Below are 143,398 nucleotides of genomic sequence, written 5' to 3' on the forward strand. Positions count from 1 at the left end.
AATATTGTTGTTTAAGGTTATAGAAACTTTGACACAGGTTATTCTACCTGCCCTGTGATCAGTGCATTACTAGAGAGAGAGACTTTAGTTCTGTGTGTGTCAGGCCACAGCACAGTTTGCACTCGTTAAGGTTCATTACAGATAAAACCTGCTCACATGAATTAGTTGTCACAAACACAGAGTGTCTTTCATGCAAAGACCAAAGTCATCTTCAGGTATTTTAGTGTGAGGCATTATAAAATGATAACATGTTTCTAAACCAACAGACTTGAATTTATCCTTCAGCGTTGCGCACTGCAGTCTGATCAGCTCCATGTGGGGTGCACGTTCTTCAACTAAGTAAACTCAGTTAAACGACTTTTGATAAGAGTCTGGCAGTCCATTCTTCTACGTGTCCGCAATATCGTAATCTAATTCTGTTACTGACTTTTTATGCCCCATGAATCTGTGCCATCTCCATGCGCAATTCGAGGAAGCATTTTAGTGCTGCTCCATGGTTAAACCAGCGGACCTCTGTATGATCGGACAGCCTGTGCGTGATATCGTTTTTGGATAAGAATGAAATGTTCAGTTATAGTTATATTTTTACTGTCTGATGAAAGCCAGTGATAAAGGCGCAACAGCAGGCTACTGCATTTAGAAGTGATGTCGCACTGAAACTTTAAGGTGATCAACACGACAAGTCCACCTCTGGGTGACCTAAAAATGAACCATCTGTAATTAAAATCAGTTATTATTAATTTTAATTTACTGTTTTTACAATAACCAGAGGTAAAATAAGTCTATCATCAGGCTCAATGCCGGTGTCCGCAACCTACACTTAGTCTGGATGTGAGGACCGAGGGCTCCGTGTCTTGGCTGGATGGACTCTCAGTAGTGGGGATGGATGGAATGACAGTAGTAGGGCTGGTTGTAACAGTAGGCTTAGTTTTCTTTCTACTTTCTACTTTCAGTGTTTCTACCTCTCTTAATTTTCCCTCGTTTTGTCGCGTTTATTTTCTTTTTCCGTTTCAGTTAGGCTACTCTGGCACTCAGGTTGCTCACAATTTTTAAACACACACAACTTAGAGCAGTGAACAGGACCACAGCCAATCAGAGGCAAAGACCTGCCCGAGCTCTGTCTCTTATTGGTTTCTCACAATATGATCCTACCATGAGTGTGAGTTCGGTCACAGGAGACCACAGAGAGATGATGCGCTTTGCGAAAGAAATCTATATTTTCACCCAGGCAGCGTCAGGTGCACCAGTGCGACCTAGAAAAAATGTTAGTCGCATTCTTACAAATTTTGGTCGCACTCTGGTGCCCTGTCCATCCACTCTCATCTTAATCAGGACTTTTGTAAAGCGGAGGGGGGCTCATTGGTCAGTTTACCCTGCCACCACCTGTGATCATCTTCCTCTATGAAGAGGTCCAAAGTGTGCCATTCTTCAAGTTGATTAGTTTGATGATGTCACCTATTTGTTAAGATCCTTTTTGGTTTGCTGGAGTACAAAGGCAGGAGAAAGGAGGCAGCCAGTTGCCAGTGGGCCATTTGGCTGTGTTCAGGTGTCTTGACATCAAGTGACTGTCTGCATCTGACTACCCTTAATGTGTTGTTTCACATCCAATATTGATGTCTCAAAGCTCCTGCCCAACTTAATTAGCTTAAGTCTAAACACAATCCAGAGAACACACAACTGAAAAGCCCTTTACTACATGTATAGAAACATGAACTTTAGTTCTGTAAGCTACTATTGCCTAAAACCAATGCATTTGGAAATTATTGCACGCACACACTAAACTGAAAGACAGAGTGTGGAATTGCAAAATACTTGAGTCGTGAGCAACAACTACTGAAGCACTGCTGTTGAACACTAGTGGAAATAATACATGTAAAAGAGCAATAACTAGCTCCATCTAGCGACCAGCTGCTTTGCTAACTACATCCACATGCTAGCTCTAACGAACCTAGCCCCCGAGGCACATTACAGAAGCATAGACAACCACAGACTGTAAATATCCTTGTTTTCCTCCGAGTTAACAACGGAATGTCTCCACCATGTTAGCAGTTAGCTCCTCTTCGCTAGAATTAGCTGTCACCATTGTAACCACTTGCCTTCTTTCTTGCAACAAAAGTAAAACCGGTAATAAAGCGCTGGCTAGCACTAAGTTATTTAACTGAACATATTTGTCATTTGAAGAATCTCCCAAACTTAGAACTGTCAAGAGTAAAGTACTTAATGGTGGTATGCTGTGAAAGCGCTTTTAATGAACTAACCAATTACATTACAGGAGCAGCAACGGTCAAACCTGAACGCCACTAGCCTCGCTCAATGTAATTTTGTAGATTAAAATAAATGAATAAAAAAAGCATACTATTTTTTTAACAACTGTAAGCATTTTAATATCTATTCTATTATTCTATTTTTTTTTTAAAAGTAAAACGTAACTTGTTTAAAATGTACTGTGAAAGTTACTTTTTTTAAACAACACATATCTCGTGTGTCATGAAAAAAGGATGAGAGGATATTAATCTCAAAGTTTTTTAAATTAAAGGCAAATCTCTGTTTATCTTTTCAGATAAACATTTCATTTTCCACCCCATTGACAAAAACAAAATATACATAATGATGGATAAATAATCAAGGATTATATGTTCAAGTAATCAGCTGTTTTATGAAGGGAAATGTTTAAACTATTAAAGAAAATACTAAAAGGGTCTTTGTCTCAATCATAAACAGTGTAAAGAGTATTTTAGTATTTTTAGTTTTATTATTCTGAGGCTGCTTAGTCTCAAAGACAGCCTCAAAGGCTGATTTAGCTGCAACTAAACCTGAGATGAAAGATAATCCATTTATTGTTTTAAAATGAGCCTTTATGAGCTTAAATATTATATGTTTTAGTCTATGTTTGTTTACCTCTTAGCTACTGAAGCTTCTAGCTGAGTCTGTTTGGTATGAAGTATTTATTTTACACATCTGAGATGTGTTAAGGTGCAACAACTTATAACACCCAACTTCCTCATACGTCTGCTTCAAAATAAAAGCACATCACAGAGGTGGCAATAATGGACTTTTATTGTGAAAAATCTTTCCGGAACTAAATGTGTTTATCGCTCGGAGCTGCAGCGGCGATTGTAGTCGCGAACGCTGCAGTGAGAAAAAGCATCCTCAGCTACTTCTTTGCCCAAGAGTAAGAACCACAGCCAACTTATTTTAATCATCTTGAACTCAAGACAATGAGACATCAGTTTATAAACACCTTCAGCAGGTAGACCCGCTGTAGTGGAGGTGCTTATCCGTGCCGCACTAGCTGAAGTGGCACCGAGCCAAGAAAAGGGTCTCTCTCTCTGCCTCTTTCTCTCTCTCTCTGCCTCTCGTCGCTCCGGTGCCATGAGGGAAAATCATTCATAGCAGGCCTATTTTTTTTTTTTACTCAGCAACGGAGGTGATTTAAAATGTAGCGAATTACAATACTTAACAGAAAACCTACTTAAGTAAAAGTAAAAGTACAAATTTTAGTACAAGTACACCAAAAAACTACTCAATTACAGTAACGCGAGTAAATGTAATTCGTTACTTTACACCTCTGTTGAGACGTGCCTTTATTTTTCTAAACTTGCAGCAACACCCGGCTAATAAAAAGGCACTGGCACATTAGGCATGAGCTTTTATGAAGTGAATGAAGTTTCACTGTATCTTAACTATTAGTCCAAGAAACACCCCAATGCAAATCCTTATAGGCACCTGATACATCTCTTGTTAAATCTTAGATTTCTCAAAACATGTGCAAATATAATCACTTGCATTGTTATACCTAGAGGGAAAGTAAGAATCATACTTTTCTCTTCAAAGTTTAGAAAAAACCCCTCCTCATGAAACTTTCTGTGCAATTCCTCACAGACTCTGCATCTTTGCAGGAAGTCAAATCACAACAAACAACATTATATAGAAAATTTGATCGGTCAGTCAGGGAGAATAACAACGGGATACTTTTGGAACACTGGATTTCGATTTGAAACTAATTTGGCTTTTCAAATTGGATTGGCACTGGGCATAACATCCTGAGAGGGATGGCAGAGCTGTGCCTGTGGTATATGAAATGCACAACAGTACAGGATGCATGTCTTCCATCCTTTTACTTCTGGAGCAGAACAACAGGAGACATTTGCTTTACTGAAGATATGTTGCCAAAGTAAAAGCAGCAATATTTCCTCAATAATTAATGTGCCAACCATTTTCTTCTGGTCTTCTTTTAATGTGATCTACATTTGTCTCCATGGTGTCTGAAGATGTCTTGTATTGGAAGAAACCCAAAGAATTTCCTTTAAATTAATAAATAAGAAATTAGTATTTTTTCCCCAGTCATCCGACCAATCTAATAGTCACTGAATGTAGCAGCTGTTACGCATAAAAAGAAACAAAAGCCAATCATTTTATTTGAATTTATTTAATAACCTACACCCCCACCACCAAGGGCAATTGAATTTAAAAAAATAATAATTGTATAATCGTACAAAAATCATTCACTCAGCAAAATGAGACATAACAGAAAATATTGCAAACGGGATCATTCAAAGCTGTACCTAGTTTTCCAAGTGGACAGATGATTGAATATTTCATGGATTAACACTGAAATGGGGGGCTCTGTTAAAAAAAATGAAGAAAAAAACACATCTATGACATGTTTAACAAGTGACACATATTGCTTATTAGTAGCAACAAAAATATGCACCATGACTTTAAAGTATACTGTCAGTGGTAAACAAACAAACAACACCAGTATTTGCAGTGCATATGAAAATAAATAACACTGGATACAAGTACATGGTAAATATGTACACAGAATGTAAGGGGCTGAACAGTCGATGCATAGTAAAGCTCCTTAGTACCACCACAGTGCTCCTAACTTACAGTAATCAAGCTGCTGTCCCCTAAGACACAATGAAGAATTGCACCGAGCAGTGTCGTCGTAATGAAACTAATTATTGCACTGTGAAGCCCAAACAGGAACATCACGGGAGCTGTGAAGACGACATTAACAGCGGCTCTCAAAGAAGGTTATTTCTACTTAACATGCTTTGCAACGCGTGCGATGGATTCTGGTCATTTTAAAGTCTCAGAGCTCCTGTCGAGGATACGCTATAAACCATTTGTACATTGACATGAATGTGTTTTGACTATCGGTTGCATGCCTTTTTTTTGTTTTTGTTTTCTAATAGTCATACCTCCTGAGAAGCATCCAATCAGCAGCTTGGTTGTATAGTGGTGTAGTGTTTGAAAAGAAAGACCTGAAGAAACAGTAGAAGAAGAGATCTGTGCATTTCTAATACTTTCTGTTTGTTTGTGTACTCGCTTTTGGAGTCATACGAGTGCCATTACATACAACTTATCTGCTAAAGAATATACAAGTGTGAGTAAATATAGCAAACTAAAAGAAGTAATGATAAGCATTTCCATTCATTTTTCCTTTTGCCCATTTATTTCTGTATACATGTTTCCATGTCGATTTCTAAATGTGTATTTGTTTAATGTATAAACCTTTATTTTTATTGTTTACCTTTATTATTATTTATTTTAATGTGATTATCAAACCAGGTAGGAAGATCCAACCAAGGCCAGTGGATTCCCAGCTTTGCTGTTCAACAAATGGCTTTCCCAAACAGCATTTGGGAAAGCATGAGGAAAAATAAAGGGCTATAGGTTTAGAAAAATTAGAAAATCTAAATATGGGGGGGCACATAACATACAGAAAAAAATAAAAATGCCTATGAGTATTCTTTTACATTTTGCTATTTGTTTCTATTTTTTCATACAGTTTCCACACGTTTTAACCCTTCCAACTTCAAAATAATAGCTGTTATTCTCACAGATTTGTTGTTATTAATTGGACACTTCATAAAATCAGTGGTTACTACAAACAAATGCAGAGCATTTTCTTCTGGGAGTGATCCCAGCTGTAAAAGGAGAGCACAAAGACTACTACAAAAATGTAACATGGGGAACATTCCGATGAATATTATAGTGCCGGGGAGCTAAAACATCTTAAATCACTGCTGAGAAAGATGAAAGAGTGTATCTGTTTTTCTAATGCGCTGTGAAAATTCTCCCTGTGAAGTAGAAGGAAAACAGGGAACACATGATGAAGCCTGACGGTGAGGATGCGTCATTGTTGACCGGCAGAATAAATGGGTTGAGTGTGATTAGTATTGAAGGAGTACACCAAACAAGAAAAGCAGGAAAAAACATTCGTCCTTAATGTGGCTGTAGTGTGTGAATAGTGGGAGGCAGGCGAGGAGATGTGAGGGGGTAATGTGACAAAGAGGGTGAGATAATCGTCTTCAGATGGAATCACAATGAAATTGTGGAGATGGAGGCAGCTGTGAGCGCTGGAGCTGATGATGCAGAGGCAGGAAGTGCCGTGTGAGATCAATAAAGATTAGAAGGTGTTGCTGGAAGAGAGCTGAAGCCTGCTGTTGTTGTAGTGTGGAGGGGTTTTTTCCCCCTCTCTCTCTCTCTCTGTGGTTTATTTTGAGGTGCAAACTCAGGCGCAGATATCATCCTGCCTTGAGGAAATCTGGGGAACACGTCATTTCCTTTAATTGTCTCATACAATCATTCTGTTTTTAAAAACAATAACACAGGAGCGAGTCACATCTTAGTGAACAAATATCCAGTGATAAACAATGACTACACATGGAAAACAAAACATATTTAGAACTACTGCAGATCTACGATATGTGAAGTCGCATTCAGATGATACACATTGGCATCTACATCGCGCCAGAAGCTTTAAATAGATTTTTCCCCAAATTGGCTTTGTGCTTATTGTTTCAAGAGTTTCATGTGTACATACATTTCCCTTCTTAACATGATTATTGTGACAACAGCAGAGCCACACAGAGCAGCCTGAAAAATCAAAGAAATAACATGACAACTGATTAAGAATACACATTTCTAACGGGGGAAATGCAGTCTTACATCGGAGCATTAGAGAGCTCTATAAAAGTAGTCCACCCTATAAAGTATTACAGTGTCAATCACCACTTAATATGCGCTCAATCTCCTCTAGTCTCTTCAAGGCAGCTGCTCTTTTTTCCTCTATATCTTTAATCTCATTAGTTGACTTACCCTTAGTCCGCTTGTCGGGCTGGCTGCCCTCCAAAGACTCCGATTGGTCCACGCCCACACCTTCCAGGCTTTCTGCAGAGGATTTCCGTGCATTCTTCTCATCCCCAACCCCCTTTCCAACATCATCAGCACCCCGCCCTTCCTCCCCTCCCTTAACAACCCCCTCCTCTGCCTCTTCCTTAACACTCCTTTCCTTTTCCTCCTCGGCCAACACGGCAGCTCCCTCTGTTGCAGTAAGAGGATGCCCTGCCGCGCTCATGGCAGCCATTTTCCCTCGTACAATGCTCAAGTGACGGCGCACATACTCCTCGTTCGGTGCTAGGGCCAGAGTTTCCTGGAGACAGCGCTCCGCCCGTGGCAGGTCACGCTCCTCAAAGTAAACCACACACAGGTTGTGCTTTCCTTGCACATTTGTGGGGTCCATGCGTAAGATGCGCTCAAAGCACTCTTTGGCACCATGTGTGTCCTTTTTGTGGTTCATGAGGATGTCTCCCTTCAGGATCAGGCCCTTGATGTGCTCAGGGTGGTGGCGCAGCAGCTCGTCCAGAACGGGCAGCGCATCAATCTCCCGTTTGGACTGAGAGTAAAGCAGAGCCAAGTTAAATAGAGCACTGCGGAAGCCTGCCTGCAAACCGATGGCTTTACGCATCCAGCGCTCAGCTGCTGCGTTTTCATTGGCATCCATGGCCAACATGCCCAGGTTGAAGTAGCCGTTGGCATCTTGAGGCTCCTCTTCCACATAGAGTAGGAAACGACGGTTTGCCTCAGGCCAGAACTTTGGCTCACCTGCCACAGAAAACAGAGATGAAACTGTTAAAAACGTCAACTTTCATGAAGACCCTGAGTTGACCAACATTTCAGTAATCAAGTCTCCATATCGAACTACCTCAGAACACATTGAAAGAACAACAACAACAACGTAGCAGGATGTTATCTTAAAAAAAAAACAAGTATGAGAATGACCAGTGTTTACCTGGAGCCAAATAGGTCTTATCCTCTCAAAACAAACAGACTCAGTGATGAAAAGTGAGCAAAACACAGCACAGAGCTATTCAGTGTTAAAAATCAATGTTTCTCTTATGCTCTTTGGTGGGATTTTGTGGCTTTGAGGAGGACAACTATTAAATTTCACTAACTTGCTGAGTAAAATAAAAAAAAGAAAGTATTCTTCCGGAGATGTTGTAATGCCTAGCCTAGTGGCCTGTGCTTATAGAAGACATAGAAATGTGCATCTAACAGATTAATAAGCATGAAAGTTAAGTATGCTGATAAAAGGAGTTTAGTGTAGGGCTGAGCTTAAAAAAAAGACACATATGAAGATTTAACTACCAAATGTGCTTGGACAGAGAGTTCTGAGTCACCAACAGCCCAAAAACAAATTTGGCCACTGCAATTTTAAATTGATTTGTCAAGGTTAGATGCGATTGTGTCAATGGATGTACCCTTAACCTGCTTTTTGTTAGAACCTCTTTTGGTAATGCCCCCGAAAAATGTAAACCTCTTTTAAGCAGACCACCTCAGTAACTGCCAGAGGCGATAAGTGCAATCCAGAAAGTGAACACAGACAGTAGCCAAAGCAGGAATGTGAAGAACAAGCAGCACATATGAGAGCACAGTTAAAGTTGAAGTTAAATTCCTTGTGTGTGTAAGCATACCTGGCCAATAATATCTGATTTGGATTCTTCTGAAGAATTTAAAGTAAATAATAAGCAGCTTGGGCTATGTTCACACCTGTGTGCAACCCGACCCCCTGCAGCATTAAAACTAAAAAAACAAGTTAGATAAGGGTAAGTGGAAACCTCGCTCTTTAACATTATAAAAGTAGTAGTTTCTGTGAAGCCCTTTGGTCACTAGAGTCTGTGCTGCTGCAGCAGACAGTCAAACTGAACCTTTGTTGAACTTTGTCATTTCAGAGAGAGCTTAGTGTAAAATATGCATTGTACAAATAAAGAGCTTCAGGACAAATGTCATGTTTTAAAAAGGTAAACAAAACAAAATCACATGCTAATTGCCTGACTTTCTAAAAGTGTTCCAAGTCCATCATTTAAAAACATGCAATGCTGTGATTCATGTCCATACAATCTCATACAGAGAAGAACAACTTGATGGTGAAAGCTACAAACATGGAGCACGATGGGTAACAGTTGCTATCAATCATTTTAAGGGTAATTGTCATTTTATCAACAGTGGAACATTTCAACTGTATGAAACCTTTTGATTAATGCAGACGCCATGGCTTTACACCTGTGCTGACATCACATTAAAGGTTGACAGGTCAGAGTCACACTGAGGCAAGAGTGCTGGAAAACATGTGTTGACAAGAAACATTGCCACCGTGATGACGTGCCCCTTTGTTGACTTGGTGTGAACCATCTCACAGAACATTCAATGGATGTCTCATCTGAAATATACCTTCATATTGAAACGTAGGGTGATATATATATATATATTTCTTTCTTTGCATTAAGCTGCAGCAGGACAGTGCTGACAGTACAGGAACAGTGTGACTGTCTCATGCTGTCTCAAAAGCTCACATAAACCTCCAGTCAAACCTGCTGTAAATCTAACTGTTGCTTGTTTTTGTGACCAAGATGATGAAGTGTGACCTGACAGATTCTTGGCCATAAACTTCTTTGCTAGTGCACGTAGGGTTCATTGCAACATAAGGGCAGATCTTAAGAACCTGGTTACACCCTAAAGATAATATCAGTTTATTTACCTTGTTAGTGTGAGTTGGTGTGAAAGAAGGGTTTAGATAAATGTCAAGCAATGCTTTCCTACAGCAAGTGGCGCTTTTGATTCGAGCTGGAGACCGGATTACATTTTACTTCCTCCTGACAGACTTGGCAAGCCTCACTCACCAGACTCCTGCATGAGAAGAGCCGAGTTAAACAGTGCCAGCTTGTGGCGTGGGTTGAGCTCCAGGGCGTGGTTGAAGTTTTTCAGGGCCTCTGATGGGTCCTTCATCTCGATGTTGACGATGGCCAGGTTGTACCACAGGTCAGCGTTGGTGAGGTCCAGCTCCAAGGCTCGGAGGTAGGCGTCCCGGGCATCTGAGAGCTTGTTCATCTTCAGCAGCAACTCCCCTCTGAGTCAAAAAAAAAAAAAAAAAATCCAATACATTTACAAACTTAAAAATAGACCGTGTGACCTGACGAGGGACTGCAGATTTAAAGTAGCTCTAAGATAACTCTACAATGCATCAAATGGCAACATATACTGTATGTTTAATATTGTACATTGTCCCTTTACAAATTAAAATTAAATTACAATTAGTCTCCAGGAGTGAAAGGAATTTTGCATCAAAAAGTCTTTCAAATGTTCTATCTATAATTTTAGCGATTTTTTCTTTCTCTGGTAATCAAAGCCCACTTCCCGTAAATAACAAAGCCAGACCAGCAGAGTATTGGTCATACTTTGGTGAAATACCCAGTAGAGGAGTTGAAAGGGCAGACAAAAGATGGGATTGGGTAACAAGGAGTCAGTGTTCAGCATTAATTTTTGTCTGTATAGAGTATTATATCTTCGTTGAAGATCTTGCCGCTGTTCCTGGAAGAACAGGGAATCAAATCTAAGTAATAGTTTTCTTACTATGCATGTTTAATAAGAATTATTTTGCCATTTTGAACTTTATCCCTGTCAAAGTGAAATAATGTAATTCGTGGAAGTAAATAGATAAGGATGGAATTATATCAAGTCATTGTTTTGTTTGTTTCAGGTGGAGTTGAAGGTCAGTGCCAATTCCCGATCTTTAGAATATCACACAGACAGCATTAGAGGTGAGACAGAAAATAAACTGGTACACTTTTTTTTTTAAATAAATAAAAAACAGTTGTTGGATAGAACCTTTAAACCTGGTGTTGATCGAACCAAGTTATTCACCTGAAGTAACAATCATAAATGTCTTCTTTTTGGCGGCAGCTACATTGAATGTATGATTATGGACCCTCATTCTCTCACCCCACATCACTTCCTCGAATTTTGAAGAGCGTCACCTGCATGACATCAATTATTTACCAGTCACGTCGAACTGTGGTGGCTTCTCTTACACTTACTGATGTACCGCCAACACGACTGATCTCGCACCAAGTAGAGATTAGCATTCAATGTTTTGTTTCTCTTCAATAATAAAAGAATGCACGCCATGCAAACAATACATGTTGATGACTAAGAATATCATCTGACTGGCAGAAACTTGAAAAAGATCAATCTTGCCTGCTAATGTATGCTTGTTTGAAGTCTGGTCTCATGCTGATTGCTTGTCGATAGAGCTGGTCCGCCTCCTCCAGCCGAGATTCGTTGGCTCGTATCAGATTGGCGAGGTTTATGTAAACATTCAGATGGTTCGGCGCCACACGCGTCGCATACTTCTTACCAGGAATAACCTGTAGTGGTCAACAGAGAAGTCACTGTTCACAGTGCAGTGATGCCAGAGAGATCCGACATATTCGTATATAAATAAACATTAATATATAAATAAATAAATGGACTGACGGAGTGGATGGTGATAATCTAGGTTCATCACAGCTGTCTCTACTTTTAAAACTTAACATAAAACCTGTCTATTCTCCTGAGCGTAACACATAGTCTATTTGTGACCACGTGTGTAATTACCTGTATGTGCAGCTATGTTTAAAAAAAAAAAAAAAACATGCTTTCATGCTTTTTGTGTTTGATTGCTATGTGGAATGTCTTGATGTCCATTGGCTGTGAGCTTACGTTTAATGAAATGCGCTCCAAATTTTTTTTAATGCTATGCTAACTTTGAGAGCAGTTTACTAAGCTGCCTTTACTTTTTAAAAGGGCACTTGAAGTTCAAACAGGCACCAAAAGCCCACAGTTAGAGTCATCTATTGGTGACTAATTGAGGTAGAAATTAAAATAAGCCCACACACTTGCTTGAATGCCACAAAAAGTTTTTATTCAATCACAGCATTTCGTCCAGAAAGGTGATGATCGCCTGAAGAGGACCTTGGGTCGAAACGTTGCGATTGAATAAAAACTTCTTGAGGCATTTGAAAAAGTTAACCCTGAAGTTACCTTGATAGCCCTTCTCTCACTAACTGGAATGCACCCGATGACATGTTTTGACAATACAAATGAAAAAAACCCCCAGAGAAATCAATCACAATCACATGCCATTGAATAACAACAAGTCATGTTCCTGAGAAAAACCATAATCCAACGCAGTTGTTAAACCAGAAATTCCAAAAGCATTGTTGTTGCATTTCTTATCAGTGAACCAGACAGTTTTCTTTCAACAACAAATCAGTGATGATCAGATGTTTAATATGATTCCGATCAGATACACTTTTTGTCAGATTCAAGTGTCTCGTCGTGGCTCTTTGAACAAGGTTCCGGCTAATGGAAGATTGTGAATGTGGACTTGAGCTTGTATAGTGCTACTCAAAGCGCTTTTACACCGCTTTTACAGTTGATAGACGACCAACTTTAACAACTGAACCACAGCCTCCCTAAGAAGCTTCTCTCTATTCACCCATCCTCTCCCATAAGGAGCCGATATACACTATATTAGCTGAATTAAAAACCCTCCCCTATGTAGGCTTTACTTGCCCCCTGGCAGCATACGAGGGGGCTATTCTACACAGCAAGTTCAACATACCCAAATTATCTTTAGGATGTCTGGCTTCCCTAACCCTGACAAAAGAGATCATGCTAAGCGACCACAAGAAGCTAGTTCTTAACCTGATCTGTCAACTAAGAGTTTCTATGAGCCCCTTCACAGAATTGGGGCTATTCTAGCTTTGTATAACCTATCACGTTCAAGAAGATCATCATTTTCAAAAACTCAGAGCAAGTTATGAAATCAAAAAACTTTGGCTAAGTTAAACTCACTATCCAGACTAAAATCACCACAGCTGCATTGGACAAATGGAATAAGCAAAGCAGGCAGAAAAAACAAACTAACTGTGAATGGGCAAATTATCACCATCACAGTGCACAATTTGAAAATGTGATTTAGACATTGATCTGAATATAATAACACCCGTTTATTCCCTTTTTTTGTCATATCATACATGTCTGACAATTTAAGGCATAATATTTCATCGCCATGTATATGGGGTTGTACATAAAAATAAATATGAAAACATTATTAAAACCAGTAAGTACACTTAATTTAAATCTTATTGTAGATTTAAATAAAAGCTTCTGTACTGTGTTTTATCTCTGCAGTATGATGATAACTGTAAAGCTTTAATAATATAATTTACAATTATATATTTTAGAGGAAAGAACATCCAGGAAAAACTAAGTGTTTGCTGGTCAATCTCCTCCCCTCTCACGATCAGCTCTGAGATCAAGAGATCTGATTGGTTCAACACAAGTTACCATGGCGATCTACACCAGTAAGAAGGGAACCACCATCTTTGTACTGAAAACCCTGAGCTGAACTACCTTGATAACCGCAAATCCTGCTTCAAGGTTCACCCCCATAGACTTAGCCAAATTGGTTGTTATTATTAACTAGTCAGCAGAGCACGTAAGCCGATTACAGCATGAGCAAGCAGGGGAAGCAAGGGTATTCATCTATGAAGAGGATTCAAGAAGTGCAGCTAAGTTACATAGATGAAGAGTCCTCTTGTGGGAACCTTCCCTAGACTGTGTGTAACATGACCAGGTACCTGTGGCATGAGGGATTTGGCAACCAGGTAGGCCTCTTCCGCCTCTTTGGACTTGTTTAAATTCTTGTAGGTTCTTCCGACATTCATGTGAGCGCCGATGTCATCTGCAAAGATATTCATGAGCAATTAAGTCTAAATAAAGAGTATATAAAGAGACAATGTATATTTAGTTTCAATGAGCCTGAATGCATTCTGGGAACAAGTAAGAAGAGTGCATTGTTTAAAGGGTCAGTCTGGACAAGTAGAAGTGATGGTGTATATCAGTACAGCAGGATATCCTCAAAGGGTCACTTGTTTATACTGGTAATCTTAGGGAAACACTCTTGGGTGGTGAACCAGCAAATGTGTTGATTTCTCAGCTGAAGACAAACTTCCTGAAAAACAAGCTTTGAAGCAAAACAGAAAAAGCTGTGAGATGCTGGTCTTACTCTAACTGCACCTTTAATGTATGCGAAGCAATCTCTGTGTTTGTACTGCAGTTATGTGTATGCAGTCATGAGCTTTTGGTGTGGGATAACTGCTTATGAACGGAGTCAAGTTTCTGGAAGGTGAAATGAAAATCCAAAACAAATAAATGAACACAAAGGCTGCTGAACTTGTAATTCAATTAGATGTCCAGGGAACTGGTTTGTTAATTTTGGATGAGTTTGTGTTTCAATAGAAATACATGTTAGTTTATAAACAGTCGCCTCTTACATTTGATACTTTTCTGCTACTCTTTTTTTATACTGCAATGTTGGAGCAACATGGCACCGGAATATCCTTCAGGGGTGATACAGTTTCATTTGAGCTGTAAGTTTTGTTCTTTCTTGTTTCTTTTTCTAAATCAGTCTTATTTCATTTCTTATGTCACAGAGACGATAAGAGCATCCCTAGAGGCTGAGGTTTTCTTTCAAAATATCAAATTCTAAAAGTATGATGGCTGTTAACCTGCATTAAATACCCTTTTTTATTTTGGTTTTAAATGAAATCTAGAAGCTAAAAATACAATAGATGTGAAAAAACACCGGTGGACAGAGCTTCAGAGGGTGGTATGAGGAAAATGTCTCTGTGTTAAACCCTTAAGAGGTAATTTTGTCATATACAGTAAGTTTAATACTGACGTTTTATAAAAGTAACCAATAGGAATGCTCCCCTGTTGGTTTGTTTCATTTACTATTGCACCACTTTGTATTTAGAGAATTATTTTTAAACTAATAATGTGTTAATGGGGCGGCAGTAGCTCAGGCTGAGAGACTTGGTTTGGGAACCGGAGGGTTGCCGGTTAAAGTCCTATAGTGGACCAAGTCCGGAAATTGGTCTGGTAGCTGGAGAGGTGCCAGTTCCCTTCCTGAGCACTGCCGAGGTGCCCTTGAGAAAGATAGCGACCCCTACCAGCTCAGGAGCGCTCACTGTGGGCAGCACTCTCACTCTGACATCTCTCCATTACTGCATGTTCGTGCCTGTTTGTGCAGGTGTGTCTATTTCAGCCGATGTGTGTGTCTTAATGTAAAACTGAATTTCCCCTCATGGGATTAATATAGGAGATCTTCTTATTAACACGTTTTTTGATTGTTTAACAAATTCAATCTGTACATCTCTATGTGTATAAAATGTATTCTGTGACAGCACAACAATATGTCTTATCCTATACATATTTAAGTATTCTTTCTTTCTTTTTTTCATTTTACAAAATATTTAATTAAGAAGCAAAGACGTAAAATGTAAGCACCAGCAGATGTTTTAACATCATATGTGGGATTCAATAATCTCATTTGTCTCAAATATTATAATCACTCAAAAATACCTGATCCATGTGTCTTACCTGGCTGTACGCGGGTGGCCTGGAGAAAATACCGGAGTGCCCTTGCATAATTATTTTGGTTCTCTAAAGCGTGGCCAACATTGTTCCACAGCTTGGCGTTGTTCTTGTTGACCTGAAGTGACAGACATAAAGTGACAGACATATAAGGAACATGTAAGGGTAAGTCGTTTGGGTTTGGTTACACAGCAATCAATCATTATCGTTCTGAAAAAAGACGAGTCAACTGAAAGAACAAATCTTTTCACACCTTGTGATCATAGGCCAGATTTCAGTGTCTCACCTTGGAATAGAGCCTATATACACAGGAACTAATGCTACCTTAATGATCTTAACTGCTTACCTTCAGGGCTGAAGTGAAGAGGGTGTACTCTGACTCCCAATCCCAGTTCCTGTTGAATGTTTTCACCGTGTGTGTTGTTAAAAGCACCCCAATTATCAGCCAGGAAATCTTCTTCAGGTGTCTACCAAGAAAGAAATAAAAGGTAATACTATAAAATTCAAAGACTTCATATTGATGGATCGCTGCATTCTTCAAATCCAAAAATGTTACAACTGGAAACAAGTAAAAAACAGTGTTTCCTCTTTTTGGTGATGATGATGGCTTGTGATGTGTTTCCAAAATATCCAAGTAATTGATTAGTTTTGCTCAAGCACTCACCCTTTCTGTGAGACAATCTTGAACCCATGTGCAACAAGAACGCAGAAGCCCATACTGGGCACATAAAGGACCCGCTCCGCCACAACAAAACCCACGGGGAAGAAGAGGTTTGACGCAGGGATGAAAGGCAGGACAATCAAAGACAGGGCCTGAAGAGAGAAAGTCAAATCATGTCACGGCAACATTCAGAAAATGGGTTTTAAAATGTGTATTGAAAAAAAACCAAACAACAACATGCTGAATATGTGATTGTATATACAAACTAGATTTTTTTGGGGCCATTTGTTCCTTTATTGGATAGGACAGCTGAAGAGAGACAGGTAATGTTGGAGAGAGGAGAGAGAGGGGGATGACATGCAACAACAGACTGAGGTCGGATTTGAACCCACGGATGCTGGGGTGAGGTCTATGGTATCTGTACATGGGGTGAACTACATAACCACTAGGCTATCCGGAGCCCCGACATTTTTAGGGCATACAAAAGTAGTGGTAATGTTTTTTGTTTTTGTTTTTTCCATCAATAGCAGAAAGGATCAGATTTGTTTCTTCTCTAAAGGCCCTGACACACTATGGAGATCGTCAGCCCTCTGTGAGAGGAATCTTTCTGATTCGCTGTTCGGAGGTTTCATTTATCTCCAGCTCTCGACACAGGTTCAGGAAAGCCCCTTGAGCATGCCACCGTAGTCTCCATGCTTTCATCTATTAATGCGGTTTCTCCTTATTTGCCCCCTCTGCCTCTTCTTTCCTTTTTCCACTAAAAGACCAAGGGGTGACAACGCCAGGGCCATTTTCCACTTTTTATGAGACATCTGCTTGATGTGTCAGGGCCTTAATGTGAGGATATTCAGCCGTTGTCCGTCATATATGACAGAAGAAGACTTGTTTTCTCGTTTTAGACTGTTGTTTTGACCAAAGTAATATATATCAGTCATTTAGACTCATTTACATTTTTCTTTTGGCATTTCCTTAAAACATGTTTTAAATGAATGCTCATTAAAATGGCCCAGATCTAACCCCCCTCCCCCGCCCCAAGACTCTCATCCAGCCCAAAAATCACCAATCATGACAGTAATGTCTCTTAATCAAACTTCTGCATTTGACTGAGCTGTTATAAACCTTTTTTCTATTTCCCCTTTCATATGCAAACCTCTGATCGGCAGAGTTCTGCAAAGCTTGTCCTTAAAGAAAGTCTGGAAAACCCCTCCAGTGTAAACTTAGATGATTGGTATTTTTTTAAGGGGTTCGTATGTTGTTTATGATATATTTGTTGCAAATTTGGACGAAAACCAGTTCTTCTCACACGGTGAGAATTCTTATCATAGAAAGGGGTCAGATATTCACAGGTTTCGGCTATTCAAATGTGACTGTTTCCTTTGTCTACCATGGCGATGACTGGAAATCTGGACTGAAAAACAGGCACCAACAAGTTTGTAAATATTAGTCAGACGAAACAGGAAGAGGGCAGAACTGAGCACTGGCTGTGGGAAAATGAAATTTATCGTTTTGACCTTTCACTGACGTAAAAAAGAGTAACGTGTAATCAAAAGAATAATCACTTGATAAAACACTAGTGAAAATAATCAATCAATAGTTATAGTTCAACAGCCAGCGACCGACACGGGTAGAAAAAAGACTTTGGCCCCTATAGTAAAAAAACGGTTATTTAAAACAATGTCATGCGTCTCTTCCTACAGCAGCTGCCTTCAGAAGAAGCAGGTCAAGTAGGTTGATGTGGTATCATATTGTTATACAACATGTTGCAAAACACTCCCAGAAAACCAGAGTAAACATTGCAAAGGTCATTTATTTGTTTTTAGTGTTGATGTTTGGTGCCCTTTTCAAAACTGAAGCGTAGGGCAGGACTGTGAGGAAGTTTACTGACCCTAAAAGAGAGAAAGGGTTGCACAACAGATGTTTCTTTTTACCAGGATGAACAGTGTTTCCCCCTTCATTATCTGTGGATCTCTCTATATCTGTATCTATCTGTAGATCTTTATTTGATCTTTAATCCTAATTATTTATCGGTTCGTGAAAGTGATGAAGGACAAATACGAGAAACAACAGAAGATCAAACAGAAAAATAGGGAGAGCCTGAACATCGGCATACAGACACAGTAGTAACGTCGGACACTAGCAAAGGCTCATGTATAGGAGGGTTGGCTCCAATGTTTTGATCTGAGGCCCAAATTAGAAGGATTAAGTATCATTATCTGCAGTTACAGCAAAACAGTTTATGTGCCTTTTGATCTTGAGGAAGCAGTTAAGAAACTTGCTCTTGCCCAAATAAAATAAAGGAGGTCATTTTCTTCCCATTAAGCCACTTTCAAAAATCTGAGTGGTTTGAGTGCAGTCAAACACATGTAAGCTATGGAGGGAAGGGTCAGGGTGGCCTTTAATCTAAAAAATAACTAAAATTGAGTTTTTTTTTGTTTGTGAACACTTGATGGGATCACCAAGGAGGGATAAAAATGTGTAAGTAACTGTAGAAAGTGTTATAATGAGCTTTGGTTTATCCAAGTGTCTCGTAAAAAGTTTCACTTCTTGTAAGCAATGTGGTTCTTATTGTACTTTTACGAGTAATGCGCTGCAAATATGTCTTGGATTGTAATGGTGTTTTACCTTCCCATAAACCCATGGGGCAGCACTTGCCACTTCCCTTTAAGAACAAGATGAACTAAATCACTGCATACTAAATGTGGCAATCGGGAATCTGAACTTTGTTACCGGGCAAATATTAAATTCTAGTGTATTTTAATAACCTTACAACACTTTCTCTCACTGTTACAGCCGCAGCCCCTCCTGTTTGTGTGGCAATGTCTCTCTTTTGGGAGTGTCCTGTGAGTGTGCGTCGTTGTGTGTGTGGGTATGTGTGCGGTGCATTCCCCAGGTTGATTGCCAGAGTCCTCCAACCATGAGCAGTCGCCTCCTGGGAGGTCTGATTGGTGCGCACACTGATGTATCTGAGCGACCAATCAGAGGAGAGCATCACAGACATCATAGCCTTAAGAAGCCAGTTGGCGCAGCAGTCTAGAGCTGCTCAGGATCGAGACTGTTTTGTCTGTGCCCCTCACTTTGTTAATTTGTCTGATTTGTTATAAGAGTGCAGAGGCACTCTTAGAACATGATTTGACCCAAAACAACTGGTTTTATCCTGCTTCCCTTTTCTCCACACGAGCCGGGTCGTAACACTCACCATGATGACAGTCTTGGCAGAGCTATGTCTGTAGCGCAGGCTGTGGTAAGCTAGCAGGCCAATGAAGGCATAGAACATCAGGGTGGCCAGGTTACGAAGGTCCAGGAGCGACTCCACCAGAGGGATGGTGCCCATGGTCCAATCACAGCAGAGCTCAGAGGGATTGAGCAGCAGCCACGCGTTCACAGGAAGTAGGTAGTTGAAGGTCAGCTGTCTGGCAGGAGTGGGGCTAACTGCTGCTGGGTTATCAAATCTATAAGAGAGGACACAGAAAGTAAAAGGGTGAGAAGTTTTCACCTTTTGTAATCTGTCAATTTTTGAGTGGCATGAGACTAATGAGCAGGAGCAGTTAGATGCAGCAGTGTTTTGATGGAGATTTTTACAGGAACCCACGGACCAATTGCAACAATTGTAAATCGTCTCGTGATGCTAATCAGCCGATTAAATCTGTGGATGACTCATTTCAATTTTCAAACTTTTTTTCCTAACTCGAGTCACGCAGGTGGGACACAACAATCACAGACGGATCATTCTGAATAACGTGCTATAAATATAGAATTATGCTCAACAACATGATTTAATCTCATGTGGACAGAGTCTTTAATTCTTCCCACGGGGAGTGTGCCTCCTACAGGATGTCACGTGACATGTTATGTTCATTCTCTTTGAAAAAATTACTGTAAATTACAATGAATTTATAGTCTTGAGAAGTGCATTATTTTACCGTTTTCCCTGGGTGAAGTATTAAAAAGACAAACTATTGCAAAACATACAAAATACGCGATATGTGATAAAATCCAACAAGAACAGCAGCACATTGCTCTTCCATGATTAAGAAAATGTGTATTGTGGCACACGAAAGGACAATTGTGAAGAAGAAGTAGTTAATGCTGTATTCACTCATACAAAAACATCCTGACATTTTTTGGGGTCTGAGCTGCTGTGAACACAAACAGCATCTGTTCCGTCCAGCCTTTACATAAAGGCGCAAGTTTTGAGACTCAAGTTAAACTTAAGTAAAATACAAATCCAAACTTTGGAGCATCAAAAATACCTGATAAAAAGTAAGATTAAAGATGAAAAAAGTCATCAGATTGTGTCTAAAATGCAACACAGTATAGATAAGAAGATAACTTCCATGAAATTAGTTTGCAAAAAAATGACTCAATTTTTGGGTCATTTTATGCTCCATGTAGGAAATGCCATAGAACAAATTAGTTCACTCAGGGCTTAAAAAAAATAAAACCCAGTTTGTTGCAATTCCTTAATGATTGGATCCGGGTGGTCAAAGGTTTGAGCTGGAGAACAAGAGCCATTACACACTGTTCAATGAAAGGAATAGCCTGACTCAACACAAATGAACCCGGGGTAAGTGTGCACACCCCATGTACGGAGGCCATGGTCCTCCAGGCCAACGGACAGCCCGGGTTTGAATCCGACCTGTGGCTCCTTTCCTGCATGTCATTCCCCACTCTCTCTCTGATTTCTGACTCTATCGACTGTCCTGTCTCTCTAATAATAAAGCCAAAAAGAGAAAGAAATCTTTAAAAAAAAAAAAAAAAGAAGAAGAAGAAATTCACCCAGATTTCCTCTTGAACCTTGGTTGGAATAAGATTCTGGGTATTCACCTTAATAACCCATAAACATTAATTTTGCTTTATACCAACATATTTTGATCTCAAAAATAAAGTGCTGTAACTAACTTGTACCATAAAGTAATCATTTGTAGAAAATAATGTTAATTATTGGAATGAGGCTCAGATTCAAATGAACATGCCTCAGTGGTTTATGATCTTGATTTATCTTATCTTGCAGCAATAACACAAGGTTTGAAAAAGACACACCATTAACAATACATCAAATAGTAAAACAATTTTTATGTATCTACTGATGATAGTACCTTTATCTTTCTTCACAGTCTGACCTGAGGCATTCACACTCATCAATCTATAAAGAGATGTCAGAAAACATTGCTTTTTAAGTTTTTTTTTTTTTTTTAATTTTTATGAATTTGTTGATAACAGGATCTTCTTTCTTCTGTGGTAGCCCAAGTTTCATCTAATCATCTCTTTTATTAAGATGGATGAGGTATGGTGTGCTAACAGGACAACCACGTATCAAATCTATGGATCCGTGTTTCGCATGGGTTGAGCAGCAGTATTCGGAGGCTGTTTATAGAACATCTATAAAAACAGAACCTATATAAATTACACCTCCAGCACTGCAACTCAATCTCCGTCTGCCCAGAGCTAAATATAATAAATCAAGAGGGTATAAAAAGAGACAGCTTTGATATAACCTGTCTATTATATACGTATGGATGTTCCAGTTGTGAAGTGAATCAGATTGATGCTTGGTCCAACTTGTCTTTCTCTTTTTTTCTCTTTTTATCAGCCACAAGATACTCCCCTCACATTCGGTCGCCATGGTAACTACCAAACACACATAACAGCCCCACCTTTACATGAAGCTTTGGAAAATTAAGTCTTACTAAAACCGCCCCACAATGCACCCCGGCTCTCAGACTGTCCAATCGCAGAGCTATAGGCAGACAGCAAACTAGCAGCTTACAATAACCGTCCTGAAATTCATTTTCTATGTTGCAAAATAATATTATAATGTCCACGTAGTTGTGTTAGTATTGAACGCTTCATTATTGTTGTTGAATTCTATTTACGGACCGATTTTCACACTAGCTTGATGCAAGCTCATTGAACAGAGCTCGGACCGGAAGTATGTCACGTGCCCCGTATTTCAGTATGTTGCTATAGGTATAGTAGCGGTTGGTCGGGCTAGTATGCAGTATATTTTGAGCTTGTTGTTGGCAGTATGTAGAATGTGGTTTGGGACACAGCCATTGTCTCTTCAAAGCTTTTTGACAGGGCTTTCTTTGGGGACTGCGAGCTGAGCTGCCGCTAACTCCAGCTCACCGTGTGATAACTAAAGATGGAGATATTGGGTTTCTCCATTTTATCATCTAGTTACATTGTGTTGTGAAGATGTGAAAATGGACTGGATCAAAGATTGAGAGAATAGTAGGCTTTATATGGTTTTCTTTTTGACTGATATTCAGTACTTTTGGAAAATGTGTCAAACAAGTGTTTTACAACCACACAAAATTTAACTCACAAATTCTGAATTGGGCACAGCAATACATTTAAATATCTGATCCAGCTGAGGCTCCAACACTGAAAATAATTTATCTGTAGAAATAAAATAAAAAGCCTTGGGGCACAAGTGGGCTCGTGGTTAGTCAACACACCCTGTGTAAAAAAGGCTACAATCCTCAAAGCGGTCAGCTCGGATTCAAAACCAATCTGTGGCTCCTTTGCTGCATGTCATTCCCCACTCTCTTTTCTCCCTGAGTTCACACTCTATCCATTGTCCTGTCTCTGTAATAAAGGCATAAAAAGCCCTAAAGAGCCCTAAAATGTGTTAGTTTTTCCTACAGTCACAATTAACAGACAGGCTGCTTCCAGTAACGTCCTGCTCCACATCATTAACTGATGATCTCGTTCTTCTGTTTAAGGTAAGAACATCTTAAGTAATCATCTCTCTTTGAATCTTAACTCCTCTGGTGGAGCAGGTAGTCCAAACTTTTAGAGGATGGCTTCTTTGAAAACTAATCACTACTGGCATGTTGATCATCTTAAAATATCTCTATATTGTTATGGCTTGAAGACACAAATTCTCAGACAATCTGGAGATATCTTCAGGATTATGACGGGAGGACTAGCAGGGCTAATTGTCTGGAATTTTATCTTAACGATCAAATTCCTTTCGGTCAAGTCTGCGTGGAACCCTGTACCGCCAAAAGAGTCTATTCTCCACAAAAACTTAATCCAATTGAACAAAAACAAGTCATGGGCAGAGTATTGTCAATTGTTATTTAGTTGATCTGAATCTAAATCCAGATAAGGAAACCTATAGCAGCGGTAACTCCCTACAAGAAGATGTCTGTCTCCTAGTCTATTTCAGCTTTCAGACATTTTGCACACAAATTGAATTCAGACTGGTACATTGATTTTCTGCTCTGCTCTTTGCTTTGTTTTTTTAGTTAAGTTAGTAAAGATCAGCGTAATGTAGCACGTGGGCCATCTCTGCTCTGTTGAAGTCAAGACAAAAAAACCTTCACTTCAGAGGAGTAAGATTCCCAGAGCATTGTTTGAGTCAGAAATAGTTTTTATCAGTATTGAAAAAAACTATTCAAGGTTACATTTGTACCTACATCAAGAAAAAATGAAGATAAGAAAGTTCTCAAATAGACAACGCCATGAGTTAGTAGAGTTATAAACAAGACCGGAAATAACTCGTTACCGTCACACTGCGCGTTTATTGTACGCAGTGAGGCTCAGACATTCTTCCCAGGTCGCTGCAGATGTACTTTGTGAAAAGATAAACAAATAAATAACCTTAGAGTCCAAACTTGAAGTACAGCAGAGTGTAGTCCCTACCATGTTACACTTGACTGACCACAGTCTGAGGCGGTTATATCGATTTGTCAACCTGAAGTTACAACCAACATAAAGAAATTGTATTTAAAGAAAAAGTATCAGCGATTATGACACTGTGTACACGGATAAGTAATTAAGTGACTTTGTGTCGGCATCCGCAAACTGTTTGCATTTGAGGTTAGAAATTGCTTTGGAGCTATACTCAGCAAGAACAACAACACAAATGCATCTTAAATTGATTTGCACGCTGAACTCAATGCCCTACAACATGGATGTGGGCCTGTAGTCACATCAGTCAGCTGCAGGAAGTCAGATGCCATGGGAAGATTACCCTCTTTAATAAAATAAATACATTTTGTAAACTATTACATAAACTGAAATGAAAAAAAAAATCAGACCAGTATAATGTGTTTATATAATCCTTGAATCCATTTACATTTTAATCATGACTTTGACAAACTGCCCTTCTGGTCCCGTTGTGCAGATAAGATGCAGAAGCTGTAAAGAGAGACTTTTTAATAGACGATTTGACTCTGATGTGCCAACAAACTGAGGGGAATTCTCAGTCACACTGATTACTAAAACCAAAACCAAAGTACCATTCTAAAATCTTTATCAATAAAACTTTGATTTCTGGAATGGCTTAAAGCCTGCTTCAGTTCCATCTCTTTTCCTGTGTCTAGATTGATCCAGAGATAGGTTGAGATAGCATTTTCAACATGACCACCGCCACTGTTGCACTTCAAAACGCCTCTTCAGACACAGATAGGTGACGTCACGCTGTCCCACTCCATTCTGCCCTCTGTTTCCATCAACTCTCCCTGCTTCCATCCCCTATAGCTCTTTTGAGCTGTGGTCAATGTGAGACCATGTCCCTAAATAATCTCATGGACAGCTTAAGTCAAGCTGCAGCACGTCTTCTAGCAAACAATAAAAACAACTTTACACATCTTTCATATCAAACCCATTTTTTGCACCAAACTGCGGATACAAGAGATAATTAAAAATTCCAAACAGTACACATTCTGCCTACCTGGTGAAGACAGGAAGCTGGGACTGGATGACTTGGACCCTGATGATGACGAGCAGCAGGGTGCTGATGACAAGGACAATGAGCTTCAGGAGAGTTTGCAGGACAGCGTAAGGAAAGCCGTCTTTACCCTGCAGGACGTGCCGCAGTGTGTCCAACAGCAAGGGCAGGGTGAACTGAGAGAAGCAAAAGAAGGAGGGCAGAGAAGGAAGGGTTAAATTAGACATTTTGGGGTGTTAAGTGCTATATATGTTAGTTTTTTTTTCTTATATACTGGACAATATTTTTGATCCAGGTGTTAGCTGCTTGTTCACACTTTCTCTACATCTATGATGACGAATAGCGAGACATGCTTTGATGTCTAACAGGAAAAAGACGGCCATGGTTTCAGAGCCTTACCCCTTGTGCAACAAACACTTCATGGACACAGCAGATGCCGACGACAGTGATTCCCTGCTCCTTGCACAGAGTTGCTGCAGCCACTAAAACAACCGTCAGAGCAATAGGAGTCCAAACTGAAAAAAGAAGACAAATATGTCTGCATGAATAGCAGAATAACTAGTTGTTTTTTTTTTGTTGTTGTTTTTTTTGCATTTTATGCAACTGGGAAAAGTCTCTGTAGAAAGATTATTTTGACCCAAGATTTTACAGCAAACCCTTGCACAACGCTGCAGCCTTGGCAACATAGAAGACATAACTTAATACTTTGCAAGCCTCAGTTTTCAGATTACATGGTTAAATTGAATGTTCAGACAAAACACATAAACAAAACACATCTTCCATCGCTCTTGGAAGGCCATCAATAACCAAAAAGAAAAATATCACTCAAACTTTACTATCCTAATGAAAAAGGCATCATGGTGTGACTATAATGGGGATCAGACTTTGCCTGGCTTTATAAACAGCATGACTGTTGAAGATCACAGAGCATTATAGGGACATGAAAGTCAGATAATATATCTCCCTAGCACAAGATTGGCAAGCCATTCTGTCATACTGTTTCAGGAATGCCGGAGCTATTCTTTTTAAAATCATTATTTCCTATGTCTTAAGTGATATTAATTATCTGCTGGCCTCATTTTGATTATAAACTTTGAAGTATTTGACTTAGAGAGACATGCATGAATGAACCATCTAATTAGGAAAAGTAGAGTCAGTTGAGCCATCGGGGTCTTTTGAAGACTCACCCTCTGAATTGGATCACAGTTTAACAGGAACTGCCAGGTGTCTGAAGAAACACGTGTTAACAGACGCAGGTAATGCCAAAACATCAACCTGCACAAATAAGAACTACACCGAAGAATTTAGATTTTAGCATTCAAACTAGAGCATTGCTGATACTTAGCATGGCTATTATTTTTGGCCGACACGGTGTACATTGTCGCCAATAAGTAAATTATTTTGCTTATTGGCCAAGCATAACATCTTTTTCATTCCTATACTGTAATTTACATTACATAGATGCAAAAGACATTATGCCTGTTAGATAACTGAGTAACTGTAACATCATCACAAGATTGTCATTTTCATACCTAAATTTATAAGCTGCAGTAGATATACAACACAAGGGAAGAGAGACAGTCAACAAGAGAGGACACAGGACCAGAACCAAATGCACACCTGAGATGTCTGGGTTCAACACGGGCCAGCCCCTTTTACAAAGCCTCGTTTACACTGGAAAAATTTGGTATATGGCATTATGAGCATTTATAGAGCCCGACCGATTAATTGGCCAGCCGATAATATTGGCCGTTATTGGCATACCAAGTGACTATCCGTAGTGTTTAATTTCATCACAGATATGTGATAGTTGTCTTTCACCAACAGAGTCTGCTATAGTGATTACAACAGCAGTGACTTTCTAGTTGAACGACTATCCTGTTTTCATTTTTATCTCTCCCACATAAATAACTGAGTTTAAGGGATCATTACAATAAATATGTATATCTGTGTCTATATCTATCTATCTCTACAGATCAAAGATAAATCTAAGAAAGATATCGGCCGCTATATCAGTATCAGATTTTTTCTCTCCCTAATATTGATATCAGTATCGGCCCAGAAAATCCCCTATCGGTCGTGCACTATTATATACTGTTACTCTGGTGTGCCTGTTCAGCTCATTACACTGCCATATACTCTAGATAAGCAGCATGGTCTGTATGCAACTGTGCTGAGCTTTTTCCTAATTAGACGAGGCAGATCACGATGAGGCAGATAAATGTAGAAAAAGGAGATTTCCTGAAATCCATGCAACACAAAAGATATGCACAGAAAATAGGTGCACAGACTGGTAATCAGCATTGGGTTTTTGGTTTAATGTGAAAGCATACAGACTTCAGCAGCTAGCTACAGACTAATGCTAAACACATTTTTATTTGTAGACGATTGGGGGACCTATCACAGCAGTTGCATTCCTCCTCATCACAACATGATGTTACATTCCTGGTGAGCTGCACTTTAAGCGACAGCTGTGTTCAACACAAGTCCATAAATCATGCTTTGGCTGACAGGACTAGCCTATATACCTGATATATTGATATATAATATGAAGACCTCAAGATAAATGTTATTTAACTAAATAACAGTTCTCATTTTGTGTTGCAGCAAGTGGGAACAAACTTGTAGTGTTTTTTGTTTTTGTGAATCATCCCAGCAGGTTGATCCCTGACAGCTTGCCATGAACTTTGTGTTTGACCCCATCCCTTGTCACACCAGGGAATTTGGGTTTCGGCCTAAGCAATGATTTAATGGCTAAATGGCTTAACCTAGATGACGAGAGACAAGTGAGGCACATCATGAAACTTACCAATGGAGTGGTCTGCACCTGTTGATTTTGTGTAGGCCAGGAAAGCAGCCAGGAGGAAAATCGAAGAAAGAAGTTCCGCTCTGCCGACCACACCTGTTACCTGATGGATAAGAAAGCAGTCAGTTCCACAGCCCATCCGTACTTACTTCTGTTTATAATTTCTTCATTTTAACTCGCATTGAGGTGTGAAAATAAAGCTGTAAATTGATGAAAAATTAAGCTAAAAATGATGCTTGTTCACACTTAAAACATTTCTCTCAATATTAGACAACATTTTATGAAAGCAGTATTTTCTGCCTTGGACTCCTGCAGGTGTCAAAAGCCTCCCACCAGCACATAAACCTCCACCCGCACAGGTCAACAAAAACAGCAATACATTTTCAACCTGCAGGAAGTTTTTAGTGACATAGGAGCTGTAGCAGATCCTTCAACAGGATATTCCTAACTTCAAGTAAAAAAAAAAGAAAAAAAAGAAAAAAGGAGCAGAGTAACGATCTTCTCCACTCTTTGGGAACATTACACATGTCTACAATTGGCAGCAACCACAATACACATGCTTCAGCCCTTGAATCCAGCTGTGAAAACAGGTCTGTTCAGGTAAATCATCACAGCAAATGTTGCAAAGATATACATATTTGTACAGCAGTACTTCCTGACAGCAACGTCTGTCATTTGTGTAAATGATGAGTGCCCTCGTGTGGAAGAAATAACATTCTCACTTGAACCATGACCAAAGACCTGAAGATAAACCCTAAATCAACTCAGAAAAGTCCCAATCTACAAGGAAGAGTGCAAAAACAAATCTGGAGACTCTACTGTGTTGATAAGGACAAAGTAAGCATGACAACTTCAAAGAAATTGTTTTCTAACAGTTTAAGACACTGTTCTCTGGCTGAGTTATCAATTAGAAGAAAAGGAGTTGATTCACTGGACTCACATTTCACTGGCAACTAGTACGTATCATTGTCCTTTGAATAGTGCTGCCTTTAAATCTCTCAATAACTAACAACATTCACAAGATCAGGCAGACACATAGAGTCATAAGTTCACTTGATGAGGTGGAAAACCTCTGATTCAGGACCAACAAATTAACACAATCTGAAAACTTCAGTCTTTCTGTTACCATGCATCCAAACTACAAAACCCCCTACATATTGCAATAAGCAAGCGAGTCCCTTGTGACCATTTTTTGTTAAAAACGCTACAATTTTTTCAAAATTTGTGACATTAATGTAACCAATCGTATGACACTGGCCTGTGATAACATCTTATATAAATCGTGTGAATGAAAACTGAAAACACATCATGGCAGACTCACTAAATATTGTATCATTTACCTGGGAGTCAATTCAATATGGTGTCATGGTGGATTTTCAATTTTGTTATTTTAAATATTGTATTAATCCCTGAGGGGAAATTCTCTTATTTTTGAGACATGCTTCTCACACACATAGGCCCAAATCACAAACATGCACAAATATGACCTGTGGACATGCATTAGTGGAGAGAAGTCAGAGTGGGGCTGCTACACACTGCTACAAAAGGATAGCACCAGAGCTGTTGGGGGTTTGGTGCCTTGCTCAAGGGCACATTGGAGTACTCGGGAAGTGACCTGGCACCTCTCCAGCCACCAGACCAACTAGACCGTCAATGAACCGGCGACCCTCCGGTTCCCAACCCAAGTCCCAACAGACTGAACTACCTTCCGCCCCCTGTGATTCAAAAACTAGTTCTCATGCTTTCTTTGTTTAAACGACTTTCACTTATTCTACTGGTGATTGTTTTGTTTGTTATTCATGTATTGCTTTGTTTTATCACATAGAATTTGTACTTGTTTAATTTGCCTGCTTTGAGATTTCCTCAGTTTTCTCCACTTTAATGTAAAGCACATTGAGTTACTCCCATACAGATAAAGTTATTTAATTTGATTTGCTTAAAGGATGCTAAAAAAAAAACCCAGCACATACGCATGTGTTACATTCACTGTTAATTTGATTTCAGGGACTGCTTTTGATTCTGGTAAAGAGCTACTTTGTCTGATAGGAACAGAACTACTTTCTACTATATTTTGATGAAAGCTGCTGTGAGCCTCAGTCAATGATCTTGGTTGTTTCTCGGGGATGCTGTATTCAGTGCCTCTTGCATTTTGCATTTTGACCATGTCAGCGATGTACTTTTGTCATTTGTCTTTTTACTGTCTTGACCTGCTGTCCTTTTACTGTCTTGCCGCAAAACCAATCGCCCTTCAGGGACAAATAAAGTTGAAGTTGATACTATCACCTGTCACACTGGCCATAAGTTGATAAAGTGATTTGGTACATAACATTCAAACAGTCAGGGAGGGGTGCATTTACATATAATATAAGGTTAAAATCTGAAGTACAAGCAGTACATGGGCTAACAGACACATGTCATGAAGAAAAAAAACACAGAGTCAGTGTAGTGTCAAAGCAGAGGAATCCAATAAGCTGAGCTAATTTTTGTTGAATTACTCAGACTATGAACCCCATTTTCTTTATGCGTCTGTCTCTATGCAGCATTTTGTTGCAGCTTGTTAGTGAGTTACTCAGCCCCCACTCCCTCCCTCCCGTGCCCTTGTACAGCCCTGCTGACACTCGATAATTTGTATTTGAAAATACTTGAAGACATTAAAATTAAAGCCTCTATTCAAAGACAGACAACTTAAAAAAAAAAAAAACCGCAGGAACACACAAGGACTCTTTGTACGTACTTATCATGAAGGGACCTTCAGTGCTTGGAGCATGACTCAAAACAAATGATCCGTTCAGCGAGAGATTCCAGATGACGATAACATGAAGGGCATTCGCTGGACTAACTCTAAGGGCTCATTTGTGAGGCAAATTGTTTCCATTCAAGAAGTCTGAGAGACTCTGCATAGAAGAGAGGACACCACGAGGAAGACTGGCGCAGTGGGGCATGCTGTGTAACAGTAGCAGTCCACCCCAAGAAGCAGAATGTTTTCTTTGTTTTTCTACACTGGTCAGAGCCTGTCTGGTCATCAGTTCAGCTATTCCGAATAGGGTGAATTACATGTCCTAATTGGGGGTGTCTTTTCAGACAAGCCTTGCAGAAGAGAACCAGATCAAGTTCAAATGATAAGCTGAAGGTTTTGGGTTTCTGTTCAAGTTCAGTAAACATTGTGGTCCCGATAACTTTCATGATAAGTGGTTGTAGCAACATAATAAACATTTAATCAGACCCCAAAATACAAACGCTTAATTCTGATTAACTGATTACAACATTTTGCAGTCTTTTATTTATGCAATTAAGACAGCTGCTATTTATTACAGACCATTGCTACAGTCCCGTGGCATTTTCACACATGCACAAAACTCTGGGAAGTTTCTGAAAATTTTCAGGGTGAGGCCAAATGTTTCCTTGAATTTCCCACGGAATTTTTCCTGACAGCCCCCTAGTAAAAATGTCCACTTGAACTCGGGGGTGAGCCGAAGCAAGAAAGGAATGCAGCTCAGAGGGCAGGGGTGACGACACGTATTTCATGTGACCAGTGAGCATGTAGCAATGATATAAAGACTGTCATAGTATCAGGCTTTGACACGTCGCTCGCCATCTTCAATTTCTGCAATGTTTTATATTTTTTACATCATGTGTTGACTCTTGAGCCGACAGGGAAAACTTCCTGTTGTGAAGCTCATATGTGAATAAGCAACTCAAGAGGATTTCAGGGGCGGGCTGTCCTGAAATTTGCTAGAGATTTTTAGGAGTGCATGTGTGAAAACAGCCTCAGTTGTGATCACAGACACCGATTTTATCAATTTTATCATATCAATCCGCAGAGAGTAGCCTGACATATGATGCCGGCTATTTTACTTAGCCTAAAACAATTAAGGAAAATAAAAAAGGAAGAAGAAAACATCCCTGCACAACTGAGGAGTTAACTTATAGAAGGGGGCTGGATGACAGTGAACGGACTTAATTGAAGAAGAGACACAAGGAACACAGTATGGACTGATGCTGTGTTTAAAGACTCATAAATCAAGAAGAAAAAGTCTAAAGGATTTGACAGTTAGGAGGAAGTAAGGTCATCATGCTATCCTGTTGACTTACTTCACCATCAATGGAAATGTTTGTAACAGCTGAGTAGGCTAATATTATTACTATTAATACTCAACACTATTCTCATAGTGACAGTTTTTAAAGCATTAGAAGTTTTCTTAAAAGGACTATTTTAAATCAGTCCGATCATTTCCAAACTAATATTGTGCCCAAAATTATTGATTTCTTTAGTAAGTAGCAGTGAATTGTACAGAACCAGCATCAATCCTGTCGGGATTCATTTCTGCAAGCGTCCAACATTCAGAAAAAGAGGACTGTGATTCCTTCCTCACGAGGCGTATGAAAAGAAAATTTCCAGAAATTCCAACCTGACTTTACCCAGATTTTTTCCTGCTAGCCCCATAGTAAGATTTCTGCAAGAATTGGGGGTGAGCCGATGTGTGAACGCAGAAGGAACACAGGTGAGCAGGAGGGAGTGGTGACATTCAAAATATTTTTGAAGCCCAAACAAAAGGTCCAAATTCAGAAGAAGAGGACAGCCATTCCTTTGCTCATGAGGACTATAAACAGAAGGGGTTTAAGAGTATTAACAGTAGGGGTTTAAGTGATGGTGGCCTTAATCCCATCTAAGAGTCAAAAGAATGCAAGTAAACAAAGTCCACAATAAGAAGGAAATACCTCGCATTAGGTATAAGATCTGACAGTTTATCACTTCCAAATCACTTTAAAATTAAAAAGTTGAGCAATTGTGACTTGGCTTCTTTCCCAGACGATGGGTCGGAGAGCTTTTGTATTAACCCTGTGAGAAACCGTGCATGGAGACAGGTAAGAGCGTAAATACAGCCACCTGTTCAGCAAAACAAGACGCAATATCTGACCCCACCCTGCACACAGAGCTGGTGGGCATGTTGGAACAATACTGAGGCAGCGATGTTATTGCAGTATTGTAAACAGCAGATGAGTGATTTCCTAATCCCTCACTCACTGTTCAGTGAGGGCATGTACAGGACGTACATAAACACATACACTGGAGCATATTCTTCCAACTAGCTTTACATGAATGAACCATGGACCTAAAAAGTGTTTGCTTTTCCTTTCAATAGGAGCACCCTTTGGCTGAAGCCTGATTTATATTTCTGCATCTAATCTTCTCTGTAGCATACATCATTGGTTTACTTAGCCCTGTACCTAAAGAGAAGCCTACGTAGCCTGACGTGCAACTCCTCATAAGCGTTGAATCAACACAACCATATTTGTGATTGGACCGCTGGATAGCATTGTATTTCCTGCATTTAAAAGTTTTGCAAAAGGAAGATCACTACAAGCCAATATAATCAACTGCTGCTCAATATTTATCATTTCCAACTCCAATTTAAAATGCTCAGGTTTAGTTGCCATGGTTTCCTGTAATGTAGCAGAACTGAAAAATGCCAATATAACAAGCTCAGACAATGAACTGCGGACTAGCATTTGTAGGTGGAGTATTGCCGAGCTATGCAGACACTAACGCACACCTATTAGTGCTCACAACAGCGTAGCCCACTATGGTGTAGCCACTGCATATATTCCACACAGAAGTATAAACCAGGTTTTAGTTCTCACGCAATGTAAGGACTCTTCTATGTCGTGCTGTGTATTTGTGAATCGTTGACATTAATGACACAGTCAGTGTTCTTTGCTTGTACATTTCAAGATTGACGCCTGCGGTAGGTTGCCTGTTGTCTGTGGGACAATGCATTTTTTGTGGTTGATGAGGTAACTTCAGGGTGAACCCTGGGGTTTCAGTACTATGATGACAGTTCATGTCTGACCTGTGTAAATCACTATGGCAACTTAATTATGCTGCACGCCTGAACTGTATTGAAGCAAGTTGTGTTCAAGATAGGACTTCAGGGGTTATAAAAGTACAGCTCACAATCAATTCTCTTGATCCCCGAGCTCTGTGAATCAACGTACAGAAAGAGTTGAGGAGGGCGAGAGAGTGAAGAGAAAAGCAAAACACTTTTTCCTTCTCTAGATGATTTTTATATGACTGACATTCTTTGTGCATTTGACTGTTTTATCCTACAACAGAGACTGATTGAGCAAATATAATTATAGTACATGTAAGGTATGAAAATGAGCTTTAATAATACTTTGAACAATGTGTTTAAAGTCTGTTTTTTATTTGCATCTACAGTTAATAGACTAAATAAATGTAATCATAGTCATATCTGTTCATGCTCTAATGGTGAGGCAGTGATATAATAAGCATTTCCTAACACATTGAAACTGTCTTTTTTATTTAGCAGCTGTGTTTTTAGGCTGGATTAAGTGGCTAACTTACTTAATGTTACATTTGTCTCCTATTATAGTTTGATCTTTGTTCATTATCTTTGACTGCAGACTTGTCTATGTTTGTGATGGGTCATATCCTCACCACACCCCTTTTTATGTGATAACACTCATGCCTAGTTAGGGAAACCCTGGGATGACTTGCGGTGTTAATAATTGGTGCTGTGTGACTACTTGACCCATTTCCGTTTCTGAGAGTTTTAACAATCCAGATAAAGAAAGGATATTCTGTGTTATGAACTCTTCTCAAAAAGACATCTGATTTGAAGATTATAGTGCGGTGGAGCATCACCTGAGCAATTACCATCAAAGAGAAAGGGGCCTCTATTTTCCTTGAGACAAATTTGTGGGTATTCCGTTGAAATGAAGAACTCGTAAATATCCAATGAAACAGGCACTTCAACTTGATAAGCGTTGCTTCATAGAAAACATGCTGCATGAGTTGTTAAACCAAAAAGTACAGCGAGTAAGAGATAGTAAGATACTCCTTTATTCATCCCACAAATAAATATAACAAATTAATTTATGTCCTAGCCTCAAGCAAATCAGATTTTAGGGACAGTCCTCCTGAAATTTGCTGAAAATGTGCAGAATTTCATTTGTGAAAACGGCTCTAGAGGGCTCTGTGGAGTGTTGAGAAGCGAAATATTGTGAAACCTCACCACATGTGAATATCTTTCTCTGCCATTAGACACATTAGATGAACTTTGAACCAAGCAAATGTTCACTCACAGCTTCAGTGTGGATGGGATGGACCGCAAACAGCAACGCTGCCACCAAGCCAGAAGTCCTGTCCAGGAACAGTCGGCACACTCGCAGGAAAAGCACGCATACAACTGCATGTAAAACGACGTTGAGCAGATGGTAAGAAGCTGCATTCAGCTCACTGAAGAGGTAGTTCAGTCTGAAGGTGAGCACTGTCAAGGGTCGGTAAGATTTATGGCTCCGCTCCTGTAGTTGGACATACAGAATAAAAAGTATAGTGTTAGACAGCATGGTGTTACATTAGTTTTAGAGATGTGGGTTAGTTGAGTTATTGCCAGATGTTAATTGTGTGGGTGCTGTGGCTTTGCGGGAGGGATACGTGGGTGGATGGGTGTTTGAGAGCCTTTATGTGTGTATTTTGTGCTTGACTGTCTGTATCACACTGTAATGTTGTGTTTTTGTTTTTGTGTTGGACCCCCTCGAAAACGAGATGGTTCATCTCAAGGGGCAATCCATCAAATAAACAGAATTTCTCACATAGGAGAAAGTATATAAAAAAAAAAATAATAATAATAATTTAACAAAGTTAAGGTCTGAGAAATGATTAGCAAAGTTTAGGAGTGACCTGAAAAGTAACCTTAAAGTCAAAGGTAATTTTAGGGGTTCCAAATGAATTATTTAAGTGGCCACTACTAAACTATAACATGTTTTACTGACCTAAGTGAAGACAATATAAGATGGTACAAAAGATTTGAATATTTATGTTAATTTTCAGGAAAAGGGGATGTTTTTTAATGTACCTCAGCCATGGGTGTTCCCCAGAAATCATTGAGGAACAGATTGCGGAGAGGAGTTAAGGGCCGTAGATCCTTGTTGTCAAGAATAGCTGAGACATCATCAAACGCAAATCCGCACGACAGACTGTTCCAGTAACATCCCACCACCAGTCCAGTCAAAAGTAAAATCTCCTTCCATGACACGACAGCCATGGCTGACCAAAGCCGTCATTGATCACTGCACAGGAAAAAAGAGAAATAAACAGATGTTTGTCATATTAATCCATATCCTGATTTGAAATACACTTTTAATGCAACCATCCACTCATATTACAATGCATAGGATAGTACCACCTTTCCTTCATCTTATGTTTGACTGTGTGTGTTATTCCAGTGTTATTTCTCATTTCTGCACATTAATCAGCAGCTTCTTTTCATCTCTATATTGAGGGGCCTTCAAACAATACAAAAACACAGCAGCGCGTCTTTTACAACAAACAAATGTGCTCACATCACCCCAAGTTCAGCATCCCGGTCGAGTCGATTCTTATAATTACTTTTAAGGCAGAACAAACTCTTAACGCAGCATTTCTAACCGGCTACTGCAACATAACGTTAAGGCTAGCTCAGCAGCTAATGCTAACTAGGCTGATTCAAGTCTTTTAAACTATATAAGGTGTGCGCAAGTGTATTTTAACGCCTTCCTTGAATGTCTTACCTATCGTGTCTATGACAAGGGCGGACGGTGACAGCTGAGGTGATACAAAAAAAAATGAGTGTTTACAAACTAAACAGTGTTAGCTTCCATTCGTTTCAGGAGGCTAACATGAACGCGTCTTCACTATCACTTCCGGTGCAGAGGTCAGCGCGCAAGTTAAACTGAGATGATGTTTTTTGACAAAACTTACGTGTTCTCTGCCAATAACAAAGTCGTTTAACTGGTACAGTAGTGACAGCGTTTTATCCGTCAAGTGTCTTCCCGCCTGGTAAAGTTTCCTCTCCGGGTCCATTTGTCTCGTTTTACTCGTTTTATTTCTTGTCGGCTAGCTTTGTTAGCTAACTAGTTCGTTGTCAGTGGCAACCTAGCAGCCAAAGCATCATAACATGGCAAAATTAAGATGTGTATTTACTGTCATTTTGACTTGAAATCAGCCTTTATTCCGCATCTGTCATGTTATACTAATTTCAGTAAAGGGGAAGCATATATATTGGTTCAATTGTTTGACGTTTAAGCAAACAACAAGACACCTGGTGCGTTAAAAATATAAATATTGAACAGCACAGCACGCAGAAATCAGACAGCTGAGTATGTAGGAAATCTGAGGCTCTTTCTGCTCTCGGTTAAATCTCTGTTCAACATGCCAGCTGCTCTTGAGTGGTATAAAGTGATGGGACTCGACCCGGGGAATCTGGAGGACCTCAACGAAGAAGAGCAATCGGGCGAGATCTTCAACATGTTAATTTCGGTAAATGTCAACACCTCCATATACCTGTCATCACTTATTTACACCTAAAATGAATCTCAACCACTCACGCCTCCCTGGTTTAAGATGACTAGTTGATTGCATTGTTGCTGTGAGTTTAGCAAAGACTGCTCATCTTACAATCAATCAATCAATCAATCAAACTTTATTTATATAAAGCACCTTTCAGACAAATTAAATTGCAGTTCAAAGTGCTTTACAAGAGTGCAGAAAAGTTATTGACAAAAAGTAGTTTATAAAATCATTGAGAGACTAATGCACACCAATAAGAATTTAAAAAATATGTATAAAAATAAAATACGACACATAAAAGCAACAATATATTAAAATAAATACATAAGAGGAAAATATTTAAAATTGTCGTAGGATAAAAAAGACAATACAGTAATGTTATGATTTGAATTGATATGAAACACTATATAAAAGCCAGACTGAATAAATTAGTTTTAAGACTGCGTTTAAAAATCTCCATATTCTGGGCTCCTCTCAGACCCCCAGGAAGGTCTTACTGATGTTTTTTGATTGTATTGCTTTATTACTTCAACTGGATTTCAAGATCTCCCAGTTGTTTCTTTTAATTCAGTTTAATTGCATTTATTCTTTCTTGATCTTTTTGTTATTACATTTTGATCTTACCTTATTGTTGAAATTTAGTGGAGTCAATAGCACTTACACACCTGATTTAAAGGTGCTATATATTTGTTTGTTTCTTGCCATTATGCTGATCTGAGATGATTGTTCAGCGTATTAGTTGTTTAACTGTTTTGCGTTGACAGACCATCTTTTTTTGTCGCCAGTATTACATTATTTTACATAAGTGCTGTCTATTTACCGGAAACTTCAAGTTATTCAGACTCTTGCATTTCACCATTTTTCTAATGAAACTATGTTGTCCATGTAGGCTGAAGAATGGGAGGTGAAGGGCAAAGCTCCAGAGGACATCACTCAAGTCCTCAAAGTGTTTCAGGCCCTGTTGAAGGTGCACAATCTTCTTCTTGCTATTCAGTTCTCTCCAAAACACCCATGTTGTAATTTTTGACATGCTTGTCTTCTCTCTGTCTTCCTGTTAGAGGAAAGATCAGGAACTTTCTCGCACCCATGACTTCATTCATAACATGGGTTTAAAGCAAGTCAAAACAGGTTAGCACACATTTAAATCTTAGTAGTAAAATGTAACAAATATTTAAGTTTTGCTTACAAACAAAAATGTAATTTGAATTGTTGATTATGACTTCTGTAATGTAGAAAAGGAACTCATCGCCAAGGTGTCTAGGCTGGAACAAGAGTATAAGGTAATGCTTTTCGTCTTATCTGTCTTGCTTTTCTGCAAACTTACTTTAGTGTTATTAGTTGGATCATCTTTATCCCTGAGACTACAGTCAGTACCGTGTTAAATGAGGAAACAAAACAATGAATGTATAATCTGATTTGAAATCACTGCTCTGAGTCACTTCCGTAAACAAAAGCAACAACAACTTCCGTCCAAATCTTTAAGCCAATCATAGGGGGTAACCCCAGCTACACACGGATTGGTTGTATCGACCACTGGATGACAACACCTAAGAAGATTACAGTTAATACCTTGTATGCTCACTCAGCTATTACTTTTCTAACCTTCTTTATTACATCTCAATTTCAAAGAAAGTTGGCATGTTACCTGAAATGACACTATGATCGTTTGTTAAAGAAAGTCCTTTTTTAGTTACCTGTGTGACAGTGTGTGCATTAATAGTCTGTGAACAGATGGAGATGATGGAGGACTAAGAGGTTTCCTGGTGGGGGTTGTTTGGGTGTTTTTTTGTGTCTTGTTTCCGGTCTGAAGACTAAGCCAACCGGCTCAGGGCCAGACACCCGCTTTCTCAGGGATGAGATCCGTCAGCTCGAGAATCAGCTGGAGCAGAGGGAGAAGGAGTTGACCCAATGCAAGACAGAAATGGGCAAAGACAAGAAAACCAACATGGAGGTATGAGCATGTTACCTTGAATTCCCCTGCATACAGTAGCATAGGACCAAAGAATTAGGATTGAGACATATTTGAATCCTTGGGCTTCCAGTACACTAGAGCAAGTCTATTGCAAAATGCACATGTAACATTTGTTAAATTTAGACTTTGTTTCGTGCGTTTTGTACTCTCTCTTTCCTATAGTTGGTTGCACAAGCAGAGGCGGCGGAGGAGGAGGTCAAGAAGCTCAAAAGAGAGGTACGTGGCAGCTGGCACTACATCTTACAGATCATAAAAATCTTTTTTTATTCCTCACTTCATCTTTATTCATTACACCATCTATTCCAGGGGCGTGGCTCAGACTCAGACTATAGGAGTTTGAAAATCCTAACAGCTTTTGAAATTTGGTTGCTTCATGCACATAAGGATACATTTCCCAGAGGTTCTTCCCTCTAATCATAAACATGCACCCCCTACAAAATCTGAAAATAATGACACAGGGGTAGTTTAAAGATTATTGAGTTTGGCAAAGGGAGCAAAAAAGGGGGACTGATTTGGTGCTGTATTAATTCTTTGTGGCAAGAAATGAAAACAAATGAGTGTGGAAGGAAAAACATTCAGGTACAGCTGGTCAACAGGGCTTGTCCCTCCTGCAGTAAATACTGACCCGAGCATTTTAGCTTTCAGTTTCAACATCTATCAGATATAGTATTCTAGCATCTGGCATAAGTGCTAACAATCATTAGGGGCTGCGTCTCTCTCTGTCTCTCTCCCTCTCTCTCGCTCTCTCTCTCCACTCTCTCTCTCTCTCTTTCTCTCTCTCTCTCTCTCTCTCTCTCATTGACTACTGATCACTCAAAATTAAAATCCCAAATATCAAACATACTTGAATGTGTCATGAGAGAATTTGGACCAAAACTCCTGCAGTCTGGACCTGGCTTTACCTCCTCAGTAACTTTTGCCGCCTCTAGTTCTACTTCTAAAATGTCATCATCTCTTTTCATCTCTTTCTTTTCCATCGTCTAAGATAAAAAAGCTTAAGAAAAAGGTAAGCGTTAGAGGTAGTGATGTGAAATATGTTGTTGTAGTGTCTCTAGATTAGTGTACGCTCACGGGACAGTGTATCAAGTTCCCTCTGTGAGACTCATTATGTCCTTCCTGCACCGCGACAGAACGAGCAGCTCCAGCAGGATGTCGACTTCTATCGTGGAGAGCTGGAGCAGAAGGAGCCGGCTCCATCCAAAGACGAGAGCGCAGAGACCCAGAAGAAGCTCATTTTGGCTAACCGCCAGCTCTACCAGTACATGGAAGACATTCAGGTACTTATAAAGCTGTCAATCTGCTAAACTCTGTCCGAATGAGGTGACAGAACGTTATCTGGCACACGCGGTGATACTAGGGCTGAAGTCTTTAAGAAACGCCGTACCTCCAAGGCCTTTGGCGGAGGAAAAACCCTGTACCTGCCAAAAAGAAATGCCAGAGCCTGTTGATGTCAATTAGGACGTTTTATGGTGTTCATTTGCTTTTATTATTAACTGCTGTTTTCAATGCTTTTGTTTCTCACCAGCGCGCTGAGGATGAAAACACGCTCCTGAAAACACAGAACGAGCAGATGCAGAAGAGTTTGGAGGAGTCTGTGAAGGAAATGGAGAAGATGACGGACGAATACAACAAGATGAAGATTGTCATACAGCAGACGGACTCCATCATGGACCAGCTCAGGAAAGAGAGGGATCATGCAAAGCTACAAGTAATGACCCTCCTCAATGAAGTAGTGGTTGCACCTTGAGTCAGTGGTGGGGCTTGGAGCCAGTGCTCCCCATAAAATAAGTCACCCGACACTGTTTATCACTTAACAAAAAGGTTATCACCTACATCACCTACGGGTGTATCTTTAAAAAAAAAAAAAAAAAAAAAGAGCCTTTCAGCTGTCGTGTTTATGGTGTTTGTTTATTTACATTTTTGTTTGGTAGATATCCCTGAGTTACATGTCTGTGTGTGTGTGTTTAATTTGCAGGTGAGAGAGTTGACAGATAAGATTCACAGCATGGCTGAAGACGATGATCCAATTATGGCAGCGGTAAATTCCAAAGTGGAGGAGTGGAAGGTGGGTGTGAATCAAACAACTCAAACTGTAAAAAAAACCAAAAAAACTTTTTTGACTTTTCTTTCTTTAAGTACGATGTAGTTTAAAAAGATGTGAAATAAAGATAGAGAGGGGTAACCTATAGAGCAAATTCTAATACTTTATTAATCCTTTCTGACTGTAGGAATGTATACAGCCCCCAGGAACCTTTTTATGAACTCGTAAACGTTATGACTGCAGGAGCCTGAGTCCAAAGCCCTTTTTTATATACAGACAGAGTATAATTAATAATTAAAGTATAATATACTTGATTTTTGCCACATTTAAGTGTGAAAAATCACATATTCTTCCTTTAATACAACCCTGTCTACCTGCCGTCAAATTATTGGCAATTCTAATGAAATGAAGCACATTTCAAATCAATAAACCAAGCACCCATCACACACCACATAACAGTCCATCACCATATAGCACCAAGACAATCAAATGAAAACCACACATACAGACACACAGTAACTACTCGTACGCTGGGGAGAATAGAGCTTAGGCTTTGTTTTGAGTTAAGTTTGAAAAGTAGCGACAGTTGTAATGGACTTATAGGACAACAGGCAGTTTGTTCCAGAGAGAGGGAAGAACCACAGTAACGAAAGGCCCCCCCTCTCCAAACTTTGACTTAATTGCTGTTACAACTAAAAGACCTCCACCTGATGACCTGAGGAACCTGGCCCCTCGGGTCATGGCTTCGGGTTCTGTTAACAGGTTAAAAATCTACTGGGGAGCTGAACCATTGAGTGATAATAGGATTTTGAAAGCGATTCTGTACTGTACGGGGTGAGCCAATGAAGTGTTTTTAGGCCTGGAGTGACATCAGAACTGATTTTCTTTTTATTAAAGAAAGCTTCTGTTTTTCTATCTGTATTTTTTGACATGCCCAAATTTCTAAAGTTTTAAAGGTCACACAAATCCTCCTTTTTCAAAAACCTTGAATACCTCTCAGAGCTCCCAAAATGATGTCTGTGAAGTTTATAGACGGACAAGGGACACATATTAGTGTTAGAAAAACATGGTGAAGTGTATATTAAATCATATTTGACCTTTAAGAGATGAAAGGAGCGCCAAAATGGATGCTCAGAAGAGACTCTTTTTCAGTTCCTACTGCCTCATCATTGATTTTGGTGTGGTCATGTTAACCTTTTCTACAGGCGCATCAAAAGCCTTCTAATGCTCTGACCTGATCTTTTCCTCCTCACCCTCAGAGAGTGCTCTCTGGAAAGGACGACGAAATTTTGGTGTACCAGCAAATGATCCGTGATCTGAGGGAGAAGCTGCGTTCGGCGCAGCTGGACTTGGATAAAAGCAACATCCTTGCCTTGCAGCAGGTAGTGCCATGACATCATTCAGATGGATTTGTTGTTTCATGTGTAGAACAGAAAAAACTCAATGCACGACACATGAAAGCAGCATACACATCTTCTGTGGAGATGTGGTCATCTTCTTAGGAGATATGGTCATATTTAGAACATATATAGAACTCTGCCTCACAAAATTGGCTTTAAATGGAGAAAAAAACAGTTTTCCCTTGGAAACACTATAAACTCGGATCTCTTTAACATAGAAGAACAATTAAAATGATCCCATCCATATGTTGCTGTAAAAATATTTAGAAATGAAAGCAGTATTCCAGTAAGTGGTGTTATGTTAATATATCGCAGTTATAGCTGAAGGACATATGGATGCTTAGGGATTCAAATCGTTTATTGTAAAGCAGTATCATATGTGTTTTTTTGGCACTCATATCAAAGAGGACGTAAACATAACTGTGGGCTCACGATGTAATTCGTCTATACGCTACATACCTAAACGGGAGGGCGGACAATCCTAATTACAATATGGAAGGGGTTAGTTTCTGTTTATCATGTGCACTCAAGTGTATTTGTGTCCACCGGAGCAGGGAAGTCCTGACCTGGGCATGGATTGTCATTTCATCTTCTTTCATCTCTTCTGTCAGTTTTCCTACTTTCTGCTTTCTCTCTTTGCCTTTTTGTGTTTCATCAACCTGTCCTCCTTTTCACCTCGCTATCGCTGTCCTGGGCAAAGGTCATATATGAGCTCTGCACCGTAAGTTTCATCATGTGCCTCTTACCCCTATCCCCTCTAAGCTTTCATTTCATACATTTCCTCAATGATGGAAGTGTCGATGATTCAGTATGCCTTTTAAGTAGAAATTCTTTCTTCCTTTTTTTTTTGTTTTAATTTTTTTATTGCTGCTGTATGTTGAAGGCCGTCCAAGAGAGGGATAATCAAATCAAGATGCTGAGTGACCAGGTGGAGCAGTATACGGGGGAGATGGAGAAGCACACGCTGCTCATTGAGGAGCTAAAGACATCCACTAAGAAAGACAAAGGTGGGTTACGATTTCTGATTGAACACCTTCGTACCAAAGAAATCAAGGTCAATACATGTTTTGTCCAAAGTGATCTGAACACTTTCACTTTAAAGTCAACAAGTTAAAGCAGTTAAAAGTGACTTTACTGCGTGTCCATTTTAATTGCCCCTGGGGTCAAAGCTGTATGTTTAAGTTACCATGGCGATCTAGACAGGTTGAAGTAGAAAAATATGACCTTTAGTCCTTTAGCATGCCTCCCTTCCACATTCATCTTCATTTGTTATACATCTCCCAGCTCTTTGCTTCCTTCCCAATTTACCAATTGTATCTTTACCTCTGCTTTATGACACTGTCAGACTTCTGCTAAAAATAAAGTTCAACCCATAGTTAGTGAGTTATTATGGCTGTTTTCTAACGAATTCCCACAGCTATGTGACACAGACAAACCTGGGTTCAGAAGTTAAGTCTCTTTCAAAGGCCTGTTATGAGACGGCTACAGGGACGGTTTTCACCTTATAGGCGTTTTAGTGCGCACTTAAGAATATTACTAAGAAGAAGATGAATTACCTGATTTAAGCACCTTTAAAAAGAAATGTTCACAAAGTGTTTTGACAAGTGAAGAAGAAGAAAGACGTCTTAAAGGAGGAGAAAACAGATAGAAAATATGGAGACCAGAGAAGGTGTTTGTTATTCTAAGACATATAGTGGTTTTTAAAAGGCTACACAGGGTGAAACTCTATTAAATCACACTTCAGTTGAACACAATTACCATCTCTGCATAGCGTTAGTGAACTTCAAAGGAAAAAATGTGTGGCAGTTCCTTAAATCCAGATGTGCTTTGTTGGTACAGATGTATCTTAAAACATTACACGACTGTATGAGACAGGGGAACCGAAGGTTTAAAGGCTGATATTTTGTTTGTTTTGGTTCTGGCTTCAAATGAAAGGATTTATTTTAATTTAAGGTATTTAAGTAACAGAAAGGTAGCGCTTAAATAGCACAGGTTGAGTGTGCACCCATATATAGAGGCTACAGTCCTCGTCGCAGTGGGCGTGGGTTTGAATCCGACCTCGCCCCTTTGCTGCATGTCATCCCCCCTCTCTCCTCCCTGTCTCTCTTCGGCTGTCCTATCTAATAAAGGCAAACTGGCTGAAAACATTAATATCTTCAACAAGATTGGAATAAAGGGGTTATATGAATGGAAAATAAATAAACACATGTAACAGAGAAAAACTAAAAGGTAGAAACCCAGAAGGTTAATATGATACACATTCAAACTGTCTCCCATTCTTCAACCACCACTTCATAGGAAGGCAGCATCAACAAGGTATGAAAACAAAAGCAGAGGTTATTTGAAGGTCAAATTAAAGGAGTTCAGGCAGATCTGAAAAGATATTTAAGAAAATGTCATTAGAGCAACTGGGTTAAAGAAAGTTTTAAGTAGTGATGTAAAAGAAGTCGCTACTTCTGAACGCTTAATCTCGTCTTTCCAAAGTCAAAAGCCCCAACGGCGGAATCGCAGTCACCTTTAATTATTTGGAGCAAGACGCAGACAAGCTTTAAAAGTGATCAATACAATCTGAAAATCAATTCTAAGACGGATAAGGGAACAAGGGGAGGGGAGAAAGGATCGGGGTGATGTGATGTTGTCTGTTAAAAGCATAGCGTGCAAATATTAATGGACAAAGTGTGCGTGACTTCACACATCTGTTACGGCAGGGGGGCTCTGGAAATGCTGTCTCAGACTGAGGTTCAGTCAACCTAACGACAGGCTGAGAGCTGGAGCTGAGGTGTGATTTAAGCCTCCTGACGAAATGTTACATGGCGCCCACCTGTCAATCAGGTCAGCTACACGCCTAACTATGGATTACATGTATCGCTCTTCAAATAAAATCGAATGCGTTGTAAAAAATCCTCCCCCCGAACAGTGTGTGCCCATGAGGACAATGACTAATCAGACCTGTAAACAATTTCTGCTGTAAAGACTGACATTTTTGAATGTGGTGTATTTGTGACTTCCGGGGCTCCTGAAGCCAGCCTCAAGTGGACACTTGACGCACTGCAAGATTTCGCTCATTTTTCATCACCGGAAGTTTCCGTTAGCTTCAAAACCAGTAAGAAGGCTAGCTGCTGCATTATGGACCATTTGGAGGCGAGAGAGTGATGGAGATGTACTGGTCCAGTCAAGAATAGATCATGAATAACTTCTTGTGGCAGAAATTGTTTTAATTTTGGAGATGGATCTTAATTGAATGAAACAGGGCTGGACGTCCTTTCTGATGTTTTTTTCGAAGAGAGATGGGAAACCAAAAAATAATCCTAAATTTCGAGCATTGTGTGTGATATTGGAAGATAGTGGACTGAGGGAACCATCAACCTGATTGATATGTTGGCTGTAACTGTTGAGGAGTAGGATTTCTGATTTTGAGTCACTGAGCTGTAGAAAACGTTGGGCTGTCCAACATTTAATATCCTAAAAAAAAGCAGCTAGGCTATTTTTTTTGGTTTGGTTTTTCAAGAATTAAAGTTCTTATTTTGTTTTTCTTCACCCAGGCTTACCGTCAACCATACAACAGAGAAAGATGGAGGATCTGAAGTCCAAGCTGGAAACCGCAGAGGCCAGAGCGGTGGACGCACAACGTGCGACGAAGCTTGCAGAAGCTCATGCTGAAGAAAAAGACAAAGCGCTCATTGAGGCTTCAAATCGCTTGAGCCAATATGAGTCTGTAAGTCTTCAAATGCCCTCTTCTTCCTCCTAAGTGCTTATTTTGATTTTATCAACTTGTTCTTCGGTCCATATACAATTAAGTGAGACTTAAATTCCAAGAAGAAAGGCTTGTGCTTGTTTTCTCATCCATCGTCACCATTAAAGGAGACATTGAAAGGACAGTGTGACCAGTGTTATCAACTTTCTTTTCATTCGTCCACAGGCTCAGGGTTTGTCTTTAGCCGTGTCCAATCATGTCCTGGTTTTACCCACAAAGCTTAAGAGGTGAAACAAGAGGGGCCTGTTGATGAATATTTAATGTTTGCATTTTTTTGTGTATTACAGGGCACTTATGGCCTGGAAGCGGCCATTTTGGAGATCAAAGAGTGTAAAAATCTAACTAGGGTGAGAGATCGTGAGGCAGAGGCCATGACCAAAGAGATCAACCAGCTTGAAATGACAATCAATGACCTTATGGATGAAAATGAGGACTTCAGAGAAAAACTAGGTTGGATTAAACAAAATATACATCTTTGCTTATTCTGTATTTTAGTATATTTTGACAACTATGACTGACATAGTAGCTGAGTAATTGTTTTTTTTTCATTTACGTTCATCTCTGTCTCTTTCAATCTATCACAAGGTCTGGGACCAAAGCAAGAAGTGGATCTGACAGAGTTCAAGCGAGCCAAAGAACTCAGACAACGCCAGTACAAAGCAGAAAACCAGGTCCTGACCAAAGAGGTAAAGTGTGATTACAAAAAAGGTGAAAACAACTTCTTTTAAAACCACTGAGGTTTTTTAAGCACCTCTCATCTCACTGTTTGATTTCCTTCCAGATTGAAAGACTGGAAGAGGAGAGACTCGAGCTAAAGAAAGCGATCAGACGAATGGTGAAAGAAAGAGGTGAAGCAGATCTCACAGAATTACATAACACCACTGTTTTTAGATTGAACATTCTTCTGCTGTGTGTTTTTCAGCAGGGAGATTGGAAAAAAAACTAAAAAAACGTTGCTTTAGGGTTTTTTCCAAATTCTAACTTGAGTTTGTATCTTAGACTGAACTGTTTTCTGTTTGAAATTTCCATGGCAACAGTGCAATGGTGATGATCGATTTAAAACTTCCAACAGCAATGCAATTTCAAGGGAGCAGTGTTATTAAGCTGTTGACGGTCTTTGAGGTCAACCAGAGAAAGAAACATTGTTCTGTTATTGCCACTGGATTTGTGAAAAGGCGTAAAAGTTTTGATATCTCAAAACTAGAGCAACAAAAACCAAAACTATCTGCAAGACTGAGTCTCACTAAAGAACTGTGTTTCACCCTGACAGGCTTAGGTTTTGCAGGATATAGCAGTGTGTGTTATTCCACCCAGGAGGACGCTGTGCCACCTGCCAAACCAAAATATATCAAAGTTGTATTCTTTTTAAAAACATTTTTAGTCTAAACTATGATTGCATCAAGAATGTTTTGTTTCTCAAAAACGTAATGCATGATGTTGGGTCGTGTTTGATTTAATCTGTAGGAAATGCGGCTGAAATAATAATATTAGCGCTCACCACGTTGATGTTATGTTGGTTAATTTGACAAGTTATTAAAAATGAGGTAAAAGTCTGCAGGGTAATCTATATGCAATGACATCCATGCCCGCAAAAAGGTGCAAAACTGTAATGGCTTGATTTACTAAGATCCCAAGTAAGTACTAAATTGTATGTTTGGTCGTAGTGCGATTTACACCTTCTTTTATTGTGCCTATGTCTCCTCCTAACTACAATAACAGCAGCCTGTTGTGCGTAACACTGGGCTCCTGCTTTAGCACCTTCCTTTAAAAGGTGTTAAATACAGACACCGTCACAATCACAGCAATTTTTTCCAGGCTTGGTAAATCGCAATGCGTGTACTAACTTAACTTCTTTCCATTTTCTCCTCCCAGTATTTTGCACGCCAGGGCAGAAGCACCTCATATTGCATATTAATTCAGAAAAACTACTAAATGGACAATGAGAGTTGTTTTCTCATATGAAAGACGCAATACTCACTGCACATTTGTTTGCGGATGGTATCACATTTGCACACGTTTTAAGACACGCAAACCTTTAGTAAATCAGGCCCTGAGAGTATCTTCTGGTATAGATGATCACAAAGAAAATCAAAATCACCTTCTTTTTTGTTGTTGTAACAATCAAAAGTGAGAACGTTTTGCTCGATTAAAGAGAATTAAAGATAAAGTTAATCACTTTATCTTTAATTTATCTCTCACTCACTCAGTTTTCCTCTCATGCCAAATTAAAAGTTAAAAACTTATCCTTGGAAATGTTGTACAGACAGAGTAATGTTCCATATTTAAACTCTGCTTTGTCTTAAGCGGTAACAACAATCCTCTGTGTTTACAGGGATCCCACATTCAAGCCTGCAGCTGGAGGACGACGTCTGGTCCAGCAGAACTGAGCGGCTCTCATGCAAACAGAGCATCACTCGCTCGGATGAAGAAATCCGACTGAAAGTAAGCTCCTGAATAATCACGTGATTTATGGCATCTCAACTTTAATCAAGGACAAATGTTTGAAAGGCAGACCATTGACTGAAAAAGTAAAAACAAATGATTCATTGTCGCTATCATTGAGTACAACCAACAAAAAGGATTTGTTTGTGCTAGTCTTTCATATGATCTGGTTCTAATTGCTCTGGAGTATCCTGGTTTAGATCGAGGGGTCCCTCTTCTAGTCGGACTTTGTTGCATCATCAGGTGTTTTCAGACCAAACAGTTCTCTTAACAGGGTTCTAGGAACTAAAGTAGTTCATAGTCCCTGCGGTGCTCAGGTTGATATCTACAACACTTAGAAAAAAGAGGTAGTTAATATGTTTTTTGTTTGATAACGTTTTTAAGATGGTAAGTGAATTGTAGAATATGCACACCATGTAGGTGCAGGGCAGCGCAAATTCAGCTGGCAGAGTAAAAAGATGCACCCAGAGGTCTTCTTCAGGTGATAATTTATAAACAAAGAAGGGGGGGGACCCATATATATATATATATATATATATATATATAGATTTCAACACCAATAGTCTGAATGGCACTAGGATGGCAGGTGTGGTCAAATACTCAAAATGTCCGAAGGTGAAACACATCTTTAATGATCACCTTTCTTATGTAACACAAGGGAAACACACAAAGACAACATATATATTGTCATACTGTTAGGCTGGGGTGTATCACAAAACAGACTATGGATAATCTTATAATTATACGCCCAAGTTCAGACAACAGCAACAGAACACAAACGGCTGACAGAGTTTTTCATGTTAACAGTGTTGCTTATATTCTCGAAGCTACGACCTACAAATTCCTTTCTATTTGGATACACTTCCAAAAGGCTAGCAAGGTGACATTACCTTGACTTGTAAATGCCGGACATATACATATCAGTCTTGTTACCTTTTAAGCGCCAATCCAAATATAGATCTGCTGCTATGAGATGTCTCACACAAACTGTTACATCTACACAGACCTAAAAGAAGAATTACCCTTAGATGGTAGACAGATTTAAATGGTACATCCACAGAATTACCAAGATGAATTAATTCATGAAAATTCGTACACATACCCGGTGTCTACAACACTAACATGAAGCTGCTAAGGAAGCTATATCCTGTGTTGATTCAAGTGAAAAACACAGAAGTACTGGGGCACTGGTGGCGCAGTGGTTATTGCACGCTCCCCCAATGTATGGAAGCTGTGGTCTTCCAAGCGGCCCAGGTTCAAATCCGACCTGTGGCTCCTTTCCTGCATGTCATTCCCCACTGTCTATCTCCCTGATTTCCGACTCTATCCACTGTCTTATCTCTCAAATAAAGACACAAAAAGCCCAAAAATAAATCTAAAAGAAAAACAACAACATGCTTGTTTGAGATTAAGTTCCTGACATGAAGTGTCTCTCTCTCTCTCTCTCTCTCTCCAGAATGAGTACCTCGAAAAAGAACTAAGCAAAAAGGAGAGAGAGCTGGAACTGCACAAGACCCAGTTTCATGTCAAATGTAAGTACAGCCCTTCATTCCAACTTCACATGGACATTTTCACAATTGTGGTTTTGGTCTGTCTGTCTGTCAAGTATCACAAGATATACTGCAGGGTTCATAATTATAATGGTATATAGTTTATGACTAGCTTTACTGATTTTGTTCTTGTCTGTGCTTTAACTCACAGTGGATGAACTGTCAAAAGTTAAAAGAGACCTTGAGGCTGCACTCACAGATGTTCTTCAAGCACTGAGGTTAAACCAAGAGAACGTTCCATCTGGTGCTGGCCTCAATATCCCCAGTCTGGAAAGGCTGGCTAATGTAAGTGATACCAGTGCACCCAATGTGACGTTAAACACAAATGTTTGAGTTTCCGTTGTCATGACTACGAGCAGGTAGGTTTAGATCAGATAATGCTATAACTCTTTATGAAATGACACAAAAGTCAGTTTAACTTTATTTAAACATGAAAGGTGCCTGGCTGAGATTAAAGGGTAATTGTGGTTGGGGGGGGGGGGGGGTTAAACCTGGGCTCAATTTTGACATATATTGTAGTCTAAGGTTTCATTTCTGAAAAGTGGAGCTGGCAAAAGATGGAGTTAGGATGAACTTAACTCATAATTGGGGGGTTTGTATACAGACTAGGGACACATTTAAATATTAGAAAAACATGGTGAAGTATTTTGCATCAGTTTGTTCAGTTGTTTTTTTGTTTTTTGCAAGTTCTAATGTGTGTTATGTTTTGTGTCATCTGAGCTTTTATGAGAAACTTTGGATGTCTTTCATCATGAAACCATTCAATGGAAATTGTATAAAGTTCTCGAATTAGGCCATAGTATATACTATTGTTCTATGTTCTATGCCAAGTTATTCTACTTTATAAGTAGATTAAACTTTCAATGAGAACATATTTTCTTTTTCTTCAAAGCTGCTCTGTCTTTGGTGACTTTTTTTTCTCTCATATAGGCAGGACACAAGCATCCCCTTAAACTAGATTACTTTGAAAGCATGGAAATTTACAAAAAAGATTAAGGAAATTATGACCACTGAACACAGATTATGTATAATGCATGGCTGCTGTGGCTCATGGTCGTCTCCCAACCTGAAGGTCATGGCTTCAATCCCCAGCTCCTGCAGCCACATGTCTGATGTGTCCTTGGGCAAGACATTTAACCCCAAGTTGCTCCTGCTGCTTCGTCGGCGGTGTATGCATATGTATGGGATTAGTTACTTCTGATGGTCACTTTACATAACAGCCTCTGCCATCAGTGTGTGAATGTGTAGGTCTGACCTGTGGTGTAAAAGTGCTTGGAGTAGTCAGAAGACAGCTGTACAAGCTCAAGTCTATTTACCATTTTTTGATGTAAATATTGTTGTTGTAAGTCTGTTTTTCATTCAGTCATGTGAATCTTTTTGACTGTTAGCCAGGACTCTCCTATGAAAGAAATAGTGTATCTTAATAGGAATTCTCCTGAGGGAAGACACAATAATAATGATAATAATATATCCCCCCATCTAAGATGAAGAAAAATTTTCTTTGAAAGTTACCACATTTTTCCAATCCATCGTGTAGAGTTTTGCCGCCTGCTGTGCTGCAAACAATGGGCATACACACCTCATAGGTATTTTAATGGTTTTTGTACGTTGAGGGAAGGCTTGTCACATAGCAACCTAATTAATGACAAATGCAGCGAGTCAGAAAAGGTAGATCGTAACCAAACCCTTCGGTTGATCATGCTGTGCTGTCGTAACCATTGAATAAATCTACTTTATAGTCAAACTAGAGCCAGATGAGGTCAGTTTTTGTTTGACTTCCATGTCACACTGCAGGGCAAAGGAGGAAGTGACAGCGGGGAACAGGCGCAAGCTGCATTACATTTAATATTTACAGTAAGCAGTTTGATTTTGGAGAACAAATAACATTTGTAAGAATAAGAATACATCATTGGTATATCAAATACTCTTAATACAGGCAGGGACTCTCTTAGATGTTATTCATTAATCTAATTAATCTTTGGGGATATCTTTAATGGCACTTTAACTGAGCTTTTCCTCCCTGTTACAGGTTATAGATGTGAACAACATGAGTGGGCAGTCTGAGTCAGCTCTGCACCTGAAGTCCCAAATACATCAGCTGCTGGGGAGGAACGAAGAACTGAGGCAGGAACTCAAATCTGCCCGCGAGGAGGCCACCAGCAGCTTCAGTCAACTAGCCACAGCCAAAGAGAAGGTACATCCAGCTGTAAAGTCAAGGTTTAAAAGACAATGCTGATTAAAAAACAACAACAACATGAATGGTATTATCTTGATTAATTCACTTTCTATCACAACCTGTGATTGAGCTAATAGGGATGACACAACACCATATTTCTAAACTTTTATACCATACTAGTAAAAAATCAAACAATATTGATGTTGTGTTTGTATAAAACAACAATAGCAATACCTTTTTCAATACTACAGCAAAAAAAATATACCTCATAGGCCCACAATTATGGGATTTTTTTTATTAATTTAAAAAATTGCAAGGGATGGGGTGCTGGTGGCCTAGTGGTTAGTTTGCGCGCCCCATGTGAGAGGCTGTAGCCCTCAATACGGGCTTAATAAGATTACTTTCTAAATGTCTGAAAGTTCTTACAAGACATGTTTAGCAATTTACATCATGACAATTGATATAGACTGACATATTTTCAGTCTCTTCCAGTCATAAGAATAACATTTTTTAGTAAACATCAGGTTTCAATGAATGAAACAGCTGCATCTGTCAAAAATGTTTAATAGTATTCATTTAGTTTATAAAGCAAAAAGCCCTGTTTGTTTCAAAGCATTAAGACGCCTCATAACTCCTCATTAAGTCCTTCACTCTGTTCAAATAGATTATGTATCTTGTACTTTTTTTATTACCTTGTTTTGTTTCTCACAATAACTCTTTGTTGTCTTTTTGGCTCATGTTTTGTATTGATTTTATTGGAATGACCCTGCACAAGAAGGAAATGATCTGATATTAAAAAGATTAATTTTTTTCTTACGAAACAGATTTAACAAAGTGCTGTGACTGACAAAGCAAAATCATGATACACAGAAGGCAATTTATCAACAAATACCCCCAAAAATAAGGCAAATTATAAACACAAAACAAAATGATTTTTGTGATGAAATTGCCTGTACTATTAAAATAAAGTTAAAGCAAGAAGATAAAAGATGCCACAACAAAATCAGCGAAGTACAACTCGACTGATTTGGGGATTTTTAGGACAAAATTTACACTCTATACCTGTTAGTGTTGTCCTTGGGTGTGTACTGACGTCATTTTAACCAAGCGGCAACCTCCAGTGTTGAAAAATGAAGCAAATGCAGAAGTTCAAAAACCTGCAGTTCCCAGAGTGTCCACTTGAGGCTGGCTGCAGAAGCCCAGGAAGCCACACACACACTATTGAAAAAAGCCTTTTTTCTACAGCAGAAATGAACATCTTGACAGCCTGGTTCAAAAAACTTTATTGGGTCTGAATAGCTTATTTCCTGGCTGGCACACACTGTACGGGTTGTGAATTGTGTTACATCTCATCCGTTTTTAATTTGAGAAGGATAAGAGTTTTTCATAATTACTTGGCTGTCGTGACTGACTGACGGGCAGGCTGTTTGTCAAAAGGCTTAATATCTGCCTCAGCCAGCTCCAGCCTTATGCCTGCTGTAAGGTTGACCTAAAGTAAGGTTGTGACAGCATTTCAAATATGGCCACCCCCATCGACAGGCTTCAAAAGTCTCCTTCTGCAACCAGTGGCTGACGTCACTGAGACTTTGTCCGTATTTATATAGAGTGTATAATTTTTATGAACGCTTCTTGAGCCTCTCAATTTAAAAATCACACTTATCATTTTACTATTTCACGGTAAATATCCAGGGGCGCCAGTAAAGAACCTAGGATTATGATGCTCTTTCCTTTTTTTTATGGCTGTCAGGTGAGCCAACTGAAAGATGAATTGGAGCTGTTAAGGAGGTCAGGCAGCGGTGGAGTCGTCCTCAGACCTCTGACCCTCCCAGAGGATCTGGAGCCTAGCAGCACTGAGGTCATCAGCTCTCTGAATGAGTACTGTGTCCGACTTCTTCAGGTCAGTGTCTCTGCCTTCTTCAGACAGGGGGTGCAAAATCTTCAATTCAACATCATGTTATCAACCCTGTAATGCTGTTATTTATTAGGAGCTCAAGAACAAGGAGGAACAAAGCAAGAAGCTTGTAGTAACACTGGAGGAATACAAAGAGAAGTTTTCCGTCATTAGCCACCAACAAGGGCTCCTCTACAAGGACTATCTCAAGTTGGTTAACAAGAGAGTTTGTCCAAGGTTGTTATTGTTTTGTAGCCTCGCAAAAATTTGAAACTGTTTTGTTGGTGTTTTTTTTGTTCTCAGCGAAAAAGCAGAGTGGCAGAAAAAGAAAGAGACATTAGCAGAAAAGAACAACCAGCTTGAGGAACAAACGCAGGTGGATGCTGTTAAACTCCGAGAATTCAAAGTAAGCCAGACAAATAAATGTCTATAATGTTAATCGGACCTAAGCGCTGCAAGATTTACTACTTGAATGGTTTAATCTTTACCTGGAGGACTTGATCATGTGCCTCTCATTTAAACCGCGCACACACACACACACACACACACACAGATCAGTGCTTTTGGATGTTTAATGCTCACAATGTGGAACATGATCTGCCACACATGGATCTTACTAAAACTCCTTGTTGATTTTTGCCTGTCAAACATCATCCAAGTCATAAAATGTGAAACACACATAATGAGAACAGACCCCTCAGTCTGTGAAGCCGTTTAAAATACGAGCGAGACCCACGAGTGTATTAGACACAGATTGCCTCACAGCAAGAAGGACCTGGTGTTTAACCTTGGTGTCTGCACATGTTGGGAATAGGTCCAACATGTTGTAAATCCCATCTTAAGTGCTTTTTAAAAATGATTGAGGACAAAAGTGAAAATGGATGAGACATTTTAAAAGAAAACCAAAGAAACATTTGATGGATATTCCTCTGTGAATCACTGTCCTTATCCCACCTGCTGGTGAGTCCTTTCCTCAAAAAAGTTTCATTAAATACTAATCGTATGCATCTCCCTCACACAAGGAGCTGCTTGACACTCTCCAGAAGGACCCAGAGGAAATCAAAAGGCAGTTGAGCGAAGTGTTGCGCAACATGACGGTGCTGAAGGTCAACGAGAAGAAGCTGACGCGTCGCTACATCACCCTGCTGGAGCAAGAGCAGCACCTACGCAAAGAGAACGGCAAGCTGAGGGATGAGAGCAGCCAAATGCAGGCGTCTGTCACCCAGAGGATGGGCTACCTGCAGAGATTCAAGGTAGAGAGACGGGGAGTTAAGTTTCATATGAAAGAATCTTTTGAGTGTTTTAGAGTAAAAAAGCAAAGGCTTAATATGAGTGTGGCATATTTCTAGAATTAATTCAGTGTTAAAACAAGGCTTTTTATTTCAAGTTCGACTTGTTAACTATTGAAAAAAGCAAATTTTTCTAATGTAGACATGATTGTCAATAGTTAAATATGGGTCCATGGCCCCGACAAACTTAAACTTTTGTCTACCAGCAGATAATAGATAATTAATTACGTCATATCAACTTGAATTATTCCCTGATGTCCCTTCATTGTCTTTCCCAGTTCCTGATCTGCTGATTTTCATTATAAATCTGCAGACTTTAAAATAAGGAAATGATGCCCCCCCCCCCACACACACAGCAGTTAACAGGAAAGAATAAATAAATAATTATACCTCCCATTAAAAAAACAAGACCAGTAAAGAATTTAAATCATTAAAACAACTTCTGAGGAAAGTATTTTAGTCTCCCACCCTGAGTGGGATGTCAGAGATAAATGACTGCAATGTGAAAATGGTGAATTATTTCCTCTTAACGGGATTACGTTGTCCTTCATCCTAAGGAAATGGCTGCTTATAAGATAGCAGCACTGCAGAAGGCTCTGGATGATAGCGTGCCCTCATCAGACCTGGAGAAGGCCAACAAACAGTACACAGAGCTAACAGTCAGATACAGAGACATGCTGCAGAGGGACAGCCGCCTGATCCAGAGGACCACAAACCTCGAACGCCTGGAAGTATGAAAACACATCGACTGTCCAAACATTTTTCTTTAAACCTCCAATACCAACACCTTCTGTGATATGTGGCTATGTACCGTTACTGACTGTACCATATATGTCTCTCTTTCCCCCCCTCCCCGTGATCTTTCAGAACGAGAACGAGTCTCTTGAGGAGCAAATATCTTCCATGAATAAAGAACTGGAGATCACAAAGGAGAAACTGAATACTTTAGAACAAGCATGGGACAACATCAGTGCTAATGGTGAGAAAAGGCTGAAATTAGAAACAGCTGCTTCATTGCTCTCTTCAAAGCCATCACACTCACAGTAGAAGGGACTTCTTTCATCTTGCTGCCCAAGTCAGTAGTCTACTTTGCATTATTGTATGTTACACATACTATTGATTTGGATCCAAAGGTACCATTTAATATAGCCAAGGACACTCTGTAACAACAGCAGAAATGACTGAAGCAGGGACTTACAACGCCCATGCTCTGCAAGGTAAAGTCACTGTTTTTGTCTTGTAGCCTGGTTGCTAAGGAGAGAGCCATTTAACCACTCGTTATGGTTTGAAGATCTTTAACAAAAGAAGGTATAGCTCAGTAAGGATCTTTTTTTGTAATGTGTCCTACTTGATCAATGCACTGAAAAAAATCCCAAACCTTTTGTAACCAATCAAGCAGCAACCTCTGGTGTTAAAAAGGGAAGCCAATGTGGATGTGCAAAAAAAAAAAAACTACAGTTCCTCAGGTTGCCACTTGATGCTAGCTCCAAAAACCCCAAAATTCCCAATTAGGTTCCCATAAGAAAATACCAATTTCTACAGATGAAATAGTCATATTTATAGAGCCCGACCGATTAATCTGCCAGCCGATGATATCGGCTGATATTAGTATATCAAGTCACTAGATTTATTCACCGGTCAAATAGCAATTCTTTTGAGTTTCATTGTATTACACTAGCAGTTCTCTCTTTAACCAGCAGATGGCGCTGTATGGATTACAACAAGCATCATCACTCTCCAGAGTGCCAAGCATTGACACACGTACATGCGCAGTTGCCTTCCAGTTTGGCGACCATCGTGTACTTGTTATATATCTTTTCCACAAGTGTTTGATAACTGCATTTGAGGAATCAAGGCAATAAATGTGTTTATCTATATCTATCTATCTCTAGAGGTCAAAGATAGATATAAGAAAGATATTGGTTGATATATTGGTTTTGGATTATTTTGCTCCCTAATATCGATATCGGCCCCACAAATCTCATATCAGTCAGGCCCTTATATTGACTGTGGCAACCACCATCGTTCAGAGGGGTGACGGCTCTGAAACAACATTTATGTTTTATACCGTCTATGTAACCAATCAGTAATTTAAATCCTGAACTATATACAAATAGAGCCAATGTTTAAGAATGATGGAACTTCAATTTAAAGTGTTTCACAATCTGAATTTATGATGCAGAAAGACTAAGTCCAAACACCAGAAACAATATAATCGAGGGGTCTCTATAATATAGAACTAGTGATAGAGACAGATGGAAAGAATCAGAGAAATATCACAGCAATGTGCCACACAAGTCCAGAGATAAATTTAATGTAAATGGAAATATGCCGAAATACACTATAGAATCATCAACTGAAGGAAAGATGCCGACACCAGAAAATGACACGTATCTGAATGTTGGGCACTTTACACAACATGGAAAGGCAAAATACATTATCACATAATCAAAGATACCCGGAGTGATAGACTCATCATAGAAAAGGCCTCAAATCAAACTCTTTGTTTAACCCTTCATTTAAGGGGCGACTCTGGCTCATATGGTAGAGTCGTCGTCTCTCAACCGGAAGGTCAAGGGTACGATCCCCAGCTGAGCAACCTTGTGACCTTGGGCAAGGCACTTAACCCCACATTGCTCCCGCTGCTGAATGGATTAGTGTTGTACTTACTCTCTGATGTACGTCGCTTTGGATAAAAGCGTCTCCTAAGTGAATTGTGACCCTCTTGGAACAATCGGAACTCATGGACTCATCGTTCTTATCAACCTTGACTTTGGAGCAGTAGACAGAGGCCCAAAGCCCAGGACTTTCATGAACCAACAACTTTAAAATAGTGTTTATCTGATGTACTAAGGCTTTCTGTGTAATAGATTTACTGATGTGACCTGGTTACATGAAGTTTTCTTCTACACTTGTGTCTGGTGGTTATTACAGACAGTCCTTGCTACATTGGCCTTAACCTTCATTGACTAATTTGAGTTAAAAATATGCTCACTGACATATTTGCCAAATGTCATGTTCTTCCTTTAATTTGTATATTTTAATGTCTTAATCTTCCTTGATGTCATGTCTCTTTTAATTTATGTTTTTAAATCTGTAAAGCTTTTTAAATTGCTCTCTATCTATGAATGCTGTTTTATAAACAATATGCCTTTAGATAATAATATTGCCTTTAATTGCGGCTAGTTGGGAGAATTGGGATGATGAGTATACACCAAGAAGCATGTAGACTTTAAAGAAAGGTGATAATATTGCAAGAAGAATCGAAAGATAGCAAGAAGGATATGCATGGTGATAGCTTGTAAAAGGATTGCTGGCAAAAACTGCCTCATGTATGCAATAAGCCTTGATGTACTCAGGGTTTAATCCTCAGTTGTGAATATATCTCTTTACATAAATTCTCAGATTTTTAGCTATATTTTTCTTTTCGATTTTTTCCTGAACATCAGGAGGAGAAAACAGCATGGATAAGGCGGACAAGGCATTGGCTAACAACGAGATGGTATCAGCCGCCAGGCGGATCACAACTCTGGAGATGAAGGAACTGAATGAGAGGCAGAGAGCTGAGCACGCTCACAGAATGTATGAAAAAATGAAGAACTCCCTCAGGCAGGTGGAGGATCGAAACCTAGAGCTGGAGTCCAAGTTTGCAGAGGTATGAACAACCAAAGACAGGGGTTTTTACTTTGACGCAAATGAGACTTGTTTTTGCTCGAGGCACTGGCTGTTGTTGTTCTAATTAATGTGCCAGGTGTAAAAGGCTAACGGTTCACCTGACAGATGTCAAATCTTAACAATACATTTTAGTTGTATTTCTCAATGTAAACAGCAAACCCTAAAAAAACAGCTTGAGCCAGTTTTTGCTACGTTCTCACCATTTTTCCCAGGTGTCTTCTATGAAAGGAACATCTTGAAGCATTAGTACCTGTGTTTTTTCCCCAGTTGACCAAGATGAATGTGGAGGCTCAGAGGGTGGAGCGGGAGCTGAGGGACGAGCTAGCAAACAGCATCAGCAAAGCTGTGAGCGACGCTGACAGAGCCAGGATCGCAGAGCTGGACAAGGCTGAGGCTGAGCTCCGCATCGAGGTTTCTAAGTATGTGTGCCTCTAAATATAAGAACTCTGAAGTAAATGATACAAGCTAACTTTTGGGGGGTGATTTGATTTTAATTACATATGAAATATTTAATCAAACTCGTAATACTAATAATGAAATTGAGAATTTATTTCTGTAACAAAATTCTCCTTCATTCTTTTATATTTATCACAAACTCGACACTCCATCATGCCATGTTGTTTGTCTCATCTGTTAAGAAGTCATCATACTTTTGAAATTTTGGTGTAAATAACGGGAGATTTCCGTGTGTGTTCAGGCTTCAGGAGGTGTCTGATGTGGCAATGATGCAGGCCTCTGCTCTGCAGGCCAGACAGCAATCCAAAGAGAAGGAAGTTGAAGCTTTGAGGAGACAAATACTGGACGTCCAGGTAAAGAGTTGTTTAAAGGTTAATTAAACTTCATAAGAGGGCTGATTATTACCTTTCCTGTTCTCATCACTAGAAGACTTGGGTTTTCACACTTTAACATTCATACAAAACTAAATGCACATATGCAACACTTACCCTGCATATTTCTGTATATTTATTTTCATATAAATGTCTTTCTACATTTTTACTGCCTGTTTTATTGTTCTTTTCATTACTGCTGACTCTTTAACCATTTTTTATTTAATAGTGTTTTTTTTACGATGTCTCTCATATTTAATATTATTACTCCTACAAATCAAACCAATCTGTAAAAAAATGTCCACATGATTTTACCCACATTTGGAGTGACGATCATCACACATCATGATTCCTGACTCAAAAAGTCAAAAGTTTTGGAAGGATAAAAACTAGCCCTTAATCATGTCGTTAATCACCAACCTTTAATATTGTTTGAGTGGTAAAAGTATGAATCCAAACACAACCACTCCAGCAGTCAGTGAAGAACATGAGTCTGTTGAAATAGTAATGAGCTAATGTCTTGTCTTTCCTTCAGTCCCAGTCAGATGAGAAGGCCCTCATTGCCCGGCTCCATCAGCACATCGTGGCTCTGCAGCTCAGTGAGTCGGCGGCTTTGTCCAAACTTGAGGCTGCCAGCACTCGCATCCAACAGCTGGAGGTCTACAAGCTTCGTGCTGAACATCGGCTGGATGCCAGCGACTCCGCCCTGTTCCTCGCCCGTCAGGAAGGCAGGAATCGCTCCAAGCACCTACGGCAGACCGTCCAGTCACTTCGTCGGCAGTTCGCTGGAGCGATACCTCTCCCTCAGCAGGAAAAGTTCTCTTTGACCATGGTGAGCCTCCTGGAGGATAAAGCAAATGCCCAGGAGGAAAGGAAGAAGGCGGTAGAGGAGAGGAGGAGGGCCGAAGGAAAGGCGGAGGAATTGGAACTGAGACTTTGTGGCCTGGAGGAGCTTATATCAACACTGAAGGATGTGAAAGGGGCGCAGAAGGTTGTTCTTGTTGACTTAAAGTTACAAATCTTAAAATTCAAAGAAAAATACACAGTTTAATCTCATGTATTCGCCCGACCCTCGTCAAAATCTGCAACCACTAAAGAAAAAAACTCAATCTATGAACATCCAACAGGTTATCGAGTGGCACAAGAAGATGGAAGACGCGCGGCTGCAGGAGCTGAGAAAAGGCCGGGAGCTGGTGGTCCAGAAGGAAGAGATCAGGTACCTGAAGAACCTGGTGATGGAGCAGGAGAGAACCATCCGCTCGCTGGAAGAGGACACTGTGCAGCAAAACATGGTGAGAGAAACATTTTCATAATGCAGACACAAATTTGACAAAGCTGTGAGTGACGCTGACAGAGCCGAGATCTCAGAGCTGGAGAAGGCTGAGGCTGTGCTCCGTGTCAAGGTTTCTCAGTGTGTGTGCCTTAAATCCAAGAACTCAGACTTAAATGATATAAGCATACTTTTTTTACAAGGTCATTGGAGTGTAATTACAAATGAGAGATTCGATGAAACTTGTTATATTTACTTGATTATTACAAATTAATTAGACACAAATTTACAAAGCTATGCATAGGCTGGAGATAATTAAACGCAAACTTGGCAAAAGGATATAATTACAAAAATGATTATTTTGGCATGATTGTGTTACATCTATCAAAGAAAAGAGTAGCTTTGAAAAACTCACAGTTTTAAGTAAATCTCTTGATACAGTCTCATCAGAATCAGAAATACTTCATCTAAAATGTGGGTGTACAGTTGCTCTTATACATAATTTAAGCATTAAGAAATAAAGAAGTATGTCATAGAAATAGGACTACAGTAATAAAAATGAAGGTTGAAACAGCGTCTCTGTTGTATTGAGGCAATTGAGAAAAAAAAGTAATTCAGAAAACTCCTCTTTCTATGACAAGCTCCAAGATGAACGCCAGCTAGCGTGGGATCAGCGTGAGGTGGAGCTGGAGCGCCAAGTGGATCAGTACGAGAAGCACCAGAACGAGATGCTAAGCAGTGCTGAAAAGGCAAATTCTATTGATGATCAAATTCATGCTCAAACAATGTCAAGCTAATCATACTTCCAAAAAAAAAAAATGGAATATGTTTCTTTATTTTTTTATTGTTTGTGGTTTTCAGTTTGAGGGTGGGACAGGATCTCTACCAGACCCGAGTCTTCCTGTGGCTCATCAGTTAGAGTTTGCTTTGGGAAAAATCCGAGAGCACATCCGCACTATCATGGAGACACAGGCCACCTGTAAAAGTCTGGATGAGGTATACTTTTCAGTTCCTCTTCAAACATCCAATATCCTCGTAAATCAAATGCCAAGCATATTGTTCTCATTGTAATCCTTTTTTTTTTTTTTTTGATGCAGAAGTTGAAAGAGAAAGAAGCCGCGCTGTGGACAGCCGAGCAGAACATCGTGTCCCGAGATAAAGTGATCAATGAGCTGCGTCTTCGGCTCCCAGCAGCTGCCAACAGGGAACGACTACTGGCTGATGTTTCCAAACATTTAGAGGCCCAGTCGGATTATCAGCCCACCCTAACACTGGCTCACCAGACCATCAAAGACCTCCATGGTCGGCTTGACAAAAAAGAGGACGTTGTAAAGAAATACCAGAAGCAGTTAGCCCAGGCCAGACAGGTACAGTCATACAGGGAAAAAAACTCTCACTGAAAGAAGTAACAGGCCCTGAGTTTCAATGATAACACTTTTACAAGTTACTCTTTCTAATTCTAAGGTATTTTAATTCCCCTGTGCCTGTCACAGCCTTGGCCAGAGGTATAAAGTTGTCTGATTTTATGATAATCCGTCCCGTTTTCGTAAAAGGGATGTCTCACAAACAACTGGAGTTACTCAATCATGAACAGATTAGAATTGGGCTGTGAAAAGTCGATGACAACGTTGTCTTTTAGCAGTTGTTTTGGCCATAACTCAGGAATTCACTCACTGTTTGAAACAGAAAGAATGAAGTGATGAGAAGTTTTCGATCAAGGTCGTGGTCACACATCATTATGTCATGAGAAACATTTTTTAATGGATGTAAACTGCATTTTGACCAGTTGATGGAAACCTTGAGATGGTGACTTTTGTTCTTTGCTTCATTTAAATAAACCTTGTTGTCCTCCAGGATCAAGAGGAGATGATAAAGAGACACCAAGAGGAGCTGAGATCGCTGCATCAGAAGTTGGACTTCCACATGGACAGCTCCTTGGACACCTTTAAACAGACAGCAATGGTACGCATGTACATGTCTGATGATTTAATTTGTGTTTTGGCTTTTTGAGGCTATGGCTCGTAATGGAGGTTAAATTTTTGGCCATGACGGTAATTGTAGACATCGTATCAGTTATATCTATCAACATACTTTATGTTATTTTCACATTTATGCATTCACTCTGGCAGAAAAACATCAAATTTTCCAGATGTATAAGCGTGTCTTTAAGGGTTTTTTTTTGTTTGTTTTCAACAACAGAGTTTGATGAAGAAGCCCACTCTCAAGGTGCCGACCACCAAGCACCTGGAGCGCCTGGCAGAGCTGGAGCAGGCCGTGGCCGACCAGGACGTCTCGCTCTCCTCCATCACAGAGAAATTACATCGGACCACTGCGGACCGAGAACGACAAAGGGTCGCCATGGAAACGCAGGCTATGAAATACGCGGAGGAGATGTCAAAGTGATTACACCTTTATTAAACCTCATTTCTCGATTAACAGCTTTTCCTGTAATGTTCCTTTATTTTAGTTTTTAAAGTGAGTACTTTAACCTGGAACTGATGCAAATACTCTCAGCATCAAACATTTAAATTATACATCTGTGTAAACGACACAATAGGACTCGACACAATACGATACGACTCAACCCCTCACAATATGATAGGATATTATTCGATACAACACGGTATGATTCGATACAATGAGATATGATTAACTTTATTGTGCCCTTGTGTGCTGCACACATTGAGCTGCGACCTACAGTAAAATGCTGTATTATAGGCTTTTAAAGGGCTGTTGTACTTCAGTCCATTGACCCTAATGAAATCTCTTCTGGATTCATCCTGCATAAGTCAGACAGCTTGTTCATGAATATATACAGATGGATACTTTCAAAATGTACTTCACTCCTTCCTATAGGTTTATCCAAAGTTTCCTACCCCAGCCTTAATCCCAGATTACATGTGAATTGTAAATTACACAGAACTAAAGCAACTGTAGGCAATTGGTTAATGGAGATCACAGCGGGGATTACAACTGATGTGGGAAAAGCTCTATATAATGTACTGGTCAGCAGGTACAAGTCAGGGAATGCTTCAGATCCCTAAACAAACACTGAAAAAGTCCCATATTATTTCCTCTTATGTGGGCTAAGGAGGATCTGGTTTTATATTCGTGCATCAGTGTCGAGGAAAAACAAGCTGATACTGTCTGACAGTGTGGAGTTAGATGAGTTTAAGCATCCTTAAAGCCACTTAAGGGGGTAATTAAAGGAGACTGGATGTAATGGGGTTAGTAGTTTAATTTAAAAAAAGGAAGCCGTAGATTGTAAAAGGCTTTTAAGAGTTCAATAGTTCATTAGGACATCGGGCATTTCAGCCATATGGGAGTGAATCTATCCACCTGTGTGTGGTAAAAAACGGTAAGATCGAAAGCACAACACTTTTCTGGGATAAAGGACAGCCTCTCAAAGGAAACACTGAATCAACACATATCAATCCTCAACAAAAGCAAAAGAGGATGCAGGATGTATTGAACAGTAACAAATGCAAAACAGAAATGTAAAAATATTTCCCTACATGTGTCAAAGCAGACCAATAACTAGCCTCAAATGCCTTGTTTTATAGACTTTACCGTGTTTGTCCGAAAGACTTCCAAACCAGAGAAAAATACAACACATCTCCCGGCTTAGTCGAAAAATGTCTCCCATGTTGCTGAAATGACCCGAAAATCAGAAAAGTTTCCCACTCAGTCTTGGACAGTCTTTATATGTATTCCTTTCTAAATTGTTTATTTACACTGTTTAAGAAAATCAGGTTTCAAGCCAGGCTAACAGTCAGAGGGTATTTGTTGCAGGCTGGAGGAGCATCATGCTGCCCAGGTGAAAGCTCTGACAGGGGAACACGAGGATCTGCAGAGTCAGGTAGCCCAGATGGAGAAGGAGATGATCTCCCTCCAGACCGAGCTGGCGGCCCAGAAGGAGGCCAACGTGCGCTCCCCCAGCAACACCATGAAGAACCTGGTTGAACGACTGAAAGCACAGCTCGCCCAGAAAGAAAAACAGCTTAAGGTTGGTCTTTAATCAATTAAGTTGACTTTGGTCTGCTGGTTTTCCATCTGTGGCCGTTTGTTAACCGTAAGCACTTTTGTAACACCTTTGATTTTTGACAAATAGCCACCACCGATACAGAGATTATTCTTAGTTTGCAAAACTAAAGTGTAGTTCTATAAATCTTTTTTTTTTAAATCCAGTTTATACCAAGAGTGTGTGTGTGTGTGTGTGTGTGTGTGTGTGTGTCAGGGGAAGTAGCTCTTGCAGAAATAGATAAAGGTCCATTAACTGTAAAATGTTGTTTGGCCTCCATCTTCATTGCATTCATCATCAGCTGACATCTTTTTGTGTTCTCAGGCTCTCAGTAAGGCTCTGCTGGAGCTGCGGAAGGAGATGACGTCATCCGCTGAGCAGCAGGTCATCGCCAGCGCTGCACAAAGAGAGGAGAGTCTCAACGTTCAGATGTTGGTTGACAGACACACCAAAGACCTAAAGGTGAGATCCCTTTTTCGTAATAAGGTGCTCATTTTTATATGCATGTTTTATTTCATTTCCATCATTTATCAGTAGCATTTGAGCTGATTAACTGACATAGACGAAGACTATTTGTTGCCTTTAAGATGATTAGTAAAATATTTCACAAATAAAAGCAACAGGGGCCCCATATATGGAGGCTATAGTCCTCAGAGCGGGCGGCCCGGGTTCAAGTCTGACCTGTGGCCTGCATGTGATTCCCCACTGTGTCTCCCCGGTTTCCAACTCTATCCCCTACTCTGTCCAGATAAAGGCATATAATCCCCAAAATCAATCTTAAATAAAGAATAACAACAAATAAAAATTCAAGGCAGACACTAACATTAAAGGTTACTGAAATATGAGTACATAGTGAACTTGTATTAGACTATTCATATCCGCAGTGTATTACACATTTAGTGCAATTGTGGCAATTAATGACAACAGGAGGAGAATCCTAAGGAGTATCACTAGATGTAGCTTTTAATCTGGAAATCTGAATCTGTCCAAAGGTGAAGATGCAAGAACTTAATGAAGAACTGCAAGCTGCAAAGGAGTCGGTCAGAACAGCCAGAGGCCGAGAGAACACCCTGAAAGAAGAAGTGGACAGCCTGAACCACGACCTCCAGAGGACTCAGAAAACCCTGAAACGTGTGCAGGCCGAAAAAGAGGAGAACGAGCACGAAATCCAAGAGCTGAAGCAACAAATCAAGAGACTCAGCAACGCCCTACAGGTAAGATCCAATTAATCTCCCGCTTGATACTACACTCACAAAGGGTACTGAGTGTAAAGTTAATCAGATGAGTGGTTCACAAAATGTGCAAATGACTTTGGCTGCCTCCCTGTCTCTCATCTGCAACATGATGCCTCACGATGTTGTTGTCATGACCGTTGCGTTATTAGTGCCTTATATTTTGGGCGGCTGTGGCTCAGTTGGTAGAGTCGTCGCCTCTCAACCGTAAGGGCAGTATGTCCAATGTGTCCTTGGGCAAGACACTTAACCCCAAATTGCTCCCGCTTAAAACTTTTTAAAAAAAAGTAAGGTGCAATGATAGTCTTTTTTATCTGTGCTGATCAGAATCAACCAGAAGCCGACGGGAAGGGGCTGACCATCCAGAATCTGCAGAAGAAGATCCGGAGGCTGGAGTCTGACTTGGAGAAGAGAGCAGAGAAAAAAAATGTGAAGGATGATTATGGAAAGGTGTGAACATGACACATTTGTACGACAGATATTCTGCTATATTAGCATTATTGTTAGCAGCATTATTAAGGTTGACTTTTTTCCCTGACAGACCAAAGAGGAAATCGTGCGTTGGGAGGAGGGGAAGAAATGGCAAGTGAAGATGGAGAAGATGAAGAATTCAGTGAAGGAGAAGGAACGAGAGAGTGAAGCCCTGACGAAGCAGCTCAGCACTCTGAAAGACCTCTATGCCAGGTCAGACAGTACATTAGATACAGGTGTTCTCTGACGTTTTCAACCTGGTATTCATGATAGAATGCAATAAGCAATACATCTCATGTAAAGGGAAGATGATAGAACGAGTGGCGGAAGTTTGCAAAACATGCAGCTGATCCTGTAAAGCCTTGGTTTAGTTGTCAAGGAGGGAGGTTCAGATTCACTGAAAATGTCATCCAAGCAAAATTCATGAAAATAAACACCTTCAGTGAAAGGTGATGAAAGTGCCTGATAGCTCGCTTCATTACCAAAAAGTATCTATACTATACCACACTATGCTACTGTTGATAGTGCATTGTTATTAATGTGTTTAACATATGTGTACTTAACTGTTTTGTTACATCAGGAGTTTTTTTTTTCCAACTATACAAAGCTGCAGACAAATTACCTTATTATCATCTCTTCTATTTCTTCTGTGTGTGTGTGTGTGTGTGTGTGTGTGTGTGTGTGTGTGTGTGTGTGTGTGTGTGTGTGTGTGTGTGTGTGTGTGTGTGTGTGTGTGTGTGTGTGTGTGTGTGTGTGTGTGTGTGTGTGTGTGTGTGTGTGTGTGTGTGTGTGTGTGTGTGTGTGTGTGTGTGTGTGTGTGTGTGTGTGTGTGTGTGTGTGTGTGTGTGTGCAGACTGGAGCAAGAGAAGAGTGCGCTGCAGAAAAAGCTGAAGGCTCGAGGTGTGACTGTGGATCAGGTGGTGGGGGTGCGGTCTGCTGAAATGGAGAAGGAGGCGGAGGAGCTGAAGAAGAAGAATTCAGAGCTGGAGACAGAGATCTTCACCATCAAGTAACTAACCGTCTTTACAAACATTCGCTAGTTGTCCTCAGATTAGAGTCTTGTATAGGCTCATTGTAAAAAAAATGTAACAAGTACATGATGACTCAGTGTACTTGTGTATTTTCATCAATTTGGATAATAACAATACATTTTATTTAAAGGCGCCTTTCAAAACTCTCAAGGTCACCGTACAAAGCAGAGATAAAAACAACAAAGTAACAACACAACGATAAAATTAACATTAAAAACACAAAAAACACAAATGTACAGGATGTAAAGGATTTATGAGACCGGATGGAGAATGATCAGACTGAATATGCCAGTTTAAAAAGATGTGTTTTGAGATGAGATTTGAAAATGGAGAGAGAGTCGATATTACGGATTTGTGGTGGGAGGGAGTTCCAGAGGTGGGGGGCAGAGCGGCTGAAGGCCCTGGACCCCATGGTGGACAAGCGGGCGGGTGGTGCAGTGAGTTGAATGGAAGAAGAAGACCTGAGAGTGCGGGTAGGTGTGTTGATGTGCAGGAGTTCAGAGAGGTAAAGCGGAGCGAGGTTGTGGATGGCCTGGTTAAAAAAAAAAAAACGAGAAGCATAACAATCTTTAACGAAATACTTTAAACCAAAAAACCCTCTGATACACACTGAACACCAACGCCTTCAGGAATACACCCTGCTTCCACAGAAGGAGTAACACTTCTGCAGAGTAGCACATAGAGGCATGGTCCACTGAATGTGCCTGCTGCCTCCTGCTCTTTATACTCTGTCACTGATTGTACAATGGGCATAGGTGTGCTCGATCAGTGGCCGAGGAGCAAGTGAGGCAAGGAGCAGAACCTGGAACGAGCACAGGAGAGAGAGAGGGAGGAAACAAAAAGAACACACACACACACAACACTATGGCACGTAACCTACTAATTGAGCTAATCAGTGCAGGGTGAAGGGATACAGGGTGGGCTGAGTTTTGTTTTTTGTTTGTTTTTTTGTTATTTTGCTAAATATAACCCTGTGGTTAAACAGAACGCCCGACAGAAATATCTCGGGAACTGGAATCACGTTGATTCTAATCTAAATCAGTATAAAAAAATAACGACCATACCATTTGTATCTCCACTATCTTCAGTTTCATGGAATTCTCTTTTATTATCTTTCATATGATACACATTATTGATTTTGGCCCTAGTGTCTAGCCTGGTGTTAACATTTATCTGATGGTGGGAACGAAGTATGGTTAATGTTTAAGGAGGACAGTGATGATATCGGTGAGGGAAGTAAAAAAAAAAGTCAATAACAATGTCATGGCTAGTATTTATTTATTACAAGAACATATCTTAACTGTCTTGATGGAAAAAAATACTTGAAATGATAACATAATATCATAAATAATGATCTCAGTGCTAGAAAGATAAAGAAAAGTTTGAAGAGAATTCATCAAACATACAGTACATACTCATAGGAGACCCACACACACACAGACACAAACACACACATTCAAGCAAACATTTAAGATTCAAGATTCAAAAAACTTTGTCTCTCACATAGTGATAGAAAATTACTTTTGGTCGAGGCACAGCAACATAAAAACATTCACACATATAAGACACATTAAAGTCATAAAATCACAAAAACACATAATGCACAGTGTTAGAGCCATTTGTGTGTTCAGTATGTATGTGTGCTCTGTGGTAGTTCCTTGTGGTCACAGTAGGGGGCACATTCACTTTGGTGTTGGGAAGGTTACAAGTAGAAGAAGAGTTAATCACGGACAGGTGAGCAGCCCACCGTGAGAGGCACACAGTTTTTGAGCGCTGTTAAAATGTATCGTGAATGGAACATTTATCCTGGCTTTGTTGTACATTCAAGTTATAATGGAATAAGTGTATGTAAACGACCAGAACATGTATTGTAAATGAACGATTCAGATAAACCCGTTTGAGTGTGACAGCACGGAGTTAATTGAATTATTGCCACGAAACACGGAAACAACGCGTCAATTAAGTACGGTAGGCTATCAGCCCCTCAGTGGCTCAAACCTTTGAAAAGCAAGATCAAGCCACTACACACAGCATGTTAAAAATAATTGTTTATCTGGCCTTGTTTCTGTAAGTCATCCTATAAAAACACAATATTTAAAATATTTATTTTTTGGCTTTTTGTGCCTTCATTTGAGAGATAGTACAGTGGATAGAGTCAGAAATCAGGGAGAGAGAGAGAGTGGGGAATGACATGTGGGAAAGGAGCCACAGGTTGGATTTGAACCATGGGCCGACAGCTTGGAGACTACAGCCTCCATACATGGGGCGCACTGCGCCACCAGTGCCCATGCTTTCAAACCATTTTGATGCAGTCAGATGAAGCTAAGGCTAACTATAAACTTCCCCTCTGCTTTATTAGTGCCAATTTAGTGAAGGAAAAGCACATTTGGGGGATTTATTTTGTATTCAGGAGGGAAATGTTGCAAAAGCAGGTACTGTATAAAACATGAAGGACAGCAGATTGACACAGAAACTTATCAGTTATAGCTGATATATGCACTCTAGTTTTTCTGAATTTATAACTATTCATATCGTTAAGTAAAAACTGCATGATAATTCTGCATATTTTTCTCTCAGACTGACAAAAGTATAAACCTCCTACTACTTAGTTTTTACAGTCCGTTATTTTGACTCTGAATCTTTTTATAAAATCGAAAAGAGAAATCTATCAGATATGAGGTTAAGTAATGTGAAACTCTGAACTTACAGACAGCAACAAGCTTTACCTCGAGATGACGCCATGGAGAGCCTCACCCTGAGGAACCGCTACCTGGAGGAGAGACTGCACTCCTTAGAGAGCCAGATATCCAAAGAGCCTCCATCAAGACCCTCTGTAAGTTGTTATCAGCATGCACAACACCATCATTGTAACCATTTTGCCTGAATGATCCAGATACTGTTAAGTGGGAGCATAAAAATGGAATTGACAAAAAGGGCTTTTTTTTAATGGCTTCGTGAAAGTGACATCTCCCTACAGAAGCGTCATGTTTTAAGGTTGTCCATCTGCAGAGCAGACTGTACATTTCTTCCGTTTGAATGAGATTTTCCAGGAAAAGCCTGGAGGGACTTTCTTCAAATTTGGCACAAATGTCATCTGGGAGATTTGGGGAGCTCAAATTACTTTTTTATGTCTCAAGGAGTGTTTTGTGGCATAAATCATGAAATCATGGGATCAGATCATAGGACACAGCTCTGAAAAAAACACTTTTATGGCAATTCTTTGGTAATCAATCTCCCTCACACTAACTTAAAAACATAAGCTCATTTACTGGCAGTGTTTTGTTGGAACGAGGCGTTCATCAGGCAATCAGTTTGTTACGCTGTTGTAACTACATGTTACGTGATATTTAAACGTCATCACCCCCGTCTGCTCCCCCATGGTGAATTTTGAAGAATATTTCCTCCTGCGTCCCCACATCAACACACCCCGACTTCACATGGAAATGTTACAGGAAAAAGTAGTCTGTTTGCATGCACACTTGCAGCTCACCAGGGGTTTTGTGCATGTGTGCAAGCATGTGACGACTCAACATCATCATATCAAATCTTATTAAATGAACTAATAAATAACCGTGTAATAGTTGCAAACAGCCCTCCTTTTTTTAATGCCTGTCCCTCTAACATCCTGTTTGCCTGATGTGTCCTAGCACCCAAACGCTGCCAGCCATAAATGTATTTTTTGGCAGGTCAGACTGCTTCGGTTTCAGACTGCTACTTTTCTGGATTTGTTCCTCTCCTACACATCATACTGGTGAAATGGATGTGCGATGTATTGAATAAATGATCTGTTATTCAATAATGAAAACAGTAGACATTTCATTGCAAATATTAAAAGACCTATCATTTATTGCACATTGTACACTTGGCAGAGTGTTCATCGCTCTTTTTGTTGTACGTGTACTAAATGTACAAAACATCCTCACCTTTCAGTATGATCCAGATGTTTCCCTTTCCCTCTCTTCATTCATCATTCTTCTCTCTCTCTCTTCTGCGGGTCTCATCCTTCCCTGGCACTGGATTTTATTTGATTAATTACCTGTTAAGGGGGAAAGTTCTTCCCCCCATGCTTTGAGAGAGATTTCTTCTCCTACTTTTGATGTTGTGCATGGGTCATGTGAAGGGAATGCAGCACAAAGCCCTGTTGAATCCTGCCATCTCTGTGAAGCTGCTGAATGCCCTGCTGACCAACAGGGTGAGCCAGAGCAAGGCCAGACTGCTGGAGGAACTCAATCCAGCATTGATGGTGCAGAGGATGCTCTCCCTGAGCGATTAAGTCCAGGTCTGGAAGAAAATGACGAAACAGACGTGAACAAAGAAGACGTTGACACAGATCATGTGCAAGACAATGAGGCAGAAACAGATGTTATGGAAAGTACACCAGATATGCCAGGTGATTCTGAAGTTTATATGGCTGAAGGAAAGGAAGAACCACAGGACGAAGAAGGAAATGACCCAGACCCTGGTGATCCATCAGAAAGACAAGGATCTGTTGTGTCCTCCTTTGAGCCTGCTGCCGCTTCTGCAGCAAGAGGTGATAATATGAGTGATGCAGTGATTAAAGAGGGTGCTGGTGAACAAGGCGATGGCGGTGATGACGTGGGAATCGGGGAGGAAAAGCCAGATGATACTCAGCAGCACGATGAGACTTTAAGGGACGCACCAGATGAAGATAATCCACAAAAGTCTTGCTCAGCAGAACCAGAAGCAGATTCTAGCTCCATACCAAGCAAAGAGCCGGACTTGTCCAAAGAAAGGGATCATGGTGTACGAAGATATGAAAGCAGATCTTACAGATATCTGAAGGTACTGCAGGCCTCTGTAGTCACCTTGCTGAAGTGGTAGTGCTGTGATTGCTTTCCAGTAGATGTGGCAATGAGCAAAACTCCAGGCATGAAACATGTAGGCTTGTCATAGTCTCAGATTTTAAACTTTGATACGAGTCGAATAAAATTCAAACAATTTCGATACCTGGGTCGATGCCAAATAAAAATCGAAATCACAGGTACCTATGATTGGGTAATTTCTTGTTTTTTAAAGTCCAAAAATCTTCTGCAAACTCTCTGAATTGTACAAATATGTTGGCCATGTTGCCCTCTTACTCTTTCTTTTGCACCTAAAAATATGATTAAAGATCTGAAGCTTCTGCACTTATTGTTATTAATATATTATTGTATTACTGTATGGATTTTGCATTTATTAGGACAATACAATATTAGCACACAGCCCACTGAGTTTAATCAGTTTCCCCACTTGGGTACTTTTCAATCGTTAAACTAACCAAGATTTTAGTGTTTTAAAGCATGTCGTTTAGGGGCACCGGTAGCGTAGTGGTTGGTGCGCGCTGCCATGTACGGAGGCTATAGTCCTCCAACAGACGGCCCGGCTTCCAATTGGATGTGGCTCATTTCCCGCAAGTCATTCCCTGTTCTCTCTCTCTCCCTGATTTCTGACCCTATACACTTTCTTATCTCTACAATTAAGGCACAAAAAGCCCAAAAATACATCTTTAAGGAAAGACCATAGTGTTCTGTTAGCCTGTTGGTCGCTGTTTCCCTCATAGGCAGAGTCTGTTATGGTCCCCAGCTGTGAGCTTTGGTTTCTAGAAGTAAGTAATAGGGTTAGTAATAACTCCCTTCATGGCTGTGTTTTTCTACTTTCCCGTGGCTCATTTTGTGCCTCTCGTTTCCGACAGACTTCAGGACGAGGCACAGGCACGCCATCACAGAGAGATCAAGACCTTCAAAAAGAAAACCTCAAGCTGGCCTCCGAGAACCTGGAGCTACGTTTCCATATGGAGCAAACCAACAAGGACTTGCCAAGACTCAAAGTAGGCCTAAAGTCAATTAAAAAGTCGTTTTCTTGTAAAGTAATACCTAGGTAAAGAGTATTTTTATTGGCCCTCTTGCCAAGTGAGAGGAGAAGATATTCATAATTCTCATATTAAATATGAAGCTGCAGCCAATAGATAATGCAGAATGAATTAATGTTTTTAGCCAACCCTGAGTGACTCCATGACTTGTTTTGATGCTTCAGCTTGGTGCACACTGTGTGTTTATAAGTGAAGATTTAAACAGGTTGTTAGTCAGATTTTATTACTTTAGACCGAGCCAGGCTCTCTTTTATTTTTAAACTTAGCTAATCTGCTGCTGCCTGGAGCTTCATATTTAGACAAGAGGCTAGTCATAAACCCTTCATTAAAGTGTTGGCAAAAAAACAGCTGCAGAACGAGCATGTTTTTCAGAGCTGTATTTTCTATGTTTGACATTTTTATCTTAATTAAATTATGTTTATTCTCATGCTATAAGAAGCAAAGTAGTTACGACACCAGCCACATAAAAAAATGATTGTATTCAGCTTTAATGAAAAGTGACTTCACTTTGTGTGTCATGAAGTCTTCTTTGTCTGTTTTTGTATCTTGATCATAACTTAACAATCTTCACAGTTATGGACCAGATGTTTTTGGTTCATGTTTTTTTAATATAATTTATTTTCTCGTTGTCCTTGTCACAGAATCAAGTGTCGGATCTTAAGGAGATGTGCAGTGCGCTGAAGAAGGAAAAAGCAGATGTTGAGAAAAAGCTGGCACACATACGCGGAGTAGGTTAACCCAAAGTCACCTCTCTCTCTCTTTCTCTATCTCTAATAGTATTGTGGTTTTTTGATTGTGGTTAAATGTGCCCTCGTGGCTTTTTATTATTAGTGCTGAATACTTAGTGTGACCGGTTTCTATATTCTTTTTCCTGCAATTGAAGCTGCTTAGAGGTTCGTTCAAGGATCATGGCTGCCTCTTACCTTCTTCCTTTTTACCTCATTAGCTTTCTACATGTACTTTGTCTCTTGCCTTTCTCTGTCCTTTTAACCAACCAATCAAACAATCTTTATTTGTATGAAGCCAATTCACGACAAGTGTTAACTCAAGACAATTTACAAAAAGCAGGTAAAAGACCTTACTTATTGCTTTGTTACAAAGACCCGGCTTAATCCGTCATGAGCACTTTAGAAAAAGGAACAGTGGCAAGAAAAAACTGTCCCCGAGGTTAGTAGTAGTTTAATTCACCACTCTTCTCTTCTCACTTCCCATAGTAAAAAGTGCTTTTTAACTTGTTTCTCATCAGGCTGGTCACAGTGGTAAAACAGTCCCTGAACTTGAGAAGACCATCGGGCTGATGAAGAAGGTGGTGGAGAGGGTGCAGAGGGAGAACGAGACGCTGAAGAAATCCAGCACCCCTGCAAATCAAGAAAAGATCGCTGCTTTGGAGCAAGAAAACCGAAGACTAAAGGTCGGTGATTGTGTTGTACGTGTCTTATGCATTCTGTTTGATGTGTTCTGCTGAAGCTGACATCCAAATGCTTTGTGTTTCTAGACTGACTTTGAAAAACTGAAGAGTCAAAGTGAGGCCGAGCTGAATTCAAAACTGGAATCTAAAACCAAAGGACTGGAGAGAATAGTCATGGAAAATGAACGTCTGCGCAAGGAGATCAAAAGGGTAACTGCACATCCTAATACAAATATGTTTAGGTAGCTAGTTCCACACAGAAATAAAACATTTAAAGCACGTTCAAGTTCCCCAGCCGTGATGTGCATGTTTCATTCTGTAACAGGAAATGGAAGCTGCAGAGAGGCTGAGAGTGACAAAGACAAGTGTGGAAGTGACCAATGAGAAGCTGGAGTCAGAGCTGGAGGAAACCAAGCAGAGACTGCGTGCAGCTTTATCCAGACCCATCTTAGAGGGAGCTGACAGTAAGACCTGGAAGGCTTCTGTGGTAACAAGGTCAGAGTCCATGAGAGTCTTTTTTTTTTAGTGCGTGTACAAACATTTTAATAGCTTTAATGAACTGGATGTGGAATCAGTTAAATCACCAACAAACTAGACAGACACACTATTTAGACACACAGTCTCCTCAACATTTTTTCCTCCCAGGCTTCAGATTTCAAGCCTTCAGATTTCAAGCCTTGACCTCACATTCACAGAGCATGAGCTGACGTGTGTCTCTTGTATCTGCAGAATGTTTGAGAACAAGATGAAGGAGCTGGAGAAGGAGCTCTCCCAGAAGACCTCCAGTCTGACTGAACTCAAAAATCAGCTGAAGGACGTGACAGAGCGGGAAGACAGAGCTCAGATAAACATCCGGCAACTTGAAGATCAGGTACTGGCTGAATGAATACTTTACGTAAATACAGTCAGGTACACATGACGTAATTAAATTTGGACTGACTGTGCGAGTTTAGCTCCTAAAAGAATTAATCCGTTGAATCCCATTCAACCGAAGGCGCTATGTGGATTACAACAAGCATTATCACTCTCCAGAGTGCCAAGCGGTTATTCGGTACATGCTCAACTACTTTCCAGCTGAGTGGCCATCTTGTCTTAATTTTTCTGTATATCTTTTCCACAAGTGTTTGATCCACATTTGAGCGATCAACGCAATACATGTGAATATCTATCTCTGTCTCTACAGATTGAAAATAGATCTAGGAAAGATGTCGGCCGATATGTTGGATTTTTTTTTTTTTTTAAACTTTATTAATCCCTGAGCAGAAATTTGGGTTTACACTCTGTTATTTTTGAGACATGCTTCTCACACACATAGGCCCGAATCACACACACACAACCTTGGGTTCCCAACCCAAGTCCCTATAGACTGAGCTACTACCGCCCTGCCACTAGATATCGGCCCCAAAAATCTCAAAGCGGTCGGGCGCTACTTTAGAGCAATAGTTATCTAAGGTCTTATGTGAGCCAGCAAAAAGGTGCAGCATTTGCAACATGCCGCCTCATAAAGAAGGGGACCTAATCTTTCTGTAGACACGAGTTATACAACAATATCTTTTAGATGATTATATTTTTAACCCAAGGTGATTCAGGGACTGATGAAAACAGTAGCTCCCCATCCCCCAGGGGATTCTTTCCGATAAGATAACCGTGATGATTGGTTACTTGTCAGGCAAAAGAAAGCTCCTCTGACAGAAGTTTTCCCACACACTGAGCCGTCAGAGTCTGTCTCTTATAACTTCATTGTCTTGTTAAATCAGTGGAGAAACAGAGCAGCCCCCTAACTGTGCAGAATGATTATACGGCAATGTAATCAAAGTATCATGTTTTGTTTCTTGTTTTATTTAGGTCGACATGCTAAAGAGGTTTCCCACTGCTGCAAAGTCAGAGGGAGGACTCTTTAAGGAGTTTAAGGCAATGAGGTCTGTTGAATATTATAATAAACTCATAATAACAAGTAGTAATATGAGGGCTTTATCCATACATTATTACTTAAAAAGATATGGCAAAAAACAATAGAGTACAATATTAATGATGTTGTTAGTTTAGAGGAGAGGTGAAACGTCTTCAAGATCTTCAAACTAAGTCTTGTTGCCTTTTGATCAAGCTTTGAACTCACCATGACCTCCATGACTGAGAACCTACACGAGACAGTTTTTGTATCACTTTAATCAGTTCAGTTGTTACACAAGTGTTTTTTTACAAGTGTAGATGTTCATTTTTGTCTTCACAATTCAGTTCTTCTGACTGACAGTGATATTTATTCACCACCAAGCTAGAATAAATATAAATGTACCTTCAAGTTTAACTTCTGAACCTGCTGCAATAATTAACTTTTTTAACTTTTTTTAACCGCTCATTAAGCAAACACTTTGATTCATAGGGGCGGCTGTGGCTCAGTTGGTAGAGTCTGTCATCTCTCAACTGGAAGGTCGGGGGTTCGATCCCCAGCTCCTGCAGCCACATGTCCGATGTGTCCTTGCCCCCACACTTATCCCCAAATTACTCCTGCTGCTTCGTCGGCAGCGTATGAATATGTATGGATGGGATTAGTTACTTCTGATGGTGACTCTACATAGCAGCCTCTGCCATCAGTGTGTGAATGTGTATATGTGACATGCAGTGTTGAAAGAGCTTTGAGTAGTCAGAAGTCCAAGTCCGTTTACCATTTATACAGTATCAATACACGTGTCTGAACTTTAAAAGTTGAGCAGTTCTCCAGTGGTTGAAAGCAATCATTTCAAATTGTGATCGTGTTCTCTTTGCCTGTATAAAGTGGATACTCGTTTAACTGACATGTTGTTGACGTTTTCTTCAGACTGGTTACTGCCGAGCTGCAGGACGAGAACACAGAGCTGAAACAAAGGCTGGAAGAGTACAGCGAGCGATACGGCGACACGACGTCCAAACTAGGTACGATTTTTTTTGAAACACACTATGGTGTCTTGAAAATGAAGCTGCGTGAGAGTTATACTTTCTTTTGTAATGCTACAGAATGTGCACCTTGTTTAGTAAGCATGTGTGACTCATTATCATCATTTGATATTGGCGTCTGAACATCTTAATGCATGTGATAAAATGTGTGATATCGGTTCTCTGTCTTGTTTTCCCTCAGACCCCGGGAAGCTCAAAAACCTCCTGCAAGCCGCCGAGAAGGAGAAAACAGCTCTTCAAAGCGAGGTGACGAAGCTGAAGAGAGAGCTGCAGAGCTTTGACCCGACATTCTTTGAAGAGATTGAGGACTTGAAGTATAACTACAATTTAGAGGTGAAGAAGAACATTCTGCTGGAGGAGGAGCTGAAGAAGGTGTGTGAGCAGTTTGGTGTGAAGGCGGACCTTCCCAGTGTCTCCATCAGTTAAATCAGGGTCGCTGCTACTGTGCCTTTAAATCAATCAGGACTGAAGAAACACTCACTTAGATGTTATTGAATTAAAGGGCTGATAGTCAAATACTTTGTTGAGGCTCATGCTGATGAGAAGACAATTATTTATCTTAGAAATGTAAAGAAAGCACAAAGACGCATATTTATTTTTAGATTGACATGTTTATTTTTATAACGTGAGCTTCCACGGCTCCAGAATGAAGACAAACTGAACTGTAAACTGATAACCGTAGTTTTTCATCGTAGTACATATAGATTCATGTATAACAGAACTTAATTTTTGGACTGGTGCATCAACCGGTCTTCATCTTTGGACAGCTCCTGATGTAAAGCTAAATTGTTAGAATTTCTGTTTTAAGGCTGCTTGCATTAGGTCGGTATGTAGGAGTTCAGTTATTTAATTTGCTGCATTAATTCATACTTCAGTATAACAGGAAAATGTAACTGAAGTACTACCTTTGTAGTAAGTATTCACATAGCAGCACTGTATAGTCAATCAACTTGTGAGTAACTACAGTTTTATTTTATTTCTTGGTCCAAAACTGAAAGGAAATGTCTGATAAATAATTTGAAAGTACGTCATATTTTCAAACTAAAGTTTACATTTAAACAAAGAGGTGATGTCTCTCCTATCAGGCAGCTCTTCTTTTGTTCACCTGTGATGTCATCACATGTAATGTAGCTTATGTCTCTATATGTGTACAGTTGTAACATAGTGCTTGTGTATTTGTCAATAAAGCTGTTTCCATATTTAATGGAAAATCTTTTAGATATAAATATTTACAGACTCGCTGTTTATTCTTCACTTGGCAATAAAGAGCTCTTTTCAGTATTTACAGTAAATTAATGGAACATGTAGCGTAAAGGACCTGACACACCAAGCAGATGGCAAAGAACTACACGTCTTGGCCAAAAAGTTGCACTTGAACACACCGCATAGACTTCAGACGACGGCACAACCACAACGCATGTTCTGCGCATGTGTGAGAGGAAATAACTCTCCATGCCAGCAGGCGGCGGTAGCTCGTTATGATACGAGAAGATCATTTTCACACTGCTGTCACTCACCTCTCGTATTACAGGTAGCCTACTCATCCAGAATAATGTCTGATTAAAAAGTTGAAAATGGCGCAGGCGTTGTCAGCCCTTGGTCTTTTAGTGGAAAAGAAGAGGTGGAGGTGACAAATAAGGAGAAACTGCACTAATGGGTGAAAGCATGGAGACTACAGCAGCATGCTCAAGGGGCTTTCCTGACCCTGAGAGCTGGAGATAAATGAAACCTCTGAACAGCCAATCAGAAAGATTCCTCTCACCGACCGCCGATCATGTCGGATCAGCCAAAAAAAGGTTGACGGGTAGCAACGGAGACGGACACACCGCACAAACTAGGGCGACGGCCGCTCACTGACAGCCGATGATCTCCTTGGTGTGTCAGGGCCTTAACTTCAGTCATTTTCAAACTGACGCTGTACACATTCCTCTTTAAGTAAACATTAAACTGTCACCATGCAGTCGTACACGCCCTTCATGAAGTACTGGTGAACAGATCTGCCAGCTGTCAACAGGCTTACAAACCTTTACAGAGTCGCAGCAACAGACGTTTGATCCTCACTGACTGTTTACAAGTCTAACTGTACGTCCTGCAGTCGGCTGAAACATTGTCCATTTAATGCAGCGAAGGATGAAAACAAGTCCCTGCTGCTGTTGTTGTATTCATCAACCGTCCCGTCGACATGAACGAGCACCGACTTTTCAACGAGGCAGGACTCCCCGTCAGGCCACCTCAGTCCCAGGTGATGACGATGAACCTGCAGAGACAACAAACACTCACAGTATTACATCACTTAAAAACAGCATATGTAAGTGTTTGACTTCTAAAAAAAAGACTTTTACAAAAGATCAAAAAATACTCACTTAGAGTCTACAGCTTTATTTGTCCATGTCTGTCATTTCATGGCTACACAGCGATAATTTGAATTTAATGCTCATCAACAGCACAAGCTCTGCATATCGAGCCTTATCACCTTAACGAGCGTGCCGTCGTTGCAGTGCCAGACGATGCCCTCGACTCGGCCCTCTGGACTCTCCTGGAACCAGGAGCGGAGCTGCTGATAGTCGACCGGTGGAGGGTTTCCGATTCGAACACTCCCGTGAGACACCAGGAAGTGAATCGGCTGCTTCTTACTCCCCAGTCCTGTGGAGACCATAAAAGTTTTTAAAACTTTTGTTGCATACAATACAAGTGTGCCACAGTGATCATCACTCACCTTTGACAAATATACAACATGATACATTAACATCTGCACTCTGTATCAGAAAAATGAAACCCTGACAGCACAGATGCTCATTTGTAACATTCTGCTTTTTCAACTTTGACAAGCCAAATCTTTAACCAGCACGTTGCTATAAAAAGATGATCCTCCATGAACACAAGCTTGCAAAAACGTTCAAAGTTAATCCTCAGCAACACATTACCGTAAGGGTTTGCGTTGACGTTGGTCCCGATGAGCTCCAGTGTTTGTTCCAGGAGGTCAGCCAGCGGCACTGCAGCGATTTCTAGCACGTCATCATCATCAGCGCTGGGCCTGAGAACAATAGCCGCCCCGACTTCATAATCCACCACAGAGGAGTGCCAGCAGTACTGTTTGTTGTCCCTCTCCACGGGAACCCAGCCTGAACATTCACACAGGAACAAATCACATCAGGCAGCACCAATCTTCAGTGACAGAAACATTTAATCTATACGTGTCAGAAAGGTCAGTGTCTCATTCAAATCCAGGAAACTGAACCTCTTTCATTCGTGTCTTTGCACACTAAATTTCAGATGTCTTTCAATGTAAATTAAAAAATCTGATGCCAAAGTCAATATACGCCAATTAGCTGCTTTGAATTTGGTGATATTCTAATGTAGGTCCTTACTTTTAAACTCCTCTATACTCTGTATTTGCAGGAGTAACACAGTTAAGCAGGAATTATCCTTTAAGAGGAACTTGGTGCGCTCCCAATGCAGCGAACAAAATATCTATGAAAGAGCAGGGATTTTATTTAACCCTCCAAACGGTCCCAGCTGAGTGGTGGAGTACTTTCTCATGTTTCAGATGTTGCAGGGGTGGCTTGTGGTGCTGAACATTTAATTCAGTTGATTCTACAGCATCAGAAGACCAGCAGAGCAGCTAATAGTTTACATAGGCTATCTGCATATGTCGCCGTACAATGCTTGAATATTTCATGTGACAATTTTATTTAGTTAGAAGAAAACGTTTTCAGTGTATCCTCTGAACTTGGGAGAATCAGGTGTGATTTTAAACACAACACAGAAAATGTAGACCAATCTTCAAGGGTCTTTAGACCTCGGTGGAAACGCAGACAAGAGGCTTAGAAACTCCATTTGGGAAAATACTCTGATACTCTGCCCTATTTTACAGTAAATGCAGGACATTTCAAATCCTATTAAACCTATCACTTGTTGATAATTCTTGTTTTATTCTATGTCTCTGGTTGCACTGCTCTCGGCTGCAGGATGAGGAGAGTGTAACGTCTTCATATTAAACACAGCTGTAGCTTCTCTCGACTGATGTTTCTGTTTGAGTCATAATAAAAGGGCACACAGTAAAGCTTGTGAGGTTCCACTACCTAATGTGTCTAATCAAAATGACCCTTAGATCCATTTGAGCACAGGTGAGACTCACAGACCTGGAATGTGTCCGTGCTCATCAGGCACTGGTTGGTCATTGTGGTGTTTGACTCTGTGGGCGGGGATCCACGCCTCTGGCACCGTCTTAAAATCTTCCTCTACGCTCCATGTGAATCCTGACAAAGAAAAGAAAGATTATTACAAGTAGTCCAGCCTTCCTTTAAAAATACAGCAACTGTTCAACATGTCATTCATTTACTTGGTCGTCATCCCAATCTTCTATCCCATCTGGCCAACTCAACAGTTCTTTCCTGACTCTGTCCTAAGAACATCCACATATATTCATGTGGGGCGCCCTTGTGTACATAAGTTAAGATACCTTTACAGCTCCTGTGGGCATGCTGATACTTTTTGAACCTCTTCTCTGCCTGCTTGTTTGGTTTCCTGTCGAGTCGAGCCCAGAGGTAAGGTTGCCCTACAAAAAACAGACAAAGTACCGACATCATCAACATTCATTTAGAAGCAGAAGCAAATACGACAGATGCCTGCCCCCCCCCCCACCTAAAGCCAGGCTTAAAGCAGTTTGTTTTTGTACTTTAAGACTTCTAATCGCTTGCTTCAGAGGGATCAAATGGTCGTTTTCTTTCTGAGAGGTACCCACCTTTATATAATGTAACGTAACAGCAGGTGCCGTCTAGTTTTTCTGTGGCCAGCGCACAATCAATGTTGGCCTCCAGGGCAACAGGGTTCACACTTTCACTGGCCACAACCTGAAATTGCTGAAGAGACACAGATGTTTGAAATTGAGTGTCAAGAGAAACACTACATAGTAACTTAATCCTGTACACCATGATGTTTTTTTTGGGTCTCTTCTTTATTGTTTCAGCATGTCATCTTAACTTGTTGCATCTTTTATCTGCTTGTGCTTCTCTCTGAAGTCAGTACGATTCAATCTGGTGCTGTGTTCACTTTGTGGTTGTTTGTTCCTTCTGTCTGCTCCATTTTTTTATGGTTGTCTGGTTAACTTCAAAATCAGTCAATTTCAGCCGTTTTACCAAGATCCAGAGAGATTGATTGGAAAACCAGCGTCAAGATCTCAGGGAAAAAAAAACAATATCACTAAACAATGGGGTAAAACAGAATGTATGGAAATACATCTACTCAGGGCTTCATGGGTTTGTCTGCAGGTCAGAACAGGACCTTTCATTTCTAATACATTTTGCTACAACAGTTTTCCATGTTGGAATTCTCCATCTATTTTGTCTTTTGTTCATATTTGAGATGCATTGTTATTACTTTAAGTGTAATATTCCGCTAACAGATCCATGAATATGAGGACTGAGGTAAAGAAGTGTAGCTGTGACTCTCTTGTTTGAGTCTGTAAATGATCAATGCTTCTTTAGGATTCAGGATTATTCAACACATCTATTTGTCTTTATATCTACCTTTAAATAAAGGTAGATATAAAGCTGATGCACAATGATGAATCTCTAAAATGTTACATCTATGTTTGTATTTCTACCTTTGGCCATGGGAGTGTTTTGTTTACACCTGACACTGCAGGAGGATTCACCTGTATAACTGACGAGGAGACAAACTGCGTCACAGCTAAAAAAAACATTAACACGTCCTAATAAGCATGACGCCAAAAAAGATGTGTTGTTTCCAGGGCAACAAACTCTACGTCAGTGCATTCTGTTAGCTCCACGCTAGCATCAGCACTCACCTGACAGTCCCGTTTTCTGGACGGTTCTTCCTTCACCTCGGTCAGAAAAACACACGGTATCTTCTGCTGAACGGAGCCCAGACGACGCATCCTTTATAATTCAACCTCCACCTGAGGCTCTCAGTTTACCCGGTACGTGTGTCGCTGTGTACAGCAATGATTTTAAAACATTTTTTCCAGCATGCGCATGGATGTGGGTAAGACTCGCGGTCACGTGACGAGCTTACTCTTCTTCTTCTTCTTCATGTTTTTGTCAAACTTTGAAGTTGCTCATTAGCGCCACTAAGCGGTGAATATAGAGTACCATCTCGTTTTCTCACTGACAGTAATGTGACAGAACATAAGAGGCCCAAATTAAATGAGAAAGCTGGACAAAAAGTCGGATTTTCAACTAATGTTACATTTCCTTCACATATTTATTTTTATTTTGAAAAATATCTGACTGAAAGCTAAGCTTTATTTGTACAGCAAATATTATTTATATCCTCTGATTGGTTAAGTTGTATTTTATAAAGCAATGAATTACAGTTTTTTATATATTTGCTTATCTTAATGTATCCCATGTGTCTTTTATCAAGAGCGTATCGGTTGTATGATTAAATTGTTAATAAATTGAATTGCTTAAAAACTTTTACATTTTAAAGTGTAACTGTATTACCCTTCACCTCTAAGTGGGAAAGCAATCGTGAGGTTTGATCTCTGCTTACAAATCAGGAGAAAACCTATTACTAAAATTGTTATTTAAATGTCAAGCTTCATAACCTTTTCTTAACTTACTTCATTCATTACACTTTAAAATAGACTTCAACAACCTTTCAAATAGGACACAAACCTGCCGACCAACTTCAGTGTCCAAATAAAAAACGACGGTTTACTTCTAAATTATCCAAAACCTTTCAAGAGTCGACTCATTTATTCTCACACACAAACACAGGGAGGATCGCCGTTTTCAACATCAATCAACAAAGACAACATTTATAGAAAAACATAAAATGCACAAGTATATTTACAATCCTTTTGGAAAGCACAGTAAAACAAAGTTAACCATCCTATAGTTTGTAAATGACTTGTATTAACAAACTAAATACTGGGATCAGGCTGAAATGACTCAATCCACATCACAAATAAAAAATAAAAAAAACTCCAAAAGAGTTAACATGAAGCTACTCTGAAGAGTTTGTTTTGGTGTCAGGATTCACACAGAGCGTGATGTCACTGGAGTACTTCCTGTCTGATTCTTCGTCTTCTTCTTCTTCTCCGTCCTGTAAACTGTGCAGGTCCATCTCACTGCTGGTGTGCTTCCACATCTCTGTCTCTATGTCGTCCTTCTGCTGCGTCTGAGACCAAAAGGTGAAAATATTCCTTTTTCCCCAAAAAAGAGAGAAAAATATTACATTATAAAATATCAAAAAGCAAACTTAAATCAATAAAAACATTGATCTGTGACATTAAAGACAATACATCAATATACTTACGAGACATACATGATTTTCTATCAGTCAGACTGGATGAGTTATAATGTTTTTCTTTCTTTTATTTATCTGTATTCGATCTAAGCTCTTTTTGTTTTAAAAAAAATCACGTTTTCTAAAAAAAAAAATCAGTTTCAGAATTTTTATAGTAACACAAGAAAACACAACTCACAGTTTGTAGTACCACACCACGCCTGCTGCTGTGAGGAGCAGACCAATGACACAGAGGATGATGAGTGCTGTTGGTACGTCTGTAAAACAACCACAAATAAAGATTTAAAACTGACTGCAATGAACTCTATATGGATTATATTACATGGTCTCATGCATAAAGCCAAGCTCAAGCTAAAATCTGTAATCAATAATGTAGTTTGATGTGCTTTAAATCACTGTTAAATCACACGTTCTTCACCCCCTAGTGGCCAAAATGTGAATAATGCAGATTCAAGTTTTTAAGTTTGAAAGCTGCATATTTGCCGAACATATTCTTGGCTAAATAGTATATGGATAAATAAATAAATACCAAATTCAGTCAGAGAATTCAACATTTTTTCACGAGTGATAAATGAACGCAGGCTGCTGAGTGTTGAATACCTATAAGGCCTTATAATTAATCATGATTTTGAGATGCGTTAAAGCATCCTCATGTGTTTTTTTATTTATTAATTATGTACTTTATTTTCTAATTGCTTCATTGCACCATATCTTTTTGTAAATCTTTGTAAAGCTGTCAAATAAAGATGATTAGAACAAGAGTTTTCTATATGTTACACAGGTTAACGTTACATTTACTGGTAACAAGAAGTGCAATGAAAACAATGTATATGTCTGGATTTATACCCTTTAAATCAAAAATAGCACCTAAAGTCAGATTTTCATCAAAGAAAGGACTAGTAAGTTAATTAAAGTAGAGGAAGGAGACACTATAAGACCAAAAACATGTCAATCTAAAAATAAAGAAGACAAGAACGCACCTCCTAGAGAAGGTTTTTCAGAGTCTATCGTTGGTGTTGTCACCAACTCTGACGTGAAGGAGATACCTGAGGCATGATCAGAGGTAGAAAAGGCGTAACTGAAGACTGTAGGTTTTGAGGTGTTGACGAGGCGAGATGGAGACGTAGGAACATGAGTGGAGAAAGGTTTATGAGAGGTGGGGACGGAGGTGATCCTGTCTGAAGGTGTTGTGTTGACGTGTACAGCTGAAGTGAATGATGCCGGCCCAGAGGCTTTTATTGTTTTCAGCTCTCTTGAAGGCGGAGGCGTGGTTGTTAGAGTGAGCCCAGGTGAAGCCGGTGTGGAGGTCGGGGTCACTGCTGTCTGTGTGGTGGAGGACGTGAAGCTTTGTGGGCTGGATGCTGACATGTCATCTGCAATGTGATGACAAGAGAAGCCTTTCATCTTCTTCTCAGGAAGCTTTAGAGCTCCACTAACGCATGCACACAATGGTTATAACAAAAATAACTAATTGGGAGTGCTCATTCAGCTTCAATAATTATAAGTTAACATGAAACATACTTAATAAAATAAACCGTACCTGTTGCATTGAAGCAAAAGACACCAAACTTTGTATCTGTGCTTGCAGCCCACGGCACCACTCCAGTTTTGCCCATTCCACATTTTTCCTCAGCAGTAAGTCGTGGGACCACAGCCACCTTTTCAGCGATCCAGCCAAATCTGTTAACACAGGGAATCAAGTACAGATAAAGGAATCAATGGACAGGTAAAAAAAAAGTGTTCATAACTGTATAAACAAAAACAAGAAGAGTTAGAAAGATGTGAGAATTGCAGACCTCTGCAGTCTAGAAGCCTGAAGCTAAGTTTTTTGCTTCAAGCACAACACCAGGATACCAAACCCTAAAGATTGCAATTTTTTCAGCCCCACAAGGATAACTCACAATTATAACCTTTGACAGAAATGTTTTATAACAGTGATGTATGGGGAAATACTCTCAAAGCCAATAGGGATTATTTGTGAGGCTGCAGTACCACAAGTGACCACTGTGAAAAAACTGTAGAGAAGGCCAACAAGCCCAGTGATCAGGTAGTACATCTCAACATAACACACCCCTACGTTAAACTGCACGGCAACACAAAAGCTCTTATTTTGTGACATCGATCTCAATCTGTACGTCTTTGAAATCATCCAATGAAAGTATAATGACTCAGGCGTACAATGCTTATAAGTAATAGGCCTTTGTCTGCTGTCCTCCTGATCAGCTGTGTTTATTAGCAGGAGAGAACAAAATGTTCACACTGGAAAGATAAACGAGATATTAACTATGTACCATATGAAGAAACAGCATTCATAGTTATGGCTTCAATTGCTGTTTCAAATGACTAAATTAGCAATAAAGTGATTTGTGTATTACGTTAATTTAACCACAAAAGCTGTTTTTAAAGCTTTGCAAAATAATTCACCCAACAAATGCCTTAAGTTGTAAATTAGTTACTGGCCCTTTAAGTATCAAATCACTGCTCATGCACATATGTCGTCCTCAAACACACTCAAATAGACAGATAGTTTTTTTTTTTTTTTAATCAGAAATCAGTGTTGGTTAGACTGTATTGTATGTGGCACTTGATACTAAAGTGTTTATTTAACCATTAAGAAGCTGTTCATAAAATTCTTTGACACTTCAAAATTGGTCAGCATGCATCAACAGGGTTTTACAGCCTACTTGCACGTCTCCAGTCCATGCTGCACTGCTCGCTCCACCTGGGCTCTCGTCGCCATGGTGACGTTCAGAAATAGGCAGGCATCTCTAGCAGCAGTGAAGTTGAAGGTGTACACTCCTCCTCCTTCAATGAGCAGGAAGACTCCAGCTGCTATTTGATCTTGATTTAGCAGCAAGTATGTTGTTAGAGACAAACGATTTGAAAGCAAAAGTCAGACTCTTAAGTTGACTTTTTTTAGACAATGATTTTAACTCTCTTCTAAGTATGAGGGGTATTGATATATCTGTGCAAAACATTTTTTTAACTTAGGTGAAAAAAGCCTCAGACTAACCCCCTAGCACATGGGTACAAAAACATGTAAACAAAATAAAACATGTTCACATTTAGCTAGTAAAAATATCTGATGATTTTGATGTATTTTCATGTTTTTTATACTTTCTTCTTTGACCGTGGAATCCGTTTTTTGTCACATGAAAAAAAATACAAAGCAGGGCGCACAAGTTAGATCCTAAAATCCTGCAAATATTACTTTTAACATGATAGATTATGGGTGAAAGTAGTGTTGTACTATCATGCTTTCGTACCAGAAAAAGAAAATATCAGAATACAACACATAACTGATTCAGTTCAGGGACTAAAGTGACGCTCCATCGACATCTGAAACATGTGACTTACCTTTATTCAGACTGGAGCCAGAGGCAAGCGAAAATGCTGCAAAAAACCAAAACAAGGACAGAGTGAACACAAAAAGTCTTGCCATGTTTTCTATAAAAATCTGAATACGTGAAGTGTTTGAAAGTGAAGAAGCAAATACAGCGAACACACAGAGGGAGCAGCCGTCAGGACAAAATGTGGTGTGGACGAGGAAACAGGAAGACGAGGTCAAACCTGCCCGATGGCCCTGAATGAGATAAAACACACACATCCACATTATTTTAAAGACCTTCACGAGAACTCTCTTTCATCAAAACCTTGTTGTTTTGCTTCCAGAAATGCAGATATATGACAAAAAAAACAACCCTAAAGTACTTTAGAATGAAAACAAATTGAGGATTTCCTGGAAATAATAAAGCAGTAAAACAGGACACATTAGCTTTAAGTGGCCTTGTGAGAGATATCAATAAAAGAAGAGGATCCTTGTGGGGTTGTTAAAGAGGTAATTAATCATGTTTTAAAAAAAAAAAAACAGATGAAGTCAATCGCTTTAAACCTGTTTTCCCTGGGTTAGAGGTTTTCTGCTTAGCCAGCATCTATCTTCCAGAGGTATGTTTGCCCTGACAGGCCTGTCGGAAAGGGAACTTCCTCCACATTGTCCCTTGTGTCTTCTTGTGCCTGTTTTCTGTTTTATATTCACTTTAACCCTTCTTCCCTGTCACTATATCGAGCTCTTCTGTTTTCTGTCAAACTGTTGTATGTTGCTGCTGCACTGCATTGCTCTCGGGGCTAAAGTAACGGTTGTTCAACCCTCTTACTTTTGCTTAAAACCCACACAGAAACAACAGCATGCCCCATAGCGTGCATCAAAGAAGAAGCCAGAAACTACAGGCAGTTGAATGCACAGTGTCTTAAATGTTCAGAGTAGGAGTCAGATTGGGTGGAATCAAACCTCTAACTGTGACATTACCAGGTTAAGTTCACTTAAAACGCATTACCAGTCATTTGAACCTTTTAGTTTTATTTATATTGCCTTTAATTATGTTTCTCATGCTCCTACATGTGTGAGCTGTATGTAACATATTATTGATTAGAACTGTTGAACAGTTAATATCTAAATGACTTGAAATCAGAAGGTAATACGCATCTTTAAAGCTCCTGTGATGACCTTGTAGTTTGTGTTGGTTTTTGGCGCCCTCCTGTGGACAAAGTGGTACCTCGTAACCATTTTGTCCCATACATTTGTAAGTCATGATTTTGCTTTAGTTTTATCACAAAATGTATAACTTATCAAGAATCTTTGCTGTGGAAAATGTTAAAAAAAAATTAAAGTTAATGCAGCGTGTTGTGTATCACTGAGTAATAAAATAATCTTGTTGTGCTTCAAACACATCACTCACTGTCAATACTTGCAGTAGAAAAATGTCTGCAAAGTCTGTTCCTGCAGCATGCTGTTTGTAGCTTTGTCTTACACATACCTGAAAGAAGCAGTTTCAGGCATTAAATCATAAGTATAGAGAAGTAGTCAGTCTTGATGCATATGGTCTTGTTTGCTTTTGTGACTCATAAAGAGGTATTGACGTTAAATTCATCCTGTTCCATGACTAGCTAAAAAAAAACTCACAGTAGCTTTAAATCTCTTTAGGTCTTATGAATGAGGTGTGGAAAAAATACACAGCCTTAAAAAGCAATAGTTTGACATTTTGCAATATACTGTATGCACTTACTTTTGTTGCCTAAAGTAAGAGGAGAACATCAATAATACTGTAATATCTGTCGGTTAAGTATGAAGCTACAGACAGCAATCAGCCTAATTTAGAATACAGTCTGGAAACAGGAGGCCGCTCAATTTATTGTCACCTCTGAACCTCTGAACACTTAGCTCTTAATTCTTACTTTTTTAATCACCACTTTAAATAAAGTATCAGATGGACTAATAAGAGGTGTCTATACAACCTTTGCTGATGATAATCATGGTTTTAGTTTGTCTTTAGTCAGAGTAAAGAAGCACTGTTTGCTGCATGTTTGTCTTTACTTTGATTCATCATGCAGAACTCCATTCCTCTAGATCCAACCCTCATCATATCTGCTCAAGTAAATCTTAATATTTCACATTGGAAACCAGGCGATGCAGAAATGTTAGGATCAAAAGCCTGCCTGCTTCTTTAATTGAGCATGAAAGCTCAATGTGTTAGTAATTCATGCCTGTTAGCATGAGGTGTCACCTCCTGTGTTGGTCCTCTCTATTTACAGTCACTTGCTGACAGCTGTGATGTTTTAATGTATGGTGGTACAGAGGGAGAAAGTTCAACATGTCCTCCCGTCATGACTGAGTAAATAACATGTAATTAATGGCGCTTCCTCCATGTTTCAGGCTGCAGGGTGTAGGCTGAGCTGTAAGGGATACAGAGCTGCAGAGGAAGCTAATTTGTCAAACTTCACGGGTCAGGACCAAGCAGCAATTTCTGGTGTTGAAAAATTAGTGCAAAATCCTGCAGTTCATTGAAGGTCCGCTTGAGTCTGTCTCCAAGAGATCCAGAAGTCACATACACATCACATTTAAAAAAAACAAAGTTTTTACAGCAGAAATTCACATGTTTTCAGCCTGGTATAAAAATGAAATAGGTCTGATTAGTTATTGTCTTCACAAGCACACACTGTACAGGAAGGGAATTTTTTTTTACAACGCATATGTTTTGATTTTATAAGTGATAGTTTTTATCCATAGTAAGGCTGTAGATGGCCTGATTGACAGGTGGGCGTGATGTAACTGTTTGTCAGGAGGCTTAAAACCCGCCTCAGCTCGAGCTCTCAGCCTGTCGTTAGGTTAACTAAAAGTTAGGCTGAGACAGGATTTCCAGTATGGCGGCTGCCGCCAATGAGCCTGTGGAGCGCCCTGCAGGAACAGATGGTGATGTCACTCAGGCTTCGTCCATTCAAATGTACAGTCTATGGTCAAGACCAGTGGAACTCTTCCATCGAGAAGAAAAAGCATAACTCATGTAGCATCACTGCAGAAAGTCTACCTCATGGACATGAGATTATAACTGAGACCTGAACAATATACTGTACCTTCATGTCTGTTTTTTACTGTTTCTCTTTGATCTAACTAAGTTTTAACAAACTCATTAACTCTTTAACAAATCATTTCATGAATGTATTTTTATGGCTGACAACACACATGTATAATTAACTGTTATGGATCCTGGTTGGTATGTGAGTGCATTCTGTTTGTGGGTCTTGCTCACTGGCACCTACACAGTAACATGAGGGATGGGCAACCCTCCCTGCCAGTCTGGGAAGGCAGGAGATCAGAGGCTTTAGTCATAAAGCTTCTTGGACAAACATTAACACCCTTGGCTTTTCTTACTTTCTGATTGCAAACGTAAAATAGCAAAAGAAAAGCCCCTCATATATTTCCTGTGTCTATAATTCAAATTTAAGAAGAAATGTCTTTGCCTTGACTTGCTATGAAATGCTGTATTATCAAAGACCTAAGTAGCCATTAGCCCTACCAAGGAGCTTTGTTTCTCGCTGCTCTATCACCATGAAAAGGCCAGAAGATAGCCAAATTTCATTTCCAAATCTGACCTACATTTCTCACTTTAAAAGATGAAAGTTTCCTTCATACCAAAACACACAGACTGTATGTTATCCCGTGCAGGTTTGTCCTATCATGTTGCCTCATGAATTCTTAATGATCCTCGCTTGGTGATCGTATCCACCCAGTGAACTCTGCGTGAAACTGAGAACGTCATTCACTTCCCACCTCTACATTATGAACACAAACTAGTGCTCCTGGTTACTCAAACAGCATCCTGACAAATACAGTGAGGCGTCCCTCTGAAGTCAACTGCACCAATCTGGCTTTGAAATGTCACTCAGAGCCAAATCCCACTCAGATCTGCAGACGGTGGGGAAGTCCTCGATGGACGACAGCCTGTACACGTCCTTCTCCATGAGCAGCAGTAACATAAACAGAGGCAGCCGCTTCGCTAATGGGACGGTAGAAGAAGTCAAAGGTCTCTGCAGACCGTCCAGGAGGCCTGTACGGCTGGTCCGGCCTGTCAGCGCTGTCAGCTCCAATGGATCCTTTCTCCAGATCAACCACCTGCAGGGAGAGCTGGTCAGAAAGAGGAAGGTGAGAGGTAGAAGAAGACACTCTGTATTGTACTTTTTTATTTTCTTCTTTATAGCTGAGTTGCAGGTGTGTGTGTGTGTGTGTGTAGTAATTGAGGTTGAAACAAGGACTGTTTCTAATGCGGGTATTAGTCCGTAAAACAGCTAACAGTTTTCGAGAGGCTATGACATCGGTTTTAGTGTTTCTTTCATTGTTTACAAAAGATTGGATGGTCAAGTGTAATTTCCATTCAAAATGCTTTGTTGTGTTTTACCAGCACGGGGTAAGATTAATGGTTTGCTTTCCAAATCAGGGTAAATCCTGTCAGTCAGTTGGTGCTCAGCTCATAGTCCGAGTGACAACAGAGTTCACCTTTTTGTGGTCACATGTTTTTAAGCACAACAATATTTAGCTATAACCATTTTGTGCCTTTGTGTTGAAGCTTTGCAAACTAATTCCTCTTAGCAGTGTGAGAAGCTTTACTTTTTAATTGTATTGTAAGATATCTGTATATAGATTTACAGAATGAAAATAAACCTGAAATAGCTGCTTAAAAAAGATTCTCCTTGACTGCTAATCTCTTCTGTGGCCTGCGTGAGCGAATTCATTTTTGAGTGAGTTGAAAGGAAGAGATATAAGAAAATAATCTCATAACAAAGTCCACTTGGTAGATGTTGTTTTGAGCTTTTTCAACAAAAAGAGTTTGTCTGATTCCCATTTAACAGAGAAACAAAAAACAATCCATGAAAAACAGTACAGAATTCATTTGCATCACTGAAAACTTGAGCAGCTGCTAAATGGACCCTGTGTGATTTTGTTGATGTTGTAGCTTAACCTAAATCATTTAAAGGCAGGGTTGGTAATTTTAGAAAACTAGCATGATTTTGAAAGTAGCATTCCCTCAGTGCTGTGTCTGCACCCGCCCCCTCCCCTCTGTGCTCCCTCAAAAGCCACGTCCCTCCCTTACATGCACAAGCGCCATTGGTCCAGAAGTGGACCTCAGCTCATGCTTTGAGAGAACGAGCAGGGAGACAGGGAGGCGTGATTGGTTCATAAAAATGGCACCTCATGCAGACATTGGTTGAAGTATTAGATAGATAGATAGATAGATAGATAGATAGCAAAACTGCTATTTTCAAGGTCAAGAAGGAGCTTTGTTGATGTATGAACTGAGAAATATCTTACCGGCCCCAGTCCAAACCTTTGAAACCTCAAAAATACAACATTCTGTTTCAAAGCATGTTTACTAAAGGTGATTCTTGAATTCTTTGTTTTATTTAATAAATTTATGAGTTTAAGGACCTTTGAATTAATTTCTAAAGTTGTTGTTCCAAATGATATATCATAACTAATGTAAGCATTCCTCAGGAATGTGAGGATCTGAAGAAAGAAAACAAGTACCTGTCAAACGAGATCCATATGGAGCGGATCATGATGCGCACAGAGAATGAGCTGACCATGAGGAACCTGAGGAACCTGAACCAGGAGCTCCAGGCTCAAGTCAAAGAGGTAAGAGGACTCAGATAGTGGAGACGGCTCACGAACATTTCACCAGACAAGAGATATGACTCTTAAAAATGATTAAAAGGGAGGCAAAGGTTGTTGTTTTTTTCCAGTTCCCACCTAAGTGTGATATTGATTGTATACAACTGTTATACAAACTGCAAATAAAAGTAAAAAAGAATAGAAATAATGAAAACTAAATAGATATTTTTTGTCCACCAACTCAACTAGTTCCACATCTTAACTGAAACGGAACTGGAAATGGTTTGTTTCCATGGTTACGACAGACTGGCTACTTTTTTTTATGTACATTTATTTGGATGTTTAAATTAGCATGCAAACAGTGTTATGTGATTCTGATGTATCAATTACATTATTCAAGGCAAACACCGTCTCCTCTTATGATAAGTAACTGTATTACATGACTGTACAACTGACTCTGTGAAATACATAGTTTGTGAGCTTGTTTGTTAGATTTGCATGTTAACCTATATCCACACACTGCAGCTCAGTGCTGACCCTCATTCTGTCTCGGAGTGCTAGGAGTTATATTACATCTAGAAACAAAGGCAGGCCTCTACTGTTTCCTGTCTGAGTCACTAAAGCATACACACCCACCTCTCTGTCTGTTTTTGACCCCCATCAGCTGAACCAAAAGCTGTATCAGAGCCAGCAGAGGGCGACGCTGTGCTCCCGGGCTGCAGGTGAGGCAGAGGAGTCCAGAGGGGAGGCGGAGAAGAACAGGGCCCATGCTGAGGCTCGGGCCCTCGGGTGTCTACGGGACAAGGAGACAGCAGAGGCAGACAGGTGCCGCCTGAGTGAGGAACTACAGCAGCTCAAGAAAGAGGTACACACAAACACACTGAGTCTGAAGATCACCTCAAAACTACTGGTTAGTGACACCTCAGTGATAGTTTGGGGAAGCAATTAGTGACCACAGTAACATGTAATAAATATGTTCCATGTTTTTTCCGTGCGCTACAACGATTAAATCATGACCTGTGATAAAAATAAAGCATAATTTTCTTCTTTTAGCACACTGATATGCAGCTCATTCTGGCACAGACAGAGAAGAGTTACTTTGAAACCAAGCTGAAGCTGGACCGAGTGTCCGGGGAGAAACAGGCTCTGCTGCAGGAGAACAGGAGCCTGGAGGGGGACAGAGACGACCTCCGAAACAAGCTGAGACGGATCACAGAAGAAAATGTACAACTTAAAGGGAGGTGGGTATAATTCAAGGTCACATGCGTTTGTACCAAGAGTACTTTTTTTGGACTGTAAAGTTGCACATCACAAAAAATGTACGTAAAAATATACGTTAACATTTAAACAGGCCTCTAAATAGACATTTTCCCATACCAACAAACCAAGGTGTAACAGATGCACCCAATTATTAAACATACACGTTACATAGTGTTGCAAGCATAAAATTGAATTAACAACATGTGGGAGAATAAGTGTGCACTTTTTGTGGAAAACTAAATAGGACTAAGGATAGAGCCATGAGGAACACCAAACTTAAGCTCAATGTGAGCTACTATAGCAATGTTTCTAAAGGAATAAGTATTTTTTTCACAGCACTACTCAGTGTTCAAATCTACAATTTACAATCTACAATTTGGAAAGATTGAAACAAGTCTTTTTTCATAATAAAATGACTTTTTGGAAAGATTGAAATTAGTATTTTTTCCCCACAAAAAAATAACTTAAACTAAACTTATTTTGCATCTTATTTCTCAAAGTGTTTTACAGAATTGCTAAACATTTGTATTTATCATTATCCTTTGTATGGAATCCTACTCTTATGTCTGCATAAATACGGTGTATATGTACTCTCCAAAAGAAAGTGTTTGGTCATGGTTTATATGTTGAAAGTGAAACAAAGCAGGCGAGAAATCAGAACACAGTGACTTGTTCACAATAGCTAGTGAACCATGAGGCCAATAGTGCTGAATACTTCTTTTATAGGGGAAGTTGAAATGGGGTCAAGGCCACCAGAGGGAGGATGTTTTAGGTTCACAGTGTCACTTCTTGCATTGAAGATAGGAAGAGCACAAGAGCAAGGGTAACTGTAAAACCTGTTTTTAGCCCCTTATCAACAGAGAGAACAGTGGAGGGGTAGTCCGCCTTTAGGAAGCGATAAATCATCATGACACAGCAAACTATATGTAACTGTTAGAAAGGTCAGAGGGGGGGTTATTTTCATGTTATTATAAATTACATCTTATGTTTTAAAGTCCCTCAGACAGTTGGGTTGAACCACATTAGATGCTACCATTTTTATTGCATTTTCTTTACAAAACACATAGGCTCGAATTAAGCTACAAATTGTGAATAACCAGCTGTTTTGTTTCCATTAGAAAAAAACACCAGACCACTTGAACTGCTTCACAATTACATCTCAGGGACAAGTAAAAAATGTGCATCAAAGGAAATGGTAATGGACAAAAAGGAGAAAGAAAAAAAGAAGCTGAGTTCTTCCTCATTAAGGTTTTTTTCCTGAGTTTTTGCTGATAATCCTGGTAAAAAAATCAAAAAAAATCGCAATTCTGTGGCAAAGACAAGGCATTTAGTATGAATCTTATTTAGTAGGACTCAAGATGTGAATATAATATGCATTTGAATGATTGAGTCCTTGAGGTCAGTCATAGTGAACGTACCATATTGAAAGCAGCCATTTGAGAGTTTGTCTGCTGAGAAATCAGGTCAGGGCTGACTAAATGTTTCACTATTACAATCGCTACACTTTTTAAAGTAGAAGCCAGAAGACTAACAATAACAAGAGCTTCACTGGAGATGAGCTGACAAGGAAGAAGAAGATATAAGGGAGGCAGAAAGTGACATCAAAGCCTTAAAGGAGAAGAAAACCGATAACACTTCATTGCCTTAATTTGAACATATTGACCATCTCTGTGTAGCATTAATGAACTTCAAAGGAAAAATGTCTGGAATTTCCTTAAATCCAGATGTGCTCTTGTTGGTACAGATGTATGTAAATGTACTTCATGGCTGTATGTGACAGGGAAACCAAAGATTTACAGGCTCGTATTTTGTTTGTTTTGGTACCTGCTTCAAAGTTAAATGGTTTACTCCCATTTAAAGCTTTCAAGCAACAGATATGAAGCGATTAAATAACATCAGTTGAGTTTTTTCCACAACAGAATTAATTAGATTGTCAGATTACTTGACAGTGGAATCTAAAATGAGTTATTTCGGGATGTAATTTCAGCCTTGTGTTTTCAGTGAGGTGAATTCAAGGCGCAGGGCGATGGCCTCAGAGGAGGAGAGCAAAAAGGCCAACCAGGCTCAGCGGGAGGCCGAGGCAGAGAGACGGCTGGCCGAGAAGGAGAGGCAGGAGAGGGCGGCCGAGTGTCTAAGCTGGAGGGAGAAACATCAAGAGTTAGCCGACAAGTTCAGAGTTCAGGAGAACCTGAAGGCTCTGAGGCAGAACAAAGCAGTGAGAAATCAAATATGACACGCATTCTTGTTCTTTAACACCTTTCCTAACAGCATGTAGGTTGTGAAAACACAACTCATAAAAACCCTTAAAACGTTGAGAAGCACATTAATGTAATGTAAATCATGTTTTGGTTTTCAACAGTGTCAAGCCAACATCAAGAGTTATTTCCTCTGCATGACGGAGAGCGATCAGAGGGTGAAAATTCTCAAAAATCAAGATGGCAACCCAAGAAATTTTACGGTGAGTTGACACAGCTAATGTTAAGTTATAGGATAACCTTTTACTGCAGTCTCAAGTGATATTGAGAGACCATTGAGTGATGACCCTTATCTAAAATGGACTGAATTAGAAAATCGAATAATACAAGAATTTCTGCACATGGGTTGGGATTTGACAGATAAATTAGGAAAATTAACAGGATTAAAGATTAGTAAAAAAAACAACTATAAACCTGCCAATTAAGGTAAATGACTAAGAAAATCCAACTTAAGAAAAAATATTTATCTTTATTATTAGGAAAATGTATAACATTCAATCATATGGTTTCAGGAAGGTGACCCTGTGTACATCTCCACACCTGAGTCCAGTCCAGAGGAGACTGAAAGGAGTTCATCCAGGTAACATTGCAGCCACCAGGGGGCAGTATAAACACCACCACTTACATTTACTGAACAATCCAACCTGTTCCTTTTTTTTGCACAGGTTGAAGCCATTCTTTAAAATGTACAGTATTGACGTCCAGCCCTTTAAACATCTAATCAGTAGGGCTGTGTAGTGAAGAGAAATCAGTTGAGACAAGCGGACATGACACTTAACAATATGCAACCAAATGTCATTTGACCTGTTAAAAAAGAAAGCTATCCTTTCTAAGCCATTTAAACTTGTAACAAATGTATCTTCAAATAGTGAAAATAACTTGAACTGATATATTTCATTTATATAAATTCCATCCTAGGTTATAGGGCCAATTTCCCCTTAAAATTGATTAAGTGCATATTAACTGTAGGATAATTTAATGACTGTTCTCTCAGGACCATGTTGAGGGTCTCTGCCCCCCACATGGGGAGGGATCTGGGTCCGAGTCACTTCGATGAGCTGCCCGCTTTCGGAGGAGAGCGACCTGACTCTGCTCCTCAGCGCAGGAGCAGGAAGGTGGTGGATTACTTCTGGATCCCTACAGACCAAGAATAGTCGACGGTGGACTTTTTGCATTCGCCCAGAAACGGCAATACGGTCATCCTCTTGATCGTCAGCAGAGATGTGTTCCAGGATTTGTATGAGAATTACAATAGTGAGAAAATAAAGACACGATACCTGAATGTTTAAGCCTTGGCGAGGAGTCAGACAGTGGTTATCGTAGATGAGAGTGTTTGTAACAGCGTGCAGTGAGGAGTTGGAACATGTGAATAAAAGTGAGAACTAGCTGTGGTGCTCATGTACTGGTCTTTATTGACAGTAAAGCAATAGAGGTGCACAGTAATTTTGAACACGGCCTGTGAGCACAATTCTTCGGTAAAAGTTGATCATTACTTAGCAGTTAGATGAGTTTTTTTTTTTTTTTTTAGCAGGAAAGGGTCATTTACAGCCTATCTGGATGGTTTGCTTTATCTACCAAGAAAATCATTAAAAGCAACTTGTTTCATTTACCTTTTTGAGTATTTCTAAATAAACAGGCCACTCTGAATCCCAGATTTTTAAGTTACACTTTCCAAAGAGGACCTTCTCTTTAAAAAAAACAACAACTTTTCCTAGTTCTTCAACATTAATACTTGTAAACCATGTTAAGCTTCACATCAACAAATCTGCTTCAATTATTTTATTGTGCAATTATAGGCCAGGACTAACTCAAAATACTTGCGTGTGCATGGGCTCTCGCTTTTTTTTTTTTTTCCTCTTTAGTAGATTTATTATCCCAGCACAAAAAAAAAAAAAAAGCCCATCTAACTAAGAGGTAGAAACACAGGCAACTTTGAAACTTTACGGCGGCACACCAATGATTACAACTTTTGTAAATCTTGTTACATTTGGAGGATCATGAGTATTGCAACCACTCAAGTAATAAAAGACGACAAGGAGGGACAGGTAAAAGAGAAACAGTCAAATCAAATAGGATTCGTTTATAAGCCAACTACACATGCATCTTAAATACTTCTGGAAATATCCCGCCAGCTTCTGCTTTGCTCTCACTCCAGCGGGTCACCTCTACCGCCCATCACTTGTTCTGATTTAAAAGCAGAGTGCTGCTGTGTTTACATCCTCTCTGCTGTTGATTAAAGAAGACACCCGAGTGTGATTGAAGACAAATCCAGGCTGGGCCCTTACAGAAGATCACAAAGCAGGTCACTGATGCGACCTTTTGTTAATGGTCTTAAGCTAGCATTAGCAAAGAGGGCTAATAGTTTCAGGGGGACTCTTTGTTTCCTAACGATTGGGAGCGTCAAATCAGTAAAAATTGAGTGGAAATGAAAAACATGCAAAACTGAAAAAAGTTACAAACTCAACACATTAAGAGCAAAAACAATAAAAGAAAGTAAAACACATGGATGAGCCACTTCAGAATTCATAGCTGATCAGGACACGGATCCAGAATCAAACATCCATCAGGCAACAGATCAAAAGATGCTTCTCAGCCTATCGTCATGGTAACACATGAGGCCCTCTACAGGTACAAGCTTTTTTCTTTTTTTTTTTTTAGATTTGCAAGCCAGAAGCAGCCGAGTGCCACGTGGTAGTGGTTAACTTAAGCATGGAGTTTAATAAAGGAAAGGCGACTGTAATAATAAAGATGAGGTCGATCTTCTACAACATGATGCTTCTGTTAGGTGTCTCAATCGGCGTCGTCCTCAGACTCCTCCTCCTCCGCCGTCTCCAGCCAGGTGAGCCACTGGTTGACCTAAGTGGGGGGGGGGGGAGAGAACAGTCAGAACAGACTTCCCATCTTGTGAGAGAACAACATCATTCAAAGGTGGGCTTTAACTGCATCATTCTAAACATCCTGTACCTGGAATAAAGCTTTTCCTTTTCCAGGGAATTCTTGAGTAATGTCTTCTTTCCATGCGAGGAAGGCTTCTTCTTCAATGATCTCCATGTCGTAGAAGTTGACAAAGTAGCGCAGCAGCATGCCTTAGTGGAAACAAAAATAAATATACATGAATATTTCCAGAATAAGCAGTTCTGTTTAGCTAGGAATGTAAGATAAGATGCTTAAAAAAGATGATTTGTTGCATTAATAACTTGTATTAAAGAGGACATATTGTACCCCTTTTCAAACAGTTCCCTGTGGTCTAAATGAAACATCTGTGCTGTGGTCAAAATATAACATGAATCAAGCACCAGAGGAGATTTGTGACCCTGTATAAACCAGCTCTTTCAGAACGCTCCGTTTTGGTGTGCGTGTCTCTTTAAATGCAATGAGTTTTCCCAGTAGACATCAATCCTTTGCTAGCAAGAATAAAAATGGTGGACCTGCACAAAAGTTTTGCTCTAGGCTGGGGTTGGAGTCCATGGGTGGAGATACAGGGGAGAGGAGGGTATTTTTTTTTTACCAGAATCCCACTGTGACATCAGAAGGAGATCACTTGGGATTGAAATGTCCAGCACATGCTAGAATTGTAGCAAACCTATACCAATTCTAAAACTATGACTTGGAATATATCCAATGTGATTTTAAGATAAAAGCAGCTCTGTTGGTCTAGCTCTAGTTATTGTCCCTGACTTGGGGTGTCGCTGTACCTTTAGGGAAGGTGCTGGTGTTGCAGTGCACCTGCAGGGCGTACAGGGCGCTGACCTGCAGCTGGGTATGGTCGTGCAGGAACTTCTGCATGACGGGCTTGAAGGCCAGCAGCAGCTGTTTCTCCTGCTCCAGCTGCTCTTTGGAGGGGGCCGCCAGCTGCTCGTCGCCCTCCGCCACACACAGCTCCTGTGAGATGTATTGGAGGAAACTGGGAGAGACCAGAGGACCAGTCATTTAAAGTGGAGGCCCTCACAGTCAACGCAAGATCAAGATTTATGTACAGACTTTCTTTGGTCAAAACTTTTCAAAATACTATATGCATGGGAAGCTAAACTTGCTATTTTTAAACTGGGAATATAAAACTTTATAAAAAAAGATTTAGAAAATAATGTGCAAATGAGACAATAAATGATCCATGGGCGCCTCAGTTTTCATCACAAGAAGCCAAAAAGACCTTCTGCATGTTTACCTGGTCATGAGGATGTTGACAAAGCCTTTGTCAGTGTGAAGCTTGGGCGAAATGTTGTCTTTAATCCACTTGTAGATGGACTGTGGAGAGGGGTCTGCCGTAATCTGCTTCAGCAGCTCCTTCTCCAGCTTCAGCAGCGGGAAAAGGAAGCTCAGGCCCTTCCCCTCCAGGATCTCCAGCATGCGGTCCTTGTTCTGATCGATTTCTGCAGAGAAAATCTTGTTGGTTACTCAGAGGGGACTCAGATATAAAAACTGCTGCCTGTGTTGTTGTATATGCCTGTGCTGTTGAGGGTTCACTGAGAGGATGCATGTAGTACCTGGGAGCATCTTCTGCATGTTGACCTTGCTCTGCTGGAAAAGGTCGGTCAGCCACTCCCGGTCCTTCAGCTTGGCCGTCTGTTGCAGGCAGAGCAGGAAGAGGGGGAAGTGGGTGCCGTTCTCCAGGGGGTGAGCCAGCTCTGCCACGCTCACCAGCTCTGCGATGATGGCCCGAGCTGCAAACTGGGCCAGGTAGGACTTCACCAGGGGCACGTCCAGCTCGATCTTAGGGCACTGGTCCAGGACGGTGAGGAAGGCCTGCAGAAGCAGCAAATAATGAGACACAGGGCAAGGATTTGTCTTCTACCCTTGCAGGTGATCCTGTGCAGGATTTAACAGATTCATTTCTGGTGTGTGTACCTGCATGAAGTTCTCTCCGGTGATGAGGCCTTCAGTACGCAGTGTGTGGATCAGAGTACTGGCGTGCTCTTTGTCCTCATCAGGGCGGTCCAGGGAACAGACGACGATCTTACTCAGCATCTCAGGCAGGAAGTGCTTGGGAGCCTTCATCTCTCGTACAGCGCTCACAGCCTCAGTCAGGTTCTTACTGTTTAAGTACTCAGTCATGATCGCCTCCTGATGTCAGAATTCAAGCACAAAGAAATGAGCTGTGGCCAGTTTGGTCATTTTATGTATTTGTGACTATGATAAACTACATTCTCCAAATCAAACTGCAACATCTAACTACTGTACAAGTCAGTAATCCAAGGCATATAAGCACTTACAACCTCCACTGAACTGACCTGACCTCAGTCACATTGTCTTTCTTTTAACTGGAAATGTTGCATGTTGGCTGGTTAGCCCGAAGCCTTTAGAACAATGTTAGCCTAGCTTACTTGTCCCTTGTCTAATGCTGAATCCATTTCATTCTGCTATCATGCTTAAACAGTTTTCTTTTTGCTTGTTTTCTTTTCGTCTGTGACATTACAGAGAAAGTCTACCAGTGCTTAGAGTAGAAAATGAAAGTTTTGGCTGTTCGGTTGTTTCAAATTTGATTTTGCACATTAAGGCTTGCAAATAATAAATGTCTCCAGTATTCACATATAGCAGTAGTAATACACAGAAAGCAGACCAGGATGTGTAATTTTCTGTTTTGCCTACCGTCATTTTCAGCAGCTCCTCCCGGGCAGGAGGAGGCTTCTTGTTTATCTTCTGAGGTTTCTCTTGGATGGGCGGAGGGTTGGTCTTCAGGCCAAGCTGTGGAGGCTGAGGCAAAAAGTCATGATTATATCAGAGACATGAAGGAGTTCTACTAAGAAACAACGGCATGATAGGATGTTAGGGATTGGTAAGGCTTTAGTTCAAGTTTTTGTCCTTAAACCTTTCTCTCTAAAATTCTTCAACACATTATTTTACTCTTTCTGTGTTGTAGTGTTTGTCAAACTCACTGAGTTAGATGAAGTGAGGGTGTTCCTTACCTGTCCCAGAGGGGGGGTTTGAGTGCGTGGGGGCTGGGCGCTGGGGGGCATCATGTTGGGGATCTGGGGCTGGAGCTTGGGAACCTGGTTCTTGTTGAGGAGGAATGACTGAGCAGGTCTGAGGCTGATCTGCAGCATCAGGAAGCGTCATGAACACAGAACATACACTATGATTGGTCACGTGCTTGGAAAAATAAAACTGTGCACTTTATCTGAATCCATGCCCTCATATCTCATAATCGCAGTCAGCGGACCAGCTACCAGTTTTGAAGAAGAGAGGAGGAGGAGGAATGAGAGAAAAGAGTGAGATCAAAGACAGAGTCAGAGGAATAAGAACGACTGGCAGCTGGTTGTGTTCCTCAGAATAACGCGTCTTTTTATAATCACTGGGCATGACGTTGATAGATGTTTACACATCCACGCAGCTCTATGACAACAAGGTGCAGCTACCTCGTCTGCGTTGAGCTGTCCTTTCTTGCTGAATCGTGGAGGCAGGTCCTTGGACTGGACCTGCTGCTGGGCTGTATGGTTCTGGTTCTGGTTGATGAAATGCTGGTTCTGAACCTGTCGAAAGTCGCATCGGAGGGATCGAGGATTACTTTTCTGAACTCTTGAACTCAGGAGCTGTGCACATCAATCAGTGTTAGCATAATTCCCACATCTTGTTGTGGCCCTGCAAGGATTACCTGGTTGGACTTAACAAAAGACTTTGGCCCCATTTCGAACTGTGACTGCGGCTGAGGGGCGATGTGGGCGCTGTGGCCGTTGAAGAGCGGGTTGGTGCGATGGCGTCCCATAGTGGGCGAGTACCTGTCTTGAATAACCCCCGGGCCAGTTCCAATCCCACTGCCTGAAAAAAAAAAAAACAGTTTCAAGAATATGTTGAAGCAAATTTTACCAAAAGAAGAGGCTCCGACCATGAGGATTCAGGCATGTTACTGGACAAAAAGGCCAGAAATGATGCAGAAAAACAAGCCTACTGACACATAGTCCAACATTTCTGAATGATGTCTGAGAAACAGTGCAAGGCAGCACATCCATTGTAACTGAAAAACAGCCTTTGTTTGGATAATAATCTTAGTTTATGTCAACTAGAAAAGTCTCAAGAATGAAACAGCATAGAAAAAATAAAGAATTTGATGAAAGTTTGAAAAGATTAAGCAGTTATCGCATGATGAGATAATGCTCCACAGGCCTCGACACTAACGAAGCACATACCTGGCATCTGTCCAAACATATCGGCCAAACCCCCGAGAGTCTCCCTGTCCAGTTTCACTCTGTTGGGCATGAAGGGGCTTTCCAGGAAGAAGTCCATCCTCATTCCCTGAGACATGGGTGCTGGGATGAAAACCCCCAAATCCTACAGGGACACACACACACAACAGAGCTGGTTACAATTATTCATAAAGATGATTAAACGTGAAGAACATTGAAATTATGATGTTTACTGTAATGCAGCTTGTGCAACTATTTAACCATAATAGTAAAAGCAACAAAAACATTTTTGTTGGTGCACTGGTCTTGGTCAAATCAAGGCAGAGGCAAAGAAACCAGAGAGGACGTTGATGGAGAAGAGTACTGATGGCCTCATCACTGGAGAGAACTTTATTAGTAATATTTGTGATCATAAGCTGCCTCGAGCAAAAGAGAGGGAGCACTGTCTCATTTGCTTAAATGTTGCATGTAGTTTGTTTGGAGGTTTTGGTGAATTACTCAGCATCGGGTGCTCAGGACTTCTATTTATGTTGCCGTGGTATTGGAAAAGGCAGAGAATTATTTTGTTAATATCGTTTGTTTTGTTACTAGTATCATATCCAAGTTTAGAAATCTGATATTGGGACAACCCTGCTCCTCACAATAGGGTACTTGCTGATGTGCAAACACTGTAGTTTCCAAAGTAGAGAGTACTATTTATGCAGCCCTTTAACACAAGCACTCCTCAAACTCGGCTTCAGAAAGTTGGACAGTAAGCACCGTTGTCACTGGACTCACTTTAACTGCCTCCTGACGGATCTGGTTAATCGTCTTTGGTCCGTTGTCGATGAAAGCCTTGCGGGGGACCCAGTTGTTTTCTCGCAGTTCCACTGTGTCTTGCAGCAGGAAGCGGATCCTAGCAGGCAACTCCTTGTTGTTCATTAAGGAGCGCATACGGCCAAAGTACTGATCCATTAAAGACTGGAGAAAGTGGGGAGAGAGCAGACAGGCGGGGGGTTGAGTGAGGACAGACAGCCTGGACCTACAGTATAGCAGAAGGGTTTGTGTTAACACTGGCTCTGAGCCAAATGGGGCTTTAGGTGAGTCTGAGAGCAACAAGTTCAAGAGCTTAGCCAGGACCTGAAATGACTGCAAAAGACCGGCATGAAAAATGTCTGGTTTGTTTTTACCTCTGTGTTCATTTTCTCTGCAAAAGCTTTAAGGGATTTACATTTGCATGAAACAGCAGAAGTGATTTGCTGACCTATAAAAAGGTTATACTGGTGGCGCAGTGGTTAGTACGCATGCCCAGGCAGCCCAGGTTCGAATCCCACCTGTGGCTCCTTTCCCACTTGTCATACCATACTCTCTCTCTCTCCCCGACTTCCAACTCTATCCACTGTCCTATCTCTCCATTAAAGGCAAAAAAAGCCCAAAAATAAATCTTTCAAAAAAAAAAAAAATAACGTTATACTGAAGTTTTTGACAGAATAATCCACCTTTGACAAAGTAAACACACAAGAAAAGTAAATATTCAGCCTCTTCTGGAGATCCATGAGCCATGAAAGGCTGGAGCAGTTACCTTTGCTTTCTCATGGTCGAGTCTCGGCCCCACTGTTCTCATTATCTGACAGAGGCACTCCAGATCCTCTCCCATATCCTTGAGCTGGACTCTCTTCTTCTTTTCCAGGAGCTTCAGTGAAGTTTGTGGAGAGGAGGAAAGCAGGAGGTCAGACACGGTCCTCATTGAAGTATGCAACATTTCCTTTAAGTTACACCGTGCTTTCAAACATTGGAAGAACCTGCATTTCAAACACTAATAATTATAGTGCACATACTGTTTTGATGCACTTATGAAGGATAGATTCGTGGATGAGGTCGAGTTTGCCAAGTTCCCCGATGAATTTAATGTTGCCAAGCATCTTGATCTTGGCAATGTTACGCTGCTCCTCCTCTTCAGAAGTAAGAGGGTTGTCATGTTTGTCATAGACTGAAGGGAGAGGATAGAAACAGAAGTTAGCAGCGGACTGGCTCAGGTGAAATGCACAAAGAGAAAATAAGGCTACACCTAACAGCAACACAGACATACACTTTATCAGTCAAAAAGAAGTCTGTGTAGTTATTTCACTTTAAGCAAATGTTCTGTTTTACATTTAGTACTTTGCCTCTAGCTTTGTTGTGTGTTTGTTATGTTATGGCCGCAAGAGAAATTCACCACTACCTTAAAACAGAGTAACAGTAGTTTATTTTCAATGAATTTATTATAATCAAAGGATTATTTTTTAATAAATTGTCATATATTTTCACTTAATGTAAAATCTGGTCTATAGGACAACCTTTTTTAACCAATTTTTTCATCAAAAAGTTGGCTGCGTCTTATACAACCAGTATGACCAATATACCAGTATAAAATGCAGACATGGGTGCCATCATTACTGAGAGTGCAGCTGCCACCATCACACACTGCACGTGACCTGACGAGATTGACAAGTCATTTGTTGTGTATTGTAAGTTGTGCTGGGAAACATAGTGACACAGATCAGGCTGACAGCCCTACTTTCTGATAATCGAGCATCGCTAACTCGCTATGAGGAAAAGATTCAAGAAACAAACAGAAATCAGACTTCACAGGAAACACAAAGACATGGACTCACTTTCAACATTTCTGGTGCGGTTTTCAAATTCATCTTGAAGTTTGGAAATCAGCAGTCTTCGGAAGGTCTACGAAAGCAAAATAAACCATTATTTTACTAATTAGCCGCTTAAGAAAAATGACAACAAGTGATGTCAAAAAGATTATGTAAGAAAATCTTGAAGAAGTTGCTGAGAGGTGTTAATAACGACAACAACAGAGCGGTGCTGATGACTTAATTATGGCCTGCTCAGCGAGAGGTCATGGCAGCGTTGTCATTAAAAGGAGGGGGGGTGATACTTTTTAAAACTGTACAGCAGAATGAAAACAACCACACTTACTGTGCTCTGCTTTTGGGATGTTTGGATCTCAGATGAAGGGCCATCAAAGTTTGGTGCGTCCTCTGCCAAGCGCAGACATAGCTGAGCATAGAGCGAGCTATACTTCGGCTCTTCTAGGGCTTTGTCTACAATCTAAACCACAGTGCGGGAGGGAGCAGAGGAGGGAGGAAACAAAGAGAGGGACCACTCAGGTCATTAGAACGTGGAGTGTATGAGTGTGACTCACTCAGAGAAGCCGGCCAAGAATGCATGAATACATTTTCCATTTAGCGAGAGTACAAGAGAAGGAGAGAGAGAAATGTACACTTACCAGCAAGATGATTCCTTTAAGGACGAGTTTTGAATCTACGCCCACGTTCAGGAGCTCAAGGCATAGCTTGTCAAACTTTTCAGGCGTGAGTTTGTTGAGTATGCTGAAAAAAACAAGAGGGGGAAGGGAGAGGCAGCAAGAGGAGGAAGTCAGCATGAGTATGCAGGATCGAGATGCTGCGATGAGATATGTTATCAAGAAGGCTTTCCCAGCCATTACGTGCAGGAGAGGCAGTATGCTAAAGTCTGTCAGGACAACCCCATCAAAAAAACAAAACAAGAATTATAATAAAGTTAAAAAGAAAGTACAACCTGACGAGAGAGGGCATTCAGTTTTTGCAGTGCAGTCCTATGAAATGTTTAGTTGCCTTGTGAAAACTAAAAACTATTAGAGCTCCTATTAGCCACAACATTTTCTCTCTCACATCTCTCCTTCCTCAGCCAATGTGCTGGCTAATCAACAGTATGCAGGTACTTCTTAATAAAGTACATTTAGTTGACCTCTAGCTGGTCGGCCTGCACTGTCAATGGATGCCCACCATGTTCACATTAAATATTGTTTCTTGTTCATATTGCACATATTCATGAGTACGATGAGTACAGTTTATATTCACTAAAGTATTTAGACTGTAAAGCTGTATTACTATTGTCTACTAGTATTACTAATTCACTGAAAACAAAAATGCAGGAGGAAGAGGTGTTTAACCCTTTGAGTTGAATTAGACAGCAGCAGCCTGAAGCACAGCTGCTGAGAAGCAAGGTAACATTAAAGATCCATTTAAATGACTATAAAATAAAAAATCTGATCAGTCCTCTTCATCAGCCTGCTTTAACAAATAATCTATTATTAAGACATTTGAACTGACATAAGAGCCAGGTCTGTCGCTCCCATAAAACTGATCTCAAAACAATGATATCTGCTAAGCAGACATGTTGATGAGCAGCATTCTTACGAATCTTCTTGACATTCACTCGAGTATCTATTTTGGAGATTCTACATAAAGCTTGAGATAAAAATTGGGCAGCTAAACTAATTTGAGCTGCCCCATTTTGAACCACCTCCTCTCTATTTAAAGACTTATTTTGGGGCTTTTGCCCTTAATGAGAAAGGACAGTGGATAGAGTAGGAAATTGGGAGAGAGTGGGGAATGAGCAGGAAAGAAGTTGCAGGTCGGACTTGAACCTGGAAGGCCCGCTTTGAGAAGTATAACCTCTGTACATGGGGCCTGACCTCACCACTAGGCCGTCAGCGCCACAAGGTTAACGTAATCCATTATTACTGTTCATATAAAGTTGTTTTTCAAAGAAACCAACAAGAGGCAGACTATAAACAAAGGTTTACTGACTGGAGTCTTTCAGACATCGAGTAGCTTTTATAAACAGCATAACAAACAGCCAACCACTTTATTATTATTTGCTAGCTAAAACACCGCTTCATAAACAACTGCAGCATCACTTGTTTCATGACTGAGTGCAACAGAGAGAGCATTAATGATTTTTAAATCCACAGCCTGTGTTAAACATTTTCACTGAGAGCACAGGATTCTGTAATTTCTGATTAATTTAAGAAGAAGCATCAACAACATGAGTAATCATGCCCAGCATAGTGACAAGGATCCCAAAGTTGCTGCTGAACACATTTCATAATGTTTTACTTCTTTTTCAGGAGGATTTCACATATTGTGTGCAAAACATGAACAGGTTCACGTAAACAAAAAATACCAGAAACTCCAGCTTGATTATTGTTTTCATGGCCAGCTAGCCAACATTCCTGAGGGAAACCATCACGTCTTCATCTTTTGTACTTGTAAACATCACCTGACTAAGAGGGGAACAGGGCTCAAGTGTCTTTAGCAAAGCACATGTCATCTTAATGACATCAAAACAAGGCAGGATTTAACGCTTCCTACACTCTCTACAACGCTCACTCTCCAGTAAAACAACAGGGTCAACTATTCATAAACACACACAAAAACATGGTGCTGATTATCTTGCTAAACAATTGGTTACCTTAGTAACCTCCAATTAAGAGAAAGCTGAACTGTGTTTTTTACATGAGTAGTATCATGCTTCTTGATTTCAAACTGACCTCAAGTCTACGGCGCTTCTATAAACTTCAAGACTATTGTTCAAACTCTTTAAGAGAAATCTTCTGGCAACCCCGAGAGAACAGTTATAGGCTGAACAACCTTAAATGTTGATCTTGATGGACTTTGTACAATTTGGACAATGCCAACAACTGAGAATATTTCTAAACTATTCCTGAGCCGCTAAAGATCAAAATGTGTGTGCTAATTTTGGGTAAGAGTGAATGAAAAGCAAGTCAAGGATGTGGTAGCTGATTGGGTGCTTTTCATCTCCATGGATGGATAATTAACTTTGAAATCTGGACTCTTACCCCCTCACTTTCCTGAAGATTGCATCGTGTCGCTCTTTTTCGTTGCTGGAGTTGACATCTCGTCTAGTGCTTCGTGAAGGAACCCATCTCTGAACGCTTTGCCCTGGGGTTTTCCCCAGGAACTCGCTGTACAAGTAAAGAAAGAGAGACTGAGCCCCACAGAATCTCATGACATAAAAAAAAGAAAAACATGAATGCATGTGCAATCCAGTTTTTATCCTATACTACTAATTCTGTAGGTGTATTTTTTTTAGTAGTAAGTTTCAGTGCTTTGTAAGAACACCCTGTCCTTTTTTAAAGGTTTATTTTTGGGCTTTTATGTATTGATTTTTTTAGAAAAATGACAGTGGATAGAGTCAGAAACCTAGGAGAGAGAGAGACTGGGGAACGACATGTGGGAAAGGGGCCACAGGTCAGAATCAAATCCGGGCCGGATAACTGGAGGACCACAACCTCTGCACAGGGGCTGTGCGCACCAACCACTAGGCAACTGGCACCCCCATTTACCCTGTCTTTAAAGCGATTGAACCATTATTACTCCAGAAATGGTCTGCCTCTATTGACATTTTAGCTTATTGTGATATCATTTATTGAAGAGTTTTTAAGGTTTTAACTCCAGAACTACAGGACTAAGTATGTCAAACTTTACTTATCGATCAAAGTATTTATATTTTAGCAAATACTATGTTTCATAATTTACATGTTTTGTTATATTTGTTTGATAAAAACAAAGCATATCTAAAGAATTACTCTAAATCAAAACCCTTAACCAAATATTTCTAAATAGTCTTTTTCTATAAAGTATTATCAAAGTTATCTGGTCCACTTTTTCTGCAGTGGGATTCAACTGACATAAGTCAACCGTGCAGCAGCTCCATTCATCACATCACTAAACATTCATCCTGTTGTAGAGTAATTATGACAAATGACAAACCTGTTGCCGACAGTCTTGGGATAGTGCTGAGGTGCACCCCTACCACCTCCTCCCCCCGAAGAAGCACTGAAACAAGCAGACACAGAGAGAGAGAGAAACTCATAAGTGCATGAAGCACTCCACAACTCATAGGCACGAGACAAACAGCACTGCTTATTTATTAATTCAACCTTAATGAACGCTGAGAACACTGAGAAGTAAGAGCCCTCGCTTACAATTGAGATGAATTTACAGCTCGGGGGGGGGGGGGGGGGGAAAGCATGATTGGTAAACGTATCTTAAAGAATACAATCCAATCAGCCACCTAAATAAAAAAGGCTTTATTTAAGGTGCTATAAATTGAACTGGTGACTAGGTTCCTCCCTGTACTTGATCACTGTGTAGGGCCATTACAGAGATTTTGTAGGGATAGAAAAGGTTAAAACTGTCGGTTAAACTAATACAAATCTAGACATTAAAAAGAATAGATTGAAAGTAGAAACTTGGAATAAAGTCCTGGCCAGTAACTTCATGAATAAACATCACAAGATGTGTTCTTAAGTGTCACAATCTGTTGCTAGAGAGCCACAAATGCAGCTTCAAGAAAGACAATGCACATATTTGTAAAGAGTAACGCAGAATGTGGCACTTTTAAGAAGACGGCGTGTCCATTTATTCAGTGCATTAAAGTTAAGGAGACTTTCATTTGGCTAACTTACAACAAAGGCCACACTTGTCCAGTTGCACTGTTTCGTATTTCACACTGATTTATTGTTCTGGAGTTACATGTGTAATGTTTCAACACGTAACGTTCTATTATACATTTTATGTATATTCTACTTTAAAAGGTTTGTTTTCTTTTTGACAGATTTGTAGTTTTGAAAATGGGATTTTTTTTTTGCATCACCTCTGCATTCATTTCTAACTTTGAAACTTGCCTCTGATCCGTTGTTGTAATACCTATTTTATTGATGAACAGCAGACTGTTTGCTACTGATTCACTGCTGCAAAATTTCATCAGCGATCTGTGGCTTAAGTTCTCCCTAAATGTGCCTTGCTGTGATGCTAAATATTCAAGAGGGTAATTGTACAGAATACTAATTGGAAGTGTTGAACATTAAATCAGAAGCAAAGCAGACACCATGACCTGCTAATGATCAAATTTCCAGTACATCCTGTTCGAATCATGGCAGCATTTTGGCATGCGCTGAGACTGATTACTTGTATTTTCAGAGCATCTGCAAGCCTTGTGAGGTCGCAGTCAAAGCATCTATGAAACATTTTGATGACCAATACAACCAATTAGCCAGCTGTCAAATGACATGTGAAAACAGACATTTTTTGAAACAGTCTATGGAGATCGCACCCTAAATGCTGCATCCTAAAAACTCCCAAAGAGACTTTTGACCATTTTTGAAGCCTTAAATAACACATGTTAAATTTAAATTCCAGGTTGTGTGACATCTTGTTTTCACTGACTCTGTATACACTGTGAGTGAACTGGGTGTGTGCTGCTGCCCCCAATATTCACGCAACAAAACCAAAATCCTCTTAGGTCTCATTATGTCAACCGACTGCTAAAGGTTTCACAGAGAAAAATGTCTGACTGCCATTTTGAGCTTTCCCACATCCTGCTTTGTTCTTAGGGCCGGAAGTCCCTGCCCAGACCACTAGCAGAGGGGTGAACATGGAAAAATAACTACAGGCACAAGTTCATGTATTACCTGAAACGAGAAGCACCCCCTTCTGCAATCACACTCTCCACTTTGGCGGCTTGACAATGAAGAATACTCAAAAGAATAAGAATAATAGGAAGGGATGGGGAAAACAGTGCTGAGGAGGAGAAAAAAAGGAGGGGCAATTAATAACTGCATGGGGGTTGGGGGGGGAAACAACACATACTCAGGCTACATAATTAGCTACATAGCTGAAAACAGGGTCACCATGTTGTTTGTTATTCAATGTTTTCCAATGACAACGTCAGTTCGCCAACTTAGCTTGATAAACATGATAAACACTACAGTAGCCAGGTCTTTGTTACAGGCCTGGCTACATACAGGGGGGGAAAACAACAACCAAGGCAACCTTACACTAAGATTTATAACATATACGAGGGGTTATATCCCAAAAAAATGTATTTTTACGTTGTTTTCTTTGCACAATAACACTATTTTCCAAGCTGCAGAAATCCGTACTCCTTGTTGCTAGGCTACAACAAGGCAAATATGCGTTAGCTGAAATGCTAATGCTTACAACTTGTACAGTACTGCACAGCTTGGATGCTGAACAGTGAAGTTTGCATCCATATAAACAATTAACATACGGGTCAATTTGGCTGTATGGCAAAAAAAAAATAATGTCCCTGTCCCAGAATCATTTTTTGTCGCTTTGCAGTTTTATGGAGAGAGAAACGGAGTAAGGTGAGGGTGTAAAAGCTTCATCTGTGGTGCAGTAAAATGGGGCAGGGCGTCGTGGTGAGCCGCTAATGTTTCCAGACGGCTGAGCTTTTGTAGCGCCATCCCATCATGACAGACCTGACAGGATGGTTACAGCCCAGTCATGGTAACCCCAATCCCGTGTATCGTAACGTAACGCTTGTTGCATTTATATCCACCCTTACACCACAAATCACTGCCTTGTTTGTTTGTTTTCGGTAAATACTAGTTACAGTAGCAAAGCGAAGACGCCATTTTCTACTTGAATGTAAATCAGCTGAGCTTATCTGCCAGTGTTACGAGGAGAAGAGAAGAAGTGCATGCACCTCGCAGGACCATGCAAAAAATGTTTGCAGACTAAATTTCTTACATTGCATCTCTTACATTTTCCTCTACAGACACGTCAAAGTCAAAACACTGTTTGCAGGTCATATTTACGCACACTAATGAAAATGCGTCTACTTTCTTAGGTATAAACTTCTCACACTTTGCCGTCACTGATCTGACAACTTTGTCAACACTTCCGCCGAGGTGCATGCAACTCTTGGCAGGGACGCATTTCTCAACGTAACACCAGCGTATGTGCTGCCATTAGCTCAGGGGTAGACTGCTGGTAGACATTGGTGTTTAGCTCGCTGGCTAACAGGAGCCATTTTGGATGAGCCGGTGCAGTTCTGTAGGGAAGGAAGGGAAATCTGTCTTACCTTCACAAAAGCAACTTCAGTTTTATGTTGTTTTTCGACTACAACAGAAGAAGTAAGACGTTTGTAAAGAATTGCTGGTTTTGCTACGGATATTAAGAGAGCTAAAAGCAGAAAGATGACCGCACATACACACATCAAGCCCCTACTTGTCTCTTGGCTTGTTTGCGTTAGCTAGCTAGTGGAGCTCAGGAGCTTGACGGGGACAGAGAGAAGTCACCAATTTGCATTGGATGCGTAATTTGTTGCCATGTCAAGACCGACCAATCACAGTGAAGACACAGTTTTAAGGCGTTACCGGTTACATGTGTTATCCAATGAGAGGCATTTCAAAGCAAGAAGGACCGCCTCCTTTGGATGATTGACACACAATTTAACATCTGCAGTGCAGGAAAATAAATCGGTTCTTATAGGCTAATAATAATATTTTTTTTGTAAAACGCTTTTCAAAACACAATACAAATCACTTTACACACAATTAAGAAACATTTCATAAAATGTTACAGAAATAGCACATAGTAAAATAGAAATTAAAACCATAAAATAAAAAAAAACAAGTCTAAAATAGTGATTTAAAATAAAAAAAAGTGATTAAAAGAAGTCAGTGTGTTGTCTTTCCTGATCTCCTCTGACAGGTCATTCCTTAGGGGCCCGGACAGAAATGGCTTGGTAACCTTTAAAATCAGGTAAAGGCATTATGATTACTTTAGAGCACAGTGTCACTAAAATAGTCTTGAACAAATACAAGAGAGAAATATTTGAGGAAAATTTAACTTAGAAATTACAGGATAGATTAAAGTAGCATACAATTAATAAGAATGTACAAATGTAGGACACAGGATAAATCTGTAGGCAATCTTTATCTTTATCTGAACAATATTAATATCTTTTAAATGAAAACATGTTATCAATGCACATGACTAAATTTCCCTTATTTCTAAGTCCTGATTTCCCTTGTTTCAGGAAGACTCTGGAAGCGGTTGTCTGCAGGAGGACAAAATGCATCAGTGCAATTGTATCCCAAAAAAAATCACAGAAAATATGTAGGCCTAATATGACATGGTGCGTAACTAGTTTTAAGTAGTTTAAAGTGGAATAAACTAGTTATCCGTTTCCCATTTTAAAGAGAATGTGTTTTCCAAACAATAAAAAACCATATATGTAACATTTCACATGTTTTAGAAGTAATTCATAGAAAAATGTTGCACAATATAAACCCAACTAAAAACTCCATAAACTTTGCTCATTTTTATTCTAAAAAATCAAGACTTGGCATCAATTTTTGAAAGAAAAAAAAGGAATTAAATAGATTACATGTCAGATGCTTGAGGCTGCAAATGACCCATGAGATATATGTATCTATTATTATGTTGTTTTTCTCAAAATCCAATTCACCAACTCAAGCTGCAGGATCTTCTGTGCAGGAGCTCATTCACCCGGCTCCCTCTGTGCCAATCAAAATCTACCGTCAACTATCAATAAAAGTCCTGTCTTCAACTGTTATAACTTCATTTTTGACTCCATCCACAACTGCCAGAGTTTGTCAGTCCCAGCCAAGGGCAAACTGCAGCACATCACTCAATCTGCTGAGAAGGCCATGGGGTCACAACCTCCTCGTCTCCACTCAATAACTGGGGACCTCCATCACCTTAGATGCCCCAAAACTCTGCCTGGCTCCTCCAACTAATCGATCCTCCACCTCTTCACCTTTTCCTGCTGCAATGTTGCACAGAAAACATCTGCTCCCCATACCACTGTTGAATAGTGTAAACTATGTTATTAATTGGTAAAAAATTGTCAGCGATGGTGGAAAACATGAACCTTAATGATAAATGGACTTGAGCTTATGTAGCGCTTTTCTAGTCTTCTGACTACTCAAAGTGTTTTTATAGCGCATGTCACACCTACACATTCAAACACATTCACACACTGATGGCAGAGGCTGCTTTGTAAAGTGACCATCAGAAATAACTAATCCCATTCATATGCATCCATACGCTGCCGACAAAGCAGCGGGAGCAATTCTTGCCCAAGGACACATCGGACATGTTCCTGCAGGAGCTGGGGATCGAGAGACGACGACTGTACCACTGAGCCACAGCCGCCCACTAATGAAGATTATTCAAAATGCTTCTCTGGGATCATCTGGACATTATATTCAATATTAAATCCTTCAAAGTGTAATTAGATGTCATCTGGTGTAGATCTATGAAGTTAGAATATATCGGAAACTGTCTACTCTCAAAGGCTGAAATGAGTCTTAAAACATTAGGTAATACATTCAAACAAGGAAGAACAAAAACACATTGCTTTTCAGCAGTCTGGCACATGTCTCTAAAAGGTAATTTGGGGTCTTTTAAATTCTTTGATTTAAATGCAAATTAAGAAAAATATAATTGCTTGGTTTCATAGAAATCAAAAGCAACATCAGCTGGATTGATTGCTAATGAGTGTAATCAGCAAGTGGCTGCTGAAATGTAAATATGTCATTAAAGCTCTTTCAGGACTTTTCAACTGGTAGTAAAACAGATTGAAATCAACACTGATGCCTTTCCATGATGAAGCAAACTAGACCATTAAGAATTTTTCTATACAGAAATTTTATATGCCTATCACCCCTTCCGCAGGGTTAAGTGTTGGATGAGGAAATTAACTGCAGAAACAACCCTTTTGATCCCCCCCCCCCCACACACACACACACCGTGAGTTGCATGTAAATCTTTCTAAGATAAAGTAGGATGAGATTGTTTTTTGTCAGAAGCACATGCTTGCACAGGCCCTGGTTCAGCTCAGTTGGAAGAGCAGGCGCCATGTCCCGATCCTGGTGCTGTTTGAATCTGTATGAATGGGATTAGTAAATACGGATGGTCGCACAGAGCAGCCTCTGTTTGTAAATGGGTAGGTGTGACAAGTTTCTTTTCCACACGCACACTTTTGTACTATTTATTTGATTGATGCAATCACAATAAATAAAAGAATAGTGAAACTATTCAGATAAAAAAGCTGCCAATGTGAGAAAACTCTGTCAACTGAAGTCTGTGAGCTTGTTCTTATAGTCATAATTTATTCTTCCCCAATAGGGAGGAGAAGTAAACCTCTCTCCAAACAGGAGTCATTTTTTCCACCCACCAGGTATAACGGTGGTCTGTTAAAAGAACAGGGTGTATGTAACATCAAGAAAATACATATAGGTTAAGGGGACCAAAAGTTTATGGAGCTCAAGGTCTGTTTCGTTCGTTACTGTTATGCAATTAAGGCTGTATTTTGATATTCAGAATATCACACATCTGCATCTTATATTACTTGCATCCTTAATAAAACGCTCAGAAAGTTTACAGATTGTTTTGCAAGGATTTCTTGTCACTTTTTTGTTGAGCCTCTTTATATAAAGCAGCTAAAGAAGAGCAAATTAAGAGATTTTAATTACACCGTGATTTCACACTTATATCTTCTGGTGTTGAAGGACGCATTAGGACAAATGTGCTCCTGTATTAAGAACAAAACTACACCAGATGGTAACAATAATATTGAGCTTGTGCAAATGGTTATTATGAGCATAAAATATGTAGAAATTAAGATAAATTAAACATTAAATAAAACCCTAATGTGCTGAGAAATTTCCTAAACATCAGGCAGGGGTGCAAGTTCATTCAAGTCTCCACCAGAGGGCAGACTGAGCCTTTAGTTGAGAATAGAACTCAAAGGTGTTTAGGAAAAGCTCCTCTACCACGCCGTCCTCCTCAGTACTCATTATTACCGTACAGTATCCTAACACAACCACTGACTCTAAACCCCTCAAACAATATAAAACCTGTGTGCCGGCCCCTTCAAGATTATAATCTTGTTGTTCTCTCCAGCCTCCTTGTGTCTCTCTCTTCATTGTTGTCCTCCCATCCTTCAGGAAACCCTTCAGGTCTGCAGTGACCCATCTTATTGCTTCATGAGGATAAAGATCTCCGACCCAATTAGCTGTCTTTATTAAATATCAGTCCACTGGCCCTCATTGAAACCACCAGCCAACGCCTTTGTGTTTTTTTTTTACAAGTACAAAGTGATTACAGACTTAATTAGCTTGTTGTGTCATGATATCCACCAGGGGAAATGAAACATAAGTTAACTGCGGCTAAGTCCACACCTTTAGGTCATTAAAGAACTTGAATCACCAGCCTAACAGAAACACCCCTCAGTCGGAGTCGGCCTATTTGATTGTTTTACTCTTGTTTGAATTGGCATGAATTTGTTTAAATAAATTGGTGTAATGTATGCTTTCTGTAGGCGTGAAAACTGTAGAGGAAAATCACAAGAATCCACTGAGATGACACACAAAAAGAAACGCTATAAATACATTGAAACAGAACTACTCAGGCACTGAACTATATGTCTGAGTTCGAACATGTTCGAACACAAGTCTGGCTTCATCTTTGTACAAGTGGAGGAGGTTGAGGTGTGTTGTCCATCTTTCTATACAGTCGATACTTGAAATAGGTTGACTGTATAAGAAATATACATAAGCAGCATGTATGCACTTGGTTCAGTCTCGACCATATTGGATTTCTGCATGCATGTGTGTGTCCTTCAACATGCACAGGGTTCATAACTTTTGAATTACATGCAAGCCCTTCTGATTCATCAAGGACATGAAAAGTATGATTTGAGCGTTGGCATGGAGCTCCATAGTGAGGAAGGAAAAGTTGTCAAGCTGGAGGTGGCAGAGATGTTCTGTATGTTTCCTCTGGTAGCGGTAGTGAATCCTTTTACTGCACCCTGGTGAAGAAAGTCAGTCATTGTAAAAAAGGTTTCTGCCGCCATAAATAAACAGCCTCTGACTGAGCTTATGATTTACTTAAAAACCTTGACCGTGCATGTACAGTAAAAGTGTATAATTGGGGTTATCTCCTCAATCGAGAATGAAGCCTTTCATATAGAGTAAAGCCATGAGATGTCACTTTTATTTGTGTTTCTCTAAACAGGATTTCAAAGGAGTCTTTGAGAGGTACTGTCAAAACCCTGCCGAAGCTTCAAAAACAACAACCAGTGTGACCTTTTCCAGAGATGCATTTATCGCTCAGTGACAGCCACACAGGGCTATTTTCTCATTTGTTCTTGCAGCTTCTTTTGGTTAAAGGTCTGTCTGTGCTGCGAAGGTGAATGATGCACAAGGGAGATCTGACAGTTTAAAAAGAGAGAAGAGTGAAAAATACAAATAATGAACTTTGTCTTCCTTCTTGTAGCAGCACGGAGAACTGTCTTCTTAAATTGAACTTAGTCCGCTGAAATCCATTAAAGACTTGCAGTAACTTTTATCACAACAGTTTTATCATATTGAGTTTAGAAGCGTAAACATCTTGGGGGTGACAAGGTAATACGCTGCACACTTTTCCACACTGGCTATTTATGCTGAGCTCACCTTTAACCTGCCCTCTCTGTGGATTCAGCCTTGACCTTCAGAGAACACAGAAAATATGAATGAAACACTCCTTTGCTCCCCCCTGAGATGAGTGTGACCTTTCTCACACATTTCAGAGCCTCTATTTATCCAGGGAAGGCTTCTCTCAGCATGCTGCATGCTGTTTTTTTTCCTGTTTCGAGCTCCACAAGCGCTGCGTTTCTACAAAATTCACTTCTGAGAAAATGCCCGATACCCACTGCATCCCACACTCCTGGTGCCCACAGCATCCACACAGGCGAGAAAAAGATCTGCACAAATCATTTTAACACGCCAGAAGAAAATGGTAATTTACATCTCATTTTGTATTGCAGCGCAGTGCTCTAATCCCTAACCAATTTCAACACAAACAATATTTCAAGGCCCCTAAATGAAGGGTGATAGTAGAAAATTGTTAGGTAACATCAAGTTTCAAGATTCCACTTTTCCACAATGACATTCAATCATCATTCAAGGAGAAGCCAATCATGGTGAAGGAAGAAGCAGCAACATCGTTCACAAACAGCAGTCTCCAGAGACCTTGCTGAGATACAATCATATAACATGTATTTTAAGTCAAGGGTAAGACACGCTTCTGTTGCTTACTAGGGGGAAAAAAATCCCTAGCTCTGCTGTCACCCTCCGCCTACAACTTCACACCACATATCTGTGTGGATTGTTGAAGGGTATTCTGGGAATTGTGGAAAGAGCGAACAGAAGTTTGGTGCACTATTCCAGAAAATTTGGCATCCAAAGTTTATTAAAAAAAACCCTCCTGTTTAAAATCAAGGATCACAGATTGATGAGGACTTACACTTTAAGATCTTTGTAGCTGTGCTTACTAGTATGAGCGCTGAGTTTTATTGTAATTTTTTCCAGGCTGAATGCATCTAAACTTTGTAATGACATTTGTTCTCCATAATGAAGCCTTATGGTTTTATTGAGCCCCTGAATAAGGTTGACATTTTGGTTCTTGGTGGTATGTTTCAGCAACTATTGGAAATACTGCTGAAAATAAATGTGCAGACATTCATGCACTCCTCAGACAAAAATACAATGACTTTGGTGATCCTCTTACCTATCCTATCCTATACATAACTTTGATGTGATTTTACACACTTATGCGATACTTCCTACAGCTGCACACAACAGAGAAGTTATCAGTCTCAGTTGCCACCTATCTGTTCCATCCAGTTTTATTCGTAATTTCTGAAATGAAAGACAGTTGTTATCCAATTGGATGCACTAACCTACGAGGAGACAAGCCCGGGTCATACTTCTGCAGAATTGAATCTAAGTAAAATAACCCAGAGAGGAGGAGATTGTGGATTAATGCTCTGAGACGCTCCGCTGTCTCCTAATCCTGACTTAAAACATTGTGTTAACTTGATCAAAACACTCCTGCCTAGTTGAACCAACATTACTGCCCCAGAACACTGACTGAACGGGACAGCTGACAGTGATCCTGATACTGTAGTTAGGTAACCTTTAATAGCTAGTCTTAGCTAATTAGCACTCCCCGATGCTTGGATGATGAAGCATTTCTTGTATTTCACTTCCCATATGGGCATTTTTGACCCAGCCACATCAAAAACACACAAAACAATCCGTACTTTTGTAGACTTTACCCTGCTGCAACTTTCATCCTGCTGCAGCATTAGGATAGGATAGGGTGCGATAGGATTGGATAGGATATGATACATATGGCCCACAATCCAGTAACATTATGATGTATTGATTCTGCGATAATTGACAGATTGCAAACCTCATCGCGCTTCATTTCAAAACTTCTTTTCACCGCAGTCCGATATGATCCTGCTCTCTTCTTCTTCCTCTTTGGCCATTAACTTCCCTTTAAGTTACCCTCATTAATGCCATCAGCAACAATGAGAGGAGTAAAAAAGAAAAGGAGACATGGTGGGTTTAAAATTGGCAGGGAAATCTGTTCAGAGCTCCCAATTTTTTTGTTTTTTGAAATATCTTATTTGTCACCACCAATACCATAATTGTATCGCATGAGTCAGGATGAAGATATATTACCGTATTGATATTTTGTCCCCCGCCTCCCCCCTATTCATAATACAGTTTATGATTCGAGCAAGCAACCTTCTGATCATAAACACTCATATGTTATCCTGAGCCAATCATTCGTCTCACCTCCTCCTCTTCACTGTGATTTATATTGAGACGTTTCTGCCGGGATTGTTCTGAAGTTGCAAACATGAAAACAATAGACTGCGTAACCCTTTATTCCTTCCCCTTTGTCCCCTGAGGGTTTTAAAAAAAATGTCTCCCATTCCCAGGCTGTCTGTCGAGCTGCTGATAAACTGCCGTACATGTGACCCTCTTCACATGCGAATCAATAATGCACTGTGATGTCTTCTTTTTAATCTCCCCAGTCAATTACATTGTACCTGACAGGCTAATCTAAAAGAAGGCATTACTGTTTGAGCGGCCTGTGGCAAAGGGTATTGCTGACCGTATAACAAAAAGGAGCTTTCTGGCTGTATGAATTAGAGTGCAGAAAGTCAAACGACTTCATATGACATTTCAGACACCACCAGAGACGGCCGAGAAATAATTCACTCCTCACCGGGAAATCGATACGAGACCATGTTTGCAAAACTTTCGGTCAATTTCTGCTTCAGCACAAGCTGGTGATTTGTTCGGCAGACTTTTCCATAAACTTCTCTAAGTGGAACAATTGATCATTTGTCAGCTCCGTATCTGAGTCAAGAAAGCCCTATTAGGACTTGGACCAAATAAAGTTCAAGACAATTACTCCTCTAAAAACTCCAAAAAGAGCAGATTCACAAGCACGGATACGTTTTCTCAGAGGTAATACACATACCATCTGTTAGTTGTTTTTTTTTATGCAAAACTTCTCTGCAACTTTTTTTTTCTTCTTCTCATGGAAGGAACTAAATCTTGTTTGTTTGTGTTTTCCTCTTCGCTGAGTTTGCCTTGCCGTCTTGGGAATGCAGGATTAAAATATTAGCACTTCCTATTCAAACTCTTCCCTCTAGTTCAAAACAAAAATCAATACACGCTCCATTATGTAAAAAAATGTTCAAAGAAACCCGCTCCCAAGGGTGGGGTCGTTCTTTGTGAGTATCTTGACTCGAGGATATACACATACCCCTCTGACAGAACCAAAGGCTGCCTTTGGATTGCAATCTTAAAAGGAGTTCACTTGAAGCTAAAGCCTTTTTTGTTGCTGTTTTTTTTGCATGAAAAACGAAGCGGGAGAAATTCCATTTGTATAGGTTAATGTTAAGTATTCATGATGCATGTGTTAGTGTGTGAATTCTAAAGACCAGCTCCTGGGTGTTATCCGGTTTGTATTTTGTTTTTGCACGTAGGAGAATGTCACTTTCCATACAGTATTTGCTGAGGGGCTGCAATGGTCCGGTCCCTTGATGCTGGCGGTGGAACATATGGAAAAGTCTATTATTAACAGCCCACAGAGGGACTTATCTCCAAAAACAAAGAGTGCAAACAGTAAATCAGAAGGAGCCGACCGGGTAAGGCTGTGAGATTGATTGCCTCACACCAATATATTCATTGAAAGCTTTTTCTGTAAGTGGACAAAATGAAGATTTGTGGTCCTTTCTTTTGCTGTGGCTTTAAAACAGCTCCTCCCTGCTGACATTAAAGAAAAAGAGCCTAACTATGGACACAATAACCACACAATAAATCTTCTTTTATCCTTCAGCTTGTGTTAAAAAAATAAGAGCAATAGCAGCACAAAATGGCCCTCAAACACACCATTACTCCGGACCTCTGCGGTGATTTTGCACCATGCCAATTACCACGCCCCGTCATTTGTGCCATCCACACAGTAATGGGCAGCCCAACACAAGAGAGAGCTAAAAAAGAAAAGAAAAACATCAGTATGATTTCTTGCTGTAAAAAAAAAAGGAATGGACCAGTGAGCGGGAAAGTGCCCTTGGTGCTAATTAAAACAGCTGGCTGCTACGGGCCGATCCCCTCCCTCATTAAAGCCTGCGGTCCACAAAGAAAGACACCGAAGCAGCAGTCAGAGGTTGGATCTAAGAAAATAAAAAAAACCAAGGCGGCTTTGTGGGGGATGACAGCCAAACTCGAATGAAGTTAATTTGAGGTTCTGCTGCAGGCCTGTCAAGTCCTCACAGAGTCAGGACTCCAGCAGACAAACGGCTAATAGGCAGGATGGCTCTGTGGAAGAAACACTGTGAGCTCGCAGAGTGAGTGTCACACTCTTTGTGTGTCTCTGCTCGCTCGTCCCCTCGCTGACACTAACCCTGCATGACATTTTTCTGGAAGGAAATTATAGTTAATTTGTTTGATGTACATCTTGTTTTGTGGTTTTTTCAAGGGCTTCTGTAAACGCTTTGATGGACAAATTGTGACATTTGTGGGTCCTTATGCGTGTCACCGTATATTCTCATTAGGAGAAAGATTTGATTTGTTGAATTTCTTTTACACAATTTGGCAGCACAATGGATGGGACGTAAATCAACTCGCCCTCTTTGGATTTATATTCAAATGAGCCATATACAGGAAAATAGATTCCTTGTTATCGCCCAAAGGATTTTTTTTTTCAGATTTACATCCAACACATATATTAGAGGTGATTCCTCATTTCTTTAGACTTCTGTCTAAAGAAGAGACACCAACAATGAAGCACATACAGAAATAAAAAAAAATACTTATCAGCTCACATGAAAAGAGACCTTTCCTATTTGTTTGAGCTGTTATTAACCAACACGTTATGACCTTGCTACTTTAATATTTACACTGGAAAGATGTGATTTTTTTCTTCTTTTTTTTAATTGAAGGGTGTGACGAAAGAGGATGAATCTTTTATTTAGTGCTTTGAAAATTCTCTTTAAGGGTGCATTCACACCAGAGCTGTTGGGTCTGTTTGAAACGAACTCTGGTGGGCGCATCCCATGTACAGAGACTGTAATCCTCCAAGCGGGCTATCCAGGTTCAAATCTGACCTGTGGCTACCTTCCCGCATGTCATTCCTCCCCTCGCTCTCCTCCCTACATCTGACTCTATCCACTGTCCTCTCTCTAAAATAAAGACATAAAAAGCCCAACAATAAACCTTAAAAAAATGAATGAATGCTCAATGCACTCCGGTATGGACCAAGGAACTGTACCAGTACCACTTGAAAACAGGTTCTTTGTTCGCCGTAAGTGAGAACGCGATCGGAACCAAACAAGGGAATCGAATCAAAGAGCAGTGCAATGTGGGTTGACTTTGGCCGGATATTTTAGAATGAACATTAATATATATTGTACACTATTTTTTTGTGTGTTTTTATTTTCATCTAGTTGACCATTATCTAGAAATATATATGACATATTTTTTCTAAGGCTGAGTTTTCCACTTTTAATAAATGTCAGTGATATTTTGATTGTATTTTTTGAGCCTCTGAAACAGGACCAGTAATTTCCTGTATTTATTACAACTCTCCTCGGGGGGTGTTGTTCAAAGTCATTATGAGAAATGTAACAAACTCTCTGAGTCGCAGTCGAGTAAGTCAAGAAAAAGGTAAGTATACAGCACATTCTCACCTGATACGTCCGTGAATGCAAAAGTATGATTTATAACAGTGAAGGACAGTTCAAGGATGGGTGTTGATTTTCTTTTCTCTCCACATCAGCAATAAATAAATCTTGCTGCCTGGCGATTGTATTCTGTTCAGCTGCATGCTGTTTCCACTTCCAGTGCAAACAGACGCTTGATTTGAGTAATGCAAATCAAGTGTCTGCAAACGTTTCTGTGACTTGTTCTTCCATCGTCTCTGTGTTCTGTCCTCCTGGAGAGAAGCCGTACCCGAGTGGCTTGTACATGGCTGTAATTAAGATGTGGAGCTACGATAGGAAATCTCTCAGAAAGTTTACAAACTGAGGCAACACGAAACACTGATGTTTGATTTATGTCTTTGCCTTTCAACATTTAATGATGTCCTCAGATGTTCTTTAGGGGGGAAAACACACATATTTCCATGCAAATGAGAACACAAACACAAACAAGTGTGCTAGTCTCGTGGATCAGCGCATATCACACAGAACCAGGCGCCCAGATTATCCAACGTCTGAACAAATATGCCCTTCTCTTCTTTGTTGATCACTTTTTCTGTTTAGTTTGTTGCCTTGTTTGTTTATGCAGAGGGTATCATTTGGTTCCGGCTGTTACCCCGTCCATATTGTCAGGCCGCAGCCAGTTTACCCCTCAAACAAAAACCTGTCTGCTGTGGAGACTTAGAAAAATGTGCTGTAATTCAAATAAAATTAGACTAATGTGCAATTAATCTCCAACAACAACCAGAGGATATTAAACGTCTCTATTCAGCATGAAAAGGTGCGATGGGAGATTAGCTTTAAGTGGTACAATGACACACGGATTACCGCAGGGGGAGTCAGTGCCGTTAATTCTTGTTGACGATTTGGCGGGCTTATCCGATGTCTGATAAGCGAGTGTTGATTTGGTTTTGCAATTGTTGATTGGAACATTTCAGGACTTTGCAAGATCAGAGACATGACATATGTAACCTGGAAAATGTGCAGAAGTGTGCACTGTGTCTAGTTATTTCTGGTTTAAATTTTGGTTGACATTGGTAAACATCCCCTAAATGAATCCTCCCTGTCAACAACTTTCTGCAAAACAGCTGTCAAGATGTTTCACCTGCAGACAGAGCAACACATGAGCAACTTTTTCTGTCTTTTCAGTCGTTGGCTAGGACAAGAAGCCTTTCAATCCTGCACCCACAAACCTGACACAACAACGGGAGCCAGCGTAATGGATTCCAGAGGGATTTCGAGGAACGAAGTGTTGAATTCTGTAGATCATTACCGCCGAGGCCACCGTGTGCTCGTTATGTTTGCGCCGCACAAATTCAGTTTGTTTTTGAGTGACAGAAAATAATGAGAGAACTACAACAACTCAAATAGGAGTGCCTGACTGCAGTCTGCAGCACAAAAATGTGCAAAGTTTTGACTGCTCTCCTACAATCAAGCAATCATTTCACAAGTCAATATAAAGTACAATATGAATTTTCTGTTGAGGGGAAATCTCACTGCATGTCAGAGGGCTTTGGAAGTTTAATTTGGCTGTAAATGAGTGTGGCAAGTTTCAAAGCTGCAGCTTAATTATAAGCATCATGGTTCCAACAATCATCTGGCCTTGCTTTCTACAAAGTCCAGTGCCAAAGGAGTCAGATTTTTTTCTTCTCAGAAGCTGGTGGAGACCAAAGCAGAGTTAAAAGGAGAGTAAATTAACATACAACTGTATGCCATGGCTCCTTTCTGTAACCATCTCTTAAATACATGAAGTCTAAGATTTATTATAAATGAACTTAACGCTTAGGATATATTTTTAGCAAAATAAAATACTCATTTTTTTCTCCATGAATCTGATACCATATGTACCATATTCTTCTAAGTGTTTATACCCCAGCTATGTCGCATATAAACATACTGACCGTGTACTCTGATACATTAATAAATAAACTTAAAAAAAAGGAGGAAAAAGCTGTTTTCACACTTCTGCAAATTTATAGATTATTTCAGGACAGGCGGCTCCTAGAATCTGCCTGACTTGCCTGTTCACACTTCTTACTGACAGCGGGAGGCTGTCTCTGTCTGACGAGGAAGGGGGGGGAGTTGGAAGCAGGAAATGATGAATAAAAAGGATGACGTATATGGCGGAGGGAGCAAAAAGAGAACAACGTCATGTTAACAGTTTGTACCCTTTTTAATCAATGCTATGAGTGTATGTTGTAACATTATCAACAAGAGAGTGAAGAAACTACTTAGCTTACTATAGCATCAGTTAAATGGCGCCAGTATAGCCTAGTGGTTATGTTGCACGGCGGTGTGTAGAGGCAGTGGTTCTCATCACAGCGGCCGTGGGTTCAGGTCCCTTTGCTGCATGTCGTCCCCCACTCTCTCCTCCATAGATTATTTCCTGTCTCTCTTCAGCGGTCCTCTCCGATAAAGGGAATAATGACCGAAAAAATATCTTTAAAAAAAGAAAATAAAAAAACAATAGCATCAGTTAGTCTTTCGCCTCATATATTCTACTGTGTGCATTTTAATGAATACAATTCTGGAAATGGATGCAGCGGATTAATGGTAGATTTTTATTCCTCTGTGCCTGATGATATATGAATCTGACCATGAGTAAAACAGTAATTATAGCGTTGTCAAAATTCATGCACAGGTACACAAATGAATGTTTTGGTTTCTTTGTATCAGAACCCCAAGGAGAAGCTTTAGCTCTTAATTCAACCATGATAAAAAACAACGTTATTAAAACTGCAGCTTCACCGTTTTTTCCACATCAGCATCCCGTCATTGCCCTCTCAGCTTTATCATCCCCCTGAGTATTTTGATGTTGTTTCAATACCGTCAACACAACTGGCAACACAACTGTCTTTCATGAAATTGCACCTGGCGAGTACATTCACTCGTCTGCTGTCTAAAGAAGCATCATGACTGTTGATGAGTTGGAGTCATTATATTCAAATTTTTGCTGCCATGTGCTGCGAACCATGCAGGCTCATTTGGAAGCCAGTCAGTAGCTGGCTGCTGTTTGTTATAATAGCTTATTATGATGGGGCATTCCTCGGTTAATGAGACATGGTGCACTATTGTGTTTCTTGTTCTGTCCTGATTTATCATGTGAGAGTAAGAGTTTGGGGAAGAGGGGGAGGGAGGGGGAGGAGGGGGTTGATATTTGCTCTGTTGTTAACGCCAGGCTGGTGCACACATCAGACTGCAAAGCACAACATGTCTCTACAGATCACAACATTCACTGGACCTACTGTATCCAACTTGCCACAGGAATATAAACTATAAACATAACAGTGTGCAGAAACTTATGACTTGTGACATTTTAACCTCTATATTTCAGCACAGGGATTAGTTTGTTTGCCTTCAAAAGAACAGTGATTACCCCTGACTCCTTTCGTCAACACCTGATTTTCATGGTATTTTTTTTTTTGTTCCCTCCATCAACACACTGTGTTGTCAGCGCGACATGGCAGCCCTGCAGCAAAGTGTGCAGAGCATCGCGGGGAGATACCTTCAGCCTCAAATAAGAGATCACAAGCCTGAGTTCCTGCTGAGCGCGAGCATAACAAATAAGCAGCGGCGCGTTTGGAGGAAAGACGGCAGGAGACGTGACAAAGGTTGGCAACTCTGAAGGCAGACGACGGCTCTGTGTGTGTCAAGTCTGAGCCCAATGTCAGCGATCCACCTGATGTCTCGTTTCAGGGAGAGGTCAGGAAGTCACGACCTGCACAGAAAAACAGACAAAAGATTAATCACAAGAGCTGAGCAGGAAAAGATGGCAAACATACCCATACACATGATGGCTAACACGTTCAGCAATCTAACCATAACAATGACAATTCATTTCCAGGGTTTAAGGGAAACCCATAATAGCAAATGCGGAAGAGGGTTGTCTCATTTGGTAGGTTTAGCAGCCAAAAAAAGCAAGGAAAATTTGTTCCTCAAGAAGGATTTAGGACTACGGATGAAATTTAGCTTTTGTGCTAATTCCAGCATGTTTACATAGATGAGTGTATTGATGATAAACGATGTTCAAGTGTCCTAATTCAATAGATTCAACAAATAGATAGCACTTAATGTTGGCAATGTTAGCATTGTTGGCTATACAACTCTACAAGGCGTCTTTAAGTCATTATGGTTATCATTAAAGGAGACACATTTACAATCCTAATCCTAATCTCTAATCTCTGTCAATAAAAAATGCTATGCTCGATGCATTCACAAGTCTGGCTTTTCATTTCTAATCACTCTCAGCGATTGCAGGGCACTTTGTTAGCGGTTTAGTGTGTGGTAAAAAAACATGTATGTGTGTCTTCTGAGTGGAACTTTTAAGTTTGTGTGTGTCTGAGCGTGTGTGAAAAGAAGATGGTGCACAAATTGAGTCTCCAGGGAGCAGATGAAGCCTGCGGTGCTGGCAGCTGATGTCTCACTGATGGGCAGGACTGGAGACGTTTTACTGCACAAACTATTAAAAGGCAGGCCATGCCAACCTACATACCTACAATGCGACTGTCAATTGCGACAAGAACACACCTTAACTTTAGCCACCGAGGTTTTACACAACAGAGGTCACCCTATCATATAAAACTCCTCATTTAACAACTCAGGCAGCGAAGCGTTTTCACCGGAGCAAACACAGCCCTGAGAGAAGTTTGCAGAAGAGTGTTCACCAATGCAGATGGTGGGTGACTTTCACCAAAGCCTTAACAAATGGAAGGAGTAAATGAAGTAGACAGTTTCTCCCGACCGGAACATCCAGAAGGTTCTACAAACTGGGGAGGAAAAAGGGATTTACAATGAGTTTCACTGGTCAAAGGAAATAATGACACATGAAAAAGTGTCCTGCAGCTGCTAACTTTGTTGGTAGAAAGAAACCCTATAGACCTAATATAAGTCAGACAAACTTCCCCCTCCCTCTGGGCATGTGTACACAACAGATCTATTGTTATTTGTTTACTGTTGTTTCACTAAGGTTCACAGAACATGCCTTAAAACTGAGACTGATCCATATTTCTGTGAAGAGAGACAACACAAGACCAGCTTCAGAATCTCCCTCATGCTGCTGCTTGCATGATTCCTGTCTCCTGATTATGAACTTTTTTCAAACAGAGGAATCACCCCGAGTAAGGCAGTCTGGTAATTAATCAGGATTTCAATTAACAAAGTGAAAATGTTTGCATTATCTCTGCCGCTCCGGATAAAGCCGGGGAGCAAATTAAACGAGGATCAGCAGTTGGATGTGCATCAGATGGAATGCTAATGGGAAATGATAATTACACTCCTGCAAACTGTAGATCGTCAAACGTGTGTTTATGTGAAGAGAGCAAAAGAACGAAAGGAGGAAACAGCAGCGGAGGGCGGCAATAGTGAAGATATCTGTTTAAGCCTCATTCTAGCTTCCTGTTTTTAAGTTAACGATCGGTCTCAGTCAGTCATTCATAGTCGGATGTAATAAACAGATTTTATAATTCGAGCATCAGATGGTGGTAATTGGCACTGGTGTGTTTCCTAGATGGGATTTGGCTCCAACAATGTTTCTCCAACTCCAACATAATTAGGCACAATTAAAACCACCAACTTGAAAAAAGGTTTAACTTATTTCTATCCTGTTTTATGTGATGTGAATTAAGTCTTGCCTTTCCATTTGCTTATATGCCTCCGAAAGTTTTTATTTAATCTCAATCAGAGGTCTTCCTCAGGTCATAATGTTTAAATAAAAGGAGGCCCAGGATCATATATAAATATATATTTTTTCTTCTACCTCTCATTTATCCCTCTCTCGCATGCTTACTCGTAATTCCACTGTCATTGACTTGGGATGTCATTACGTCATCAGCTGTCTCATCAGCTGGCCTCATCTAACCAGTAGCATGGCGTCTCCCCCTCATCGTTAGCCTATCATCGTTCTTTCTCTGTCTTTAGTTCCTTCGTTTTGACGTTTCATGTGCGTCTCCACCTCCTCTTCACAGCCTGTCCTTGCCGAGTCATCAGCCATCAATTCGTCACACATCCAGTCTCAGTAAGTCATCAGCCGCCACCAACACCACCAGCGTCTGGACGCCATAGGGGGGATTTATTCTGTTTCCCTTCGATCACAAAAAAACTAACCCATCAAATCCAAACGCCAAAGACCTTCTGCCGAGACACATTTCCATGATAAACCTATGTGTTGTAACTAATACATTTTCTTTATTTACTTGTCTCTTCTGATTAAAAAAGAGTTTGCCACTTAAAACAAAGGAATTCTATTTCTACACAAATCCTCCAATGTGCCTTGGATTGCTTTTGAAGGACAGTTTCAGTTTGTGGTTTTCGTTTCACAAGATTAATTAATAGAAAACGTATAGTACCCAAAGAGTATATGATTACTACAAACACCCTGCAGCACTTCAACTTCTAAAAACTCTGCAGTGAAAAATGTTTGAAAGACGTGTTTTCTACTTGAGTTATATAAAACCTTGGTGCACCACATGTGTGCACCACATATGAGCTGTTTGTTGACTCAGCCAGTATAAGAAAAAAATATTTTTATGGTGAGCATGGCCCCCAGAAATTTATATTAGCCTCTGTGATCAATAGAGAGTTTTAGCTTTATTGCAATCAATACAACCAAAACAAATGTTCATTAGATCTCATGATAAATTTATAAAACCCAGGAATAATAGCTTATTGATTCTCGCTGAAGTTTTATATTAGACATCTTAATGTGGAACCCTTGTAGCTCTCACAAACCAATACAAATTAACACAACAGACAAAGTTATTACACAATATTCATTGCTCATAATTTCTCTCAGAGCTACATTCAAGTCTCAAAGTATTTTTTATTGATTACAGCAACACTTGCAAAACAGCATTTGATAAATTACCGCCCATGTCTGCAACAAAAGATATCCGATGAAAGCTCAAAACAGCTGACAATAAAAGTGGAAGGCATAACAATGAGGGGTTAAAGGCTAAGTGGGGAGGTTTCTCTGCAGCAGACTGCTGGTTGATCACGTTGTTGTGCAGATCCAGCCTGCCTGCACCAGCCAATCGATGCGGGCGGATACAGACGATGAGGGAGCACAGTCCAAGGGGAGAGAAGTTGAATCACATGGTCTCCGATCGATACTCAGCAGTGCATTTCACCTCGGTTAAGACACTCGCCCACGACGGTCTGGAACACACACATCTCACCAGCTTCAAAGGCTGCAGATTTGTGGAGCTCTTTTTTTTTTTTTTCCTTTCCCCTTCCTTTACAAATTAAACATTTAACTCCTCTGACATGTTGAGTGTGTGTGTGTGTTTCCCTGCATGCATCTTCCTCACAGGAAAGAGTAAAGCACACATAAGGAAGTCTGACCATCTAAATTTGAGATTTTTTTTTAAAGAGACAGGGCCACAAGTGAGGATGTTATCTTCAGAGAAACTAATCAATAGAGCCAATCTCACACCCAGGAGGGCTTTACTGCCAGGACACTTATTGATGCTTTCACAGTTGTGGCCCAAGTGCACATAAAAACCCCCTTCAGCTCCTTCTTTTCACCCCCCTTCAGGAATCAAACACACACACAAAAAAATCCAAACTCTGAAGATAACATGTATTTCTTAACTAAAGGCGTTTGTTTTTTTTTTCTCTTCACTTTAGAACCATTTCCCACTCTAGTCTACACTGACACGTTTTGCAAAACAAAAACTCCCAAGCTAAGTTGTGTTCTGCTCAGCCTCTTCATTTGTCCTTTATGTGAGAGCAGAGTCCAAGTTTATCGACACAGAGAAGTTGAAGAGCTGTTTGTGAGGGGGTATGTGTGGGAGCAGAGAAGAATGCCAAGAGGTGCACTCATGAAAAAAAGAGGAAGATACACTTTTATTCTTTCGCTTTTGATGTGGCTTAATGTTTAATTTCAACGCCAATTATAAAAGGAAAAAGAGACGGAGTAGAAAAATCAATGCATCTTAAATAAAAATGACATCTTTCCTTTCACACATCCTCAACCAATCTTCCACTCACATTAACACACTCAGCGTTACATAAAAACAGTAATGCAGTAAGCCCATCTACCTCCACAGAAGAGGTGCACTGTATAGACAAAAGCATACAGATGAGCTCGCCAAAGTGCTTTTTCTTTTGAGTAATTTTGATCCCAGGCTGCTGTTGAGGGTTGTGTGTTAGTTTCCAATAAGAGAGGAGGCTTTTGGATTTTTATTTAGGGTGTTAAATAATCACTTCATGGTGGATAGTTCAGGTATTCACACATAGCAGCCAATACACTGTGATGCTGCATTAAGAGCTTGTTTAGACTGTGAGTATTGAGGTTAATGTGTGGAATCATAAAGCACTGGTGGTCCATTAGCACAACTGAACCCAAGCCAATGTATACACTTTAACTTTCTATACCAAATAAAGCTCCGTCACCCTCCTGTGAATGGGGAATTTGTTGTATACAACCTTCGATCTATTCTCATGCCTGCTATTTTTCTCGTCAATTTGAAGTCACCTTGAACGAGACTGAGTAACAGATATGGGGAAAACCTGGACAGGTCTGTAAGTGGTTTGCTACTTAACAACGTATTGTTAAACATACTAAAACAAAACTAAAATAACATACTAAGATACGCTGGAAATGTTGTTAGAAAATAGCTCCAGGTCCATTCCAGAGAACTCCTGCTGCCTTTCCTTCACTTGCATCCTTACTATTGACTTTAAATATTTTTGGGTAAAAGCATAAACATAGTCATGTCAGTCTACATGCTTGAATCACTTTACAGTGTTTCACCAGCATTATGAATAACTATATAGACCTAGTCTATCATCTGATGGTCCGGTTTGCTTTTATAGAGGCATCATTATTGAATTCAGAAGTTACTTTACCAGAAAGAAACTCCTTATTGGAGCTTTAAATAATGGTTTGATTACATGTACATGTAGGGCCCTGGAGCACCTCATTGTGAGCTGTGTTAATACTCTAACAAGATCGAGTTAAGTATAGTTTATACTATCTGACCTAACACCTGGCCTATCGATTATGATAAAATCCCTTAACTAATGGCATCTATTTGATATTAGTAACCAGACATGGATCGGCCAATTGTTGCAATAGAGAACAAAGAAGAGCAGGCTGGGCCTCAATGTTCTCAGTTTTATTTCTGCTGGACTGGTTTTTGTGCGTCCAAGATGGTATGATCCCTTTGGCCCCAACATCCTTCAATATCTGAAAGATGGGAAACCCTGAACATGTTATAATCCCAACACCTTCTCCAGTGGCTCAAAGATTCCTGTTGGCCTCGTCAACTCTGTGTCTGCACAGAGCCAGAGCAGAGCATAATTTGGATGCTAAATTAATTGCACCACAGGGTGTGACTATAATTAAAGCTTTGAAGGCGATACAGCTCTTGTATGTGGGGAATCTTTCAGAGTGGAGGGTAATTGCCTCTGGGCATCTGAACCCTTTGCATTCAACAATAACCCTCACAGTTGGGCTGCACTGCTAGAATGTCATGGGACTACTGGTCACACCTGCTCCCACGTCATCAAGATTTGACCTGATTCCAATAGGTACAAGTTAGTTAACTCTTTGTACAAGTACTCACTATGAATATCTGCTAAAATCCTGCTCTCAATGGCCAGCAGCGACCTGCAGGCAAAATATGAAGAACTCATTGATAAACTGCTTCTTACAACTGGGGCTTGGCCTCATAACCTCTTTTTCTGAAGTGAGACTTTCAATCCTCAACTGATCTCCACAAAAAAAAAAAAAAGCCAAGTTTAGATAAAACCTAAAACACACTATTTCACAAAGGGTCACGGTAAGGGTAAGACTTGTTGACACCAGTTGCTCCAACTCATGAAGTGTTTCCTGTTTTTTATGAAGTCAGTCCGATCAAATAAAAGCACCCTGGTGTCACTTTAAGCTTCATAGGTTAGATTTATTTTGAAGATTAGAAGTTAATTTAAACATAATCACATTTTACAAACATTAGGCTGACTACATTTACTATGGATTAGAAGTTATATCATCACCTGCTTTGGGCTAATCAAGTCAATTTTTTCTCACATACACTTTGTTCAAACTCTGCTTTTTGGAAGCCAAAATTTGCCTTCCAATCAATAATACAGTGACAGTGGCTGCACCGTGCTAGACAAGCTATAACTAGTATAAGCAGGTATGGTAATTTAGGATTAGCTTACACCTACTGTACCTATTCTAAAACTCCAACCTCTCATCCAAATATGGTCACTTCTGGCTCCAATATAACAAGATGGTGACAGCCTGAACGCTTTGAGGTTTGGAATTGTAGTCCATAAACCAACGGGGGACGTCAAGGTTGGTTGGTCAATCTTTTATACAGTCCCAGTCTGACTGTTAAGTGTCCTTCTGTGGCATAGCTCAAAAACTCAAAGGCACACTGGGGGTCACAGAGGTAACAAGAGGAACTGAGTCACCAAAATCAAGTAAATGAATGCCACAACACAGCTTGAATGAGCAACATTAGCCGACTATGAGTCAGACAGGAAAACTCTTAACTGCTACACTTAAAAAAAAAAGAAAAGGGGCAAGAATATTCCTAATTTTCCTCCCCCAAAGCCTTGCTCCCTCCTGCTTGTCCCGCTAAAGCAATTTGTAGAGCCAGATTGCCTCCATGCAGTATGACAACGAGAAGTGGCTGTTTATCAGACGAGCTGGTATTTAACTTTGTAGGACACATTTGTATTGATTGGGCTTTGTAATTTTCTCCTGAGTAGATTGAGCTGCTGGTTGCTTGCTGGCATGCATTAAAATGAACAGGATATGCCTCCAGCATGCATGAATAAGGCCACAGTGAAGGGAGTCCTGCGTGATTCTCACAGTCATTTATACAATTTATACATTTATAAAATGTACCTTTTGATAATAGTAAAAAAGGCATAAAAGCTGGGGTGGCATTAAGGGTCCCTCTTGGTTAGCACTGTTGAGGGACATTGGCATTTATTAAACCTGCCTTCCACTTTGAGTCTTCTTTGAATTTGTAAGTTTTCCCTGTATCTCAATGTGCTGTTATTAAGGCGTCTGTTTCATCTCACAGTCCAAAAACATCGATAATTATCAGCAGAAGTAAAGGAAGTAATAAAATGAGATAAGATGGCTTCATTTTAGCAAACATACCCTGGCTAGCAGAGGAGATTTTACAGAAGCCAAAGAGATAAGAGAGAAAAAGATGGACAACAGGGCAGGGTAGTGATGAAGGTAAATGTGAATATAGTGAAAATGTGAATCTGGTCTTTAAAAAGTCTATTTTACATCCATGCATCACTGTTTAAACAAAAACAGTTTATAGATCTATACACACTGCAGTCTGTTGATTGGCCAAAAGAATCTTCATTTCCCGTGCAGCAGCGGTTAAGTACTTGGATGTGGATGCTTTTCCTGATATACATAGGCTACATAAAAAAGACATCTTTGTGGACTGGGGGAAGATGCAGCAGTTCATGTTGTGACACTTAGTTTACTTTTGCTCCCTGCAGAGTTCAACTTGTCAATTATATATGCTCGTCGCAGTTCACTGCCTCATTCCAGGTAATTTCCATTTGAGTGGAGTTGTGATTACCATCCACAGCAAAGCGAGAGGAAGTCTTGATGAACACACAGGGCTCCCTGCTGAGAATCATTATCTCCATCTCCGCCGTTGTGCCAAAGGTCAAATTTATTTCTACACATGCCCACACAGACACATTCACACAGACACACACTGGCACAATTAATGAGTGTTTTACCAAGTCAAATTTTTCATCTCAATTTCATTGTACTGCTAAAAAAAAAAATTTAAGCTTATAGGGCTGATTATATATTTAACAAAAAAATAAAAAATAACACATTTTGCATAATCAGGCATACAATAAATATTTTTTAGATCCTTTTTTTGAACATGTTAACATTTTTTGAAAAAGTAGATAAATAACTCATAAGGAAAAGCAAATATGAAAATTAAATCTGAACAACAATATCAGCTGTTGTATGTGACACAAAGAGACATGTTTGAAAAGGAGTAGAATGAAGTTCATACTTATTTTACCTGCACCCCATCTGACTTTTAACCCCTATAATACAAATATCTACCCAGATTCAGCAGAAGAGACGGATAGATACACGAATACACTGATACATTAGATATTCTATCACAATCTTTTCTCTTCTCTATGTCAAATAAACACATGTTTCATATATTAGGCAGATGTTATCTTTTGCACAACAAAGGAAACCACACTTTTTCAAGTAAATATCAAATTAATTTGCCTACACTCTCAGTATGTTTAAATGCTCAGTTAAATTCAGCTACAGTTAAAGTTCAATTTGGCCATTTCATTGGAGTATTGTCCTCCTCCCAGTTTACATGCAACCGGGAATAATCAATTTTGTTGACGTAAAAATGGCCGACTCTACTATTGTAGTTGGCGATATGCCCCTTTTCAGCCAGTTACCTTCTTCAGGTTGACCTGCTACGCACTTATGCAGTTTAACGTCTGGGTCTATGCCCGCAGCGAGGGGACTGTCGAGCATGAGCAGAACGTCTAGTCCAGTTTGGGTCCGATTGAGGTGAATACATGCAAAGGGTAATTGATCTTCAACGACATTATATACAGTAGGTGTGTTAGTCCGACTTCCAGAACTTCAATTTAGTAACATTTCAGCCGGACTAACATGTTTACATGCTAATAAAGGTCCAGATAAATCACCTTTTTCTAACTGCATATAAATGTAGATGTACTGATTTTTCTTTTTTTAAATATGTATTTTTAGACTTTCTTCCCTTTTTGTTTGATAGGTGCAGTGGTTAACCCTGTTGTCTCACAGCGATGAGGTTCAGATCCCAGTCAAACTGTGTCTTATTGTGTGGAGTATGCATTTTGTTTGCTTGAACAGCTTATGAATTTTTCATTCCTTACTGCTTTAAGATGTTATCTCGTTACGCTAGGATGTTTCTTTTTTTTTTTCTTATTCCTGTGGAGAAGCTTTCAAAAACCCTAACAGGCATTTATTAGGAATTTGCATTCATAATCACCCTTTGCACCATCGCTGTAACTGCTTCAGTGGTTTCAGAAAAGGTGTTAAACTACTCGGCCCCCTGAGAGACCCTAAAAGACAAGAAAACTGACTAAATATATACAGACGTGTACAGACGGGAGGGCAGCATGAAAATCACTATGATTATTTTGCTTTCATCTCCAAACGGTTTAAAAAAAGTCACAAGGATCAGTTGCATTAAATGATCTTCATCAGAGGTGTCGTCTGAGTTTAACACTTCAGTGGGTGGTAGAAAAGTTTTATAAGCGACTTAAACACTCAAATCAAACTCCCAAATTTAACTGAGCAATGAAAAAATTCATCATTTGAAACATCAATTAGAGCCAAACTCCATTGTGTTTTTCTTAGTCATCTTTTTGAGACTTACAGTCACATGAATGCTTGCTCAAGTCAGAACAACAAATTGGAAACCCGAACTTGAAATTATATTCATCATCACATGCGTTTGGATATGTTTTAAAATGTTAAGGTTAAGGTAAGCTGTTGCTGAATTATTTAACTTGAAATAGTGACAGTGACATTGTTTGTTGTTGTTCTGACTTTCCGAATTGATAGCAGGCGAACGCAATGAAATCGGAAGAAAGACTTCTCTACTACGAAATAGCGACCATACGAGGAGCACATGAGTGCAGCGAGTGAGTGGGGCCCTGGTTAATAGTTGGACGTGATACAAACCAAAGGGAACCAAATTGCAGTTAAAGTAGATCATATTTTGAGCCGAGGTGTAGAACAGATTACAGTGTTTACAGAACTGAGATTGATTTTATAGCTGGGTTTGCCAATCTGCCCATCAAAAATAATTCATAATTCAAGCAGGACATCATATTTTTTACCCATAACATATAATTCTGTTTCATCAAGATTCCCAATCCCTCTCTGATTGGCCCAAGAGGTCAGGTCACAGGGTATTTAGTGTGAGAGCAGACTGGTGGATGTGTGTCACTTAGAGGAGAGCCAGTTTTCATATGTTTGCCTATCTTCACCTGGGTTGTCTGCAGAAGAAGAAGCAATTCCACTGCAGGAATAACCTGTTGGAAAAAAGAGCCATATTTGTAAGAGCCAAGATGTAAGGAATATGAGCAGGAGCAATATTTTTTCTTTTAGAAAACGAGAAAGACAGAAACAAGAACGAGAAGGCTTAATGGAGATGAAAGCAGCAGATGTGATCGCTGTTTTAAGGAAATGAAGAAACACAGAGAGGAGGAGTACTGTTGTGTGGATGCGTTTTTGTTATATGGGGCATTTTATAGCAGGAAGGTAAATGAGAAGGAAGGCCTGGATATCGCTCAATCTGATCGTACCTGCACTCGATCATCCTCTGGCTCTCAGCTTCTAACAAGGGATATGAGTTCTGCTTCCACAAAGCAGGTTACAGCAATCCCAGAGGTCCCTGCAATGCTGGGGTGGTCCCTGGTGTAAATGTGCAGTGCGTGTGCAGGGATGTGTGAGTTTATACTATGCATGTGAGTGTGTTTTTGTACGTGCATGCACCTCACTGCGTAGCTAGGTGTGTATGAGCGGCTCAGGGTGGAATAGAAACTCCACTAATAGCCCTGTCGTCTCTGCGGGCTCTTTTCCAGGCGTAGGCCGACCTTGAGCGAGGGGGGTTCTTAGAAAGATGACATGCCCGGGCTTTCTACCCGTGCTTGGCCCCCGAAGTTTGGAGAAATATCACGTAAAACCCTTCCATTAATCATGCAACTCCTGGGTCATTAAGCAGCTCAAATCGCATGCTGCAACATCTACCTTTACAGTCATGCCATCTCCCCATAATGGCCAGGAGCTGTGACATTGCTCTTTAATAAAAACCGCACACACGCGCTCTTCTTCCACACACAAACACACCCTCCCTGCTTCGCTCTGTCCTTCCAGACTCTCCAGCGCTCTTTGGGAGTCTGTAACCCTGCTTGTTATGCACGAGTGGTGTGCTGCTAATGCGGAGAGACGCGTGTAAATCAGAAGATAATGAAAAGTACGGAGGCCTGGACCAGCGCCGTGTGTTAATACCTCTGCTCTCTTCACTGGAGGCAAGTGCCAAGACAGATGTGATTTCATGAGGCACAGAGCAGTTTGCCTCCATTCATTGGTAATGATAAGCGAGGCACTTTATGGCATGATGGGAAATCTGTTGATGCACAGCGACAGTCGGAGCACCATTGAAACTGGGCCACACGCTGGATCTTGTTGTTCTTTCCTGTTAAACGTCACCGGGATCAGAAAAAAAAGTGAATTTATTAGAGCATAACATCCAAATGTTAGCCTGAATATTTTGAGCCACTTTAAAAGCTACCACCAAGTTTTTAACAACAATGGATTTTACTCAGTTTTATTATATATCCCACATTGCATGCATAAATAGGGATGTCATTATTTGTGGTGTTGTGGAAAAATTAGCATCCTTTGATTATTCTCCCATGTCTGTCTACACATTAAGTGACTGTATGTGACTTTCCAAACCGAGTTTACTGTAAACTGGGGCATAAAATGTGTTTTTTTAAAATGAGTGCTGCCGATGAATTTATAAAAAGAAATTAATTACAGGCTTTGTGATTAATTAATCACATATATTGTTAGTGTGAGGGTAAGATTTACTGCATAAGGCCCCGTGTCCACCTAGCGTTTTTTCCGGGCAGAAAAGCATTTGTGCTGAAATGATAAGCGCTGCACCGTCTGTCTCTATGACAACAGTTTGTTGATAATGGCTGCTGCAAACGCTTTTATAGCTGGGTTTGCCATCTGCCCTACAAAAATAATTCATAATTCAAGCAGGACATCATATTTTTTACCCATAACATATAATTATGTTTCATCAAGATCCCCAATCCCTCTCTGATTGGCCCAAGAGGTCATGTCACAGGGTATTTAGTGTGAGAGCAGACTGGTGGATGTGTGTCACTTAGAGGAGAGCCAGTTTTCATATGTTTGCCTATCTTCACCTGGTTTGTCTGCAGAAGAAGAAGAAGCAATTCCACGGCAGGAATAACCTGTTGGAAAAAAGAGCCATATTTAAAAAGATGTAAGGATAGTCTAACAATGAGGGGGTGGAGCAGTGCTATTGGATAGATGTGAACAGCTGATGATTGAAAAGAGAATGAGTGAGCATGTGTGCAGGAGCAATATTTTTTCTTTTAGAAAACGAGAAAGACAGAAACAAGAACGAGAAGGCTTAATGGAGATGTGATCGCTGTTTTAAGGAAATGAAGAAACACAGAGAGGAGGAGTACTGTTGTGTGGATGTGTTTTTGTTATATGGGGCATTTTATAGCAGGAGGGTAAATGAGAAGGAAGGCCTGAATATTGCTCTCTACCCATTGAAAACAACTGAAAAAAAGATGCTGGCGCTGAGAAAAAAAACGCTAGGTGGACACGGGGCCTAACTCTGTTTTTTAGCTGTTTAGCTTCCACATTTTAATTCTACTCTTCCTCACCTTAGGGTTAACTCACAAACTTCTTTAATCTAAACACGCTGCTGTGTGTGTGTGTGTGTGTGTGTGTGTGTGTGTGTGTGTGTGTGTGTGTGTGTGGGTGTGTGTGGGTGGGTGTTTTTGTCATTAGAGGAGGAGAGATCGAGGGCTGATCCCAGAAGGTGTTGGACCTTTGGATGGATAAAATAATAAAAATCTAAAGCCCATGACATTTAGGATAAGTGCATTCATCAAGTTTAGTAAGCTGCTGTGGACGGTTGTATGATCGGCGACATATGACATCAGAGATTAATTACCTGGCCAGTTCTTTTGATCCGTTTTTTTTATTTGTGATAATTTCATCAAAGATAAGACGTTACTTTGACAGCCCTATCTGCTGTTTTTGGATGGACGGGGATATCAAACCTGGGAGAAATTTTAGGTCATTTTTTATTTTATTCGGAATCTGTGGTTGAGTCTTTGATTTAAAAGTGTTTTAAAAAAACTTGTGAGAATCAGAGTAAGAATCAAAATCATCTTTATTGGCCAGGTATGCTCACACGCACAAGGAATTCTAAAATCTTCAGCCCGAGAATTTGCTTCGTTGTTTCCTTGATTGCATCTTTTACCGGTGCCATGCTACAAAAAAATCTTCCTGCTGCATCTGAAATTTTCTTTCAAATGCATCAATCGCATATTTGGAGAGAATTGAACATCAAAGCCTCTCACAGAATTTCACATTGATGCATTTTGCACGATTTTTTTTAAGTACGATTATACAAAATAAGTTTTCTCCAACAAATCCTTTCCTCAGTTGCTTGTCCCCACAATCATCATACACTCATAAGTGATGCTTTTTGACAGCAGCCGCCTGTATTAAAAAAATCTGACAAACAGTGTCAGAATGATTAACCACTGACTTACCCTGCCATAATGCCAGATGGAAACCAGTTGGATTTCTCTGACCACAGCCCCTCTTCCCGTTTTCATGCAGGCTTTACCATCTAATTACTTTTAATAACGGAAGGGGAGAATGTGCACAGCACCTTAGCAACAGGCAGTGCGAGAGCAGGATTGTGGTCTCGCCAGTGGGCGATGG

At 40.1% G+C, this 143,398-nt stretch overlaps 6 protein-coding genes and 1 non-coding gene across 11 annotated transcripts; 2 read left to right on the plus strand and 5 right to left on the minus strand.

Moving 5' to 3' along the window:
* Nucleotides 1–4,410: 4,410 nt before the first annotated feature.
* On the minus strand, nt 4,411–36,408 carry tmtc3 (transmembrane O-mannosyltransferase targeting cadherins 3). Of its 3 annotated transcripts, none has more exons than XR_009672947.1 (15): nt 36,274–36,408; nt 35,580–35,793; nt 34,807–35,025; nt 27,703–27,802; nt 25,293–25,408; nt 24,897–25,069; nt 19,410–19,662; nt 16,217–16,365; nt 15,899–16,019; nt 15,559–15,670; nt 13,755–13,858; nt 11,326–11,495; nt 9,972–10,198; nt 5,875–7,896; nt 4,411–5,632 (listed from the first exon to the last, which is right to left on the minus strand). XR_009672947.1 is itself a non-coding variant. In XM_061035989.1 (15 exons), exons 2-15 carry the CDS (start codon nt 35,766–35,768, stop codon nt 6,537–6,539), a joined length of 2,739 nt encoding a protein of 912 aa, XP_060891972.1. In that variant the 5' UTR covers nt 35,769–35,793; nt 36,274–36,408; the 3' UTR covers nt 4,411–6,536. The 3 variants fall into 3 exon arrangements, 2 of the variants coding, with proteins under 2 accessions (XP_060891972.1, XP_060891971.1); XM_061035989.1 differs by having other exon boundaries at nt 4,411–6,556; nt 7,111–7,896; XM_061035988.1 differs by having other exon boundaries at nt 4,411–7,896.
* Nucleotides 36,409–36,528: 120 nt separating this feature from the next.
* cep290 (centrosomal protein 290) lies at nt 36,529–79,652 on the plus strand. Of its 3 annotated transcripts, XM_061035985.1 has the most exons (54): nt 36,529–37,021; nt 37,941–38,018; nt 38,110–38,179; nt 38,285–38,331; nt 38,862–39,002; nt 39,186–39,239; nt 40,009–40,029; nt 40,154–40,300; nt 40,549–40,731; nt 40,999–41,088; nt 42,324–42,446; nt 43,165–43,185; nt 43,348–43,471; nt 46,007–46,179; nt 46,506–46,668; nt 46,804–46,904; nt 47,000–47,066; nt 48,551–48,660; nt 50,117–50,192; nt 50,362–50,495; nt 52,240–52,404; nt 54,134–54,283; nt 54,372–54,487; nt 54,581–54,683; nt 55,300–55,530; nt 56,124–56,297; nt 56,434–56,545; nt 59,016–59,221; nt 59,509–59,660; nt 59,939–60,050; nt 60,604–61,059; nt 61,196–61,360; nt 61,980–62,087; nt 62,200–62,334; nt 62,436–62,705; nt 63,193–63,300; nt 63,538–63,737; nt 65,131–65,344; nt 65,684–65,821; nt 66,352–66,573; nt 66,919–67,041; nt 67,133–67,275; nt 67,916–68,071; nt 70,803–70,926; nt 72,138–72,896; nt 73,786–73,920; nt 74,604–74,690; nt 75,209–75,373; nt 75,458–75,580; nt 75,696–75,865; nt 76,100–76,241; nt 77,216–77,289; nt 78,186–78,280; nt 78,483–79,652. In XM_061035985.1, the coding sequence occupies exons 1-54, from the start codon at nt 36,914–36,916 to the stop codon at nt 78,725–78,727; spliced, it is 8,109 nt and encodes a 2,702-aa protein (XP_060891968.1). In that variant the 5' UTR covers nt 36,529–36,913; the 3' UTR covers nt 78,728–79,652. The 3 variants fall into 3 exon arrangements, with proteins under 3 accessions (XP_060891968.1, XP_060891969.1, XP_060891970.1); XM_061035986.1 differs by lacking the exon at nt 40,009–40,029; XM_061035987.1 differs by lacking the exons at nt 40,009–40,029; nt 43,165–43,185.
* rlig1 (RNA 5'-phosphate and 3'-OH ligase 1) lies at nt 79,524–84,339 on the minus strand. The gene is made up of 7 exons (XM_061035995.1): nt 84,111–84,339; nt 83,046–83,163; nt 82,764–82,859; nt 82,444–82,560; nt 81,226–81,423; nt 80,775–80,944; nt 79,524–80,558 (listed from the first exon to the last, which is right to left on the minus strand). The coding sequence occupies exons 1-7, from the start codon at nt 84,198–84,200 to the stop codon at nt 80,370–80,372; spliced, it is 978 nt and encodes a 325-aa protein (XP_060891978.1). The 5' UTR covers nt 84,201–84,339; the 3' UTR covers nt 79,524–80,369.
* A 622-nt stretch (nt 84,340–84,961) lies between these two features.
* On the minus strand, nt 84,962–89,236 carry lyve1b (lymphatic vessel endothelial hyaluronic receptor 1b). The gene is made up of 6 exons (XM_061035982.1): nt 88,934–89,236; nt 88,261–88,417; nt 87,117–87,256; nt 86,557–86,949; nt 85,755–85,833; nt 84,962–85,472 (listed from the first exon to the last, which is right to left on the minus strand). The coding sequence occupies exons 1-6, from the start codon at nt 89,187–89,189 to the stop codon at nt 85,274–85,276; spliced, it is 1,224 nt and encodes a 407-aa protein (XP_060891965.1). The 5' UTR covers nt 89,190–89,236; the 3' UTR covers nt 84,962–85,273.
* Nucleotides 89,237–92,766: 3,530 nt separating this feature from the next.
* Nucleotides 92,767–99,304, plus strand: LOC132972861 (GRIP1-associated protein 1). Its single transcript, XM_061035984.1, has 8 exons — nt 92,767–93,053; nt 94,401–94,541; nt 95,182–95,382; nt 95,571–95,758; nt 97,779–97,992; nt 98,137–98,235; nt 98,545–98,612; nt 99,027–99,304. The coding sequence occupies exons 1-8, from the start codon at nt 92,787–92,789 to the stop codon at nt 99,184–99,186; spliced, it is 1,338 nt and encodes a 445-aa protein (XP_060891967.1). The 5' UTR covers nt 92,767–92,786; the 3' UTR covers nt 99,187–99,304.
* Nucleotides 99,305–99,419: 115 nt separating this feature from the next.
* Nucleotides 99,420–113,554, minus strand: eif4g2b (eukaryotic translation initiation factor 4, gamma 2b). The gene is made up of 19 exons (XM_061035983.1): nt 113,447–113,554; nt 111,744–111,809; nt 108,413–108,515; nt 108,103–108,234; nt 107,784–107,850; nt 106,968–107,119; nt 106,712–106,822; nt 105,928–106,110; nt 105,154–105,295; nt 104,622–104,785; nt 104,386–104,499; nt 103,936–104,064; nt 103,619–103,723; nt 102,878–103,093; nt 102,517–102,775; nt 102,198–102,402; nt 101,728–101,936; nt 100,997–101,118; nt 99,420–100,888 (listed from the first exon to the last, which is right to left on the minus strand). The coding sequence occupies exons 6-19, from the start codon at nt 107,049–107,051 to the stop codon at nt 100,823–100,825; spliced, it is 2,109 nt and encodes a 702-aa protein (XP_060891966.1). The 5' UTR covers nt 107,052–107,119; nt 107,784–107,850; nt 108,103–108,234; nt 108,413–108,515; nt 111,744–111,809; nt 113,447–113,554; the 3' UTR covers nt 99,420–100,822.
* Nucleotides 104,156–104,329, minus strand: LOC132973635 (small nucleolar RNA SNORD97). The gene has a single exon (XR_009673044.1). It is a non-coding gene; the product is annotated as a small nucleolar RNA SNORD97 (small nucleolar RNA).
* Nucleotides 113,555–143,398: the final 29,844 nt, after the last annotated feature.

The sequence above is a fragment of the Labrus mixtus genome, chromosome 4, assembly GCF_963584025.1.
Source record: "Labrus mixtus chromosome 4, fLabMix1.1, whole genome shotgun sequence".
NCBI classification, from domain to species: domain Eukaryota; kingdom Metazoa; phylum Chordata; class Actinopteri; order Labriformes; family Labridae; genus Labrus; species Labrus mixtus.

Bases quoted from the DNA above. Each gene is read 5' to 3' on its own strand.
- rlig1 (XM_061035995.1), bottom strand. From the start codon at position 84,200: ATGCGTCGTCTGGGCTCCGTTCAGCAGAAGATACCGTGTGTTTTTCTG. The intron at 81,424-82,443 runs GTCTGTGAGTCT...GTGAATGTTCAG, and splicing joins TGAGCACGGACACATTCCAG to GCTGGGTTCCCGTGGAGAGG. The intron at 80,559-80,774 runs GTGATAAGGCTC...TTGTCTCTGCAG, and splicing joins ACGACGGCACGCTCGTTAAG to GTTCATCGTCATCACCTGGG.
- eif4g2b (XM_061035983.1), bottom strand. From the start codon at position 107,051: ATGCTTGGCAACATTAAATTCATCGGGGAACTTGGCAAACTCGACCTC. The intron at 104,786-105,153 runs GTATGTGCTTCG...TTTTTTTTTCAG, and splicing joins TATGTTTGGACAGATGCCAG to GCAGTGGGATTGGAACTGGC. The intron at 101,937-102,197 runs GTAAACATGCAG...GGTCTCTCCCAG, and splicing joins GTCAACATCCTCATGACCAG to TTTCCTCCAATACATCTCAC.
- tmtc3 (XM_061035988.1), bottom strand. From the start codon at position 35,768: ATGGCTGTCGTGTCATGGAAGGAGATTTTACTTTTGACTGGACTGGTG. The intron at 35,026-35,579 runs GTACATTAAAAA...GTCCAACTACAG, and splicing joins GGGGAACACCCATGGCTGAG to GAGCGGAGCCATAAATCTTA. The intron at 10,199-11,325 runs GCAAGATTGATC...TTTTTGACTCAG, and splicing joins AAACAAGCATACATTAGCAG to AGGGGAGTTGCTGCTGAAGA.
- lyve1b (XM_061035982.1), bottom strand. From the start codon at position 89,189: ATGTGGATGTGTGTGTTTTATCTCATTCAGGGCCATCGGGCAGGTTTG. The intron at 86,950-87,116 runs GTACGGTTTATT...ATCACATTGCAG, and splicing joins CTTTTGCTTCAATGCAACAG to ATGACATGTCAGCATCCAGC. The intron at 85,473-85,754 runs GTGAGTTGTGTT...TTGGGGAAAAAG, and splicing joins GTGGTGTGGTACTACAAACT to GAATATTTTCACCTTTTGGT.
- cep290 (XM_061035985.1), top strand. From the start codon at position 36,914: ATGCCAGCTGCTCTTGAGTGGTATAAAGTGATGGGACTCGACCCGGGG. The intron at 40,301-40,548 runs GTACTTATAAAG...GTTTCTCACCAG, and splicing joins AGTACATGGAAGACATTCAG to CGCGCTGAGGATGAAAACAC. The intron at 46,669-46,803 runs GTTGGATTAAAC...ATCTATCACAAG, and splicing joins GGACTTCAGAGAAAAACTAG to GTCTGGGACCAAAGCAAGAA.
- LOC132972861 (XM_061035984.1), top strand. From the start codon at position 92,787: ATGTCACTCAGAGCCAAATCCCACTCAGATCTGCAGACGGTGGGGAAG. The intron at 95,383-95,570 runs GTACACACAAAC...TTCTTCTTTTAG, and splicing joins TACAGCAGCTCAAGAAAGAG to CACACTGATATGCAGCTCAT. The intron at 98,236-98,544 runs GTGAGTTGACAC...ATATGGTTTCAG, and splicing joins GCAACCCAAGAAATTTTACG to GAAGGTGACCCTGTGTACAT.